Here is a 138,005-nt window from a genome sequence, read left to right as displayed (position 1 = left end):
AAGGCTTGTCACGTGGGTCAACATGCTCTATATGATTTGGTGCAAAATGTCACGACATGGGTTTTTAGAATTTTTCATAAAAGAAATGAATAATATATAAAAAACATAGTTATATATTTATTATCTTAAAATTTTGAGATAAAAACTATGTTTTAATCTTTAATTATTACTTCTTTTATGAATCAACATAAAATGAGTTTGAATGCTCATTTTGATAGAAAATTTTAACAAAGCAACAACAACAACAATGAGCTTGTTGCCCAATGCCACACATCAAAAACTTTTCTTAGCATCTCCAAAATTTAATGATGTAATCTATTATTTGATCATTATCATGTCACTGTAAAGTGGTTGAAAGCTTTATACAAAATAAGAGAAATGTCCCACAAAAACTACACAACAAGAAAACTTTGATGTAACAAAATACATGTGAGGCACATGATGTTTAGGAAATTAACACTTGCAATTTTGACTTAATCAATTAGATGAGATCAAATCTAATCCAATCTTGTTGGAAAATTCCCAGTCACCAACCATTAAAAAAATTAACTCCACTCAGTCTGAACTAATTAATTTTATTCATCTAAAGTCCTCTTTCTACAACAAACAAAAGAATTTCTAACTATTTGTTCAAAATATTCTGTTGCACTGGCCATCAAAAATATAATCACAAAGAAATAAATAAAGGCTTTGGGAAATATTTATTGCATTCCTCTATCCAACTAATTTGGAATGAGAAGGACCTATGAGTTATTTTATCCTAAAGTTTATATTAAACAAAAAAAAAAATCAGTTGCAAGTAAATCCTATAAGAAAGTTCTGGTGATGAGTGGGTGAGGATATTAAATAAAGAATCAATAAAAAGAACTTAAAGAAGTATGGTGGAGGTACAATTATATAATATTTGTTATGTGCCAAATAAAAATGTGATTTTTTTATATATATACCAAATAAAACTATAATATTTTTAGTTCTTTGATTAAAGCTCTAACGTGTACAAGTTAGTATTCCTTCTAGAGAAAGGGTGTTGTGGTGTATAAGATGACAACAACAAAATTAGAACTTTGAATTTGGTGTACTTATTCATATATTCAACATGTTATTTGTGTCCATTTAAATATTAGAAACAATATTATGTGACATATTTTCTTAAAATAATTATAGAAGAGAGAAAACTTGGCATGTAAAATGAATTAATTTTTTTCAACAAATTAAAAATAATTTGTTTACTTAATTTTGTTGGAGGCCCCAGATCGACTAGAGATAAGGTCAATTCACAATATAGAAGTGGGTGCAATCTTCACTTCACAAACCGATTTTGTGGGATTGAGTTAGACTTAAAGTTCACTTCTAATATGGTATCAGAGTCAGATTAAAATCTATCCTAACGAGCTTTCTTGGATATGATGTTCCACCCAATATTAGACTGCTAAGATCAATTCAATAAGTGGGAAAATTAATGAGAATGAAAAAGAAACTCATTAAATCAACAACTATAAACATATATCATAGCATTGTATAATACAACATTGGTATCATCGAATAAAAAAGTGCATAACTTCTATCTTAAGATACATCATCATCTAAATAACCACCTTATTCTTTTGGTCGTGAAAAAATTCCAAAGATTTCACGGAATCTTTATAAACCAAATGATAGGGATAACGTTAGTCTAACTCATAATATCATCACATGAACTAGGATTTTGTCGCATGTACCAAATTTATTTGCCTGTTATCATGTGTTGGTGACTTTGACCAATGACCTAAAATTGTGATGTATCTAATAAAAGATACCAACAATGCACATTAATTTAGTCTCTATTGCCACTAAACAATCATTTTATCTTTGTTGGGGAATTCTTCAACAGCAATGTGAACATCTAAATTCCAAAATCTCCAGAAAAAACGGAATTTGAAACCACTTATATAAGTTGTGATGCTTTTTAGTACACCCCGTATTAGTTGACTTCTTATGTAGGACACACTTTAGCCTTGTAACTAACAAAATTTGATGTTTTTTTTTTCTTCTCTTTAAAACATGAATTATGTGTTTCATGAACAATTCAGAAGATAACATAATATATTGTGTTATTACTCTTATGTATGTCTTTCGTATACCCAACGGATCTTATTTTTAGTGCAGACAATTCTGCTAACAATTTACAAGGCTCAAAATTTATGAGTATTTAACAGTTTACAAAACTCAAAATTTTGTTAGGACATAAATATGTTTTTAGTTTATAAATTTAGACAATTTAAACGTAAAATTATAATTAAAGTCCGCTTCTTAAAAAACCAACCATAATAAACAAATTTGAAGTCAGAACATACTTCTTCAGGAATGGAACACTGTAACATTCTGGTGACATCAGAAACCAGAGGACAGTTCAAGTCACCAAGGCCACTTGAGTTTCTGTCTTTTGAATCCATGCAAGATGCGAGAACTACACCAAATACAACAGTATCACATACGAAGAATAAATAAACTGTGGCAGTTCCATTAGAAAAGCTATGGCACAAGCATGAGAACATAATGAACCTACAGATTCCAAAACAGACCATTCACACATCTGCATGGGAGAGTGTTGGTGCTGTCTATGCAAAGGTCTTGTCGTGTGTTTTTCTTTATGAATAGCATGAAATCTCGTTACATCTGCAGATGGACAAAATCGTGTTTCAATTTATGTTTGTTGTAAGCATAATATGAGATTTTATACACATAAACAAACACCTCGTTAACAGGTTCAGCAGTAATATCTAGAAGTTTAAACTACAACATTTTTTGTCAAACCAAACAGACCCTTATTTTCATAAAGCAATTTACAGCAATTAAACCTCTGGCTAAGTGTTTCAAACCAGTGCAAGCTCACACTATGTTAAATCAGAAACAAAAACAACATTTCAGCAAGATTCCTCAAACTTCAAAGCACTGTGCTGTGATGATAACATGCGACATTTAAAGTGATAGTGAGAGTATAGAGAAAGTGAGAAACAGACCAATTACATGCAATTTTGGTTTAACAATTAGCTCAAGTTAAACGTGGATTCGTTATCTACATTTAGATTGCATTTGAGTTCAACAGTTTTTGTTCTTTAGATGTTAGTTTATTGAAAATAACATAGCGTAATGATCAATGAAGACTATACGTCCTTTCCATGCTCATTACCCTCTGTTATCTTCCATAAACTAACATGGTATCAGTTTGGTAATATCCTTTTTCGTTCCCGCTTTCTTTCTTACGCTTCTTGATCGACCATGGCTCAACCCAACCAAAATCCTCCGGATCATCTTCTAAATCCGGCAAACCCTTTATATCTCCACGCGGGTGAAAACCCAGCCCTTGTTCTTGTTTCATCTCCCCTCACAGAAAACACCTTCCATCAATGACAAAGAGAAATGATGGTGGCTCTCGAAACCAAGAACAAAGAACGATTTGTCAATGGCAGTCTTTCACGCCCTCCTATCAGCGATCCTCTCCACGATGCCTGGCGTCGCTGCAATCGCATGGTCATGGCTTGGCTCACACGTTCTATGAGTGCTTCAATCAAACAGTCTGTCATGTGGATGGATACTTCTCTCGATATATGGATCGATTTTAAGGAGCGCTTTTCTCATCCTGACAAATTCCGGGTGGCTGATCTTAAGGAGTTCTTTAGATTCTAAATGTAGATATGAGAGTTTAAACACACACCAGATTTCTAAACCGGGATTATTTGATTCATAGTTAGATTATTTAGTGTTTGATTTCCTATTATAGAATTATAACTCAATGCATGATGACAATAGAAAGGCCAAAAATATAGCATTAAAGAATAACAAAGATGTATTTAATAAGGATATATCTTGGTTAAGTATTTTAACACTTATTGCTCAGTTATAATCATGTCAAAACTAAAACCATATCTACATCACAAAAGTTAGGGGTTATCAGTGAGAGAATTTATATAAAGTATTTAATTTCAATTTATAATTACACATCATCTTTCATAAATTTTCTTGTATCAATCTAGATCTACATTTTGAAGATCTTCACTTTTTGAATATAACTGGTTTGAATAGAAATATTGTTTTGAATATCAATTCTATTTTTATACGTGCACCCTTTAAGACTAAGATCATCTCGGTCATCACTACATACATCATCTCAAACACCATTAAAAGTATCTACATGAGTAGTGATTATACTGAATTAGGATTTCCAACATTATACCAACCTAAGATTGAGACCATATTGGTCATCATTGCCTAGATCATCTCAACCATTACTATGTATTTTGCTACACAGGATCGAGATGATCTCGGGCAAGGTAATATCAATCCCAGGGGGATTAGGCTCGTCCCAGCCAAAATCATCATAATAACTATGTGAGTAAGGATCATGTCGGCTTTAAGATTACTAACACCATGTCAACCTCGATAAAGTAACACAAGATCCAATATGTCTCGACCTGTGCACCACTACTACCAATGTGGGAAATCAAGTATATCTCGCCCTACACACCATTACCAATGTGGGAAATCGAGTATATCTCGGTGTATGCGGCTACTGTATATATACATTATGTTCATAAGATGGGTTGGTGCAATTTGATCTAAGGTCGATGATATACAGATAAAGAACATTAATCATATTTTCAATTATCATCACAAAGAGCATAATACCCTTGTTACACTTCGTTTATTGTGAGTCTAGGGGACTTGTGTATTGTACAGGGTCTAATATATCTCAAACAAGGTGAGTCTAGTATATCTCGATCATAATAACTTGAGTCTAATCTTGTTTTTTCTTTGTGTAAGACCTGATATAGTTAAGCCAAAATACATCTCATACATCTTGACCATGATAACTTTGTGAGTCTGGAGAGGAAATATATATTATCTTGACACAAGATATCAAAAATATGAAAATATTATTTTTAACAACACGGTCAAAACTAGAATAATCTTTTAGTTCAATAGACATCCCTTCAAATGTATGTCAAATAAACTGATATATATTTTATAAATACTTTTACTCTTTTTTTTTTTCACATAAGTTAAATGTAATTTTCTTTAAACTATATGAGAAAATAATGGAATAGTGATACTTTTAAAGAATTTCATATTAACATCATCTGGTTGATGTATTCTAAACTTTAACCATTGTTGCACTGCAATGAGAATATAAATTTTATTGTGTATAAAATTTATTTAATTCTTAAAATTTCAACAAATATATTTTTACTTTTTTTCTTGAATTAAAAATCACCCTAGTCTCTGAAACGTAAAATCATGATATTTTTTCAAGTATATGTTTTAACTTTATTTTATTTTAAACTTAGTTAAAAATATTTCAAAAAATAATGTTAGATTTATAATATAACGCATTATATAATAAATATAATTACTATGTATCTGAATATAAAAAAATTCCCAACTGATGATATAACTAACTTCATACAAAGGTTATCATTATTCTAATAATCACGTACATCAAAGTTTAGAAAATTTAAACATTCAAATATATAAACGTCATCATGTTTTTGTATTTAAAATAGTATATTATACGTCAAAATGAATAATACAATCTTAATTAAGTATAGCTTTATGGATTTGATCTATTAATAAAATCTCTAAATCTAGTAGCTTAATATTTAAATTTTAATCTGTATTAATTAAGGCTTCAATATATTTATTCTTTAATACATTATTGAATTATATTCTTTTATTCCTGATAAAAAATAATCTTTAGATTATGAATGATTTTCACTTTTTTATGTTTTTTCCTTAAATTGTTGGAGTAACGTAATGAGTAACAAAATAAATTGATTTGAATAGCAGTTTATGACAGAGGCAAATTAAAAAATATATATATATCGAGATTAAAAAAAAGACAAAAAAGAAAGAAACAAAAAGTTATATAATAATTTATTAGTACTATTTTGATATGTATATTTTCTATATGATTATTTTAAAAAATTTATTTGAATAATGTATAGATGTAAAATGTTACTTGTGTGGAAAGTACAGGTATTTTAATATCAGTTAATAATAATATTAGTTCATAATAGTTAGTGAAATTGAAAATTGGTTATAAAGTTTAATTGATGTAGAATGTATATTTTTTTATATGAATATGATTTTAACTAATGTATAATGCGATACTTTTTGTAAATGTTATATATTACTGAAATTCTTTATGAGATGGAAAATTACATTTAAAATTTTACAAGAATGATACTAACAATCTAGATCTACAAAAATGACAATAACAATTAAATTCCTGGAATCTGGAAGAAAATATATGAAAATAATTTAAATCTCACAACCTATAACACAATAAATAAGGATTTAAGAGACTAAATAGTTATAAATTGGAGTGCACACATATGACTTAAATAGATACATTAGTGCATTTTGGAGCATTTATATCGCAATATATGCCTCGGTTCTTGCGGACCCGCTGCATATAAGCACGCGGTGGCAGTTTCGTAATTAAATTCATTTTTTATGTCTCGGTTATCATACTAACGGAGGCATATGGCTAAAAAAAAATTTTGACTCACGCGTTGACCCATAATTTGAATTTTTTTTTTTTACTGAAGCAATATGCCTCGGTTCTCTAATAACCGAGGCAGTAGCGAGACAATAGGCCTCGGTCAAGCACTCACCCGAGACAGTAAGGGTACAATATGCCTCAGTTTCGAATAACCGAGGCAGTATCCCTTCGTAGGGTTAAAAAACCCCAATTTCTTCATTGTGCAGCGACATCTTCTCCGATTTCTCTACGAGCTTCACCATCTCCGGCCAACCTTCATCTTCTCCAACGACCAGCGCCACCGTCCCGCACAGCTCCCACCGTCTAGCACACCTCCGACGCACAACTCCCACCATCCCGCACACCTCCGACGCTCCAGGCCAGCATTTCGTCGCTTGCACCGCACCGCCCTTTTCCGACGACCAACGCAGCTCTGCGCCACCGTCCCGCACACCTCTGACGCACAGCTCCCACCATCCCGCACACCTCCGATGCTCTAGGCCATCGTTTCGTCGCCTACACCGCACCGCCGCGGCTTCTTCTTCTTCTTCGACCAACCACCACCGTCACTGCACCGTGGAGGAGCTGTGCACTGCCACCGGAGCCGCTGCGTGTTCTTCGAGCAACCATCACCAACGTCCACTGCGATTCTATTTAGTCTACCTGCACCGCCACTGCACGCACCTCCAGGTGGTTCTTATGGTGCCGCTGCGTTTTTTTTTTGAATTTCTGATACTCATTAGGCCTCGGTTGTGCGAGAACCGAGGCAGTAAAGATTAAATATGCCTCGGGTTGTAACCGAGACATAAAATACTAGCTTTTTACCTCGGTCGTATATGCAGCGGTTGCGGATCCGAAGCTAAAAGCTGGAAATAACCGTTGTCATTTCCTTTCTCTGCACTAGTGATATAAACAAACATGCAAGAACTGCATCATAAACTCAAGTTGCACTACCACCATACTAGCAAAGAAGTTCTTTAAGACCTTTGAACCGAAAGAATAAAGTGTAATTCTTCTTAAGAACGATAAAACCTATAAGGTAAAACATATAGGATTATACAAATTGAAGATATTTGACAAAAGGGAGATATTGTTGCGAGATTAAGGTATATTCCAAAGCTTGAGATAAATAATTTGTCAATTAATGTGTTTAATCTTATTGGCTTTGAAAATCAAGATTCAACGAGATACTATAATATTTTAAATGGAGTGTGCATAGTTGTTAAGCCGATGAGAAGGAACGGTCTCAACAAACTATATAGTTCAACAATGACTATGCATGCGTTTGTAACTAATTAGACGATCCAAGAAAAGATGATGTTGTAACCTTTGAGGTTGGGACACATAAGTGAAAACTCTTTGGTGGAGCTTGGAAAGTAGAACATTATAGGAGTTGATAAGATGAAAAAGTTGAGTTTTGTGATGAGTGCATACTTGAAAAGTTTCATAGATTGAAGTTTGAGACTAGTAAGCATGTTTCTAACAAATTATTTAAGTATGCTTATGTGAATCTTTACTGATAATGAAGTAGTACCGTGAGGGGAGGGTGAAAAGAACCCCCATCGGGTAGAATTCAACGTGAGTTCACCCTTAAGGTGAAATGTCTTATTTCCTTATTGTTGTAAACAATTATTCACAAAGGGTATGGATTTATATATTTGATAGACAAATTAAGACTTTTTCTTTATAAAATACATCTTTATCGATAATTAGTATGTTCTTAATATGCTTAGAACTAATAGTGATTTGGAGTTTGTATAAGATCGATTTAATGAGTTTTATTGGAAAGAATGATTTAAGAGGCATAAGATGGCAATAGATACGCCTCAATTGAATAATTTTATTGAGAGGATGAATATAACTATTTTGTAACAGACAAAGACAAAGTCTATGCACTAGAAGTTAGTTTGCTTAAGTCCATATAGGGGGGACTTTATATTATGGTATCTATCTAATAAACATGATAAAATAATTTGTTTTTAAGATTCAGGCTCCCATAGGAATTTGAAGTGGAAAGGCAATATGTTAGGATAACTTCAAGGTGTTTTTGCTTTGACATCTGCTCATGTAAAGAAAGTTAAATTGAAAGTAAAGACATAAATATGTATTTTTATTGGATAATCAATGGATATACGTTTTGGGAGGTTGGAAAATGGATATGTTAGATGCTTTATTGAGAATGACAATATTGTTGGATCAAACGTTTACCATTAGGCAAAAAATTATAGTCATTAATAAATACACAACTTTTTTTACTTAAGAAATTAATAACCCAAGTGCTACAATTTGATTGTGATTTAATCCACCTGGCCTCTGTCACATGGTAATTGATGCACCTTGTAATAGGTACATTGGATTAGACTCACATGTTTTTTGGTATGTATAGATTTATAAAAAGGTAAAGAAAAAGCTCGCATCGAGATTGAGTCTTCTAGTTTGGATTAGATCGTTTGAAGGGGATATATGATGAATCATTAAACAAATAAAATTCACCTTTTACTTCTCACTTAGGAAGGTCAAGACGTTCAAATTTGGACTTTGACTATCAACATATAAGTAAATAGGGAGGGGATGATGATCAAACCAACACAACAGTTTGGGTGCACTAAAATTGTTTGCTATATCTTTATTGTGGATAAATAGATACAACATTTATAACTTGTAAGTTTTAGAAAGGTGAGAGAATGTGTAGATTCGTGAAAGAGAAAATTGAATCTTTGAAGTGGAACCACATGTGTATGCTTGTGGACTTGTGCAAAAATCATAAAGTGGTGGGAGACAAGTGAGTATCCAAGAAAAAAAGACAAAATATTGAGTGTGGAGAAAGAAAGATTCAAGTTGAGACTGGTGGTGAAATATTCTACACAAGTGGAGGGAAAAATATTGATTTTAGTTGTTTACTACTACAATTTGGTTGGCATAATTGGACGTTAAAAGATACAACAACATGACAACTTATTGGAGGTTAAGGAAAAATTTGTCTCTTGCATTGATAATTGTACGACTTGAAAAAGAGTTCACGACAATAACACACAAGGTTTGCTAATTTTTTGAGGAAGGTGAGGTTTCAAAGGTGTAGTAGATTGAATTTGACATTGTAAATATGGTTAACAAGTTCATGACATATCCTAAACGTGTTCATTGAGAAAGTTTAAAGCAAATACTAAGGAATTTTAGTGGAACAATATCGTTTGAATTTGTGTATAGATGGTCTACTATAATGGATAAGCTATTGAAAGGTTTGTAGATACATATTATGTGAATAATAGAAAGTATACTTTTTAATATATTTTTACAATGTTTGGAGTTATAGTTGTTGAAAAGTTAATTTGCAATTATTTGTAATTTTATCTACTACTCGTGTTAAGTATATTTTATACTCATAAGAGGTGAATGAAGACATATAGTTAAAAAAATAATAGAAAAATTGTGTGTTGTACAAAACTTTATAACTAACTATTAAATCGAAGTTTAAATATTTCTCAAAACAAATTATTTTTTTTGTTTTTTTAAGGATGAGAAAATGTTATAGAGGAACTCTTGCATTATTTGAAATTATGGTGAATAACTATAATGTATTACCTTCAAAATCATGATCGTTAAAAAGATAAAAGAAAAACAATTTACTATATTTAGATTAGGTAGATCCTCCACCCTTTCTAATTTCAAAGATGACATTTTTCTTAATAATGTATTGTTATCTTTGTTCTAATATCTCGATACATTATTATAGTACATGCTCTTTCTTGTTAAAATCTTTTGTTATAAGGTAATTTTGTTATTATTATCATTAATTATTACATTATTCACTTTCTTCTAATTGTTTTGTGAATACAAGTAGCCGTCTATTGTTTTTACCCAACATTTTAAACTACAATTTAAAATATTCTTAAAAAAACACTTCCTTGTCTATGATATTATTATAATTGTACTTTGTATGTAAATAGTTAAAGAGAACAAAAACAATACAGATGATAATTATTCATTTTTTTTTTAATTTTGTTAACTTTTATAAATTTTAAATATATATATATATAATATATATATATATATATATATATATATATATATATATATATATATATATATAAACAAGATAGTTGTTGCAATTTTATTTATTTATTAATTTTATAACAAGTTCATCATAGAGACGACAACCTAATAAATACATCCAATGTTTTTATCCATCAAACATATACAATAAAGAAAACGGTAATCTTAAAACGTAAATATCCTCTGTTTGAAGTTTAATTTCATTGATTTCAAATTCTCTTTACAGTGAGTACCTGGTTAAACAGTAAATTTACTGTTTCAACGCACTGCAAATGCTAGTTCCTAAAATTTAAAATCATTAAATGAACCCTTGAAATTAAAGTTAAAATTACGTTATTTTATTTCTTAAAATATTAATTTAATACTATTATCAAATTTAAATTTTTATAACCCACTCTACGGTCTCTTTTGAAATTACTAACATACCTAAATTATTAACTATTTTCTTCGTTGTCGTCACATCGTACATCCTGCTGACTTAAATATTAATTTTGTATTATGACTATGATTAATCCTAAAAAAAGCAAATATAAAAATAGAAAGAAAATAAAACGTGAGGATAATTTGATAATAATAATAATTTAAAAAGAATGTAGGGTAATTATTATAATTATAATAATAATAAAAATAATAATAGTATTTAGGTTAGTGATGTAAGAATTAAAATTTGTTTATTAATTTTGGCGCATGCAGTTCCCTCCACATCTATCCGAAACCAAATTCCCTCCTTCCCTCGTTTTCTGCTCTCGCCTCCTCTATGCTCCTAACTCCCTCTTTTCCTTCCAAACCCTTTTCCCCACTCTTTCTCTCTCTAAACCTCACTTTCTCTCTCTAAAACCCTACTTTCCGCCCATACTCGCCCTTTTCCCTCCAAATTTCCCCCAATTTCGCTCCGCCCCTCGCCCCATGTCCACCGCCGCCGGACCTCCCGACCGCCGTGCCTCGCCGCCGCGGGGGGCTGCCGCCACCACTGTACGCCCGGCGCTCAAGCGCCATCTCGCTTTCGTCACCAAACCGCCCTTTGCTCCACCGGACGACTACCACAGCTTCTCCTCCATCGACTCCCGCCGCCTCGCCGATGAAGCCGTTGTCGTTAGATCTCCAGTGAGTACATCGGTTTCCTCTCTCCGCTCTCAAATTCACCTCCGCGGCTCTCGAATCTGGAATGTCCTCTTCTGCGTCGAATGCGATGTTAAATTCACTGACTGCGATGCTAAATTTACTTGACGGAGATCTCTTTCGTGTTTTAACGGTCGTGTTGTGTGTTGTTATTCTTTTCTCTGGATCTTTTCCCTTTCCTTAGTGAACGAACGAGTTGATGATTATTCGAGGGTGCGATGGTGTTTCTGCTGTTTTTTGGGTAGTTTTTTGGGGAAAAAGTGAAGTTGGTCTCTCAGTCTCAATTTGTCTCTGATGATTATTTGAGAGTGCGATACCGTTTCTGTTATTTGTTTGGGTTAATTTTCTAGCTTCTGGGGAAAAAAGTGAAGTTAGTCTCTCAGTCGCAAACTGGCAAATCAGTGTAGGTTGGGGCATAGTGAGGTAGTTCTTTGCGATAATCAAGTGGGAAGGTGGTTTAGTGGAGGTTGATTGAGCGGGAATTTAATGGGTCACTTTTGATGTGGTCAGTTGTTGATTAAGGACACCATGCTATAGTTGTCCAGGAGTTAGGTTTTGGACATACAAAGTTATTGTGATGGGAAAACTTATATTCTTTTTAATTAGTTAGGCGATTTGTATGACTTAATCTAAATCAATTCTTGAAGTCGAGTGATTATGTGTTAAGATCAAGCTCTTTATGGAAACTAAAATAAATAAGAGAAACAAGAAAGTGAGGGAAAGAATTTGGTCAACCTCAACTTCTGTAACACTCGTACGAGCTGGAGGATGTATGTCATAAAGTCATACAGTTGATCCTTCGAACATTTATGGTCTTCTATCAATGAGCTAATTCTTATCTATGTCCCTAACTCTCATTTGCAGCCATGCATATTGATTTGTAATTGTTGACACAGTTTTGCTATGCATAGTTCATCTAGTTTTAGTGGATAGGTAATGCTGGCTCATGAACTTCTTAATCTGTGACTCAATGTGATAAGATTGAATTGCTTTTGTACGTGTGTTTATCCCCTTCTTCCACTTCTTTCGTTGATATTTCAAGGAACATTATATTTAGCATTGTTGTAATCGATTGTAAATATGGAAGGATGAATTATACCTTTGCTTGCATTCATCTTCTCTATCTCAACCAAATGTTTGTTTTTGTGTATGTATGTTTGATCTTCTTATTTCTGTGCTACCTTATCATTGTTAAAACTGATGTTGGTTGCAGTACATGAAGCGAAAGGGTGGAATGAATGACAGCGAAGGAGAGTCTCACACACAGAAGTGGAGTAACAGTCCTGGATACACTAATGTTAGTAACATAACAAATAGTCCTTTTAAAACTCCAGTGTCTGCAAAAGGAGGAAGGACACAGAAGGCAAAGGCTTCCAAAGAAGGCAGATCATGTCCCCCAACACCCATCTCAAATGCTGGTGAGAACATTTCCTTTTATCTTTATTGTTCAACAACATTCAGTATTCTGTTCGAGAAGATTTAGTGCATGGAAACACTATGTGCCCAAAATATGAATTCTGATTTGCCTTTTCCTTGATGTGATCCATCGATAATATACTGTGTTTAATCAGTCAGTTTTTCTGATTCAGGTTCCCCTTCTCCTCTTACTCCTGCCAGCAGCTGCCGTTATGACAGTTCCTTAGGTAATTTTAGCGGCATTTTTAATTGATAAGCTCTTTTCAGTTCACTCTACTGTTATGTTTGATCAATGGAGTTATTTCCATGAGAAAAGAATGACAACATCCACAACTTCACAGGTCTCTTAACCAAAAAGTTCATCAATTTGGTCAAGCATGCAGAGGATGGTATTCTTGATCTAAATAAAGCAGCTGAGACTCTGGAGGTACCTCTTTTTTTTCGCAAAAATGTTGTAACCAAAATATCTTATATTTATTCTTCCTCTATCATGTATGAATTTATTTATGTTTTCCTTTTTCACAGGTGCAAAAGAGGAGGATATACGACATAACAAATGTTTTGGAAGGCATTGGCCTCATTGAAAAGAAGCTCAAGAACAGAATACATTGGAAGTACTGTGACTGTGACACATTTTAATTTTTTCTTTAATGTATGTTCCTTGGAATTTTGACATATATGTAGTATTAGAGCAAAATTCTTACATCAAACTTTTTGGATCCTAGGGGAATTGAATCTTCCACGTCTGGTGAGGTGGATGGCGATATCTCTGTGCTTAAGGTAAGTGATGTAGGTGTTGTATATTTACGAATGACCTATTGACACCCAAGTAGCTAACTGTTATAGAATTGGTAGTGTCACAACAATTTCTCATGTACCTTTCTTTGTGTGGCAAGCAAAATTTGTTGGATCCAGAACTTATATTTTTCATGATTCACCATATGAAGATATTTAAAAGGATTAAATGACTAAGTAGTTGCCCTTGAGGCTATGTCTTGCAGGAAGAAGTTGAGAAACTTTCTTTGGAGGAGCAGGGATTAGATGATCAAATAAGGTTATATGCTTGCTTTTAGAAAAAGGAGCACAAATTTGCTTTTTCAAAACTGTTGCCCAATGCTTATGCTTATTTTTCTAAATTTTTTGCAGGGAAATGCAAGAAAGATTGAGGAGGCTGAGTGAAAATGAAAATAACCGGAAGTAATCTACTCCCCATACTCACTCACTTAGATTCGTTTTCCCTTTGCCCTCCCTTACATAAGAAGTAACAAAATGTTGTCTATGTATTATAAATTTATGCCAATTTCATATCTTTTTAGATGCCTTTTTGTGACCGAGGATGATATTAAGAGCCTACCTTGCTTCCAGGTCATTTTTTTTTTCGTAGCACTCCCAGCTTATAAACATTGCTTTAGCTGTCTTCTCATGAAATTCTGATTATTGGTAAGGTTTTCCTTTTATTAATACTGGTGCATTCCTACAAGCAGAATGAAACTTTAATAGCAATTAAAGCTCCGCATGGAACTACCCTGGAAGTCCCTGATCCTGAGGAAGTAAGTTTAGTGCATAAATTGATGAAAGGTTCATGCACTTTATAAAACTGATGTTCTGATGCATGATGGAGAATTGTTGCTTCTATATGCATCAGGCTGTAGACTATCCTCAGAGGAGATATAGAATCATTCTTAGAAGTACAATGGGTCCCATCGATGTCTACCTTATCAGGTGCTTTTCTTGGCTAGTTTTATTTACTGAACCGTTTTTGTTTTTTTGTTCTTATGCCGTCCATCCAGAAATCACATTAGTCCGTATTTCCTATCCAATGTTTAATTCATCTTTGGTGTTGATAAGATATTCCCACAACCATATTTTTAAAGACTAACCCTCATGCCGGGGTGGTTTAGTAACCGCTTCCCACGGTAGTCACTGCAATAACTTCTCTCCTTTTCTAGTTAATCTATCAAATTATGCATTTTTTGTTTATTTTTTGGAACTTCTGAACTCTTTTCAGTCAATTTGAAGAGAAATTTGAAGAGATTAACGGTGCTGAGCTCCCCATGATCCCACTTGCTTCCAGTTCTGAGTCCAACGAACAAATAATGACAGAAATGGTTCCTGCCGAATGTAGCGGAAAAGAATTTGAACCTCAAACTCAGCTGTCTTCTCATGCATACTCCGATCTAAATGCTTCACAAGAGTTTGGTGGTGGCATGATGAAGATTGTCCCTTCGGATGTTGATGTAAGTATATCATAATCAAGATATGAGTTTCTCCCCTCCCCCCTCAAAAAGGATGGGTAGTGATTAAGTTTCTTCGGATGGTATTAGTTTTAACTCAGCGTTTAATGATTGGATAAGAGCGATCAGGATGGAATGCCTTGACACTGTTTGCTGATATTGTTTGTAATTTTTTGTAGAATGACGCTGATTATTGGCTTCTATCAGATGCTGACGTTAGTATAACAGATATGTGGAGAACAGATTGTATCCTTTTTACTTTTATGCTTGCTCTCGTGTTTCTCTCATGTTTTATTTATTGTACTATACTTTATTCCTAACTCCCACTAAAACAGCTACTGTTGATTGGAATGGGGTGGACGTGCTTCATCCTGATTTTGGAATCATTTCGAGGCCTCAAACTCCATCATCGGGGTTTGTTGAAGTGCCAACACCAGGAGCAAACTCTAATCAAAAGTGATTCGATTTGCCAAATAGCGCAGTGAGAAGGTATGGATGACCTTCATCCTTTGCACAGAGGGAAACTTCTTCTAGAGTGATTGCTAGCCTTGAGGATGTTAGGAGTTGTTGCATGTCAAGCTGCGAGTGGTTGCTTAATGTTAAATCATTAACTGGGACACAAATAAAGTTCGTTACAGTAGCTGGTAGATGATTTAGCTTGGAAGGTAGAGCAGTTGTCACAAGTTTTATTGCAGAAAATGTTGCTGCTGTATGAAATGTAAGCAAGACAGTCTCATAATCAGTATATATTGTCATATAATTAGTCCTATCTGAAGTCTGGAATCGTGGTTCCAGTTTTTCTGAAGATGGGAGTTACTACATATGCTCACTGCAAATCATCCAGAAGGGTGTACTGGATAATGATAGGACAGGACCACCTCGTTATTGAATTATCATTCATGTTGCTTGTAAACAATTTCATAATCATTCATTAGTCTAGTGATAAAATTGTCAATTATTTTTCTACATTTTCCCCCTATGTTACACTAGTATTTTACAAGAAACGTGTATGAGGTGAAAAGTTAATTGATGACGTAAAAAATGTTTGATTAGTAATAAAAGGTTAGTAGTGGAATGGCACGAGTGCAGTAAATGTCCAGTAAGAAATTGTGTGCCTCTTTCTGACTGACAAGTCATTGTAATTGAACTGTACTCATCAGGGGACCACTCATGATTATAATATCCTAATGCCTTTCACGTTTTCGTTTTACTTTCCAAATTCAATATCTATGGCCAGGGTTCAACCTTTCTCTTCTTCCAACGTTTCTACTCTACTATCCTACAATTACCTAACCTTCGTTCCCTTTTAAAACAAGACTATCCAAACAAGGTTAAGTGAATCATTATCATTGTAATTTTTATTATAAGTTTGATGTAATTTTCATGTTTTGTATTACAATGCAAATGTTTCTTTTTATCTAGCAAAACTCACTATGTTGATTCATAATATATATAACGTAAGAGTACAATGTTATCAAAATTATTGATACTAAAATTAACAGTCTTTATATAAATGATAAAAAATGTTTCACTTTAAAAAAAACATTAATCATAAAATAAATCAGTTTTAAAAAATTATGAATTGCATAATAGATTTATGACTTAATTTACATTTTAGTGTTTGATTTTGTCATCAATGTAATGACATGATCGTTACTTCTTTTTTTTTTTCTTCTTATTTTCAACTCACTGTTATATCAGTTCTTTCCTTTTTCAACTAATCAACAAACTCGCTATTTCCCCCTTTAAGAATGAATTAATTATCGAGTTAAAAATATTAAAAAGGAAGAGAATGAGCGGTGAAAAGATAAAAAACAACAATCAAGTTGTTTTGTTGATTGCCAAATCAAATTAATAGATACATAAATAAAAATAAAAATTGTTTGAAATACTTAATATAGTAATTTTTTAATAAAAAATCAATTAAAATTATCCACATTTATAAGATACTTAAAATTTATTTAAATCTAAATTTATGTTAAAAATATAGTAAAAGTATTCTTTATGGATTGAGAGAATAAAACATGGACTATTTATAGATACTTATTAAACTTAGTTAAATAATGAAGTACCTAAAACTCAAATTTCAAACTATTAATTAAGTTTTAACAACTTTGTTACCGTTTAGCAATGCAGTTGACTTTAAACTTTTTTTGGTTTCCTATTCAACGCCGTACCTGAAACTTTCGTCGCTTAATCTTATTCAATGCAGTAATTAACTCCGTAGAATAAAAAAAACTACTTGCACATTTTAATATTGATTTATATTTTATTTTTATCGATATTTTCTCACCTTTTATTTTCCTTTGGTGTTTTACAATAAAAAAATTGAAAAGTTAAAGCATTTACTTTGTCCACATAAAATGTAAAGATTTTATACTTAAATGATTCCTCCCTTGAGATGTGAAAGCTCCACTTTATCTCTTTAGATTTGGAGTGCAAAGAAAATGATTCTTATTCCTATAGTATACGAAGATAAATAAAGTTGTAAAAAAAATTCTGAATTTGGAAGATTTTTATTATCACATATCTATTCTACAGAGTTATTAACATATGCTACACCTTTGAAAAGCTTGAAAGAGATAGATTAGGTAAAATTCTTTTGTGAAACAAAATTTATACATAAAGTTTACTCTTCACAACATACTATTTTCTATTAAAATATTAAAAGCAGAATTTACTAACCGTAATTAATTTTATGTTAATACCGATGTTATGGTTATGAGTTAATTTTTGTGTAGAAAAAGTTGTTTTACTTTGGTGCAGAAGTTTATAAACAGTAATACTGAATGTAATGCTAAATTTCTTTTATTAATTTTCAACGCTTTATTATTTTATATCCAAACAATAATGAGAGAAATACAGAAACACGAAATATCTTAAAATATGAAAATTTATATATTTTTTCTTTATTTATATGACAAACTAACAATTCAACTTATGATGTTCGAATGTGGTGTCAACTTTTCTCTCTTCTTTCTTTATTAAATAAAGTTTGCAGTAAAAGTGAACAAATAGAAGAAAAGTTGACCTTTCCATATTTTTATTGTTTTCGCATAGTAAGTTCTCTATTTAATGTCCATTTCTTATTTTAATTGTAGTTTTGATATTAAAATGGCTCCATCGTGTTCTTATGTAAGCACTTAAAGGATGATGTGATGTGTTAATGATAAGAAGAAATATAATTTTAATAAAAAAAGTTTGGATTCAATTTTTGTCAGCTAACCACTTTGGATAAAATATGCGTGCTTTTTTAAAGATATTCTTTTGATATCTTATATGTAACTATTATTATTGACGTTTTTTAATCAAATCACTTTTCAAATATATTATATCTACTACTTTCAGAAATTGTATATGTATTATATCTAACTACTGATTCAATCAAATAATATCGAGTATGATACATCGTATTGAAAATAGTTTAAATGTGAGTCAAAAATTTCACATTAGATAGAATAGACAAACAAAATTAAACATTATACAAGAATAAAGACCCATAACACAATTGTCCTAAGATTTTGAGAGTAAAGTGGTGTCAAATGTCTTATATGTATAAGACTAATGTCATATAATCATATGGAACCACAATCTCTTAATCAGTGGCGGAAGATTGTTAGAGCATGCAGGTGCCACGGCACCCCCAACTTTTCCAATTTTTTTTTAAATTTTTTTTAACCTTTTTATTTTTTTTAAATTATATATGTTTAAAATTTGTTAAACTATTTATGTTTTAAAATTTTTCAAATTATATGTATATTTTTAAATTAAATAATAGTATATTGAAAAGTTAATGAAAATAAAATTATATATTTTTTATTTTTTTTATAAGTTATAACATTTAATGTTAATAAATAATAATATATAAAATTAAATATAATAAAGAAACAAAATTATTAATATTTTGAATTAATGGTTGTTTATTGATTTGATACATTTACTACTCACATGATTGATAGTCATATGATACATTACTCTTTATGTTAATATTTATATTAACTAAGTTCATTTGTTTTCTTTATAGATTACACATGTTCTATCTATAAATAAGACTCTCCTATCAATGATAATACACAAATGAGTTGCTACCTATTCTCTCCTTCTCTATACTCTATTGTTTCTTCTTTTCTTTATTATCTATTATTCTCTCTGTTATTCGTCTTATTTCATAACAATTAAGATACTTTTTATTTTTTTATTTTCATTGTCTTTTTAGTTTTTCACATGTTGTACTTATCTCTTACCCTGACCTGATTTCGTTTTGTTACGTTACCACACAAAAGAAAAAAAGTAATCTCCTGTCTCACTTGGTAGTGAATTGATTATCATAATTTTTATTAGTAATTATGTCTCAATTATTGATTATATTATGATAAATTATTTTTTAGTCTTAAACTTGTTTTTTAAATAGGTATATTGATGAAAAACAAAAGAATAAATTTATTTTTTAGAATTGATAAAAGATGAGTGAAGACCAAAACATGACAATATGGTTGCTCATCGCATAACAATGAAATGAAATGCGAATTTGAATCGATATGTGCACATTAGGAAAATGGGAAATGAATATTTTGCAGATAATATGATTATTTATATTGAAAAAAAAACTCAAAATATTTAGTTATGATTGAATTATTTGATAAGTTTAAGATTATAAAAAAACGATGGACAATCTGTTAGATAATGTAGTTTATTCATTTTCATTAAATGAGTGACAGTAATATTAAATATGTAAATTTTAAGTATATAATTTTGGCTCCCCAAAAATTTTGGTCAAGATCCACCACTGCTCTTAATGACTATAACCATAACTCATATATAACCAAAACATATGAAAGAATACAAGTCAAAGGTATAATTATTTTTACATTTATTATGCATTTTTTACAACTTTAACAACCGATCAAGCTTGAAGTGATTTAAGTATCGAAGTATCTTTAGTAGGTACCCATCAATTGGTTGATGACCAAATTACCCGAATGAAGAGGACACAATATCAAAGTGAGCATACTAAAAAATTGTTTTAGTACACGTTTGATCCTACACTCTAAACATTATAGTGCCTATTGTGAGGCCGAACAATATTTTTTTTCAAAAACTCATATGGTGAGCACGAGGAATATGACAAACAATGTGGTGGAAGAAACTTGAGACGATCAGATGGATCAAAGGGAGATGATATGAAGTTTGCATAAGCGGATGGACGAGATGCAATGTAAGTATGAGGAGGAACCGAGAACTTTGCGCTCTGAAAGCAGTCGTGCATCAAGGACAAAGAACTAAAGGTCTAGTACCATCCACACTTTAGATTTTATAATTGAATTTTATAATATATCGTTTTAATATGAAATAAATTGCTAAGTAACTTTAATCACACAAGCATTTTCTTAATATTTATATATAATGCGACAAAAATTTTACTATCAAGAGTTACCTTGAATTATAAATCACATCCCATAATAAGTTTGACTTTTCAAAGCAAAGGATGAACAAGCTAAGGAAAGGGTGTAGCATTGTCAAGAAACACTTGAAGGTTTAGAGCACCAGAGCTTGTTAGTTACGTCGTGTAAACAAATATTTTAAAAACCTTGTGACATCCAAATTTATTGAACAAATTCCTTCAATCCGATCCGTTTTATATATTATAAAATCTACATTTAATAAAAAAAAATCAATCCCTTTTGTCATACTAGACATCGAATTGTAAATCACATCAAATTAAAATTTTTTCGAAGAAAATACCTAACCTTCAAAATTATACTGGAATGAATAACAGAAAAAAAAAAAAAAAAAACCAACTTCAGAAACTTCCCCGTCGTTGACGGACTTGAGACTTAGAGGGTTCCTATTTGTATTTTTACTTTAATAATTACTTAATTAACATTAAATTTAATTAATTGCAATATAACAACCATTGGAACCACAACGCGTGGTTTATGTATTCCTTATTATTGTTCCATCTTTTGAAAATTCATATACACCCATTCTTATTTTCCACAAACCCTCTCTCTATCTGTTCAGTGTTCCACATCCATGGCTATGTCTTCTTCCACCACTCTCTCTCCTATCCTTTCTTCTTCATCATCTTCTTCATCAAGTCAAAACCAAACTCCAAAAATACAACTTCTGAATTTGGATTCTCTCTCAGTGCAAACCCCCACCTACACTTCCCTCAGAGACGTGCTTCCCTATTCCGGCGCCGCCGTCAACTCCCCCGCAGCCAACCACTACCACGTCCCCATCCGCAACCGCCTGGTGAAGCAGGCCGCATGGGCCTACCTCCAGCCCATGTCCACTTCCCCCAGCGGCGGCCCATCAGGCCCAAACTTCTTCCGGCGCAACCCTCTGGCCACGTGTCTCTCCTTCATCTACCACCACATACTCCCTTCCCTCACCCGAACCCTCCACCGAATTCTCCACATCTTCCCTTGCTTCCTCCCTGTAATCTTATGATACCATAACAATTTTTACTATTACACCCATTTTTTCTCTCTCAATATTCAAAAACTTACCTTTTTGCTTATTGCAAATGTATATATTATATATTATATTAGAGCATATGTTTACATATATATATCAGTGAATGATAGTTCTGGAAACAGAAAACGGAGTCTAGTTTTTTCATTCTCCGGGGATTGAGTTTGTGAGGACTATGATGCTGTTATCACTGTTGTTTTTGTTGATGTTGACGTGTCGGGGTTCTTGGGGTTCGAGGGCTTTGTGGTTGTTGCTGAGAATCTAAGCCTCTGAGTCTGGCGCGTGCCTGCGAGATTCTGTCCTTCACGCTCACAGGCTCGTCGTCGTCGCGGTGGCCTTCGCCGTCGACAGTGACGGTTTGTGGGTCCCGCGGTTGTTGGTATTCGGATTTGGAAACGTTAGAAGGGTGGTTCTTGGCCTTGCTCAGGGTAGCGCTTTCAGATTGTGCCTCTTTTTTCTGCAATGGTGGTGCTACTTCCCTGTTATACTTTTCACACTATTTCCATATATATATATATATATATATATATATATATATATATGTATATATGTATAATATTATAGTATTGTAGATCACACAAATGATGTATGGTAGGAAGAATATGTTCTCATACAGACTTTTCTTTATCACAATTTTCAATTGAATTGATTGATACACTTTTCATTTTCTTTTCCATATTACATGTGATGATATATTATTTTTATGTTTATAGAATACCGATAATGAGATTCCATTTTTAAAAACATTCTGCATAAATTTTATTTTTTGTTTTATGAAAAATATTACATTTGACCTCTTTTTACATTAAATGGATAACTTTTTAGGCCTTATCGTAAAGAGAAAACTAGTAAAGAGGGAAAGAGTTATTTTAAGTGTAATTTTAAAGAGTTTTTGGAGTATTATTGTAATTTATTATAATTACGTGTCATTAATGTAATACATAAAAAAGTGATTAGTATTATAAAAAAGTATATGTAATTCGAAAAAGTCAATGGTTTGTTTTCTAATACTTGTACTTATTTGAAACAGATAATAAAATTTTGTAAATTTTAGGTTTTATTTAGTTTGATTTAATAGTTAAGAAGAAAAAAAAAACACAGAAGTTGTGCATGGCCGTGAACTATATATATATATATATATATATATATATATATATATATATATATATATATATATATATATATATATGATAAAGATGAATTCGGGTTTTAATCTTTTTGTTAATTTTAATTACTTTAATTTTTTTAAATATGACGTGACGTATGGTTTGGTAATGACAAGAACTATATTGAGACGATACAACATATTTAATGCGTGTAAATAGATACATGTTACATTCAACCATGGAATTAATTATGATAAAAAAATTAAAAATGAATGGAAGAAATTTCTGAAAGAATTAAATCAACATAGACGGCTACTAAAAAAAAATATTTTTATTAATTATATGAGCTGAGTTTATATGAGATAAATATATATTAGTGTGGGATTATGGATACATATACGTACATACATAATCACTCACAGTTTGAGAACTAAGATTATTTCTAATAATCACATATATATTTTATATCTTATAGAAGCAGAGAGTGGTGAAGAAAAGAAAAAAAGAAAAATCAGCGATTTTGCATCTTAATGAGAGACAATGAGGTAGTAAGAAGAAGAATTGTTCCTAATTCAATCAACTCTAGACTTTACCTCTGAATTAGGGTTTGCTGAAAATTTATTAGATTGAGTAGCCATTTGGTTAAGTGCTTGCAGAAATGCAGTTTGGCCATATTTTGCAACGAATTGCCAATAAAATATCACATAATCCCATCCTCTTGCTTTCCACTCCATTATTTTCCTGTCAATGTCATTCTCATGCTTTGATACATATGGCTTCAGAAATGTCTCATAAATGTATCCTGTCCCCTGCGATACCATTCAATATTTTCGACTCAGTCTTCAAAAATATTTATTAAAATTAAGTATATAAGAGAAGCAACACTCACAAATAATAAAATTGTAAGTATCTTGTTTAAATATCTCATTAATCCATCACATAATTGATCCAATCTTGTATAATTAATTAGGTCAATGATCCAAATACTAATCTGGCTAAAATTATTATGAAAATGTTTATTATTATTTAATTTGTTAGTTTTGATACTTACTTAACTTGTAATTGTATAAATTTTTTAATTTTATTTGTAATAATTATAATTATTTAAAAAAAAAATCAAACAGTTTATCTGATCTATATAATATAATATATATGTAAACACTCCTTAAACATTCGTGGATCCAACTTATTCAGTCAGACTCGGTAAAAGTCAACTAGATTATATTTTTAAAATGGTGTTCTTACTATATATTATATACACATTATTTCAGTAGCATCACTTTTGTAGGTAACTTTTTATACCCAATAAAGCATATATAACATAAACATCAGAATGAACATATAATCATTCTTTTCCCTCTCAAACAAGAAAGGTGACAAATAGTATTAAAATAACTCAAAAAATGTGTCTCAAAGAACAGAAATTTAGGCTTACTTTAGTTTTGGGATACCACAACCACACGAAGAACACCAGCTTCATCTCTCCGTACAATGGCAGCCTTCATAAAAATTCAGAGTCAAAATTTATTCGTCGAAGCAAAATCAAGAACAAACAATATCCATAAATAGTTAATTGTTGCAACATTTACCATCCAAAAAATATATCTGGGAACTTTTCCAATACAGTGAAAAGTGCCACAATGATCCTGCAAAAATAAACCATACAAAATGTATTAGATTTCATAATAGCATGCATCAACAAAACCAACAAGATTTTCTTCCCATTCAACTATCAACCTTATCTGCTATTCTTAACCTCACATGCACTCAAAAGGGTCAAGTTTTTCTTCTGAGAAAAAGTTCATTTCTTACGTTCAAAATTGAATACATAAATATCAAAGTTTTCAGAAAAGAATTTGCTAAACTTAAACTGAAAGACATGTCATACAACATCAACATTTTCGGCTTTTTCTCTAATCCACAAGAACTCCAGTGCCATCATGTGTAATAAATGATTTTTGAAAACTAACATTTGTCTAAGACAGTTAAGTTTGATAAAGAATATAAGAAAAGAAAAAGATTGTGTATACCAATATTTACACCAGAAGCGAAGTTCCTCCATGTCTATCTTATTTTTCTCAACAGTTTTGTAGCATTCAAATCCAGGGTAAGCATACCCCATAAGGAGTCTGCAATTATAATGCAAAAACTGGATAAATAAATTTTCATAACATAATCAAAAAACAAACAGTAAGAAAAAAAAAGGACTTACATAAGGATTCGGTTGATGAAATCGCCCAACATTTTGAAGAAACAGTGGAAATGAAGTCTGAAAACAAAAAGAATGAAACCCTAAAAGATGAAATGAGGAAACCCTAAAAGTGTAAACAAAGATGAAATAAAGAACTTACAAGTTGTGTTGTTAGATAGGTTTGAGAGATTAAGAGAGGCACAGAATTCAAATGGGTGTGAGAGAATTGGGGTGCCTCCAAGCCCAATTCAAAAGGAATATTAAAAAGTTGAGATTTTTTTTTTTTTTTATACTTTAGAAAGAGATGTGGTTTAATGCAGAGGAAGAATGGCCTCTGATTCTCTCTTTCTCTCAAACGAAATGTGGAAGAAGAAGCCTTAGATTGAAGGTAACAAAAAAAGCCTCACTCAACACCAAATATATAGTGCTGCAGTTACATCTAACGACGTTAACACGACCGATTCTGTTTTCTATTTTTTTAATGATGCAAAATGTTTTTCCAATAATAGAAAACTTGAGGAATTTCTTGCCTCAAACGCTTCTCTTCAATTTTAGTTCCAGGGATTTCTCCCAACGGTTTAGCGGTTGCGCACGCACGGAATCGAGGACGTTTTTGTCATTTCGCTCATCGTAACTGGTTTTGTAAATACATGAAAATATTTGTGGAAGAAAAAAAATTGTATATATAATAATTGTGCTATAATAGTTAATGCATAATTTTTTATAATGTAAATGCATTTCCATTTCAGAATCATGTACACGATTATTAATTAGATTTCTGATGTTCATATGATAAAATTTAAATAGAAACACTCAATTTTGGTAAGACCCTATGTCAAAATAGTAAAAAATATATTACTTTATCTTAAAAGCATATATTTTTTATCAAAAAATAAATAAAACATTAACTAAACATAGAGTTAATAAATAAAATATTAAGTAAAAAATATGTTTAGAATTCAATTTTCTAGTTAGAAACTAATTTAGAGACTATAATTTTTTTTGTAGAAAAAAAATTTAGTAATCAATATTAGTGATCAATTTAAAGAATATTTTATAATAATGAAAATTATTTTAGTTATCAACTTAAAGATTAATTATAATTTTTTAAATTATTTTAATTATCAATGATTTTTATTTTTATAAATTAATATTTAAATTGATCATTATAATAATTAATTATTTTTTATCACTAAATTTAGACATGATTATAATTCTAACTTACAAAATTAATCACCTAAGCATTGTTCAAGTAAAAATGGAATAATCTTATGGTTTCAGCTAACTAATCATTATTATAATCACAATATTTTTACTACATATGAATTTATATTTATTATTTATTATTATTTTATTTAAAGATGAGTGTGCGACTTTTCAAATATACTACACCGATTTATTGCTATTCAATTATTTATATACCTGTCTCAAAATCCAGGATATATTTTCACTGCGAAATGATACCACAAAATAAGTGGTCCTTGTCTTGACCTCAGAACGTATTAAATTATTGACTTGTTGTGACATGTGCTAGACACAAACCATTTATCCTATAAAATAATTACGTAAAATTTTGTAAATTTAGTTCCACGCATATTTAAAAGGATGTAACTTTTACATTTTGTATGATGTAGAGTTCAGTGAATGAGCCACTTTAGCCTATTTTAAAAACTGAAAATGAAGTAAAATATTAATTTCTAAAATTTCAATCATATTATCTTCTTTTTTTCTGACTTATTCCATTTTATAGACTTTTTTAGGCGATATATTCAACTCATTTTAACAATTGAATATAAATACACGAGATCTTTTAACATAATTTTAAAACGTAAACTTTATATCAGAGATTTCAGTAATTGGAATTTTTGCTTTAATATTGACCTAGGAACTTTCTCTCAATAATAATTGATTAGAAATCAGACAAAATTTCAACCTACATCGACGAAAAAGTCATAAAAAAAAGTTTAAGTAATAATATCATAAAAATAACAGTAAATAGAAGTTAACTTAAATAATTATGATTGACATTAAGTGGAAACATTTTCCATCAATATTAATCAAGAAAAGTCTTTATCAATTTAAGTTGAAAATCTTGGTGAATATTAAAAAACAAATCCACAAAAAACATCAATACCAATATTTTAATTTTTTTTTAATATTTAACTAATTATTACTTTTAACGGTAATTAATAAATTTGAAATGTTTTATTCAAATAACACATTTGAAAATTAAAATAATTTAAATAAGAAATTTAAATTTGATATATCCAAATATATTGAAAACTTTGAAATTCCAAATCAAAGATAAAATAAAATCTATTACTTCTGTACATGGAAATAAGAACTTTCACGTTACTAACATAGTCAACACAAAAGTATATATACTTTAACAAAATAATAATAATAATAATAACATTAATACTAAAAATAATACATATAAACATCTAAAATTATTAAAATATACTGTATGCAACTTTTAATTTTTTTATGATAAATTGAACAATACTCTGAAAAACTGAATTATATAATTTTTTGGTAAACTAATTAAATATTTACTTACAGTGTGATATTTATTTATTTTTTAGTTTGATAAATTGGGCCTTGAAAATTTCATTAAACCTAATATGAGATTTTGAAAACAAAGCAGGTTTGCTTGGGGGCTTCTCCCTGCACCCCCAAACCTTCTTCTGTATCCCTAATAATTATCTTTTGGACCCTAATCAAAAGTGTGAAACAGATTCTGAAATCCGTTTCATAGATTTTTATATTTTTTCATGTTTCAAGAAAAAAAATTAAAATTTGTGAAACAGATTTCGGAATCCGTCTCAGAAATGTATGAAACGGATTCCGAAATCCGTTTCACAAAAAAAAAATTAAAATTTCTGAAGCAGATTTCGGAATCCGTTTCAGAAAAGTATGAAACGGATTTCAAATTCCATTTTAGAAAAGTATGAAACGAATTCCGAAATCCATTTCTAGAAAAAAAAATTAAAATTTGTGAAACGGATATCGAAATCCATTTCAGAAAAGTATGAAACGGATTCCGAAATCCGTTTTTAAAAAAATTAAAATTAAAAACATGGTTGTCATTGATGTCGTTGAGGGAGGGGTCAAAGGTAATGTCGAACTCGACGACGAAGGAGGTTGAGCTGGGGAAGAGTTGGGGGAGGCCTATGGAGAGGGCGAGGAAGTAGGTGGAGGAGGCGATGAGGAAGGCGAAGCCTTCGTCGGAGGGGCAGGAGGGAGAGGAGAGGATGAAGAAGGAGAAGCGGGAAGAGAAGGAGGTGGTGGAGTTGGTTTGGAGGTCAAAAAAACAGAAGATTAAAAGGGTAATTATTGAGAGTACAGGAGAAGGTTTGGGGGTGCAAGGAGAAGTCCCCGTTTTGCTTTCAGTGAAATCGGGTAAAGTCCAGGCGAAAAAGTAGTTTACTTTTTTCTATTTCGTGTAGAAATTATTGGGTAAAACCCATAATATAACATTTTTCATCAAATATTATACATTAATCAGTTCAAAATAACCCAAAATATATTTACATCTTAAATTTTTTATTTTGAAATGCAAAAATTTATAGCATTACAAAAAAGAAAAAAAGTTATATAACAAGAATGGTCGTTTGAAATGGACGGAAAGCCCAAATCTATCTATAACCCAATATCCTAAACTTTACCAACTACTTATTTCACTAAATAAAATGTAAAAATAGTACTTGAACAGTTTTTTCTATACTAGAAAACAAACACGTAACTCTTTTATTTCTTGAAAATTAGTAGGTTATTTAATATTATTTTGTATTATTTTAATTTTTCAACATAATATGTAATAGTAAAGATTTTTCTATATTTTCTTTTTTGTACATGAATGATTTTTTATTTATTTTATCTTTAAATATATCTTTATATATATATATATATATATATATATATATATATATATATATACTATAGAAGGACATTACTTTAAAAATAAAAATAAACAAAATTATTAAAATATAGTGAAAGAAAATAAGATATCCAAGACACAGTAAGAAAATTTAACTCACACATAAACTAATAAAAAAGGTATTTGCTCACATTTTACGTGAAATTACAATTTAAGTGTTTATAATGTTTAATTTTATACAATTAATTTTTTTATTACTAGTTACTTTTAATAAAATATACAATAGATAATATATTTAATTATTTTATTTTAAAAAAAAATATCACACGAAATAAATAATAATACTCACACATATTTATAAAAGATTAAAAGAGGCCATAAGAAAAAAAAAAACACACCTATATTTCCGCTAGAATAAATAAAGAAAATTGTGTTTTGCATCAAGTATTTCGTGTTTCATATAATTTTTACCTTTCTAAACATAATTATTAATAATTATGGTTTGTAACTACTATTATATATATATATATATATATATATATATATATATATATATATATATATATATATACATAATTAAGTTTATTTTTTTAATATCACTTAAAAATTTACTCCACAAATATTAGTTACTGTTATAAAAATTTTAAAGCATTATAATAATTATTAAGAAAGAAATACAACGTGGTCTTAAAATATGTGAATCATTTATCATGTAAGTATAATTACTACTAGTGTTAAATTCGTTTAATATATTATTGTAATTTTTTATTAATTTAAATATGTAATGAGAGATAAAATAGGAATAAAATTTAAATATCCTCTTATAATATAATATAAGTCAGGGATAAAATGATTTTAAGCACTAATATTTTTTGTAATTTCAATATATTTTAATAATTAATTTATTTAATTAGATATATTTTTTTAATATAATAAATAGAAAATAATAATAATAAATGTGTGGTCCAGGTGAGTCTCTCACTCACTCCCATAAAACCCTCTTCCCATTTCCACAACTCTCTCACTCTCTCACTCACTCTCACTGCACACAACACATTGCATTCCATTACTTTACCAAACCATTATCAATCACCAATGTCAAGTTCAGCAAGAAAACTAACCTTCAACACCGTCTCCGTCAGTTTGGGCTGCGGCACCTGCAGGAGGCCCAAGCTTCTCCGTCACATATTCCACCCCAAACGTCGCCCCAAGAGGCCCACCTTCCGAGCCCAAACCCATCACTGGTCGCAAGACAGAGACGACACTACTACCACCGCCACCACCAGTACCACCACCACCACCACCTTCTCTCCGTGCCATGTCGACTCTTCCGCGCAGTTCTGCGACTACGCCAAGAGCGTGCGGGGGTTCGGCCGCGTGGGGAGCGAGGGCGTGGCGGTGGAAAAAGACTCCGACGACCCTTACCTCGACTTCCGGCACTCCATGCTCCAGATGATACTCCAAAACGAGATTTACTCCAAAGACGATCTCAGAGAACTTCTCAACTGCTTCCTCCAGCTCAATTCACCGGACCACCACGGCGTCATCGTCAGAGCCTTCACCGAGATCTGGAACGGCGTTTTCTCCGTCAGCTCCGGCGCCACCGCATTCCACCGCAACCGTAAGACTCGTGACTTTTAGCCGCTCCCACGCGCCTCGCCAATCGTGTAATAATAACATTGTAACGATAGTAAGGTAGTTTAGTTCCTTAGTCACTAAGTAGCGCTTTGTTTGGATAAATCTGTGACCGGAAGAAAATATGAAGTTCTCTGGTAAAATCAATTTATGCACTTTTTTTTTCTTTTACAAAAAAGAGAATTTCTTAAAAATTTAGTGCATGACTTGATTTTAAACCACGAGAATAAAATTAATTATTAATTTTCTTATTTTCCTCCATTTATCCGAACACGTGTTTTAGACATGTTTATTGAAGTACTATATTTGTAAGTTCAGATATTTGTAACGTTGTATTCTGTGGCGCGTTTGGATCTCAACCAACTTATTCTGATTGTTTCGCTTTTGTTAGAGTGCCATTATTCTCGTTTCCATATAAGAAAATATTCATCTTTTCACCCTTTTCTATTTTTTATATCTGAAACCCGCGATAAAAAAAAAAATCAGAAACAAAAGAAACTTAAAAGTGTCCGTTTAAAAAAGATATAAATAAAAAAGTGTTTTTAAGAATTTGATGTATATGTGTCATAACCCAATTGCTTTTATTTGGAAATAGACATGTTTATCGTATCTCCATTTTATTTTTATAATGACTGAAAGAGCCACAACAATGAGAAACAAGAAAATATAAGAACAACAATTACGAAATCACAATAAGACAGCTGTGTTGTTTGGATGAAATAAAAAAATTTAAATAAATTATTTATTATAGTTATTTTAGTTTTCTTTCTCCAAATAATCGAGAAAAGTCATGTCATATATCTTAAAATAAAAAAAAAAATCTTTACCTTCTCTTCTTACATGATTAAAAACCCTCTAAGATTCTTTCAGCTAAAAAGCCTTGAGTTTCTTGCATTAACCACTTAATACTCTTTCTGGTTCACACATAGCACAGTTAAAGATTAGTTGAGAGTTATGAAGAAGACGAAATACAGTCGTTGAAGAAAAATGAGATGACGTTGAAAGAGAAGAGAAGTTGTTATGTGTATATTTTTCCGTTTTGGAAGCAGTGAGCGTGCGGATGAGCGAATCCATGGCGTAGAGATTTTGGTCAAAAATGGATGCGAGCTTTGGAGTTGCAAAAACTGAAGGCATTGGGATTTGAATCAAATAATAAGAAGGGTCCAAGTTGGGAGAGACAGAAGGTTTTAATGGCATTGAGTGACACGAGAATAGAAATTTTGGTGACAGAGCTTGCATGCACCATTTCCCATGTTCCCATTAATCCTTCTCTTCTCCGTACTCTTTGTTTTTAGTATACTTGCCAGTTGTGTGAATCAATTCTCTCTTCTTCTATCCAAGTACTATATTTTTTCTCTGCATTTTCTCACCCTTTCCATGCATTTACTTCTTCTTTCTATTTACTTTCCCATTCATACTCTCTATTAATATTTACAGTCTCTCAGGGAGGTAGGTTAACGGCCTTCATCACCTTCACCACTCATTTATGTCTCTGCTTTCTTCATTCATTAGAATATCTCTGAATCCTGATATTAACAAAACCATATCACCAAACCCTTCCTGCATTTTGTTTACTTTAACAGAAGCTGCAACGTCATGAAATCAAACCCTCTCAAGCAGAGAAACAGAGAGTATCAATATTTGTTTACTTAACATCAGAACATGTATATTTTTTTTTTCTATTAATTACATTTTTAGTTTCTGCTAAATTTAGATTATGAAAGTCAAATTCATTTATTTCTCAGGTTTTAATTTCTTTTAGTTTATATACTTAAAAAATAATAATTATAGTTCTTTTAATTTAATAATATTAATATTTTAAAATTTATTAAAGGATGCCGGCAGTTGTCGTGTCGCACCCGTGTGTATATATTTTTTAAATATACGGTTATATTATATTAGTAGGTGATGATAGTGTAATATTATTAAGTTATAATATATAAAATAAAATTATATTTATTAAAAATAAAGTGAAATATGTAAGAAAATATGAGAGAATAATTGTTGATAAATAGAGAAAAAGAGAAGAGTAGAAATAGACGATTATAAAAAGGTTTGTAAAAGTAACTATCAATTTTCAAAAATTTTATAAATAATTATATTTTAAAGGGTAAAATTGGTATTTTGAGATGTGAACACAAAAGAGGAAATCTTCTTTATATATTGTTATAGATTCTAGATCGGTAATAAAATTAAAATATATCAAATTATACGAATAGTCCAAATATTTTAAAACGATTATATTTATTTATTTTTAAAATTTAAAAATTAAACGGTATAAAATCAATTTTAATTTCATATTAAAATTTAAAAATTAAGAACATGTTTTATTTTTTTTATAAAATAAACTTGTCTTAGTCGACACATGTATGTATGTATATGTTCATACGAATTTATATCTTTGGTTAAAACATCACAAATAGTACATCCGATCGTAAAATAACCGTACTAAGTTGAAAAAAATAAATAAAATAAGTAATATATAAAAAGAAAAAGAATCACAAATATATTGTATTTTAAAAAGTAAAAATCAGTGAAAATCAACATATTATAAAAACAAAATAAAAAAATATAATATAAAAATACAATAGAAAAACCAACAGAAAATCTAAATCTTTGACTCGTAAACTATGAATTACAACTCTTTCTAAAAGACACATAGTCTTCAGGAAAATATTATATGGCCACACCCTTGAAAATATCTAACAAAATAATAATATTTTTACTTTTCTTATTGATTTATCGCAGATTTGTTTTATATTTTAAAACAAAAATGTCGTATCATTGTTGATGAGTAGATGTTTAATAGAAAATGGAAGTTTGTGTATACTTAGAAAAATAGAGTTTTTTTTTATCTTTTGTTTGTTGCATGGTCCTGATTGAAGAACTGAAAGAGGAAAAGGCATAGGTGCAGATTTGAGTGAGTTCAATCTTCAAATGACAAAGAAAAAAAACCAGAAAAAGATGTGGCTTCAAATATGGTCAAAGGATGGTGAACTCTGTAGATGGTAGTAGTAGTGAACACATGGTGGACCATTATTATTGAAAACAAAATCCAGAACATAATAACTTTCTGGGATAAAGATATGCAACTAAGTTAGCAAATACTAGCTGTGAAGAGAAACATGTTCCTATTTTCCACAGCATATGTTTCTTTAATGATGCAATTTTATAACTATAATTCCACACCCAAACTCCATCTCAGAAACATGTAGGTTCTATCTCAGGAACATGATTAAGGTTATTAAGCCTCTGAAAAAGACTCAATACACCATTCTTTTCATAGTGGGGAACATCTTTGTACTTTTGTAGGGCACAATTAACATGATTTGTTACGAGTTATATCAGAAACAAAGAGAGCTAACAAAAGTTACACACAAAGATGTTATGTATTATTATTCAATGAAGAGTTCAAAGAAATGCTCAGAGTATGTTTCTGAACACTAATCTTAATCACCTCTGTTCTCCCTCAATTGATAACTAATCATGATTTTAAAAACCTTTTGTGGTTGCTAAGATAATGGGAGTTGCAAGCAAATACCGTTAGAAATCAAAGTGTCAAGTTTCACATTGGCTAAAAATAAAAAAGTAGAGCACTATATAAAGATAAAAACTCATAAACTCATTGTGTTAAGATTTTGGGTTGAGAGTGATGTCAATTCTTTATGTGATTAAGCTCAAATCTCATTGGTATTATATCTTGTTAGGATGACTAGAAATGAGAAAGTGGAGCACTATATAAGAATAAAGACTCATAAATCCATTGCCTTAATATTGTATCTCTATAGTAAAACCCCTGCACCAGTGCTAGGCTCTGCTTGATTTTGTGGAAACTTGTACGATTTAGAAATACATGCTAATTTTGCTGCTATTCAAACATTTGTTATTGGATTTCACCAATAAGCAATTTTTGAGTTAGATGAGTGTTTATTCTATTTTTCTTTTTTGAATAGTTCTCCCTCTGTTTTACTTGCTTTTCAGTTTTATCAGCTTTTGTTAAACACATTGCTATTGGCAAAAGTTTAATTTCTATGTAAATAAAGCTTTTTGCGAATAAGTTGACTTACTTGTTGCTTTACACAATCAACAATATATTTTATAAAGTCACATATATATTTTTTTACCGTATATTCAAAATAGACAAAAATACTAATACATTAACTGTTTAGAAGGACTAACGCATCAACGACAACTATGATATATTTAGTTTTATTCCATTTAAGTTTACCTAACATTCTATAAACAAAATAAAAAAAATCATTTTTCATAAATCAATTAAAAATATTTTGGTACTTTTTGGATAGATTTTCAGAAACAAATAGAATACATAATGTATGACTTATTGGAGTGTGTGATCACATTATGCACGTAAAGGACATTATGATTTAATAATTGAAAGCCTAGGAAGTTATCATGTATGATTTATTTCTAGTATATTATATTTTGTGTATTTTATCTCGTAAATATGCTTCTTTAAAATTTTTTATAACACACATAATGATAAGTAGTTTATCATGCATGGTTCATCATGTGTCTTTAAGAAGAAGAAAAACTACCAATGGAGGAAGGAAAATTTGTTAATTTGACTACTTCTCTTAGGAATAAGAAGAATCAGGTTAATTAGAAGGGAACAGTGTTTGCTAAGCTAGTTATAAAGGAGTGCAAGTGTTTCTCCTATAACAAAAAAAAGAGAAGGAACACGTGAATACAGAACTCTCAAAGGTTTAGAATTGACTAGAGAAGAAAGGTAATTATTTTGCTTTTTTGTTATCAATATAATATGACTAGTATTAATCATAACACATGGTGGATTGATTATGGAACTGCAATCTATGTTTGTAATACCATATAGGATATGCAAAACCTAAGGAGACCAATGGGAAGTGAACATTGCATCTATTCAAGAAGCAATATGAGTTCGCATTTGGAGGCCATTGGTACATGCAATTTAGTTTTAAGCAATGGTTTATTTTTGTGTTTAGGAAAAAGTCTTTTGCGTTCCTAATTTTGATAAAAACTTAATTTCCAATTTGCAATTTGCACCTTTGGGTGTTTCCTTTAATTTTATGGAATATGATTTTACTTTGTTGAATAGAAAGTTGTTGGTGTTTTTGAATTGTGTGATGGTCTTTACTCCATTAAATTATAAATTATAGTACTTATAGTTTAATGCATGTTTCTACTAGGTTAAAACAATGTCTTCTGAATCAGATTTCCTCTATGTTATTGGAGATTGGAATATATCTCCATTAAGAGAATCAAGCGATTAATAAATGATGAAGTTCTTGTACCTTTTAGTTTGCTTATTTCGAGACTTGTATGGATTGCATTAAGGGTAAGCAAACTAACAAATCCAAAAAAATTGGTGCTAAGAGGAGTTGAAACATACTAGAAATAATTCATACATATATTTATGAAATTTGAGATATTTCATCACCTTTATAAGTGATTACTCACAATATATGTATCTTTACTTGCTTTGTTGTAAGGATGAAGTTTTAGATGCCATTAAAGTTTTTAAGGCTAAGTAGATTTAAAGTGCATAAAGCAACTTAAGATGGTGAGATTTGATAGAGGTAGAGAGTATTATGGTAAATATACTATGAGTGGACGAACACCTAGTTCTTTTGCGAAATTTCTTCAAGAACATGAGATTGTTGTCCAATACACTATGTTTGGTTCATTGAATCATAATTGTGTGGCAAAAATAAGAAATAGAATTTTAATTGATATGATGATAAGCATGAGAGTCATGCAAAGCTTTCTAATGGGTTATGCAGATATAAGTTATTTATCATATCTTCACAATGGTCGATCACAAATAGAATATTTGTTCATATGCAGTGACATAACAATTTCATGGTGATCTATGAGACAAACCATAATAGCTACATCGTCAAATCATGCAGGAATTTTAACATTACATAGGACAAGTCATGAATGTGTTTGGTTAAGGTCTATAATTCAACATGTGCGACAAACTTGTGGTCTATATAAGGAAAAATAGAATCATTAACCATATATGAAGGCAATATTGCATGCATTTCTCAATTGAAAGAATGATATATTAAAAGTGACAAAACAAAACATATTCTTTCAAAATTATTTTTCCACTAATGATCTTCAAAGAAATAGTGATATAGAGATTCAAAAGATTCATTCATGTGAAAATCTGATAGATTTATTTACAAAGTCTTTGTCAAGGTGAACCTTTGAGCAATTGATTCACAATATTGAACTTCGTCATCTTAATGATGTAAGTTTACATGAGGAGATAAATAGAATATGTGATGAATAATATCATATTAAAGAATAAAGAATGATGTACTTTTTTCCTTCACTAGATTTTTATCCAAAAGGGTTTTTCTTAGTACATGAGGGAGATAAATAGAAAATGTGATGAATAATATCATATTGAAGAATCAAGAATGATGTACTTTTTTTTTTCATAGATAGATTTTTATCCCAAAGGATTTTTATTAGTAAGGTTTTAACGAGATACATTCTCTAACCAATGGACACCCAAGGGACATATGATTGATTACTATTGATGTTATTTACATTGTTTTCATTAACTATTGTAACCCTTGAGTTGTATCCTTAGAAAGAGTATTATGAGGACATTGAATGATTTGCATAGTAAGTAAAGAAGATGGTAGTTGTGTAGTAGAAGAAGATGAGATGAAATCAATTTATAGTTCCTACTTCACTCAATCTATATAATTACTACTATCTATATTTGCATATATTGTATCACAATCCAAAATCTCAAAAACTAATTATCAATATATTTGTTAAATCATGTGAATACGACACTTGTTGATACTACTATGTATTCGTGTACGTGCTAGAGAAATGATTGTTGATAAAAAGTCATCATAGTAATACACAAACAAAACGCACAGAAAAGTGTTCTCCCATTCTCTCTTCTTCCTTTTTCTTTTTCTTCTTCCCATTATTAGTTTTATTTCATAACATAAAAGAATAAAGTGATTTTTATAAAGTATTTAATTTTTCTTTCCTTTGAAAATTTAAAATACTCACTCAGAAAAAACTAAGCAAGACAAATATCACACTTTAGTATTTATGAACATTTGAATGTGGAGCATAATATAATAGGAGAGAGAGTTGAGCTGCAAAATTTGTTCCTAAAGAATTTCACCTAATTTTATAAATCGAAGTTAATTTTAAAGTATACTTTTTAAGCATTCATCCGTATAGGATTAGTTCAAAAATATGTAATACATTTTAGTTTGATTTGTAAAAGGATTAATAGAAAATGTGATTGCAATTTTTGTGACAAGAATAGTATGGGCTGGTACACGCATAGTAAAGATAAAGAAGCATTTGTGAGAGCAGTAGAATAAAACAAATTGGTACGTAAGGCTTTGTCACAGTTCTCGTGGAAACAAATCTTCTTGGAAAATGAAGGTCCCAATGTTAGGTCATTATCTCACTAATTACTAGACGCAATTTCATTATTGTCTTAAAGTTTGCATTCCATTCCCCAAAGCTCTTCAAAATTCACACTCAAAAACCTCTGCACTGTCTCTTTATTTCTCAGACAAAATTCAACAGTTCTCGCTTCATTTTTATTCTGCACACCAGTTTCCCAGTTTCAACAACCCATTTTCTTATTTATCCTAAAAATGCAATTTGATTCTAGTTTTTTAACTGTAACGTGATTTGGTTTTTATTCTTATTTCAAATTTTAATTATGTTATATCTTCGTATTTAAGAAATGTATAAATATATAATTATTTTTGTCCAACTATATTAATTATTTTTTGATGTGATAATAACGAATCACATTAACATTTTAAGACATTATCAGGAAAAAAAACTTGTGGGTTGTATCAATCGCAATTCGTTCTTTATTGTCACACCAAAATTCTGTAAACACCTTCGAATAAAAAGAATTATATATAAACTTTTGAACAATAATAATCTTTTTTTTTTGCACTTTACTCTTCAATAATGCTTCAATAATTTATTAATACAGACTTTGCTAATTATTTATATATTTAATGAACTCAATATAACTAATTTGGTTTAGTGAGTTTAGAGTCTTAATGCATGTAAGATTTTCCCTTTTCATTAGTGTCTCTAATGACTTTCGTTATATGAACTGCTTTAAAAGATTTCCTATCATATTTTCCATAACTAGAATTACAAAAAAATGTTTTCTCGTATTCAATAATTATGTAATCTTGTTCTTTCTGTAATAACCAAATTTTATATCATAATATATCCTCATTACTGCTACTTTCTGTTGTCCTCTAAAAGTTTACCACTGTATAAAAAATTGGATGTATAGTAATATAATAAAACTTGTTAGCAACTTTGACAACCATGTTTTTTTCACTCATAAAAGTTGAATATAATTATAAAAAAAACAAGTTTAAAGCAACTCGAGAATAGAAATGAACACTTATTAAACATTTGCGCTAACTAATGTTGTTGGAGGATAGAAGGTACTATATTCTAAGAATCTTCAATATATATATATATATATATATATATATATATATATATATATATATATATATATATATATAACATGAGTAACTGCGAAAGGGAAATAAAAAAGAAGTATTTTGCAGGTTTAGAAGCTTCGTTGTTGACTATAAACATATTTAAATCTGAGAAATCTAAATAACATGGTTAGAACTTCGTAAAAATGTGTTCCCTTTTCTATAATATTGCAACTCCGAATCCCAAACCCAACAACATTTGTTTTTGTCATGTTATCGAGGTATATTATATATATATATATATATATATATATATATATATATATATATATATATATATATATATGTATATATTACATGTATGTGTGTGTGAGCTAGAGAAGAAAAATGGACGTGATGTTTTACCATAAACAAGCAGCTGAAGGAATCTTTTAATAGGTCACGGCAAGTTAAATATGATTATAATTATCAGGCCTAACTCTAGATTAAGTTCATTTAATTAAAGGATTTGTTTTTGAATACACCTTTTAGAACTTGTATATGCTAGGATTTGAGAATTTTTATAAGTGTTGAATATATTTTAGGGTTAAATATGTTTTTGGTCCCATAATTATGAGTGAATTTTGGAATTAGTCCAAAACTTTGAACCAATTTAGTCATTCATTTTTCAAAATACGTAAATTTAGTCCTTTTAATTAAATTTGTTAGGTTTATTTGATGTTTCGTACACATTTCAAGATTGTATTTAAGTTGTTTATAATATTTGACACATTTTTGCTTTAATGTTAAATCAAATACTATTATGAAACGCGTTTGAAATGTCAAATAAACTTAATAAAATTTGATTAAAAAGACTAAATTCACGTATTTCAAACTAAATTGATTTAAAGTTTCGAAATTAACTAATTTCAAAATTCACTCCTAATTAAAGGACTAAAAACATATAGTGATATTTCTGAATCTGATTATTATAAGGAGTGTTTGTAAACTGGTTTGGATTCATAGGGTTGGTCGAAGATTAATTTGTGTTCATTAAAATGCATAGGGTTGGTCATACATGTTTCTTAAAATAATGCATTTGAGCCAAGTTAAACAAGAAAACTATTGATTGGGTTTGGAAAAATCAGAATAAAAAATAAGAAAATTATACAAAATAGATTAAAAAAATAATTTTCATCAGGTGTTTTTTGGACTGTGATGGATCTGAGCACCCTATATCCACTGATGCTTTGCTTTGCACTGTTTTCTCTTTTTCTGCACTTCTGAGGAGGGTGCATAAAAAATGTGTCTGGATTATAGTATATTTTGTATTTTAAACAGCTTATATCTATTTTTCATTCATAAAGAAAAGAAAAATTGTTTTGAAAAAATATTTGAAAAGTATTCGGATTGGAGGGGTTTAGGGGAAGGACCATCTCATTGTTAGAATCAATTTTTGAAGGACCATAGTATGCAGAGTCTTGTTTTTTCTAACAACCCTAGTATGCTTCAAACTTGAAAGAGAGCGACAAAGATATAGTGTCCTATATATGTGCAATTAGGTGGTATGGGAACATAATTGTCCTACCAAATTCTAACACAAATTTAAAAAAAAAAATTAATCTTTCAAAGTAGTAATAAATACATAAAATTTCAAATACGTAGCTCCAAAATTTCAACCTGAACAGTGTTTTTGGCATCTTAAAAGCTGAAGAATACAGTTTTCTGTACTCTTGCTGGATTTTGCAGCAGACAGGTAAATAATAGATTTTGTAACCTTTATATTCCAAGTTTGACATATTTGAGTGCCATATGAAGACAACGTTTTTCAACATTACCATGATATATATAAATATAGCCATTAAAAATTTTCACATGTTCTTCTTCTCTCTTTCTTTTCTTTTTTTTTTTTTTCTGGTAATGCTGCTTCTTGCAGGTGAACAGAGTTCAGCAGGACCACGCCAAAATTTTGAGCTGGATTTGAATCCATCATTTGATAATGACTGCCCAATTCAAAACCAATGGCCATGATCTCTCTCGCCACTCCACACTTTGATGTACCCGTGCGTACCATATCCAACCCTGGATAAAATAGGTCAACGACATGTTTTGAATTTTGTTTAATATTTATCTGGGTACATCTTACATTTAATAGTCCATTTAACATCTCAGTTAAAAAAATTAAAAACGATAACTCTTAAAACATCATATAAGAGTAGTAAAAGGGTTTAACCTAGTTGTTTTTGGACATGAATATTTTTAAGAACTTCCTCGATCAGAGATAAGATAATTTAAATATAGTATATAAGTGAGATGTAAATTTCACCTTACAAATCAATTTTATAGAATTAAATTAGACTTAAAATTAAAGATAAAAGATATTAAGAAGAAGAGAAACAAAAGTGGGGACGTACAAAAAATCACGTCAAGGTCACATGAAGCTGAAAATCTCACAAGAATTGCGTTTGTGTTGAAGAGGTTTTGTCCATTAGCTTCAGCCTTTTTTTTACTTTAGCGAAAGTTAATAATGATTTGCAAAATAAGCTCACAAGTTACCCACATGGAACTCTGGATGTCATAAATGACAGGATACCGTTGAAGCAAGAACACCACCTAACCACTTCTTTTCTTCTATAATAGAACGTGTCACATTTATTAGCATTTTCTATAAACTCTGCACTGTTTCCTCATAAAAACTACCCTCAGATTGAGAAGGAGAGTTAAACTGTCTACAGCATCGAAAGCAACACATCATTTAACTATCGTTTCCTATTAATATATTATGAAATTATTTTATTTTATTTTTAATGGACGTGAAATTCTTAATATAATTAATTAATTAATTAATTAATCACTTCACAGAAACAAAAATAGGAGTTTCCACCCTCATGTCCTAATCCGCACAAGAGGAAATATAAATAGACATTGTAAGCGCCCATGATTTTAAAAAATTTTCTACTTCTATTTCTTTTATAAAAACGAAAAACAAAGTCTGAAATTTTTCATTAATTGTTGATATATTAATTAAATCAGAGTTAGAGTAATAAGATAAGAAGCGAAGAATGTTGATGTGAAGAAAAAAGTTTGATGTTCTGTAATAAGATGATGATGATGAGGCATTGTTTAGATACAATTGGAGAAAATTAAGAAAAGTGTTGGTGTTGAAGGTGTTCCTCGAAAGAGAAAGTGCAGGGAGTGGTGCAAGAGGAGGAAGAAGAAGAGAGAGAAGAGAGAGTGGTGGTGGTGGTGGTGGTGGTGGTGGAACTACAAATGGCGTTAGAAGAAGAAGAAGAAGAAGAGAGTGCGAGAGAGAACAAGAAATCGACGAAAGCATGGAGGATGTAGTGGTGAGTGTTTTGAGCATTGACCTTCAAGAACCAGCAGAGAAGGTCTTCGAGATCTTCCCAGTCTCTGACGCTGTGGGTGGCGACCATGTCCTCCATGGATTTGCGGAAATCGACGTAAGGGTGAGTGGAGTCGATGGAGAAAACGACGCTGTTTTTGAAGGGTGGGAGGGTGGCCAGTTTCGCCTCCCATAAGGAGCTGGTCGGGTCCGGTTCGAAGAAAAGCCGGTCGGAGCGGAGGCCGCGAATCACCGTCTCGGTGGGGTCCACGGTGCGGGATATGTCGGAAGCGGTGGAGAAGCTGTCGGAGTTGGGTGAGTCCGTGAAGAAGGAGTCTGGGGTTTGAGCGATTGAGTTGGTGGCTTTGGAAACGTCGTGGTTGGGGGTGGTGGTGGTGGTGGCGGCTCTGAATGAGAGGGTTCTGGGTTGGTGGCAAGAGGGCCATGGCCATGAGGAGGAGGAGGATCTGACATGGTGGTTGGTGGTGGTGGCGGTGGTGTTTTTGAGACGAGAAAAGAACTTCATTTGGAAGAGGTGTTTAGAGAGTGAGAAGGGGTTTGAAAAGAAAAGAAATTGCAGTTATTAATGAATGGTCAGAAAAAAGGAGTGTGTGGGGAGAAGATTATAAAGAAGAAGAGGGAGAAGTTGAGTATACGTTTCGGATTACTTGGTGGGTCAACACAATATACGTTTCATAAATTTCTTTTCTTTTTAAGTTTTTCAGCCAGGGAAGTAAATGTAACTCACCAAGATTTATCGTGCCGAATTAATTATTATTATATTTATTATTAGAGTTAAATATATTTTTGGTTCAATTTTTATATTAAAATTTTAATTTTTAAATTAAAAAATTGAATGAATATAATTTTTTAAACTGAAATACATTAATTTTTTTTACATGTGAAATGCATTTTAGATTAAACATTTGAATTTTTTATATCATTTAATACATTTTTACTTCAATGTTATGTGTTTGTTATGAATGAAACAAAAATTAATATAATTAGGTTAAAATGATTATAGTTTAAAACCAAAATATATCAAAGTTTTGGATATAGACAAACTTTAATTCTACGTTAAAGTTTAAGAACTAAAAGCATATTCAACCATGCTATTATTATTACTAGATTCAACATATTTTCTTCTTCTTTTATTATCCTTTATTTTTTATTTAATATTCCTTTTGAATCGATTGTGGAAATATTTTTCTTAAAAAGGAGTTTCATTATATTATATTAATTATGTTTTGAGTTCACTAATAAATATTTTGTAGTCTACCGTATCATCAAACATTTAAAACTTTCCAATTAAAATACTAAAAATTCTCATATTACATGAGAATTTTTATAAGAATTTTTTTGTAAATTTGTTAAAAGAATTTGCAAGAAAATATTTTTTTCTATTATTTTTTCTAAGAATTTTAGTTAACAGGTCATTTCTGTGGATAGTTATTTTCTACAAACTTATAAAATTTACAAGTATTTCCTACAAAATTTGTTGTAAAACATATTTTATACAAAATATTTTACAAAAAAATTGGTAATAATTTCCTACAAATTTGTTTTCATAACAAAATTTAAAAGTATTTCCTATAAAAAATTTCAAAACAAAATTGATAGAAAATATAATTTTTTTTACTAGTAAGTGTGATTGTTAACTTTGTTAACTCTTTAATGTGACACTTATTTTGTAGGGTCACTCTTATAAATATTCCCACATAATATTTTATTATAAGAGCACAAGATCTTTTCAAATATTTAAATATTTAATAAAAAATATTTTTAAATTTATTTAAAATTAAAAAAATAAAAAATGTTAAAATAATAAAGAAAATACAAATTTATATAAAACAGTATAAAATTAAAAATTAAAAAATATAAAATTAAATAATTAACAAATTACAAAATTACAAAATTATATAATTCTAAAACTATCCAATTAAGAAATTCTTTTTTTCTTTTTTTTTTTACCTAGTAAATGAATGAATGGTTTACATGATTCGATACAAATGAGATAGTTAAATTTGTTTATGTGAAAAAATAAATAATAAATAAATATAATATAAAGAAGTAAAAATAATTAAGTGACTTTTTTTCAAAATTGTGTAATTTGAAAATTGTTATTAAATGTGTTTGACTTTAACAATAAAGAATTATATTAAGATTAACCTTTTCTTTTCTTTTTTGAGGTAAGTTTAATCGGCAAATGATATGTAGAAGAGTTCAGAAAGAGAAGATTGGAAATGATTCTGCTATTTTTGAAAAAATATTTTAAAACATGACAAAGTTATTGTTTTTGTTTGTGGATGCATAGAAACATTCAAATATTTATGGGTATTGATGATATTTAATGAGGCCATTTAATAATTCATTAATAACACTATTAATCATTATTTTTATTAAAATTATATTTCTTGTCAGTTACTTTTTACTTTTGTGTTTTTTTCAGAATTAACTGTATCACATTATTTTTTAACTTATTTATAATTTACTTTAATAAAAACAATAAAACTTTCTTAACTAATGTATAATTTAATTACTGAAATTTTTAAAAATATTTTTTTATTCTAATAACTTATACTATTATTTAAAATATAAAATTTTAAGATAATATTTTTGGGATTAATTATCAATTATTATATCTAATTATTATACCTAAAGTTATTATACTTTAAAATAGTTTCATATATTAAAAGTTTTGAGGATTAAAAGAAAAGTATGTAAACGATATTATTGAATATAGGGTTAAATATGTTTTTCTCTTTTAATTTATAGTGAATTTTGAAATTAGTTAGATTTTAAAAATTTGGACTAATTTAGTTGTTTATTTTTTGAAATACGTAAATTTAATCTTTTTAATCAAATTTTGTTAAGTTTATTTGACATTTTGTAATAATATTTGATTTAACATTAAAGTAAAAAAATATGTCAAACAATATAAACAACTCAAATACATCCTTAAAATATGTATAAAACATTAAATAAATTTAACAAAATTTATTAAAAGAGCTAAGGATTAATAAAAACATTTTGTTTATGTTTATGGACTTGAGATTGAAATATTGAAATTATAGATGGATAAAAAACAAAATTTCAAATATAAACTTTCATTTTCTTTAAAAGATTGAAACTCGATTCCTTAACCTTCTATCATTGAAAGATAAATTCTCATTTTTCTTAAATCTTGGTTCAAGGTTTATATGAGCAAGTTTAATAGTATTACAAAGAGTAAAAATCTATAACAATTTAAATATACATTTTTACTTCAATCTTTTTATACATCTTTTAAAAATAAAATTACAATAGGTTTTGGCTCTTAAAACGGATAATAATGTAAATTTATTTCAATAAACTTAAACTCGGAACATTGTTCCTTCCTAATTACTAATCGTTGGGTATATCTTGCGTTTTCATTTTATATTCAACCGCGTTTTTATTTGTTCAAAACAAAAATAATAATTTAATAATGTAAATAAAAATATTATTTTTCTTGATCTAATTTTTTGAATTCTTTAATATTTTGTTAGCAAGAAATTGTAACATAATATCTTGCTTCCAAATACGTTCTATTTGATTAAAAATTATTACGTGAAACACACTATAAAATATTGTTTCTATATTAACCGAAAAAAAATGACCTAAACAGCAATTATTTGCTTTATATCATTATGTAAATTTTGTACAGTAAAATAAAATGATTCCGTTATATTTTTTCTTTTATAAAACTCATATTAAGCATTTCAAAACATATTAATATTTATCATTCCAAAAAGTATTATTAGAAGGAAAAAAAAAACACAGTAGCATAATAAACATTTTTCAAAAAGGTTAGAACAACTTCTGAAAACATTTTTCTCTCTGAAACATATGAGAACGCTTAAATTTCATTATTATACATATAACTTTTATATAATATAAGAAGTAATTATGTCCCAACTAAAATATGTTTGTATACAATTTTAACTTTTAATTAAGTATATACCGAACTACAAATTAAAATTATTTAAAAACATATTTTAAAATTATCAAATAGTATATATATATACACTATTTTTTAGTTACAGACCATTACTTGTATGACTTTTTAAAATATTTAAGGTTAAATATGTTTTTTATTCCTCAAGTTTCATGAATTTTAGAATTAGTCTTTCTTTAAAATTTTATACCAATTTAGTCTTTCATCTTTAGAAATACGTAGATTTAGTCATTCTTACTAAATTTTGTTAAGTTTATTTGACATTTTAATATTATTTTATGATAATATTTGAGTTAACATTAAAGCGAAAATTTGTCAAACCGTATAAACAATTCAAATACTATCATGAAATCCACTTGAAACGTCAGATAAATTTTATAAAATTTGATTAAAAAGACTAAATTCACGCATTTTTAAAGATGAATGACTAAATTGGTCAAACAAATGTTAAAGAGAGACATTTTAATATTATTTTATGATAATATTTGAGTTAATATTAAAGCGAAAATTTGTTAAACCGTATAAACAATTCAAATACTATCATTGGAACGTCAGATAAATTTTATAAAATTTGGTTAAAAGGACTAAATTCACGCGCATTTTTAAAGATGAATGACTAAATTGGTCAAACAAATATTAAAGAGAGACTAATTCTAAATTTCACTAAAATTTAAGGGATAAAATCATATTTAACCGAAATATTTATTATAGAAGTCAATAGGTTTTTTATATTTTGTACAGATAACAGCATAAAACTGTTTTTCATAATAAATACAAATTGAAGTCCAAAGTCAACCTATGTATTTTAAATAAAAATAGTAACGACTTTTATTATTAAGCATTAACAAAAAAAGTTGATGAAAATTTGAATTTAGTCTGTGGTATTATAGTAAAGATGTTCTTATTACATAACAGTTACGTTAATCTAACATTTAATGCTTCTTCATTGATTAATATTTGAATTTAACAATGAATGATGTAATTAGTGATTAAGTTAAGTGTAACTAACTCCTTACCGTTTGTGGCACATTTTTTGAATCAATTATTTAAACCTCATTCAGCAAAATTGCTTCTTCAAGGAACTCATAACCAAATTTAATTGAAGTTAAGATCCAGTTTAAAAATCTGACTCTCTTTTTTCTTTATTTTTTTATTACTATAGAGAGAAAAATCATTGTTCTAGGTCACATAGAAAATTGTTCTCTTAAACATACTTCACGAGTGCAATCTTTTTATATTGTTATTTATGTGATAAAAATAATTCTCACAACGTCTTTCAATACTAACAGTTATAAAATCCTTGTTAAATTTAAAGAATTTTTTTAGAATAGTCAAAAATTGTTTATTTTAATCATAAATATTGTGAAAAAAAAAGTAAAAGTAAAAGAATATGATGCATTTTTATGTCGCTAAAAAAATTACAAGTTGTTTTAACTTATACGTACATTACACTTGTTTTTCTTCTTCTTTTTATTCTTCTCATACAAATACAAGTAAATAAGTATAATTTTAAAATAAATTTTAGTTTCTATAATGAATAAATTTTAAAATTATTAGTTATTATCAATTAATTAGATACATAATTTTAGTATATTTAATATAAATAATATAATTATGTTTAAATATTTAATTAAACCGTAATTTTAATAAAAAATCTAAATTTATTTAGTATTTCTGTGATTAAGGCTATTACTTCGTCACATTTTTGTTCAATTACACATCTCGATATTTTGGACGTAGTTTTACTATTAATTTAAAAAAGGTGTTATAATTAAATTTTGTTAAGTTTATTTAACATTTAAGATGTGTTTTATGATAATTTTTTAACTAATATTGAAGCAAAATAATATCAAACAATATAAAAAATTTAAATACCATAATAAAATATGTTTAAAATATTAAATAAATTTAATTAAAAAATCTAAAAATGGACTAATTCTTTTAGTATCTAATATTTAGCCCTTTAAAAAATGCCTCCTCGTTTCCAATTATGTTTACTGTTTCAAGATCTAGGCAAGAAAAAGGTGCAAACAACAACAAAAAAATGTTTCACCATTTTCTATACAAAATTAAACCAGAATATTTGGAAGAAATATTTTGATCTTCACATACGATGGTATTGGATAAAAGAAGATATTGTTGCTGAAAAAAGAAGTTTGATGTTTCAAAATTCAAACCATGAAAGGAAATTAACCTACTTTATCATGCTCAGATGATTTTGAATTATAATTTTGATTTTGTTGTTCACTGCATTTTGTCATTGATCATCACACCATCTGAAAGGTACCCATATCACCAGACATGATTACTTAAACTTGCTGCTATTCTCTCACTCCGGTGCTTACTCAGAATGTTTTGCCAAACATGAAAGAGACAAGGAACTATGTTTGAGCAACAATTATGGTTTATTTTTCTCTACCTTTTACTAAAAGTTGTGCTCTCGTAAACATACATTTTCCACGTACATACTAGGTTCTATGTTCTAGGTTCCCGAAGTCAAAATCAAACACCACAACATTTATAAGAAAAAAAAATACTATAAAAGATTCGAGAACTAAGAGCATGAATAAACACAGTAATTTAATGGAGGTTAAAATTGATGAGCTATATTCACCGTTGCGCACTTGACATTAAATTAATTGTACAAAAGACTGTAACTTCAGTAATTTTGTTAGTTTTAAACGTAAAGAATTATTGATCAAGAAAAAATTAAATTGGATATTGAAAAGATATTAAACACTAACTAATCAAAAGTAGTAGTAACACTAACAACATAATTATTTACAATCTGGTTCGTTAAAAACAATTTTTGAATGAGACAAGTCAAAAATTTTGTTGACCTTAGTGTTTTAATAAACCACTTCAGTGATTTATCTTTGAAAAGATCTTTAGCTTATTGTAGGTTAACCTACAAGTATCTGAGTCTTTGTCAGACGATTTGACATATTTTCAGTCAGATAATTAGCAAACTTTAATGCAGCTACGGGGATAATTTAGAAAATAATACTAAAGTTCATCATTTAAATGATAAATTAATGGTTACATTCGCAAAATTTGTTACACCAAACACTATCCTAACCTCATCGCTCAAGAAAGAGTTTGTAAAACCAAAAAATTACAGCCCAAATGGAATAAAAAGGGCAGAAGACAGAATACAGAGAGAGGAACTATGTAGTTCTTCTTTTATCTAAGCCTTCTTTCTCTTGGCCTCACTTGTTGCATTCACAACTCACCTTGAAAATTCTCATCTTCAATCTATGGTACAGAACCACTCAATTTAGGAAATCCTGCTGCCTCATGATTTACTAAAACTTGTCTTAACAAACTCAAACTCTGTCTTAAGATATCCAGCTTGGACTCCAGAGTGGCTTTAAAATTCAAAACTAAGGCAATGATGACTTTACATCAAGACATAGTGCTCTCAACATATTCCATTGCTTTCCTCTTCACAGATTCAATACGTTCATCATCACCTTGGGATTTCTCATAATCAAGATACTTTTTGAACAAGAACTGTCAATCAAGACAACAATGTCCCACATGAGTTTCAGAGGAAAAACACGAACCAACATCGGCAAAATTAGTAATATAAATATGTTCACACACCTTCATCTTTTTAGGTGGGAGACTCAGACTAACAGCCCTTTCAAACAGCGCACGAATTATATCTTCGTCTTTATGATGAATTTCCTGTCAAAATAATATACACAGGGATGTTAGGATAAAAAAAATATTGATACAAGTAGAGAATGAGGTAGAGAATAATATACTTGATCGAGATAAACACTCCATAGGTCTGTTCTCTTTGGGTATTCCCGAAGAATTTTTTCAAACAAGGATCGCCCTCGATCTGGAACGCCAACTTTGAATTCAAGAATAGCTGCCTGAGAGAAAAATTTAATATGCTTATGTTTGGGAAGGCTTAACGAAGCTCGATCGATGAGAGGTTGGATTCCATCTTGGTTTTGCTTCAAAAGACTTTGTATACGCCTCAACCAAACCTAAAATCCAACGCAGAATAAGTTCCACATACATTTTTTTTATCTAGACCAAAAGAGTAGTTTATACTTAAAAGTTACAATACTTTGCAAGAATGCTTGAACTTCTTTGTCATTTTATTGAGAAGTTCATCGGCTAAATTATGCTGTTCGGTCCTCTCGTACATTCCCAAGAGTGCTAGATAGACCTTTTTGGGATCATTGTATTGTAGAGCTCTTAGAAATACTTTCATAACGGCCTCCTACACGGAAACACTTATTAAGGATTCCACATAACAACGGTGAACAAGAAAAAACTGAAATTGCACTTTCTCCTCACCTGGCTAGGGTTGCCATACTTATTTTCCAAATTAAAGTAGGCCTTCCAAATGTTAAGCTTCTCGTTCTCTTCTCGAACATTTATGGTCATCAGAGCTCTTCAAAATTATGGATTATGCGAGTAAAAAACAATGTGAAGTCAGATGATTATGGTAGTATGATATTCACATGGATGTATTCTGCCAGGATGAAGGGGAGATATACAATGTAGGCAAAAAAAAACTTTAAACAAAACCATCACAGGAAAACACATACTACATGAATCATGATATTTCCCCACTTTTATGATGACTAAAAACACTAGTAAGCAATTGATGCGTCTAGTCTCAAGTCGCTTTATTTCAAATGACAACATATGGAAATCATCATTTAACCCATCTCATATTTAGAAGAAGGTATTTATTTTCGTGCCCAATGTTTACACATCAGCAAGTAAATAACAAGATTTACAAGTTAGTCTTTGGTTGACATAACTGTTCGGTTAGAAAAATTGTGAGTTTTCGTATTTTATTTACAAAACAATTACAAAAACATGTTCTTTTCACTTGTTTACTACATTCAAAGTTTTGCATATGAAATAGTAAACAAAATCACCAATTCCATATGAATGTTAAAACCAGAACACTAAGTGAAAACGATTATGTGTGCAAATAGGCTAGCTTTTAAGATCACTTGCGTATATGAAAACGCTCTTCCTAAAAGTAAGCAAGAATAAACAAGAGAACTGTTAAAACCCACTTTTGCCATAGATTTGCATTAGCATAGGACTATGTTTACGACACCCAAAAAAAGCCCAGGATTAGAAAAATTCAAATGAGTTTGGATTTCATAATCATTTAAAAATCTAAACAAAAAATCATAGTTCTTCAGACATACCTTTCAGCAATTGAGCGGGCTTTCTCCACATCAGCCATAGAAATCATGAAATCCATGTAATTTATCCAGATGAAACTGCTATTGGGAGAGCTTCTAATCAGCTTTTCAAACTCATCGGTGGTTCTAGGTACATCCTCCTCCAGTAATCTCTCCTCGGCTGCCCTTATTTGCTTCTCCCTGTACAATATACTTCCCCCATGTCAGAAATTAAAAAGCAAATAAGAACAAGTAAATGAGATAGCATTTTACTGACCTTTCTTCCTTTGCTTTCTTCTTTTCGCGCCTTTTATTTTTTTCGTGTATAATGACTTCTTCATTTCCATGCTCTTTACTTTGACTATTAGCATTATTTACATCAATTTGATCAAAATCATCAAGAGAAACGTCAAGTGGTGGAACGTCTCCCCTATCTAGAGATCCTGAAAGAATTGGGAATTGATTCACTTCATCGTCGGCAGCTAAATTTGAGGTTTCAAGCAAACTATGCATAGAAGTTATAGACTTCAATCCATCTGCTTCAATAAGTTCATCCGATCCTTCCTTGGACATTATTTGAAGTAAAGTTCCATCCATCATATATGAATTCTTCATTCCCAAAGAAACTCTGTGCCTTTCCTCATCCACCTGATAATAATTACGGAAAAGCAAGAAAGCCAAGTTGACATAGGACAAATAAGAATTCAATATTTCACTAAATTTAAAGATAATTAATATATAAATTAGAGTTCGAATAAGTTAAAATACATTTTAGAAGTGTTATTGGGAGGGTTTTACTTATTTATCAACTCTGTTTTGCCTCATCTAATTACAACTGCTTTCAATCCTTATAAATCATTATCAAGCAACACCGTCCATATTTTCATTGGATTCCATTTTTTTCCCATGTGGATATTAGGTTGTCTTCTAGGTCTACCCTTATTATAGTGCAACTTTCTGAATCGTCAATATATTTATCTGAGTGGATAGAACAAACATATTACAGATACAACAGGTCTCGTGCAAAGCATTTCCAATTGTACAAGATACACAGAAAAATACAAACAATCACAGTTAACAGCTAGAAGTTGCAGTTTACATTATAACTAACAGGCATATATTTAAATTACCTTTAATATTCTTGCATTTACTCTCTCTCCGGTTTTATAGTTGGCTTCGATATTCTCAATCTCGATATCAGAAATTTCTGATACATGGCATAATCCAACCTAGGTAATTGAAGAAGCATAATCAAGTGAGGTCACAGAACCGAGTTGATCGCTGTCGATTGCTAAGGGGCATAATCATAATTATAAAAACCATGGTCACGAGATGAAGATGTACACATTTGAGACATCGAAGTTAATAACAGAATAAAAACATCAGATTGATATAAATAACACTATACTATGCACACACTTATAAAATACTAAAAGCATGGACGAGAAATGGTAGCTGAGGTTGTAGAAATACCATGTTTGTGTTGTCAATTGCTATGAACAAACCAAATGACTCAACCCGCTTAATCCTGCCAGATATAATATCTCCGACGTGAAATTTACTGAAATCAACAATCTCCGATTTGGAAGTCTTGGGACCTGTTGATGTCCTCAGTGAAACTTCAACACGTTTTGAAAGAGGCTCCACAGATATAACCCTGCAATTTTCGGTCTCAGTACATTCCCTGAGAAATTTATCATTTTAAGCAGTCAACAGACAATAGATTGAGTACTTACCTGCCAGATACAAGTTTTCCCACGGAAAATTCTTTCTCGGGTTCTTTAACATATTGATCAGATAAATTGGACAGAAGAATTCTGGCATCAATCTTTCGTGAGAGCATAATGAAGCAACCCTTTGGTGTGACATTCTTAATATAACCCTAACCATAACAAGACAAATAAATCCAAAAGAAAATAATATATAGAGGAAAATATATATAACAAAAATTATATTCCACCAATCTATCCATGCCTAGTTTGAGAGCTAAACCCTAAAACAAAAAATCTCAACTAATTTACATTTCATTTTCATCAGCCAAACAAAGCATAAGATTTTTCCATTACAAATGAAGGGATTACATAACAATGTTTCAGTCATTATTCTGAAGAGAATTAAAAAAGAGGAATCGTAGAAAACAAAGGAAAAGTCCTCAGAAGGCCTGAAGAAAAATACAGTGGAAATGAATATATGTGAAATATAATACAGTGGGTTCAAAATTATTTCTCCTCATACATCCCTAAAACAAACAATCTTTACTCATTCACAGTTCAAAATTATTTCTCGTCATACATCCCTAAAACAAACAATCTTTAATTATTCACATCTATACAATTCCCATGTGCCAGATATAATTCACATCTCGTATATGATGAATTCTATGACTTATTGGCAACTCATCTCCAGCAAATGAGATCGTAAGCAAACACTCAATGTTATATAAGCTAACATGAAACCTACATACAAAAGAATTATGATCAGAAAAGAGATAAAAGAAAAAGCACTATACATTTATAATCATATCAAGGTGTAGATCCTCAATCTTCTCTACCCATTTTCCATTGGCATCCCTGAAAAATCAGCAATTGATAATATAACAAGATGAAATATCAGGTATAACAGATTCAAGTATATTATTATTACTATAATAATTATATAGCGTTTTGAAATTACTTGGGCACCAACCTGTGCTTTGGACAGAAGTAAACCGATGTACATAAACAAACCAAATCTATTGCAGAAAAAAAAATTAACAATAAAATTTGCACTAAAACTTGACATGTGTCCAGATCTAGAAAGATTTACTGTGCTACAGATGAGTAATATATTAATTAATTAAATACGACATCAAAAAAAGGGCAATCAATGTAATCCTTAGAAAATGCATTAATTAGATATTTCAACTTAAATAAGTTACATAAAAATAATCAATTTAATTTTTATCTTTGAATACTACATAATCATGGGTTCAAGCCCCGGCATGACAGTAAAAGCCTCTTCGCATAAGCTAGGGTAAGGCTGTGTAAAATAACTCAACCTCACTTAATTAAGCAGTTAGCTTCAAGTTAATGGCAACTGCATATATTAGATCAATAGAAGTAATTGGTCTGGTCTAAGACTATCAAAAATTCATCACAAAGTATCAGTACTATTACTTACACAACGCTCTCAAAATCTGCAGAATCCTGGGAAGGCTTCACACTGGAAGATCGCAATGACAAGTCAACATGAGTGATACCCTTTTCGATGTGAGTAATTTCAAGGACTACACATTTGACAAACTGCCCTTCATGATATCCAGACAATGGATCATCCACCCATGTGTCTGCAATTTCAGTAAAGTGTACTTTTCCAAATGAACGAGGACTAATTTGGACAAGCAATCCACCAACACCTGGAAGTATTTTACTAACCCTTCCAGCCAAAACTTTTCCTTCATGAACATATGCTGCTAAATCCTTGTCCATAATATTAATTTGTGGCTCTTCATTTGTTCGGCAAGGAAGAGTTGAGAAGGGGTGTAAAACCAACCGCAGTAGCTTCTTCTCTGTGTTGAAACTTACAACGTGACCAGAAACATGTTGCCCAACATGGAATCGATTTTGGAAATCCTCTAGCTCCCTGGGTTCAGTAGCACTATCAAGAATATATATCTGAGCCCTTACATTTCGCGATATTGTTAACCAGACCCATTCACTTTCTACTTTGCTCACATAACCAGACACACATTGCCCAATTATAAACTCAAGATTTCCAGATACATCATCTATATCACTGGAACCTAAATTGAAGTTGAGAATATATATATTAAATAGCAGAAGATTACAATAACTTTAACAACGAGAGGACAAATGGTTAAAATAAATTTAAGAAGTAGATACTGACAACATAGAATTAAAAGTATAAATGGAAACCAAAACGAAGTTCAATTATGGGTATAAAATAAGGATATCAAGTAAAAATAAAATTATGGGTCTTAAATTAACAGTTTCTGCACGTTTCAAAATTAACAGTTTCTGCACGTTTCATAAATTTAAGAAGTAGATACTGACAACATAGAATTAAAAGTATAAATGGAAACCAAAACGCAGTTGAATTATGGGTATAAAATAAGGATATCAAGTAAAAATAAAATTATGGGTCTTAAATTAACAGTTTCTGCACGTTTCACAAATTGCCCAGTATTTCCATCATTTGCATTTTTGCCAGCGAGAGGTACACTAACCTGTAACCATTTCAGGTCTGACAGAAAGCTCCCACTGTGAGCCCTTCCTGTTGCCATCTGTTTCATTAGGTTTTGCAACAATCCTTGCAGTCACTGTCTGACCGATTTTGTAGCTAGAGAATGGATTTTTCAAATCATTACCATTATGTACCTGCCACAGGTAAGCACTGAACAATTGAGAAAAATAGTAAAACTGAAATAGCACGTCAGCATTACGGCAAGCCTCACCCCTGCAACATGGTCACAATTTACAGCTACAAAAACAGCACAACAAAGGGCACTTACATCTGACGCACTGAAAGCCCCAGATAGTGCTAGAAGCTGTATCAATATATACAGCTAAAAATGCTGAATTTAAATCTACACCGGAAACAAAAAAAGGTTACCTCTGTTATGTGAATCCTGCCATGTAGACCAATTCCAAACTTCAATTTCAGTTCAAGCATTTTTATATCAGTAATCTGGACAACAATGTCATTAAAAAGAAAATTCACGACTGTCAGAAAAAACAAAAAGTGGTAGTAGTATTCAGATATAGAGAGTAAAGGAGAAATAGTAGAAATAATTCAGTCTACAAGAGTTGGAAAATGTTAGCAAGCCCCACGCATGGTACACTTTTACTTGTAACAAGAAAAATAATAGCCAATGTTAATCTCATTCAAAAACCAGAAAAACAAAAAATAACATTGAAGCCTATGACAGTCCATGTTTAAGCTTTATTGTAGAATGCAGTGAAAACCTTCAAATAAATACCTAAATTTTAAAAACAAACAGATAAAACCACATACCTCTGCCTCAACCAGAGTTCCCACTTTATAGCTAGACTTCTTAGATCTTTTAGAACTGGCGGTCTCATTGACCTCATTTAGAAGTAAAAGCAACCTTCCCAATGTTTCAGGACTCGGAAGTGCCATAACAGTTGCAATAACACTGACCACGTAAAACATGTAATGCCATGTGTTATGGGTAAACCAGGAAATAAATTGAACTTATTTTACAATAAGAAAAAAGTGTACAAGTATTGTTATGATACGAGCACATGAGACATCTATTAGACATAATAATTTGGCCTGAATCAAATACAAATAGAATCAGACAAGATCAGGGAGTAGAAATTAAGTATTAGTAATTAATCAACACAGGAATCCAAGAATCCAAGATTTACACATGTCCAGATTTTATGCAGAAATAGACAAGGTCTAAATCAATCCTTGCAAAGAATACAGGATGGAAACTAATATAAAAGACAAGCTGTTAGATAGTCACCTTAATAGCAGTCATCCTAACAAGCCTTAGTTGTAACCTCATTGGAGGTTGCCTTTAATTGACTAGGAATATGGCTAAAACGAAGGTTATAAAGCTTGGACATTTCTCACTTTACAAGACAACTCAGCTTTGTAGAGTTAAAATAGGTCTAAAACCCAAATTCTAAGACAAACAAACAGAGCATAAAAGAGCCTTTCCTTGTATCTCAAGGAAAAAGAGCACTCAGCAGAAACATGTTTAGACCCAAGAAATAAGGCAATGAAACTCTAACCTAGAGCAATTGAAGTCTAGGAATCACTGAGGTGGCACTAGCCTGGCTCATAATATTCATAATCCAATGTATGGCCCTAAGGACATTAGTCTACCTACTTTACCATAAAAAGTGAAAAGCTGAACTGATATTTTTAATCAGTAAATTCCATGCTCACCTCTGCCCATTTTGGTATTGTTTATGAGGAAACCTTTGTGTGTTATAGTCCGATATAGATGCATATCCTATCACATGATCATTTTCTGGAATTGATACAACCTGCTTTGCAGAGAATAAATTCAGTAAAATACATTACTATGCATGAACAAGTTTTATCAGAAAATAGCCAATGGTGAAGAATAATAACACCAATACTTGCCATGTAATTTTCTTTCACAATTTCCACAACTGCCTTCACAGTCTGATGCAATACCAACTCCTTGGATGCCTCCCTTCGACGTTTCTGGAATCAAGTTATGTCATTGATTTGGTCAATGTAAAAAAATAATATTGGCAAAAAGTATCATGCAAAAGGTTGCCCTTCTCAAGACAAAATTGAATGCTGATTATGGTTGCCCTTCTCAAGAAAAAAATCCAAACCATTTTTCCTTTCATTAAAAAGGGAATGTTTATTGCAGAGAAGAAAAAATAGTGTAACTAGATATTTTCATTTTCAAATAGTAACTATAAGAAATGGTTCCATAGCATGACAGCATATAACTTGTATCAAAAAATTCACTCAGGTGTTTCTCTGTGCCTTAGAACAAAAATGTGAATATGTGCATGTAGACAGGAAACGGGTGAGGTGCAAGATAAAATGCTTACCTTCTTGTTAGTACGACTTATGGAACTTTCATTAGAACTATTGAAGAACTCTGGTTTTAGAGTTAAATCAACAAGCCGTTCTGTCTTAGCAACATCAAGAACCAATGCTTCCACTTCGGAGCCACTCTCCAAAATAGTTCCAGCCACTAAGTAATCATACAGTGAAAAGTGGAACTTGCAATTGAGTAAGAAAGAATCACCCAAACATATTAGTTAGAAACTAAAAAACAAGTTGGAGGGAGAAAACATACACTGATAATTGGTAATAAAACCAAAAACGTCATTATACTTTTCAAAGCTTAGAACAAGTCCAACATCCGTAACATCCTTAACTCTCCCTTTTGCAACCGCACCAATGTTAAATCCTTCAGCCCACCTCAAATCAGATGCACCAGAGCCCAAATTCTGCAACTTGGCAATCTAATTTAAATAACCACACAAGATTAGAAGCAATTGAGAAGGGGAGAGGACGTGAAAAGAATTACTTAAGGGAAAACAATAGAGAAAAATTATGCTAGGAGGAAAATAAACAGAAATGACTACGGAAAAAAAATATATAGCATTACATTGTTTGCTATGACAAGTCCAAAAACAATTCATCAAGGATTTGCTAAAATTGAAGGGTGGTTTTCAGACATGTCAAAGTGCTACAAGCCACTTACCTATCCAAGAATCAATAATAATGCCAACTCATTTCTGTTAAATTTTTACCATTTTGTATTTTCCAAAATTTAATTAAAAGAGGAGGCGCAAATCAGAATTTGCAGATATTGTAAAAGTGCTCTAAAACTTCATCCCTAATATAGTTGCATAACAAAGTGAACACCTCTATATTATTTTCTAATCAAAACAAAATAACCAACAGTACCTAACACATAAATAGGAATTGTCAACACATTGCATAATCTAAACAGCAATCATAAAATAAACACCATAAATTTGTTTTAACAACTTAGTAATGAAGTCTCTAATGTAAGAAGGGAAACACAATTTAATTGTAATAACATGGATGATATGTAACATTTAAGTACAGTACTCATAAAACATAATAAAACTGTTTTTTGTATAGTAGAAACGCATCTATATGTAGTTGAGTTGTATTTATTGGTTTTCAAACCATGAACTGGTTCTGAACCCAATTCTAATTGGATGAGCTAAAAGAAACCCAACTCCATCCCATGACCCAACCCAACTTACAAAAATGTTGGGGTGGGAAGGAATTTATGGGTTTAAGGGCACCAAATTACACCCCTGATTAGAATGATAAAATGTAATGTTAGAGTTAATTGACAATTGTTCATACCTTTTCATCCATGAGAAAGTAGTCCTGAATAAATGACGCATCAATTGAAGAACATGCTGTCCGCTTTAGAGATAGCGTTATTCTACCAGTTTCACTACTAACCTGATGTTTAAAAAAATTACACTGTTTTAGACAGCACTAAGCTTTCTTAAAAATCATATTTACAGCTTTCAATAAACTAACATTGGATATGTTGCTCCGAACTGATTGCCCAATGTAATAGGCCTCCAAAATATTGGCTTTCTGGTCATCTGCAGCCTATATAAAACCAATAGAACGAGTTCCAAATTATCATGTGCCTAAGATATAGTGAGGTGATTAAAAGTGAAAGAAAGGATAGGCCCTGAGATACCTTATTTCTAGGAGCAAAGCCAGTTAAATGACCAAGGAAACGAACAAAGCACCCAGACTCAATTATGTTACATATATAGCCCTACACCATACACAATTCAAGTCAATAACATGAAAGAAACTAAAAAAAGTGACATACTAAAAAATGTGACTTTCAAAAAAGTGCTAGAAGCAATTCATATATGTTTAACAAGGTTGACAATACACTGATCATAAACAAGACAAGATATAACAAAACAGCTTTCTAAAAGCAATACAATATAAGCATTACCGAAGACTTCCCCTCAAGTTGGAGCAAAAACATTGTATGTACCAAGGAAGGAACATATAAATTGAACTTGAGGTCGTCTAATGATTCATTCAAAGTATTTGCAAGTTGATTACTATAATTGGTAAAGTCAGTACTAATCTCTACCAATAACAACTTTCGAATAAAGTGAAAATCAGTTTCAATAGTATTATAAAACAATAGGTTAGATGCAATGTAAATGGTTGTCTGTTTATCACAATATAACTTCATCTTGAAGATGTTTAATCCACACAAATTCACCGATAGCTAAAGTTATTGCTTGCTATTATGCTTCTGCACTCAATCGGACAAAGACATTGTTCTTTATTGCTCCTCCAAGAAATCAGATTTACACCAATGGATAAACAAAATCCAATAATAAAATGGTTGTCTATAAGGCAACCTGCACAATCAGCATTGCAGTTCCATATCCCCACAATAACCCTTCTCAAGGATCCCTTTTGACATACTTCGAGATGCATGTAACCGTGTTCCAATGATCAATGCTAGGATCCTACATAAGTGGGCTAAATAAACCAATGGCAAATGAACGATCAGGACTTGGGATTGTAATGATATTGGAATAGTTAACCTTTGATCAACCATATATAGATTCTCATGTTTTGTATAATTCCTTACAATAAGCCAATATCTAAGAACATTTTCAATTCCTCCACCACAACTTAGGCTTGAGCTGCATGAGTAATCATATCATGGTTGATCTGTTTGAGAGAAGCTAATTTCTCTGTTGAGACTTGTAGATTTTGTATAGCATTAGGAAAACAAATTTGTGTCCTTATCCAAAAAGAAAAAAGGGTTTGTAAAATGTGATTCCGCATAACGCCAAAGAAAGAACAGCGGCATGGGATTGAACCCACTCTGCTACCAAGTTGAAGGTCATAGATTCAGAAACAGTGTCCCTACACTCCACTGATATGTGAGTAAAGATAAAGACTATTACTGCCTATAACATACTAAGCATAACAAAAACAGCTTTATTAAAGCTACACAACAAAAGATAATCAATATTCAATAGGCATCATCACTTACATTGACAACAGAGTTAGGCTGAATCTGATTGATATCTGAAGGAATCTGCTGAGCATGCTTAATAAGAGAGCTTTTGGCAGACAGAATCAAATTGTTTCCCTTAATATCTACATTGATTAAAATTAAACATGAAATTAATAATTGTAGGTATATAATGAAAGTTTTCAACTTCATAAATGACACGGAAAGGCAAAATACAGAAGAATAAGAGTACATCTCATTCATATCTAAGGAAAAACATTAAAAATTATGTTGAAGTTTCTTTTCCACACGACACAAAGGAAATAAAATTATGAAAAATTTTGATGTCACGATGTAAATTTGACCTCCTATTTCTCTGGTACTTTAGGCAAAGTAAAGCTATAAAAAAAAACATAATAGTTTTAATTATAGTAGTAAACTAAAAGGCAGAATCAACAATTCCTGCTTAATAGTTCTGTACAGGCATCAACTTTGTCGTAACATGGGATACTACATAGAATGCCCTCAATATCTTAAGTGTACCTAGAACCAGCAGTTGATCAAAATTATATCCAGGTTTCAATAGTTCGTTGATCAGAATAGCTTGCCCTACAGAAAAAAAGCTACAATTAGCAATTATATTGAGAGTAAGAAAAAATGCAAAAGCCTTTACCTAACAAGGGAATTTTTACCATGATGATCTGCCAAGTGCTCTGTGGATATTGTACCCCTTGAGAAACCACTTGCATTGACATAAACAACTATATTGGTGGATGTAATTCTGTCAACAACTCCTGAAACAAGGCTGCCCAAGGTAACCACATCATCTTCAGACACCCTGTCATTGCTCACAATAGATTAGCATATGTCATCCCAGAAGTGTGCCTGCCTATACCTTTTAAAAACTTCACTAAAGTAAGTCAGGCAGATAGCTTCTCATAAAACATAACAGAATTTTTTTTATATTTGGAAGTATATAATCCCCCAGAAAAAGCAGAATTACACAATCAAAAATTTAGTAGAGATTTCCAGATACAGGAACTCAACAAGCATAAAGTGGAAAAATGCAAACCTTGTGGGTTTTATTATGAAACTAAGGTTGATCCTCCGTGAAGCAGGAATGGAACTTACAACCCGGCATTTGACAACTTGTCCAACATTGTACACAGTACCTGGATCAGCACCTGGCTCTAATCCAAGTTCAAATCTGCTCTTACATCGAATCAGAACAATGAATATATTACATAATTAGGTCTTTAGAGAGAAAAACATCAATACCACATCACAATGAGAATTTATTAAATAATATAGCCATTAGTTTCCAAGAAGCCAAAACATAATCATACGAAAACAATACACAACCAAAAATAAAGGGCTGCAATTAGAAACTAGTTTAAATTTAAAATTGGGACAAACAAGACAGGACTATCACAAGAGAATTTGAAAGTCATGATCAGTTGATAAGATCAAAGTAGCTAAAGGCAACTGAAGGAAACAAAAAACAATCAAAATAAGTTTAGGAAATGAGTAGGTCTCACAAAGTTAATATAAGTTTAGGAAACTACATTCAGTTAAGTATTACTATTATTATTTTACAATTTGAAAAAGGTGGAGCATAATCTTAATATTGACCACAAAGAAAGACCAAAGAACAACAGTATTGAGGGCAAAAATGAGCGTTCAAAAACCTCACTCTACTGCAGCTTTAGTGGCTGCCGTCTCCTTTATTGAAAAAACAGCCATATGGTGTTGCTAAAAGCAAACAATTGATAACTAACTATAACACCCATACAGAATATCCAATTTAAACATCAAAATGGTTTAAAATTAAACAATAAAACATCCTTCAAAACCATATGAAATATCAAAAAGCATGATTAAATAAATAGAAGAAAAAGTATACAGCAGATATTATACTTTTAAACCCCGTGAAATGGCAAAGTACACTTAGTTTGAGAGAACACATTTTGGGCACAAAAGGACTTCTATATATAATTGTATCCCGTATGAAAGGAAATCACCTCAAACATAAAATCTCATGTCATATCAATGACACGGGAAAGAAGAAATTAGTCAAAGACTAGAAGATGAAATAATGAACATGGAATTTAAAAAACAAAAGGTCACGCGATTTAAGCAACAATCAAAGTATAACTGACTGTGATTATGATAGAAGTATAGAGACAAATTTGAGACTTGCCTAGGAGCGTATCCATGCACCCCATTGTAAAACCTTACAAAGCATCCATGAACTTCAATTTTTGTTATCCATCCATGGGTTATCAAACCATCAGTTGCGTCAGTATATGAACTAATAATCCCAAGTTTCGATTTAACCTGTAAAAATATCATATATTTGATTCAAAACTGAATGGAGAACCGGTCATTTTTGTTGGAGTAGGGAGATATAAATAAATGCTCAAAAATCCCTTCTCAATTAAGAACACATCAAGAAACAAGAATATTGATAGATGTGAACAGCAAAAGGAAGTTTTTAAGTGACATAAAGGTTGTTATCAACGAACAAATACTGCTCCACAAATTTTATGAACTAAAGACTGTTATAATAGGAAAAACAGAAGCTAAAGTCTATGGAAATGCATCATCACTATAAAAAAATTATTATAGTGCCATTTACACTGAAAAAACACTAGAAGAGTTCACATGTAGAAACATACAAGGGTTTTCTTGTGTGTAACTGTCACTCTCTTCGACTTGCAACCAAGCACACGGAAAACCAATTCAGCTCCCACCTGTAATAATTCAAGCAAAAACTTCAACCACATAATGTCTAATCTGTCACACCATACAGATGCAACAAAACAAATCTACATTATATTGTCAACAGAAACAAAAGATGACAACAATAAAAATAATAAGTAAAAGCATGCATAGCAAGAATACAACCTTAAATTTTTTTCGAGGCTTTGAAATTTCCAATTCAGACATATGTCGAAGCGGACAAAGAGCCTTCACACCACCTGGAATTTGCACGATAGCACCAAAGCTATCAACTGAAAGAATCTTAGCCTTTACCACCATGCCTGGCTTGACATCAGAATGAGTAAACACTTCCTCTTCCAAAGCACTAGCCTGCATGATACGAAAACATTGAGATGATTTAATAAAACCACTTACTTTAAACTAATTCAACAGTATTCCACGTACCATCAAATTTAATAACACATCTGCATAATAATTCATTATACGTAGAAACAACATAGAAGCTCAGTTTATGCATCTAAATTATTTTTTTCTTTTCCCAAAAAACGGGTGACAAATGTAATCACATTGCATATTCAAGAACATGTTCAACATTAACAAACTAGTCATTAGAAAAAATATATATTAATATAGAAAAACTAAATTATATTGCTTTTACTTTGAAAAGGACAACATATTCAAACCCTCAATGAACTAATGTACCTAAGTATTTTTCAAATTCAACAGAAAATTGATGTGCAGATACAAAGCACAGTTGGCTAAATGATATAAGTGCATCATAACTTGACACTAGACAGTATAAACCATAGCTGGTCAGCTAATAAATAAATAATGAACAGACAAAGTTCCAACATAACTGCTTTTTTTAATACTACAAGTGGACCACAGTCTTTGTATCCCCATTCTCCAAACAAAATGACCAAAGTAAGATAATAAGAAGTATACGATTAAAGTGGAATACCAACATAAAAGGTAACATTCAATTACAAATACTTAACATCTTTTGGAAATTAAATGCTGTACGATGACAACCTTCAAAACTCCTGTTGCAATTCCTTCCAAATATCTTAACCCAAGAATCCGAACTCGAACATGATTTCCTTCCTTGAACTTCTTCTCGACTTTTTGGATCTCCCCTTCCGCAATATCTGACATCTGTCAACAATAATTTCAAAAATCTTTTACATTTTTCCTTGGTCAGGTAAGGCTTAATGTTATTGTAATGTAGATTAACATTCATATTTCATTCTGTAAAACTCTACATCACTAAAACTTATGCAGACAGTAATTACATTGACAAAAGCTGGAGTTGGCTCTGGAATTGATGGAATTTCAAGCAATAGTCCCGATCCTTTATCCACCCTAACAACTTTTGAGTTGTCATATATATCTCCAATTTTAACATGCTGCACAATACAGTAGTTCATTAGTCTATAAAATGGAACAATGATTACCAACATCAAACACCAGGAAAGAGAGAAAAGGAGAGATATTACTATGTAGAAATATATTTTTTTCTCATATCATAAATCTAAAATGGTGTAGCACCTTACACAAAAACAAGAAATAAAACTTCACAACCAAGTATGTCAAACTCGAGAGTTTACGTAAACTTGTAGGAGGCTAATAAACTTGGATCGTAGACTGAAATCGTAAACTCTTAAGAGTGAGTTTACTTTAAATAAAACAAAAGTTAAAATATCTATAAATAATATAATACTTCATTGTTATATGAATATGCAAATGCCCTTTTAATTGTCTTTAATGAAATATTATTATGGTTATTATTACTATTAAATTATTAAATTATATTTTTAAATACTTTTTTTAGTTTAGAACTTCCTCAGATTGAGAGATGCATGCAGTTGACACAATTGGCATTGAAGAGGATTGGCCAAGATTGGTAGATTTTTCAGAAATTATAGATTATGAATTATCAAATTTAGACACATAAGCATCTTTATATGGAAAACCATGCCGGGAATAACATTCTTCTTGAGTATGGCCCATTCGCTTACAATATGAGCATTGAGGACGCCCACTTCGACCAACACATCCCCCTCGATTGTTGCGACCTCCTCCTCTTCCCTGTGGTGCCACCATTGTTGATGTTTCAATAACATCAATTGAATTTTCATTTTTTACCAAAGTAGGCACTCGAAGAAGTCTAGTAACTAAACTATCCATTGAAGGGATTTGATCACCAACTAAAACTTGGTCTCATACATGATCAAATATGAGTAGACTTCTAAAAATTAGAACCATGTAAAACTCATCAAGTTCTTTTTTGATATATTCCAATGAATCAGCCATAAAAAAACTCTTTAATTCTTCTAGTGCAACACAAGCCTTCCCTATATGAGAGACCATATCATCACTGATTTGTTTGAGCAAGGCTACCCTTTGAGTTGTATCAAAGAGACGTTGAATGTTATTAGCAAGTGTTTTGCGCCTTTTTCCAAAAAATGAAGCATGTCTTATAAGGTCTCAAAATTTCTAAGACATCTTGCTCAACAGATTGACATAAAACAACACATAATTGAAAATCTAGTTTTTGTCATTAGGGTTTTTCTTCATCTGAAATAGTAGCGCCATCTTCTTCAAGATGATTATGATATCCTTGACCAAGAAACAATAACTCCACAGAAGCGGACAAAGATGAGTAATTTTTCCAATGGTAATAGTAGGAGTGGCAAATAGAGAGACAGTCATTCTGACAATAGAAGTCATTCCAAAGAACCAGAGCTTAAGAGAAAACGCCTAGGATTCTAGAAAAAAGAAACCTAACTTTCCGAGAATCAAGCAAGTTGAACGACGACAGCACGATGCAATTACGGCACCAGGAAGAAGGCGACGCGTGGACAACACGCGCCTGAAGCTCGTCGACAAAAAAACCGCCCATGTCGACATTTGCAATAGCATCTGAGGCATCGACCACTGGAATGGGTTTTGCTCCTCGAGGCACACCTAACCCTGACTTGCAGAAGGAGATACACTGGCGACGGTGGCAGTGAAGAGCGGACGAGTGACGGCTCCAATGATAGACAATGAAGATGACCAAAGAAGATGGTCAAGCTCATGATACCAACTTGAATAAATGTAATCAAGAAAAGCAGTGTATATTTCTTACAATGTTACAGCTTTACTACAGTTGTATTTATAAAATACCAAAAACATAATACAAAAGGTAGAGAGAATTCACGGCTATGCAACACATGCATATACAATGATGTAACCAATTCATTTATTAATACGAAATAACATAACATAGTAGAGACATGTTGAAGTCATCTTCCCTCTTATATAGAAATGATTTTAGGATTCTTTCAAATGCATTTCCATTTTTTGCCTAAGATACCTACAAACAATATTAAAATTTTAAAACGTTCTAATTTTTTTTCCAAAAGCGTATTCAAGTTAATCCAACCATGTTCTGATCAGTATATTAATTGTGGAAGCAACAAAAGAAGAAATATATCACTTGAAAACATTCAAGTGTAAAAAATAGTGAAAGAGAAGAAAAAACAGTTAAAGAATTCATTCCATGGAATGAAGTATCCCATTAACAATACATAATCTAAAAAACTTACAGAAGGAGGGGCTCTGTTCTGAACAAGATGTGGATTCAGCGTCAAACCAACGGATCTACTTGATGGATCAATGAATAATATTCGAGAAACAACCTAAATTACATACAATGCACTTAGAAAATAGAAAAGTAACTTTGAAAAGTAGTAATCTGATTGGCAGAACAAAAGACAACATCAACTGAAAAACACACCAACCGTATATCAAACCCAATGCAAACATCCATCAAGGGAAATGAGTATGAAGCCAAGAGAAAATACAATGAACATGACAATGCATTATGAATCTAGAAGTGCAATCTGAAATCCAATTATATCAAAGAACAAGGGAGTAGAGTAGAAACAAAACATGAAATTCTTTTGATAGAAAAAATAACAGCCTTAACACAACTTGTGAAATGCACATATATCTATTTGTACTATTTAAAGTTACAAAAAAATACACCTGAACTTTTAAGCCATATATAATTAACAACAGTTGAAGAAGAGTAGAAGGTAAGGCTAAAGAGCTTTCATCTGCAAGCAGTTTCTAATGAATTGCTTGTACTATAATATGCCAATGCTACCTATTAGCAAAAAGCCAAACAAGGCATCAAAATGCTTTTTTCTGTTTGAATTGAATATTAGATCAAATAACACACGGGTGATACATGCATGAAAAACCATGCACTAAATAACTCAGCAAATATACAAAAGGAGCTTGCAACGAAAGTATTCCACTGTGATAGGAAACTACATGAATGCTACAGGATAAAAAATTTGGGAGGGTCCTAAATGTTGCATGTAAAAGAAAAAATTCAAAAGTACCTTCTGAGATTGAATGTATTTCTCCTTCCAGTTTGGTCCAGGATAAATATTTTGCAAATGAAACAGATCAACCTGCATGAAAAGATTCTAAATATTAATATTGTGAGGTTAATGGGGGTGTCAAGAGGATCAATTAACATTATCATTGAACCATTACAAACACATCAATTACAGGATACACTTACAGTTCCAGTGAAGTATGTGAGAAACGATAACATAACACCATTCTCAAGGATTGACTTCACACGGGCATTTATCATCATTCCTGGAACTAGAAGATCAATTGATAAACCTTTGAGATCTTTGCTCTGAATAAAATGCATAAAGAAAGTAACCATTCAGATAGGAAAGTGAGAATCATTAAAAATAGGTACCAAGAAGACAATAGAATGAATACAGAGAAAGCATACCACGCTTTTGGACATTGTATCAGGATCAGAACTCAAGTAAACAACTTTACGAACTTTATCAATGCTCCTAACCAAACCCTGAAGAAGATTCCCAATTTTTACTTCACCACCAAAGCCTTCTGCATGAGGAAAGAAAAGCACATATTGAACTTGGTTAAATCATGCCAAACAAGAATATAAATAAAACTCAAAGCAGTTGATTTCATTTTACCAGTAGAGCTGTCTTTTGGTAGGAATCCTGTGAAAGAAGACACACCAAAATGAAGAATGTAACCATGATCTTCAATGCTTTTCACATATGCAGCAAGGACCTGATTTACGTAGTGTGCAAAAATAAAAACAAAAGTTCCATCAATTATATTCATAATCCTTATTACTCTCAAATGCCACTGAAATTGTGAATGGATCAAGAACCACAACAGGCAATATAATATGAAAGGCATTGCAATTGTCACATCAGTGGACCAAAATAGCATAATAAAATGTAGAAAATAAGAACTAAATTTCTTTTACCTTGTTACAATGCAAGAATCAGATTTAAATCAATAGAAAAAGGTTTAACGTAGCATATTAAATGTAGCAAATCATCAGTATAAATTATTTCAAATAACTGTTTTCAAATAGAAACATTGATCAAGTTAGCAATCTAATTTATATGAAATTTCATCGAGTTCAATTCCTATATACTTTTTATGGAAAGTTGCTTTGTCATAACCAACCAGAAATACAGTAAGGAATGTAACACAATAAGCTACAAATATCCAATCTACAAAATCTAAATCATCTACAACAAGTAGGCAAATGCAACGTGAATTAAATCATATAAAAGTCTGTGTTATTATCCAGGGTAGCAGATAAAGAAATAAACAAGCCTAATTTAATTATAGTATACTAAAAAACATAGTGACTCCAATATATCACAATAATCTCAGGTAAAGGTCGTCGGCATAGGACTGCATAAAATGTTGTTGAAATTACCATTCCAAATGAAGATTAGGTAAATATATTCCTTACGAAGCAAATAGCCAGGATGCAAATATATTCCTTACGATGCAAATAGCCAGGATGCAAATATGTTATAATTGACAATATCTTAAAAATCAAAGGAGGAAACTAAATTATAGTCTAAATGAATCGTATAAAAAAGCTACACATAATTTCATCATAAAATAATCACATACCATGCCTTCCTGAACAGCATCCAAGTTGTAGTTCTTGTGCACCAATGAAAGACGCAAAGAAAGCCAAATTTTCCTTCTCCCTTTTTCTTTGTTGTCATCATCCAATTTCAGTACAACACAAGAAACCAGCTGCCCAACATTAAAAACACCAGAAAGGAAAATTTCCCCAACCTGATGCAAGCAAGAAAAAACAATAAAATTAAAATCTAATTAGAAAACTTATGCGGAGTAGTGAAGATATGTGTGAGAAGAAGAGCAAGAACAATCAGAATTTGACAAAAAGCTTATTGCACACCTCAATCTTGTCATCAAAAATAGGATCCACTGCATCTGATGCGTGTACCAAACCACGTAAACCGCCTGGTAAGCTAACTACAAGATCCTTTTCATTTACTTCAGCAACAACTCCCCAAAGCTTCATTCCAGGAGTTATATTCTGGCATACATGCGAGAACAAAAAGTTAAAGCACAGCACGCACAAAAAATCAAAAGGAATCCAACAAGTATGATCTCCATAAGCAAATAATAAAACGTAATAATCAGAGACTAAATGCATGTTGTACCACTAGTTTGAACATCCGGAGTGAAAAATCTTGAAAAAAAAATAACAGTTAATTGAATGAACCAGAAGATTCAAATTAAACTTTCAACTACCAACTAAAAAAGCTAAAAGTTCTACGCATTTAATGTAATTCTTCATATCAAAACCATACATGGCAGGCCACCATAGCTATTCTTTACATGCAATTACAAAAAATAAACAATATACAAAAACAACAAGCAAGGCACAACTTGCAAAAACATTCCCGTTTCTAAAAGTTATCTTCGTTAAATAAACAATTTGCCTTATCCATCCTACCAAACACTGCATGGTACCTTGAGAGTAATTTTATGCACGCGCCTTGGCAACTTTCCGGTGATACCCGCACCAGAAAGCGAGCCCCAATCATCTACAGACTCATCACTCTTCCTCAACGGCTTTTTTCCCTTATTCTTCTTCGTCTTTCTCGTGTGATTCCCGCCACCAAACTCATCATAATCATTCCTTGGATTCAAAAAAACTTCTCCACCTACATGAAACACATTCAATCCGAACCAAATTCAAACAAAAAAACATAAACACTTAGTAGAAATTTTTGAATATGCAAAGTGACTGAGTGTAACCTCGAGGGAAATCGGGAACCTCGTCTTCTAGCTGCAAAGGGAGTGTTTCCGACTTAATGGCGGCGACGGCGGCAGAACTTTGCTTCCTCTCCTTCCGTTTGAGTATTTTCTTTGAGACGTTATCAATTTTCGGTTTGTCTCCTGACACCTTCTTCTTCGTTCTATTGGAATGCGGTGGTGCCATGTCCACTGTTTCGTTGCAGAGACGAAGAAACAGGGTTTAGAAGGAAGGGTTTTAGGTTGGAAAGTGGTAAGAGAAATAAGAACTTGTTACAACACACATTGGGCTTAAATAAAAAAATAGACATAAATATAAAGGAAATAAATTTTCTATATGCACCCCCTACCTTAATAGTTAACCTCCTTTTGTAACTCTTCTCCCTCGACTACAGCTAGGCAAAAGTTCTCTGATATAACTTCTCTTTTTTATTTTTCTTTTTTCAATAAATAACACTGATTCATGCATGTTTTGTAAAAAAAAAAATTAATCAAACTATAATTATAAAAGTAAATATGAAAAATTTTACAATCTAAAGTAATTTTTATTTTATTTTTTGTAAACATTTTTTTATCATGACTGATTTGTACTAGATAAAAAGAAGGTTTGAAATATTTTTATTTAAATAAGTGTTTTCATTATCTATACTTTTATACTATCGTATAAAGATGGTTCTGTCCACATTTTACTCTCAAGTAAATTTGTTCTTAAATAAATGTTATTATTTAAGTGACTTTTTTTAATTTTTATTATTTTTTATTTGACTTTTCTTCAAATTTAACTATTTTTTAAAATTAAGATAACTATCTATAATAAAAAAATTATCTATAAAATATAGAAAAATTAATTACAATAACATTATAAAATTTAATTATATTTTATTAATTTTTTTTATTATAAAAAAAAGTGAACACATGCCTATGCCTATAGTAGCGCATGTGTCCAATAGTTATTAATAGTAGCATTATATTTATATGTTACAAAAAAAATCGTTAAAAATTGCTTTTTTTTATATAGATAATTTGCATTAATTAATTTACTAATTTAAATTTGAATAATTGACATGTGAAATAACAATAAATTTACCTTAAATATATTAGTAATTAATAAAAATATATTTATTTTTTTTAATATATATAAGGTTTTTTAATTAAATTTGTATCATTTTTGTTGTCAATTAATCATTTCAAAAAAATTAATTTTTTTTAACTTAGTGTTTTTTTTCTCGTTGTTTTTTTTAATTAATTTTTTTTAATTTTTGTTGTCCATTAATCATTTAAAAAAAATTAATGTTGTTTAATTTTATTTTTGTTAACTTAGTGTTTTTTTCTCTAGTTGTTTTGTTTATATGCAGTAAAAAATGGTGAGTATCGTGTTTAACATATAATGATATTATAGTTAATATAAAATAAAAACTGAGTTATATAGTTTTTAATGAAAATATATTGAATAACAAAGTATCATTATGATCATAGGTGGTAATCACAAAATTCATCAGTCACACCAACACTCATTGAACAAATGACAATTTCGTTATCCAACAAATTTAAAAAAAAAAAAAAAGTCACAAATTATTCTACTTTTAACAACAATATCATCTTATAATCATCATAAATCTCGTTCTTATAATGACCATAAATTTCGTAATTAGTAACACTTAAAAGCAAGTAAACTAAATAATACAATAAGATAACAATCGCATTGTACAGTTCATACACAAAAACCATAAATTCAACTAAAAAATATAAAAAATGGAGTACTTGTAAGGTCCAATAATTTCTTTATGTTTTTCTGTCCTAAATTAAAAGGGACTGTCTCTTATGAGCTGGGCTAGGGCAGGCCCATAGGGAGCCAAACACCCTAATCTGACCTAACTCCACTCTTCCATCTCATTTCCAGAAAACAACAGATCTCTACCCCTTTCTTGAGCAGCCACGAGCCTCTACTAGGGTTTTGCTCTTACTGTTACATTGAGCTAGGAGGACCCGTTGTTCAAAGTAAGTTAAACTCCCAATTGTTCTTTCCTTATTCTAGCTATGTTGTCGGGGTTTCAACCGAAGTTCCCTTATTGATCATGTTTCCACTTTGCACCTCTAATCTCCAATTCATTAAGCTATACTCGGAGCTGTTGTGCTCGCTAAATCTGGGTTGGGAGTCTTGTACTAGCTTATTCCAGGTAAGGGAAGCTAGGGCTTGATTGTTTTTAAGTTCTAGATGCATGTTTGGTTGATTTTATGTACTGGTGGTTGATGTGTGTTATTGGTTGTGTGAAAATGCGTGGATTGTACTGCTATAATGATGTGGATCTGTTTTTGCGCGAGAGAGAGTGGTGACCTCTGCTGAACTCACCCAGGCGAGCGGGTTGGTCGCTCAAAATGAAAGCTCTCGCTTAAGCGAAGAGCTCTCGCCTGAGCGAGAACAGCAGCAGCTCACTCCCCTCTTTGTTTCGAGGGTTTGCCTAAGCGAAGGCCACTCGCCTAAGCGAGAGTAGTCTCGCCTGAGCGAGCTGGGCTAGCTTGAGCGAGACCTCGACGTGCTCTCTGTTTGTAGTCTCGCTCAGGCGAGAGCAGGTAGCTTGAGCGATGGGTTCCTCTTGCCTGAACGAGAGCTCTTTAGCTTGAGCGAGATTGGCAGAGTTGAGTGCATATGCGTATGTGTTACATGATTGGTTGATGGATGTTTTGGAACATCTCAAGTTATGATGTTATATATATACTCCATATGTTATATTAGGGCCGAAAGTTTATGTGTTTGGCATGAGATTTGTATGATATATGCTTGGATAGTTGGTCGTTTTCATCAATATTGGCATGAGATTGATATGCATGGAAATTATATGATTGGTTGATGAAACATAGACATGGTATGAGTAGAACGTAATCCCATGACTCTTGTAGCAGGGGCTCGTGGTGGTGCCTCATCATATGGACATAATTTCATGGGCTCTCCAAGGGGGAGTCCACAGTGGTGCCTCAACTATTGGAGCTAATTCCATGAACCTCGAGGTGAGAGTTCGTGGTGGTGCCTCAAGAACAGGACGTAATTTCACGAACGTGGTGGTACCTCAAGGCAGGACGTAATTCCACGAAGGCCATGTGGTGGTGCCTCGTGTAAGGGTGTAATTCCGCGAAGGCCTCGTGGTGATGCTTCACTGCTAGGACTTAATTCCACTGTCTTGTGGTGGTGCCTCATTTTACGTATCTGGATAGTCAAGTCTTGAGGTCTCAATGATTTGGTAATCTATGTGTGAATGTCTGTTATTTGTGTCTGACTTTGGAGTTGCATGTTGACTGTTATGATATAAGATTCATTTACATTAGCTTACCCTTTCGCTTGCTTGTATGTTGTGTGTGGTTTCCTCTATTGCGATGATCATCAATTCTATTGATGTGAGCAGATGAGAGAATCCCTAGCAGTGGTAATGTTAGTAGAGACGCTGCAGCTTGATGATTGAACGGGTTTTGAGATCGTTATGGAGCCTACAGCTGAAGGAGACCTAATAGTTTATGATTCTTTTGTCTTGGACAATACCTTGTGCTACCTTTAGAACTATTGCACTTTGTTTTAGGCAGTGTGATGTCTCTTCTCTTTTGTTATGGATATGTTTGGTGTACTGTGTATCTTCATATCCCAAATCCTGTACTTTCTGAATATTTATATATGTGACATTTTATTAAATTGAATTTTTCTATTTATTTGGAACGTTACAATACTCAATAAAGTAATTAACAATAACTCACTTCAAAATATTCAAACTTATAACCTACAAACTTACTTATATATAAATCCATCATAAATTAAATAATAAATTAAGTATGTTTTTAGTTCATAAAAATTTTATACAAATTTTATTCATTTATGTTTAAAACTTTGAATAACTTTAAAAATTGATGAATATACTTGAATGGTTTACATTCCATTTCGATGTTGTATGAGAAATATGTTTAATATTTAAAAAATAATAATACAATTTAATTAAAATGACTATATTTATTAATTTTTAAATTTTAAAAATAAAAAATTATCAAAATTTAAAACCACGAATTCTAATTTTACATAGTAACTGAACATAATTAACTCTGAAATCATTGAAATACGTTATGAGAGAGGGACGAAATTAGTTAAATATTTTATTTAATCACATTGTCTAAAAAGGAAAAAAAAATGCTCAAATCTTAAATTAGTTACTAAATTATAGTTAAAATACTGGAAAGGATACGATAACATTAAGAAACATATATATTATCGATTTTATGAGTTGATAAAATTTAAACTATAAATTATTATTTTTTATCTATTTTAGGATACTAAATTTAACTATTTTAATAGTTGGACATGAACTAAATATGTTTGTAGTATATAATTTAAATCCGGAGAATGAATTTTATGTTTTTCCAAAATTTTAATTTGTTTATACTTTAAAAATAAATAAATATAATAAAAAAATTATCATTTTTTAAATATTTCAAACTAATATTTAAGTTAAACATGCATCAAATATCATATAAACAAATTTAATCCACTTAAAATATCGAGATATATTAAAATTTGGATAAAAACAAATTTTAATTTCAGATTTAAAATTTAGGAAATAAAATCATATTTAAAAAATTAAATTATAGATAATTATTTTATCTATTTTAATAATTCATTGTATTTGAAACATAAATATACCATGGTAGGTTTAAGTTACACTTCAACTACATATATTATCGTATTTTGTATTAGGATCCATTGGAATTATAAATACTTCATTTTATCATAATGGGTTTAGGATTCATTTTATCTTAAAAAAAATTGATCATCTTTAAAAAAATACATTTATTTTTATGTTTATTTTCTTTTCCTCTATACCCTTCCACACAAATTTTATTTTATATTTCTTCTAAACAAAAAAAAAAGAAATACATGCTCCTATCATTTATTAAACACCATCACAAATATAAGTAAAACAAAAAAGATCCGTCTGCTTCATTTCACAAAGAAAAATAATAGGAAACGTATCTTAAAATTATAATTTAACTTTTTCACAATACATTTTATTCAAGAACTGTAAAAGATAAATAAACAAGAAAAATTAATTTCCAACGTCTAAAAATTTATTAATCATTAAATCATCATATAAATTTATTAATCATATCACACCGCGACAAAAATTAGCGTAAATGTTTTAAAAATGATTAAAATAATGGATTACAAATAAATTAAAAAAATAAACCAAAAATATTATTATCCGTATAGAATTTAACATTACATACAGTAAAATTGTGTCATCCAGTTAAATAAGTATGAACGTGAAAAAATAAGATACATTTTAATAATATCTTCACAAGCAGATAATATTACACAAATTACTATGAATAAATTAAACTTTTCACGTCCCCTTTTTTAATATTCATATTAGAGAAAATCAACTTAACAAATTAAAATCACTGACAGGTTATATTAGCCAATGTAAATCTCAAACACCATTACATCCCGACAGGCTTTGATTTCTCAAAAAAAAAAATATCCGAGATCTACAATTTTTCTTTAATTTCAAAATAAGTTCAATTTGAATATACAAGTATAACTTTACTCTCAGGCAACTAAAAATGACTCTGATGTAAAAACACAAAAGTATTTATTCATATGTGAAGTTATAATTAAATAACAGTATATTTTATCGAGTGTTCCAAATATTCAATGATTAACGGTGCTAGTAACTTGGTTGCTTTTGTTTCATATCAGATTGATTTTGGTGAAAATTATATGAAGGACAACACACCAAGCACGTTCACATTGTCATTGCTTACTCACAGAAGAAGCAGAGAGAAAGTGAAGCAGGAGTAAAATTGAAAGCACCTTTGTGATTAAAGGGAAAATACTACTTAGAGAGTTGCTTCCGAAATATTTGACACACATAATATTTTAATCAAACAGTCCCCCTTCAGAAGAGTTGAGAAAGACAACAAAACAACTCTGAAGCCATGGAGATGGAAATATCTTTTGGGGCATTCCCCTATATGTTCTTGAATTCAGAAGGAAGGATCCACAAAGCATTCATTACACACTATATATTGCATACAGAATATGCAATACAAGCTGACATCTATACCGTCTGTCTTCAATGCTAAAAGTAGGTACCTTCTGGGGGCTGGACAAGCTTCCGGTTATGAGGAGCTGCCATTTCCTTCTTCAGCTGGGTCAGTATGTCCTCCATTGTGTACTCTCTTTGCCAATTTGCAAGAAGACCAAACTTCTTTGGTTCAACCTGTTTCATGCATCACTCTATAAATCTTCACAAAGATTATCAGGTATTAAGTTTGCAAAATCAACTTAATATCATGCCAACAAATATGAGATCCATGTTTTCAAATAAAGGAACAATGAAATATAGTCCATTATTCACTTATTCCCGATAAACCCATATCAAAGATCTCCAATACAAGAGATCCCAAGCTATTACAAATTGAAAATTTGAAGTAGAATGCACAGTTAGTAAAACAATTCAATTATCCCAGCAAGCACTGCACAACGTATTATTATTTTTATACAGTGAATACATAAGAAAGATTATAAATGATACCACTCCATTTTCATGATTAACACATGTCATGTTGACCCGTGAATGAAATCGAACACTTGGGGGCTTTTCTGGGTAGTCTTTATCACAAAACAGCTTCAGTTGATAGATTCTTCCTTCATGTACAGTCTGACAGAGAAAAGATTCATGAGAAGAACACAATTATAGGACCTACAAGCAGGCATTTAACTGTAAACCAAAAAGGATATATATTATACAGAAAATATAAACTTATAGCAAACTTACATATCCAAGGTCCATCCATGCATAGAATAATACACAATGTGCATGTACAAATACATGAAGTCAATACTGACAAGAATCTAACCAAATTCTTAAATTTGGACAAAAACCATGCTGGCATACATACTATGATCAGATTAATCTACAGAAGTGACAGAAATATTTACATTATGGGGGCCAATAATGGTGCCAGTCCAAGAGCGCATGTAAATGTCATCACCATCATCCATTCCATAGCTAACTGTGCCATCTCCAATACCTTTTTCTCCTCGTTCAAGCTCCTCCAGCAATCTGAAGTTCCTTGGAACTGCAAATAAATGTACAGATACTTAACAAAACATAAACATTTTCTATTTGAACAACACACATGTAACTAGTCATTGTAGGATCCATTATCTTGACAACAATATCTGCACAAAATTGATAAAATCCTTAAATCAAGAAAATAGTACCACACTTGAACCATAATTCATTCATTAACAATGTTGACAATGGCAGATGGTAGAGTTTCAGAAGGCCAAAATTCTGCCATATAAAAAAGCCATTGCGACCATAGTACCACAATTGTTGCTGATGGCAACACCATTACATGCCTCCCTTCATAAATTGCCTATGGTGGTTGGCAAAAGATCTGCCATGGCAACACCACGTAACAATACTTTTCATTGAAATATTTGACTGGTACAAGAAATTGAACAGTACATATTCACAAGACATTTGTTAGGACTTATACACAACAGGAAAGTTTACCTCCAAAAGACTACTCCATTAATTTGGAGAGGCTGAAACCTCAAATACCACATCAAGTAATTCATCCTACTCAATGTAAGTCTACGTTTAAGGGTTTACCTCCAAAAGTACTTTCACTCCCAGTGATAACCCTTTTCTCTGAGCGTTATTCACTCATCAACTAGTGTTTGGTTTGACACCTTAATACAGCCTAGAAGTAGTCTTTCCCTAGCCCAACTCTCAATGAAAATACCAATTGTTAGGACTTAAACAAAAAGGGAGAACCCCAATCCAAAATACTACTCCATTAGGTGGAAGACCCTATATACTTCAGTATCGCATAAAGCTCATTGTACTCAATGTGGAACTCCTAACAACATTTGACTAATTTTACCCGACATCATCCATAATGATACAACAAAAACACCAACAACAAAAACAAAAATCCTTATCCCACTACCCGCCAACATCATCATCCATGCATTTTCCAATAGAAGAGATCAGTTATCTAATGCTGTGTAAGAATGCTTTAGGCACAAATACAAGTTCAGTTTCACAACTATTGACAGAAAACGTAGACAACCAACTTAGGTCATCACTATCAATCCCACTACTTAAATTCAAAAGGCATGCATTACACAACATTGAAATTATCGACAAATGCAGCTGCGATTGCTGACGTCATGCATCGACATTTCAGCTCAAATCACAGTCGCTTTTAAAAGCTTCCTACAAGGTTCAACCACACATTCTGAATTATTTTTCCACGCTTGCGCCGAAGAAGAAATACTCTAACAAGAGCCATCAAACAACATTAGCAACAAAAACATACACATTTCCAAAATATACATACCAAGGCAAAAAAGATTGTGCCCATGACTGACGACATGAAATAAAAGAAAACTAAACGTTTTATTTAACATGATCACAAAAATAAAAAACACCCAAAACTATCCTTTACAGAACAAGAAAAACAAAAAAGATTGCAAGGCAGGAAAGCGAAACCAACGATCCAAAACTCCTCCGACAAGACACAAGCAGAAAACCCCAAAAACAAACAAATAATTACGAATTGAGCATACAAAAAAGCGAACAGAGAACGTTCTAGGTCAACGGCAAGAAGAGGAAGGGGGAAAATCCGATGACCAAGAAGAAAAAATTGGAAAAAGAAAAGATGAAAAATAAAAAGGGCGTAGATAAGATAGAGAAAGAACAGTGAGGGACTGACCCACGACACTGGATCCTCCTGAGCCAAGCGTCATGGATGGGTGGCAGAGGGTTTTGGCGAGATGGGGGTTGCGGATCTGATCGAAAGAATCGAAATTTGGAGACGGAAGAGGAACGCAGAGAAGAAGGAGAATCTGGGTGGGTGCGTGGTGGAGGCGATGATGAGTGATGAAAGGGTGGGAAATGGGAATAAAGAAGGAAATGAGGGATTTTGTAGAAAGAAAGAACGATGAAAGATTTTCGCAATGAATAGTGACTGTTGGTCCCTCATTGCTTATCTATGGACCAGAAGGGCCCGTTCTCTTTCGGCCCACTCGTTACCTATTTCTAATTTTTTTTCTATTTAATGGAAAATTGTTGTATTATTATTGTATCTTGTCAATTTAATACAAGTATTCAATGTGTTGTCGTGCTTTTAAATTAAAGTGATAAATAGTTAATTTAAAAAAAAATGGAAACATTGAAAGATCTTATTACTGTACTCACTGTAATTTTTAAAAATAAAAGTATCATGCAAAATATTGCTTTGGTTTTTTTAATATATTAAATTTTAGAATTTTTTTTATCGCGACACTTATATTTTTAAACATTTAAGATGTGTTAGCCATTAATTACTAATGTATATCATGAATTGTTTCTTTCACAATTTTGGTGAATTAAACTTGGTGAGATTTTTTATTATTTGTTTTTGTGATATATTTTGAAAATTAGTTTAATAATTGTTCAATTTGTTTAATATTCAAGTAATGTCTTATCTAATGTAATATAATGAAAAACATTAATTTTATTTATATAATAATTATAAATGAATGGAATTTTTTTATTAATTGTGATGATAATAGTAATAGTTACGGTGGTAACAATGATGACGACAATAACAACAAAATAATAATGATAATCACATGGATGATATCAGAAATTATGATAGTGACATAAATAGTAATAAATAATGCTGAAAAACGACAATGATGATGATATTGATAATGATGGTGCAAATAATTATAATAATTAGGGTTAAATGTGTTTTTTTGTTCCTTAACTCTTAATAAAAATTGAAATTAGTTCATCTTCGAAAACTTTGATCAAATTTAGTCCATCGACTTTATAAGTACATCAATCTAGTCCTTTTAACCCAATCTTGTTAAATTTATTTAACATTTCGAACGCGTTTCATGATAACATTTGAGTTGTTTAGGTCATTTGACACAATTCCATCTCAATGTTAGTTGAATGTTAACTAACAAAATTGGATTTAAAAGACTAAATCAACGTACTTATAAAGTTTGAGGACGGAATTGGATGTAAATTTCGAATTGGATCAAAAACATATTTAACCCTAAGAATTGTAAGGGTAACATTGTAAGATAAATATAACATTCACAAAATGATATTTAAGACAACAATAATAAATACAATAACATAAATATTGACACGGTTTTTTTTATTACAAGTATCAATGTGAAAATTTTCACAACTTAATTTATAATTGTTAATAATAGAAGTTTAAATATTACTCTACATTTGCATATTCTAAGTATAATATATAAAATATTAATATTTAAAACTATCTCTTCATTTCTTTAATGAAATGAGATTAATAGGCCAAGATAGACAGGTGAATTAACAAATTGTTATTAGCTAGGTCGTTTAACTCATTTTATCATCTTTATTTTAATTATTTTAATTTAGACACTTATCTTAAATGAAGGTATTTGCATTATAATTTTATTTTATGCAAGATGTTTAAATTTTTAACAAAATGATAAAGAGAGTATTTCCTATTTGTAAAACTTTCAATTTAATGAGTACTTTCTCTTTAGTAAGAAACATTAATAACACATTCCCTTTTGAGTGCGAGTTATAGCTTTAATCATACAAATACCTATTTTTATTGTTATGAAAATGACGGGTAAAAAATGCTTAGGAAAAGAAAATGTGACTTTGTAAAAGTTATCCTAAACTACTATTTTGTTAATTAAAGATAATAGTTAAATAATACTTGGAAAAACTAGAAACATATCACGAAATAGATTATCATTCATAAATTGAATAGCTAGATAAAAACACGTAAAGAGAAGAAAAAAAAACTAGTTAAAAATAAACAAATCAAATATCTATACTTAAAAGAGCTTGAAAAAAAAAATCTCAAAAAGAAGAAGACGAATACTAAACAAGTAATTAAAAGAATATAACAAACTCCAAAACTTACATTAATAATACTAGCAAAACACATGTGTTTTCACGATACTAAAAAATAATAAAATTATTATTATTATTATAAAATTTAAATATATTTTATAATTTTATTGTAAATATTTTTTATTTAATTTATATGTAGTTTTACAATTACAAAAATTGTTAAATATTAAAAACGGTTAAATTAAAAAAATAGTTAAATTTTAAAAAACGATCACTTAAAAAGTAAAATCGATAAAATAATTGTTTGTTTCACAAATTTGATGAATTAAATTTAATAAGGTTTTTTATTATTTGCTTAGTGATATATTTTGAAATTAGTTTAATGTTTGTTCAATTTGTTTAATATTCAAGCTAATGTAATATAATAAAAAACTTAACTTCATTCGAATAATAATTAAATATAAACGGATGTACCGATTTTGGTATTAATAGTGGTGATGATAGTAATAATGATGCTGATAACAATGATGAAGATGACAATCAAATGATAATTACAACAAAATAAGAATGCTAATAACATGGATAGATCGAAAATTATGACAATCACATAAATAATAATAAATAAATAAATAAATAATGGTGAAAGAAGATAATGAGATGACATTGATAATGAAAGGAGTGATAAAACGAGTTAGTCTGGTCTATTTTGGTCCACCAAAGTTGGACTGGATAGGACTAGTCCGTTACTAAGAAACGGGTTGAATAATTCAACCTGTCCTGCCTCAAGACGGACTGGCCCACCATTTTCTTTTATAATTTCTTTTAACTTTTTTCAAAATTTTGTTTATAAATTATATATATTGTTTATATAATATTTTTTAATTATTTTTAATTTTTGAACATAACAATAAAAAAATGGGTTGGCGCACCAGTACAGGCTAGACAAGCGGGACCAGAGCTGGTTAGCAGGTTGGAAATTCTAACCTAATCTGCTCTTTTCCTGGCGGGCCAACGGACCTGTTCCGCTTTGACACGCATATATAATGATAATGAAAATAATTATCATAATTATAAGGAAAATTATATTATGACTCACATTTGTTAACTTTCATCTTTTACTCCCAACTTTGGGTGAGTCACTAATTCTTTAAAAAAAATATATAATAGCACATTAATCGATTACCCACACTAAATCACATTCAAAATAAAATATAAAAGTCAAAAAATTAAAATCATAATATCGATCATTATCATAATTATAATTGTAATATTGTACGATAAATATAACATTGACATAATGATATTTATGACAACAATAATGTGATGTAAGTATCGACACATTCTTTACTACAATGATTAATATGATAATCTTTACAAGTTAAGTAATAAGTGTTGATAATTGAAGTTGAAATATTACTCTACATTTGCATATTCCAAATATAATATAAAAAAGTAATATTTAAAACTATTTCTTCATTTTTTTATGAAATTAGGTTAATGGACCAGGATAAACAGGTAAATTAAGAACAACAACACGAGGTACCAAATTATTACTAGCTAGCGAGCTCGTCTAACCCATTATATCATATTTATTTAAGTGATTTTATTTTAGACATTTATATATAAGTTATTTTATGTATGGAAAACACATGCTCAGTAGTTATTATGAGTTATCATAAACAATTAATCTACCTCAAGGTATTTGCTTGCATTCATATAATTTTTTTCTATGCAAGATGTTTAAAGTTTTTAACAAAGTGATAAAGAGAGTATTTCCTATTTGTTAAACTTTCAATTGGATAAGTACTTCCTCTTTGGAAAGAAACATTAATAACTCATACCCTTTTAGTGCGAGTTATAGTTGTAATCATACAAATAATTATTATTGTTGTTACGGAAATGATGGGTAAAAAATGCGTAGGAAAACAAAATGTGAGTTTGTAAAAGTTATCCTAAAAAACTATTTTGTTAATTAAAGATAATAGTTAAATAATAGTCAGAAAAACTAGAAACATATCATGAAATCTATTTCAGGGGTCATAAAAAAACGAGAATGAATGATTTTATATATTTAGCACAACGATAATTACATGTAACTTAATGAATGACATGAGTGCTACAGAAATTCGAAATCAAGGTCTATAATTAAATATCCTCAACATAGTAGATTTAAATTTGAGTCAAATTATAAATATTTGTTAAAATATATTATCGGTCTTAAATTGATTAGCTAGATAAAAACGCGTAAAAAAACTAGTTAAAAATAAATAAATTAAATATCTATGCTTAAAAGAACTTGAAAAAAATATCCTAAAAAAAGAAGGAAGATACACGACAAATAATTAAAAGAATATGACAAACTCCAAAACTCACATTAATAATACTAGCAAAACCCATGTGTTTTCACATTTTTAATGATAATAAAAAATAAAAATAATAAAATTACTATTATTATTATTATAATTATGAAATTAAAATATTTATTGTAATTTTATTATAAATAGTTTTTATTTATTTTATATGTAGTTTTAGAACTAAAAAAAATGTTAAATTGAATAGCTAGATAAAAACGCGTAAAAAACTAGCTAAAAATAAATAAATTAAATATCTATATTTGAAAGAACATGAAAAAAATATCTCAAAAAGAAGAAGAAAGATACAAAACAAATAATTAAAAGAATATAACAAACTCAAAAACTCATTAATAATACTAGCAAAACTCATATGTTCTCGCATTTTTTTATGAAATAAAAAGTAACAATTATTATTATTATTACTAGCAACAAATATACAGGCGTTGTATATCTGCATTTTCTAATTTTTATAAGATTAATAATATTTATTTTTAAAATATATATAATAAATTTTAAAATAGTTGTTAAATAAAATAATTGTGTGAAAAGGTTTTTAGAATAACGGTCAAAATAAAAAAGATTTAAAAAAAAACGGTTACAAAAAAAAAAATAATAATTAATTTTTAAAATAATAATTAAGGGTAAAATTGAAAAATGAAAAGTGGACACAAAAAAAAAATTTTTATTATAAATATAAAAGAAGAATTTTATTTATATATTGTTATAGATTATAATTATAATTATAAAATTAAAATATTTTTTTTGTAATTTTATTATAAATAATTTTCATTTATTTTATATGTAGTTTTATAACTAAAAAATTGTTAAATTTAAAAGACGGTTAAATTAAAATATAAAACAGTAAATTTTTTAAAAACGATCATTTAAGTCAAATTGATAAAATAATTATTTTAAATTAGAAATTACATTTATTTAAATGGTAAGACAAAAAAATAAATTTGGTATACATCCTTTTATACATAGGTATCATTTTGTTTATGAAAATAGACAGATGAGTTAAAAATTTAGTATAAATGATCTAGTAATTGAAGTAGTAAATTAAAAAATGATCAAAATATTATTATCATAGTTTAAATTATAAAAAAATGGATAAGTATCTAATTATTATCTCATAATATTTTATTAAATTGTTAATATTTAATTGGAGAACAAATTAATATATATATATATATATATATATATATATATATATATATATATATATAATATAGCAGTGACCACATGCAATTTATTCTTTTATTTTTTGTTTACGAGTAATAATTAGATCATGTTCATGTTATATATTTATCCCATGGATTGAAAAAATATTAGACTACTTCAATCAAATATATAAACTTAATGAGAGCATATATTTATTAAACATAACTTCTCCACAAAATGAGAACATTAGCACATGCTTTTAATCATCCATTAACACACCATAATAATGGTAATACATTATTTAGTCCCATTAAACAAGTTTTACTTAATAAAAGCAATTTCATTCATACATTGATCTCTATCATAAAAATGCCATGTTCTAGCTATAATGAACATTAGTATTTAAAAATTAAAGATATCTTATTATTACTCCATTTGTTTTTTCTAACTTTTTTATTATAACAATTAGTTGTCACGTTGTTTTAAAGATGATAAAACGATATATATAAGTTAATGAAAATTTAATTATTAGCGATATAAGCTAATTTTATATTTGTTATAGGTTAAAAGAATAGTTTATATATATATTTTTAAAATATAATAAGGACTCAACATATAATCAAATGAGAGAGAATTATATACAAATAAACACCAACAATAATCTATTTTATGAAAAACCAATTCATAAATATTTGTGTTGTATTTTCTATTTATTTTTTCTTTTATAGATTGCCATATCATTATTGTGTAAACCAAACCTACACTAACTTTAATTTGACTTACTTGTGATTATTTTTCCTAAAATTAGAAACTGAATCCAACAATTTTTTTTTATAAAATTTCTTAAAAGATAGACAATTTTTTTAGAAGAAATAATAAAATAAGAAAATTTTAAAGAAACTATTTATAATTTTTTTTTCGAGATTCCAATACATATCGTTTTTGACACACATTTCATAATTTTTGTAATTACTTTATTTTATTTTTGGAAGATTTTTCTCAATTATCCATTTCTTTTTACTTTCGGAACATAGTCTTAAAAATGTTTTATATATTATTTACTTGATTACTTGATTTTAGTTCTCTATAATAATAAAATTAAAATTCTTATTTTAAAACAATAGCATGGTCATAAACTGATCGGTACTCAATATTTATTAATTTTAGTTTTATTTAAAATAAAAAATTCCAGAGAGAAATAACACATATAATCAATATATTTTATTACAAAAATCTGAAATTTAAAAAGGAAAACAATAAATTATCTTCTTAAAACTCTATCATTGTTCATTGATTAATAATAAAATCATGGGAAAACAAAGGGTTGTTTCATACGCTTGTGTTGTTCTGAGTTTCTAGGTTATAACAACATTCTCACTATTCAAAATCACTATCATTCACAACACCGTTTAGATCCCACGCACCTGGGTTAGAGTTTCGAAGTGGAACGAAGCAGAGACCACGTCACTCTGGTGCTTCTAGAAGGTTCCCTTCATCACTGTTCTGCCACACCCTTCCAGGCCTTTCATCGTGGTACTGAACCTTGAATCATCTCTGTGTCTTTTGGTTAGGGTTTGTTTATACTCGTTAGTTGTGCGTTGTACGTGTTTGACGAAATTCCTGTTCCATTTCAAGATCATGCTATTTACTGTGTTAATGTGGTGTTTTTATTTGTAATGTTGCAGATGTCACTTTATATTGGTAATCTGTCAGAGCATTCTCGGAGAGATGAACTTGAACGTGTATTCCGTCGATTTGGGCAATGTAATGTTCAGTTGAAAAGAGATGGCTATGGCTTTGTAGTATTTGATTTCCCTCCTAATGCGGAAAAGGCTCTGAGAGCACTGAAAGGTAGAAATATATGTGGGGAGGAGTTGACACTAACGTGGTCCAACAAACAGCCTAACACACATTTTTCTAGAATTTCTAGGGGTGGCAGAAGAAATGCAAATGAGTTTAGAAGGAAAACGGGTTTCAGGGGATGGTCGAATCAGAAGATGGGAAGGGCAAATTCTGTGGATACACCTGATGAGCAGAGGGGATATCGTTATGATGATTTTAAAGATTATGTTGGGGAGGAAAAGGGTTATGAGGGAGACTTTCCAGATGAAGGGGGTGGAGTTATTCCCAAAACGGGGGAAAATGATAGGTGGGGTGAGCCAGTTCACGACCTCGTTGAGAACGGGAATGGAAATGCGATAGAGTTTGATCGTTATGAGCCTTATCAGGGCCATGATAGAAAGTACGAGAGTGAAGATTATCTTGTTGGTTACTCTGGTGGTTCTCCTGAAGCCAATTCCCCAGAGAATGTGGGCAGAACACATATTGTTGAGGGTACCTCAAATCGTCCAAATGGCTCAAAATTCCATCAAACTTGTTTTAGATGTGGTGATCCAGGCCATAAAATGCGAAATTGTCCGAAAGAACATTCTTCACAGTGGAGATACAATAGGTTGGGTGTTCGGCAAAATAGTAGAATAGACAAGAGCCATGAAGATGAGAATAAATTTGGATATGCTTTCCGGATGAAGCTGCAGTCTAGTGGGGATGCTTTGCCAATGAGACACCAGAGAGGTGGGAGGAGGTTATCTGTAAGCAGGGAAACATATAGGCATCAAAGAAAGGAATACGGGGAAAGAAAGAGAAGCAGAACTGAAATGGAGTTGCCTAAAAGGTCTAAAGCAAAGATACGCAAGAGGTCTGTCTCGTCCTCTATGCCATCTGATTACTCTGCATCTCGCTCTCTCACAAATTCTCAATCTTCCAAGTCATTACAAAAATCTAGTTCCCGTTCTAGATCAAGACCAGTGTCTTCTAGGTCACATTCTTCATCATCAAAATTAAGGTCTTTATCCGTATCACTCAGTCCGCCTTCATTATCTCCAAATAAAACACGGTTAAATTCAAAAAGCTCACCTATTAATGGTACATCTGTTAAAACTGTGGATCACTTACCTGCACAGGGGCAGAAAATTGGTGGCAATAAAATGGAATTGGAGAATTCAAAATCCAAGGACACAGGTGTTGATGTAAATGGAAAAACTGCAGCAGTTTGTGACACAGCTGTGAATGCTGTGGAAAAGAACCAATTTGTACAGGAGGATAATCATGAAAATCATGTCTTCTTAAAATCATCCGACAGAGTTACAGATCTAAATGAGCCACCTGTCGAGAATTTATCTCCATTTACAGTGAAAAAGACAGAGGGTCTTAGTCATACCGGAAAGCATGGATTGAATCCTGCTCCTGAAACTAATGTCAACCTCCATTCTGATATTCCAACCCTTGTATCTATGGAGGAGATGCACATGGTTCTTAATAATTATGGCTTGGAACTTCCAAAAGATGATGAAAACAATTTAACAGTTGATGCCTTCTTTGGTTGTGCTCGGTTATGGCCTTGGCATCTTGTTTATTACCGTAAATTGAAGAAAGGCCCAATCTCAACTGAGAACTATGCCAGACGGGTTGCTCAGAATCAGGAATTCGGCATCATAGATAAGTATATAAGAAGCAGTAGTGGATGGGGAGAGTTTGGTCTCCAGAACTCGTAATTGTTCTTTATTGTTCATACTGCTAAGATGATGGGTGCCCTTTAGATTCATTCTCATGGGAGCTACATGTTTTATATTGCCTTCTAGAAGGCTCGCAATGGAATTTAGATGTGATTACTAACTGCTAAAAAGGTACTATGCAAACCATACTATAACTCATTGTATTGCTTTGCTTGCCTTAATGCTTATGTCTTGTATTTTGTTTATGTCACTCTTCACATTATTTTCCACAATTGTTATCAATGCTTGATAGCTGTTGATTTTCTCTCCACAACTACAATTTTTTTTTACACAATCCAATGTTTCACTAGAGTGACATAGTGCATAACAGGATAATCATTATTATGTATAAATTAATATGACATTTCCAAAATTAAAATTGAAGAAAGGTCTCTTAAGTCTGAACATAACACACAAAAAAAGAGAAAAGCGTAACAAATGCTGTAAAAAGGGATATACCTCTCTCACTCTTTGATTGTGGGTAGAACCTAAATAAGAATGATCGTGAAATTAGATTGACACTTTGTTGAAAAGCTGGAACACTGATGTTTGTGACAAGAAGAGATGGTTTAATGTATATAGTAAACGAATAATATTGAGTATATTATTGATTCAAAAAGGATGATATTTGGTTAGTGGAATTGATATAAGTGTGACATATTTTAATTTGGGCACAGGCAAATAAAAAAATGTAAAGAAAAAACATATATTGTGTAATTTGTCATTAATGAATATACCGAATAATAAGCTTTAAGAAAGTAATGGTTACCATCAGCTGAGGGTGAGAAGGTCTAGAGTTAGAGGTTGAAAAGAGGATCGCTGTCATTATGCACTTACTGGGAAGAGGTCTATTGTGTTGTGAGAAGATGACTGCTGTGCATGAAGTTCGCAAAGGATAAATACAATAAATTAATTAATCCGACATTAGTTTTTATTGGTTTTGTTGGTGGGTTATTTGGAACTGTACAAAATTATTGTTGAATATGAAAGTTTATATATTTTTCTAAATGTACAAAATTATATATTTTTCTAACTGCAAACCGAAAGTTAATGTGTTATTCTTTCGTGGCTGCATCAAATGGGTAACTTCTTTTATTGTCACTCTTGATAAGGAAGTCTATTTGACTGAGACTTAACTTTCCTGAAATCTCCCAACTTTTAATTGGAATCATATCCGATGATATTTGTCAGATGTTGTCATCTTTAATCACTTCATTAAGTCATATTTGTCGTTTGCTTCATTTCGGATTTTCCATCATATGAAAAAAAGTTACATTCTTTATAGAACTGTGATTGCATATTGATCCCCTATAAATTTTTTTCAATTGCATGGATGAGTTATAGTAACTGTTTTTTTTTTTTCATTCTTCTAGGGTTGCACAAGGGAGCGGCGTGATTAGGGTGGACTTTTTCTCTTCATTCTGCAGTATGTACATAAAGCAAATTGTGGAGAGACATCGAGTTTTTGAAGAAAGTAGTTGTTCAACTCTTTTTGTTTGTTAATCTTTTTGAAACATTTTGAATATTTTGGCAGCTAGAATCTAAAACTCACTTTTAGGAAAGTGATTGATGATACATTTGTATCATTTCCTATGATGATTTATAGGTTACATTACTTGTATTAAAATCTGGATTTATGCTTGCGAGAGGGAGAAATGATTAGATGGTTCTACACTGCATCTAATGCTAATGTTATAACACGATTAATTTTTGTTGATTCATTCTGTTAATCTGTTAATTGTAATTTGAATGTGTTATTCAACACTATGTATTTGTTAGTTTTTACACCTTTGAAAAAAATGGATGTCACTGTTTTCCTGAGATCAAACAAATACCTATGTTTAAGATTGGCATACTCTTATATTGTTCTTTTTTTCTTTTTTGTTCAGAGGTATGGTTTTATTCATACGAGGCTACAATTTGATACATTTTCTTTCATTAAGTGTGATTATTTCTCATCAGAACCGTGTAAAAGATGTAAAGATGATAAAATAAGAAGAATTGATAGAAAATTTTCAGCAGACATGTAATATGATAATTGATACTTATATAATTCATTATATATATGATTAATACGTATTAACTATATTTGATTTGTATCGTGTATGTGTTATCATATTGTATCTATTAATAAGGCTTTGTTAATAATAATAAGACAAATAAAAAAGATGTTTTCTATTATCTCATTTTCAATTTTTTTCTTTTCTTCCTTATGTTCTCTATTTTTCTATATATTATTAGTTTTATTTTATAACAATAATATTCTGTTTCCCTTGATGATTAATTTTACATCCCTAATAAATATGCTATGTGACATATTGTGACAGTTGAAACGATATATTGTTTGTATCTTAGAAAAACAAGGACATTAGAGATGACAAATAAATCTATTTCTGTGGGTATTGTCCAAACTCGTCCTCGTTTTGACTGAGAATTCTCGCATTGACTGAATATGGATATGGGATGTACATATCCCCGTCATAATACCCGTTCCCGTTTAAATTATTAAAATATTCACAATTAATTAAATAACCATATATATATATATATATATATATATTCTATTTTTTATTTTTTCTAATTATTTGGTTTGTCATAAACTCATTCACATCTCCACTATATTTTTCATCTTATCATAAACTTTATGTAATTATTTTAAAATGAAGTATGTCAATTAAATTTTTTTTATGTCTCACATTTGAATACTTTTATTATTTTTTAATATTTTTATTTATTGTATATTTTTTTTTCATATGAGAATGTTTAATACTCTCAATTTAAGTGTTTAATAGCATAAACTTTTCATTTACTAGGTAATATAAAAAAGAAATTACTTATTATTATTAATTTTTATTTCATTTGAAGAACATTTTTGTTTCGCTAAAACAATTTTTTTTATTTCTCAACCATTGAGTATATATGTTGATATTTAAAAAGTTTTCTTAGATGTATTTTTCATCTTATCATGCCCTTAATTATACATTTGTTTTCCTTTGTGCAATTTCTTTCAATAGTCTCTCAAATTGTTTCTAAACATTTGTTAATTTTTTATTTGTTATTTATTATTTATTTTCATCATGTAGAATACTATTTCGATATATTTTATCTAATCATTTGTTATTTTATAACTCATTATCAATCTTACCGTAATTTTTTTCACTATAATTGTATAAATAATTTTTATTTACTACAATATAAAAATTTAATGTAATTGCCATGAATATTGTTTTATCACTGTCCAAGATATATTGGAGTTCAAAAGATACAAGATCTATGCTAAAATTTTATTATTATGTTTATTATTTGTTCTTTGCGTTATTTTGATCAAGTGATGTATTATAACTTTTATTAGTGTATATAAAAAAAGATTCATAAGAATTTAAAAAAAATTGAAGTAAACAAACATTTAAAATATATTTTAATTTGAATATTTGTTTTCCTTTTATATTTTTTTAAAATATTTTAAAATTTTATCAACTAGGTTTCATTAATGTTTGCAAATTTAATAAATATTTTGGTTCTCATAAAATTTTATTTAGTATTATTTATTTTAAAATATTTGATATCGAAGAAACATGAATATTTCATAATATTATATTTTTTTATTGTAATTTTTTATTATTTTATAAAAATTAATTAAAATTAATATTAAAATAATAAGAAAACGAGTAAGAGTATAAGTATAAAATTATATTCGTTACCCAGTAGAACCACAGATGAGACAAAATTTGATGTAAGGAGACATGCATGAATTCATGAAATTAAGGAAACATTCAGTGAGTTTTTATGGAATTGATGATCTGATTAATGCATTGCATTCATGTTCCTGTTTTGACCCAATGGGTATTGATATTTAGGAAGAACAAGAGAGGTGAATAATAAGAAGATATCAAGATTGGAGTACTTTATATTCATGTTCCTCCTTTCAGCTTTATGAGATTGCTACAGTCACTTTATGGACGTGGCGTGTTGAAATAGAAAATTTCATAATTCTTTATATAATTTTATTCAGACAAATAGACTTAAATTTATTGTATTATTTTATATAAAGTTTATTGAGATTTTTTTAATATTTACAAAAAAAAAGATTGATATTAATTGGGATTGTTTTGTCATCAATAATGACTATAATTATTAAGATTGATAATGATTATAATTATTTATATAACATTATTGATCGAAATGTTTTTGCTGTTTTTTCAATAGATGTGAATTAAAAGATTTTTTCATCTTGACAAAAAATTCTAGTTAATTTAGACTTTCCAGTCAAAATAAAACTAATGAAAACATATAAAAAAATATATATAAATTTAAAAGTACGAGAATGAATAAACATTTAACTTTTGGATAACTTTTAAAGTTACTTCATTTTAAATAATTAAATATTTTAATAAAGTTTTAATTTCTTTTAAAAAATATATTTTATTATAAAATATTTCCAATCTTTTATAAAAAATTTATCCAAAAGATTGCCTATCGATTGACCAAATACACCAACTGAAAGAAAGAAGATAGTTGTAGAATAAATTAGGATCGAAGGATTTGTGGGATTTTTGTTGACCAATCACTAAAATCCAATGAAAGGATTATGAATAAAACAAGAGAAAATTAATAGCAAATGTGTCAGCATTTATACAAAATTTGCTCTTATTATTAACCATCGACTCAATTACTCTCTGCATTTATGAGTATTAAATGCTTCACTCAGTTCTTTATTATCCTTCTCTTTGAACATGCATTGATATTTTTCTGGATATGATTGTTTTTAAACTTTCATTGTAAATTTTTTTTCTAATATAAAAGTTTTATATCTCTATTTTTATTAGTGTTTTATTTAGTTGTTAGCAAAAAATATATATTTTGAAGATATTTTTTTTTATTCTTAAGAAACTAAATTTATTCTTTATATTATGGCATATATTTTTAAAGAGAGATCTTATAAAATTTAAGTCTTGATCTTATGGTATAATATATGATTCATACAAGGAAGATGATCTTTATTTATATAGATTACCATTGAAGTTTTTCTATTATAATAAAAGCTCACAAAACTTTTAAAACCACTCTGAGGTAAAGGAAAATTTCATGTTTTAATTTATGAATAGTTGTACAAAAATATAGATAAAATAGGAGGTGTAACTATCACTTTTGCATAAACGCATTCAAATTTACTTGACAATGTAAAATAATTTCCCCTTCATTATTGGTTAAAGTTAAATCTTAAAATAAAACTTATTTGTCAAATAACCATTTTTTTTGTGATATACTATTTAAAATAACAATGGTCTATTTTTTTTTATTTTCACTTATTACTAATTAGGTTTGTCAATTGAAATAATATTTAATATGTTTAATATAGAGAGTGTTAATTCTAACTCAATCCTACAAAATCAATTTGTAAAGTGAGATTTGCACCCACTTATTTATATATATATATATATATATATATTCTAAGTTAACAAACACACCAAAGCATTTGTACCCACTTATATACTCTAAGTTAACAACACACCTCTGTCACACCTAGACATATACATATCGAGTGTTTTAACTTATGGATCTGATACTATGTTAAAAAGTAAATTTTAATTTTAACTCAACTTTACAAAATTAGTTTATAAGATGATGTTTTACACCCACTTATATACTCTAAATTAACCGTGAGACTTCCAACAAAACACAATTGTTTCTTAATAATAGAATAAACCCCAACACTTAAGATGGTGTAATATTTACCATGACTATAATATTTGTTGTATCCTATAAGGTACTAGATTAAGTTAATTCAAATATTGATCCTTTTTGTCCTATATTTTCTTAAAAAATAAATAAGTAAAATATTGACCTATATTTTGAAAAGATTCAATTTTTTTTTGTTGGACTTTTTTTTCTGTCTATTTATATTTAATCGTAAATGTTGTTTATGACTTATTATTAATTAAAGACAAAGGAAATGATAAGAAATAGTTAAATAATAAATGTTTATAACTTGAAAATATTTTAATTAATAATGGAACAAACATAAAATGGTCTTACTGATACATGAATCAAATAATAAATTCAAAGATAGATAATTAAAACATCTTGCATTTTATTTTGTATAATCAAACTTACATTATTTATTAATGGCAAAAAAAAAAAAAAACTGACTCACTAAATATTTAAGATGGTCAACCTAGTATGATAATCATTTATTAAACACAACCTCTCTGACAAGCACCCCTATTTACTCTAAACTTTTTTTTGATTTTTTGAACATAAAGGTCAAAAGTTGAGTAAGTAACAGTTCTTATAGAAAGGGTTTAAAGTAAAAAGATAACTTAAAAAAAGAAAGAACTATATCATGCAAGAACGATGGCAGAGATCTCTAACACTTTATCAATTCCTTATGACAGGGTTCTTGCCATCAGGAAAATGAATCAAAGTGGTGTTCTTGCATATAGGGCATTGGTGTTTATCCTCACTGATCATCAGATACATGAGACAATTAGGGCATCCCACTACTATAAGGGAAACAGCTTCAGGGTTATTATTAGGGTTTCCAAGATTGTTGTTGTTTTTGTCATCATCTTGGTTGAGCTCAGTGGACACACATGAGTTTGATGGTGATGCTGGTAACACTGATGGTAATGGAGTTGGAGATTGTGGTCTATTTTCAACAACCCTTGGTGGAGATAGGTTCAAATTCAAGCCAAGTTCTGCAACACTTTCATTTCTGTCACTCATGGTTCTCTGAGTATTTATATACCTTAAAAGTCCAGAAAAAGAGCAAGGTTTGGGTAAAGGTGATTAAAGTTATGAAGGGAAAAGAATGAAAAAGAGGAAGATGTGATATGTGTTAAGGGATTGACCTTATGCCTTTTTATAGAATGAAAATGGAGTGGTTGAGTTAAAGCAATTACTTTGGCAAAGAGAGAAATTTATTTCTTCTTCTATTCTCATGTCACTTTAATTTTATCGGTTGATGATTAATTGGTAATAAATAATTCATTAAGTTATTAGTATTCAATTAGGGAATGAATTAGAGATAACAATTTGAAATTTGAAATAAAAGATAATTGCAACATATGCAACTTACTCTTTTTTTTTTTTTTAATAATTATGTTAGGTTCACTCTATTTATTTATTTTTTATGACAAATGTTAGTTCTTAATTTTTGTTATTGGGGAGTTCTGATATAACCAATTTTATTTGTTCAAATTGTTAATAGAGGGATCGAACCCACGACATTTATTTTCCTTTTTTTTCATCTAACTATTATGTCACTTTATCACTCGTACTCTATTTATTTATGACTTGTATTGATTGAAGATACCGACATCTTATCGAATATTTAAGGTTGTTGACCGATGGAGGCATCCATTTATTAAATATAATTTTCGGGTAAAGAGAGGACTTCATTAATTTTTTTTATCACCTATTGCAACACTATAATTGTCCCTTTAGTCGTTATCTAATAATACTAAGTCACCTTATTACTTGTACTTTATTTATTTATGACTTGTATTGATTAAAGATACTAACATTTTGTCGAATATGTAAGATTGTTGATTGGATGAAGGCATCTATTCACTAAACATAATTTTCGACTAAAGAGATGATTTTATTAATTTTTTGGGTTAAATATATTTTTGGTCCTTGAAATTTTAGTGAAAATTTAAATTAGTCCCTACACTACAAAAAAATGTGTAAGTAGTGACAGTTATTTTTGTATTTTACGTCATTTTTAACCGTCGTTATTTACTTGAGCGACGTTTTCCAGAAACGTCGTAATTCTTGTCGTCACAAAATATAATGTGACAGTTTAAGATGAACCGCCGTAACAACCGTCATTTTATGCTATGTATACAATGACGATTTAATGAGGTAAATAATGTCAATTAAAACTAACATAATATTTTTAATAGAAAACAAAATTCAATGAAAAAATGACATTTAAAACTAATATTATTATCATTATATCATGATATTTTTAATTGTCACTATTATAATTATTTTTTAAATAAATTATGTCATTATCGTTATCAAGTGTCATGATTTTAATATTTAATTATTTAATTATTTATTATTTTTCACCTGCATTGATACTTTCTTAATTTAATAAAATTTATTTTTGATGATAATTGAAAATATATAAAAATTTATAATACTATAAAAAAAGAAATTAATAGACTAAATTATTTTATTATCAACATAACTGAATTACACCAAAGTACCAAAATATTCAATCATCCAAAAAACATTAAAATTTCATAAGATAATTATAAAACTTGTGGTGCTAATTCTAAGTTGTTTTGCTCCCACTTGATCTTCATATATTGTGTGGAGATGGCACACCACTTCTACCTGCAATGAAAAAAAAGTATAAAACAAATTATAAGAATGGTGTGTGCATAGAAAGAATATATTCACTTTTCCACCATCAAAGTTATCATTATTTAGCTAAGAGTATCAGGTCTTCCAAATATTAAAACTAAACCCAACTCAAAAAACTGCATTTTTAAACATTCCTATTTTTTATCTTTCCTAAATCAATTTGCTTAACTTCTTTTTATATAATTTAACTGTTTATAACAGTTTGGATAAGACCTTGAAATGATATACTATGAAACTGATATAAATGGAGGAGATAAACATTGGAAGAATGAGGATAATAACTAACCTTGGAAATAGATGAACACGCTTCTAGATTTTTTTTCCTCCTTGTCCCTTACCTGTTTTGAGAAGACAAATGAATCAACCAGATTTTCGATTCAAAACATATTAGATTAATGATAATTGACACTTGAAAGTAAACCATCTAATGTGATTGGTCCAATTCAATGAACCAAGTAATAACAATACCACACTATGATCAGATCCATATTCTAAATATTCTAAAGGGGTTATGAATTTTAGGTTTGGCTCTGTTACATTAATGGGTCAAGTGTCATTTGACATGCTTTAAGAAAATAATAAAAGTTAACCCATAAAAGACATTTCACATGTTATAGATTATAATTATTCTAAATAGACAAATCAAGTCTTTGTCAAAGACATTTCATAATATTAGTAAGCAATCATACTGATGTTATTGTTAATAATAATTTAGAAGAAATCCAACAAATAAAGGTCTAAAATGTTTCACTTCTAATCAAACCTTGGTTTGGGGTTCTATACAAATGGAAACATAACCAGATTTATTGTAAATACAATGTTAATAAGAATGATAAATACCGCAACATTTGATTGAATTACAAAATTCTCACCTCCAGGATATTTAGAGCCAAAGTCCCTCTACGTGTTTTCAGCAATCTCATTAAATACCCATTCTCTTAAAGAACGATCCCTTGTGACTTCAACCCATGAAATTTTATAAAGGAGATCGGTGCAAAGAATTTCTCTTTCATTCTTCATTTCTATTGTTGATATAACACATTCTGCAGAATCGAGGGTCAATAATATTAGCCATTTTAAAATTTAAGAAAGAAACATTTTGTCTTAAACTAAAAATTCCTTTGCCAAGCTAAAATCACAGCAATGTAAAACCCAAAACTAGTCTCAACCCAAAACACAATTAATGAGTCAACATTTCTGTCATGAGAGCACAACCAGAGCTAATTAACGAACAAAGCTAACACCATTATTCAACCATCTGTTATTACCTCTATTGTCATGAGAGCACAACCAAAGCCAATGAAAATGAAGAAAAACAAAACTGAAACGATTATTCAGAAGGCTTGATTATAAATTGGTATCATCATTGCTTCACAAGTGCTTTCTAATTCATATCATATGCGATAGAGAGGGAAGCTCACCAGAAAAAGCAGTGTCGATGTGTACTAACAACCCACCACGATCCCCTTCATGAAAACTTGTGAATCCAAGCCCTCCTTCCTTTCTGCCATCTCGTTTAGCTTTTTAACCTCGTTATCGCTGCTATCACCGTCGCGAGGCGTTCGGGACTACAGGGAGAACAATCTGATGATGATGATGACCGCTCCCTCTTCGGCTCCATCCACAAATCCCCTGCCAACGCCACCCTTCTTGTCCTCTTTCCACTCACCAACCTCCACCTTTTCTGATCTCTTCATCTCCTCACTGATGACAACGGGGTTAGGGTTTGTCAATTCATCTGCTCATAAGAACCAAATAATATTCGTTAGAAACTAATATAGATAAGTAGATGTTTAGGGTTTCGATGCTGGTGAGGTGGAGGAAGGGGCAATATCGGTGGTGGCGGTGGAGGAGTGGTCCTGGGAAAGTGAGAGTGAACTGAATGTGAAAGTTAGTGACTAAGTCTCCAAAATGTGAATTAGGAAATGCAAGGTTTTGGAGAGAAGCGTCCTGGAGGGTTGGGTGAGGCAGAAGGAGTGTTTGAAAACGAGAGGGGGAAAAATGTGGAGGCAATGTTAAAAGTTGAAAATTTTCAATCATGACAAGTGAGAGGGAAAGTAAAAAGAAAACTATCGACATTTATTAAAAAATGACGAATAAAAACGTCATGTTTTATCGATAAAATATGACAGTTCAAAAAATGACAGTTTAAAACGTTGTATTTTATAAATAAAATGTGACAGTCTTACAATTATCGTACTATATTGTAAAAAACGACAGTTTTAAATAACTGTCATATTAAAATTGTCACAATATACATGATTTTTTGTAGTGCTATGGGAAACCTTGAACCAATTTAGTTTCTCAACTTAATAAATGCGTGAATTTAGTCATTTAAACCAAATTTTATTAAGTTTATTTGACGGTTCAAACACATTTTATTGTAGTATTTTAGTTTGTTTACACCGTTTGACACATGTTCGCTTCAATGTTAACTGAGAAACATGTTTGAAACGTCAAATAAACTTAAAAGAAATTCGATTTAAAAGATTAAATTCACACATTTCTAAAAATGAGGGACTAAATTGGTTCAAGGTTTCCAAAAGGGACTAATTCCAATTTTCACTAAAAATTGAAGGACCAAAAACATATTTAACCCTATTTTCGTTAGGGTTAAATACGTTTTTGGTTCCTTAACTTTCAATAAATTTTGGAATTAGTCCATTTCGAAACTTTGAACCAATTTATTCATCTTTCGAAATACGTGAATTTAGTCCTTTTAATCAAATTTGATTAGGTTTATTTGATATTTCTTACGCATTTTAGGATTGTATTTGAGTTGTTTATATTGTTTGACACATTTTTTATTTTATTAAGTCAAATAAACTTAATAAAATTTGATTAAAATTACTAAATCCATGTATTTCGAAAGATAAAGGATTAAATTGATCCAAAGTTTCGAAATTAACTAATTTCAAAATTCACTGAAAGTTAAGGGAAAAAAACATATTTAAAGTTTTTCTTATCACCTATTACAACATTATGAATGTCTTTTAGTCGTTATCTAATATAGCCATTAAAAGAATTTCACTTGCACGCAAGTTCATTCATATATTGATTCTCTACATTTAAAATGATATGATCTAGCCGGCATGAATATTATTAGTTGAGAATTGAATATATCAACATATATTTTATTTGTGAAGACAAATGGGTAACTTTTATAAGACAAAAGTCTTAATATCGTAAGTTTTGTTATTTAACACCTAAGTTTTGATTATGGCAAACAAAAATAGTTTTGGTTTGTTTAATTAATATCACTTTCCTAATAACAAGTATTATAGACAAAATAAGTAAAGGTAATATTTGATCATGACCAAGACCAAATCCTTTGATAAATGTAAGTCACATTTAAAGTACAAGAAGCAATAATCGGTTTCTAATTATCTAATGTCTTAATATTAAGACTATGTGAAACAACAATATTTTCTTTCAATAATGAATCTATGTATGTAATACTAAAAATCACAAATATATTCAACATATCATCCCATATATTTCACTTATTTCAACCAATCAAAACATCATTCAGAATAATTAAATCATTACAAAACCAATTCATGTACATAAGTTTTAACATCCAAAACATAATAATTTGAATAATCTTAATATCCAATGAAATTCACATAATTAATATAACCTCATTCTCGTCCATAATAAATCATCACTTCCCATAATTTACTTAAATAATTGTTATGACATGTCTTTTACTTAAATGTTTACTTATCAATCTCATGTTTTTAATCTTCAACATATCATATTTCTCAATATAAATTTAAATTACTAAATTACGTTCCCTTATCATAATTTTTATATTTTTAAAAAATTGTTCAAAATTTTTATCGGAATTAGGAAAACGATAATTTGTTCTTGATAAATTTGATTCACAAATGTAATATATATCATTACAAACTTAGACTAGTAAAAATTCATTTATTCGGTTTGCAAAATCGCGTTTGTGGTAGTATTTAAATCTATGGAAATTTCAATTAAAAAAATTACATTTAGCTTAAAGAAGTTGTGATAATTGGACTTGGATCATGGATAGATTTTAACTTGAATTTACACATTGTTCTGTACTTACAAAATGTAGGTCTTATCTAAAGAAACAAATAAATTAATGTTGATTTGTATCCTTTTCCAAGTTCAAGTTTTAGTTTATTTTTATTTTAAGTTGACTTTATTTAAACACCTCTTTAGGATCTTATGGGATTAATCGCCCATTTTTTTAGGTTTTCATTTTAGTATGATTTTTTTTTATACATTCCATAGTTTTATATTATTTAGAAGTAAAATGTAATAAAATTTTGAGTTTCAAAATGAAATACGGTGATCATTTTAACAATGTTACCTTGACTTGATAAATAATAACTTTTCTTGTCTTTAAAAGAATTTTCGGAAACTTAAAAAAAAAAGTGTATTTAATTTATCAATCACATCGACCTTTAAACAATATAATATTATGTATTTTATATCTTTTTAATTTTCTTTTTTCTTAATGATTTTGTAGTGTACCTTCGTAAAAAGACTACACATGAATTGAATTTAAAAATTGAGTTGATTACATGGAGAAGATGTTACCGTTAACTTGGATTAATTATTTCTTTTATGCTTAACTTAAGGTATTTTCTTGAGATTGATTGATGCATCCGTTAATTTTGAGGTAAAATCAGATTAAATTAAGAATAAAATTAATCCATTAAAGAAAAAATAACTACAAATGGGTATTTGCATTTATTGAATTTTGTGATTATATTAATGTGGTAATTTCAAAATTAAATGAATTTTTGTTTTTAGCATCTTATAACAGATATAAGTCATACAAATTATCCGTTTGCACAACTTAGTCGGTGGTGAAGTAATTAAACATAAGTAACTATATAATATAAAACAGTTATTGAATATAGAATATTTATTAATTATAATAAATATTTGTTGACATCATATAATATACACAGATAGATTAGAAATATAATATTAATTAAAAAGTAAACATAATTAAATATAATATTCAATTTTATATATATATATATATATATATATATATATATATATATATATATATATATATATATATATATATATATATATATATATATATATAACATAAAAAATTTGAGTAAGTTAGGTCAACAAAAATATTAAATGTAGCATTTAGTTTATGAATACTAAACGTAACATATAATTTATAAATAGTAGTCGAAGATAAGAAATTATATATTTTAATAACAAAACAATGGAATTTTAGTAATTAATGATTATCTATTGATTTGATATAGAATTAATTATATTACTCATATGATTAATTATTTTTTGTAAAATTTAAATATTTGTATTAACTATCTGATTTAGATGCATGACTTACATTTTGTATCTAGATATAAGACTTTTTATATGAGTAATAATACACATAGTAAAATTGTTCTTCATTATCTTTTTTTTTATTTGTTTTTTTCTCTCTATTATCTATTATTAACTTGTTATCAGCATGATGCTCCAATCAACTGGGTTAGTTGGATCGTTTTTTTCTCTAAGGACAGTGTTCTGCTTGTCTCAATCCAACCTCTTCCTAATTCTTTCTACATTTACAATTTTATCTTATATTTTTATTTGTTGTGATAAATTTTTTTTGACTTTATCAATTTTCATCTCTATCTTATTATTATTATTATTATTATTATTATTATTATTATTATTATTATTATTATTATTATTATTATGTTTGATTTGATGATGATTATTATTACTATTTTATGTCCTAGTTTTAAACATGTCAAATCATGCAAAATTTGAATTTTTGACCTTTGATATTATAATTCAATATTAAATATTGAAATACATGTAGATGTAATGGATCTTGGTAATATTATTAAAGAAAGAAATAATTAAAACATCTCAGTAACTAATTTGCTTCTACAACAACAATACCGTGAAAAGATATTTCACTTTCATTCCTTGTGTGATTGAACAAAACAATGAAATTTTTAACGAAATTTTTTAAATATAATTAATTTTTATATTTGTTTTTTAAATATATATATATATATATATATATATATAATTATAATATTATATTAATAAATTCACATTCATGTTTTGTGATTAAACATAAGTAAATTAAATATTTATCACGTTTTTTTTTGTTTAAAAATATTTTATAAAACCTATTTTCAAATAGAAATGTCTTTTTTTAAAGTAATAATAATTATTACATTGTTTCAAATAAAGTCTTGTTATGAACTTTTACATCCTATAAGTTTATTAACTATTTGTCATTATATTAAAATTTAAATAATTATTTTACATTTTTAAATATAATATATATTTACCTATTATTGTTCATATAAACTCTAGTTTGTTTTCGTTTAATAACTTGGGTGTGTTCTCTCGTTCAAACTACATTTTTTTAATTCCTTTTTAAATTCAACTTTGAAAAGTTAAAATTTTCAGGAATGGTTTGAATATCTTCCAATCGTTTTTACCATATAGATATAATTAATTAGCATTCATGGATATTTTTTGAGAGACTCTAATATTGAAATTACATTTATACATTACAACAATTTCGTATTATGGTTTTTAATTGCTTACCTTTTTTATGTATATACATTTCAAAGTTTTTGAATGCCTTTTATTTTTAAAGAATGGTACTGATAAGTTAATTAATTTGATTTTCGTCAATGAGAACAATATAAATGATTTAATATTTTACATGCATATATTTGTTTAATTCTTTTTTCATAATAAATATAGTTTACTTATGTTTGTGGAAATATAATTTTTATCATGACTTTGGTGTGGTCCTCATGTTTTGTATTATTTTATTTTTTATTTTTGATAAAATTTTATGTGATGACAAAAATATTCATAGTCTTTGGAGTGTTAGCATAATTTAGATGTGAAAATTTACTTTGATGTCTAAGATCTTATTTGAAAAATAAAATTGACAACAAGTTGAAAATATTAATATATAATAATAATATTTTTTGACATATTTTTATTATAAAATATTTAACAATTTTATTGAAACAAAAATAAGAAAAATGAACCGCACCAAACTATAGACCATTGATTTCATTTATTTTAAATTGAAATTGAATTGAATACACGTAATTTTTGTTTTTGATTGGACTAAAAAGTCAAACTAAACTGAAAACGTGGTGTCGATTAATATAAAATATTACGATAATAGTAATTAATATAATACTTAACTTTTAAACTTTTCTTACAACGTACTTAATTTTAACTTTTCTCTTTTTCTTTTAATTTTTAAATATATTATTAATATAAAGAAAAACACATTTATATGTTATATATAAACTTTAATGAAATTACTCTAAATAAATTGCATTTTGTGACTACATGTTTTTCCATTAATAGAAAAGATAGTTTTAAAATTATAAATGTTAAAATTCTTAGATATATTTAAGGAATATAAATTTTAATTTTAATTATTTTATCGTTTATTTATTTTTTTGAGTTTATGAAATTATATGTTTTTGTTTTTCTAATTGGATTTTCTTAGTTAGAAAGTCATTATATTTCTAATTGTAATAAGTTAATTTTTTTATTTTAATTTTTTTTTATATTATCTCGTTTTAATTCTATTTATTAGTATTTAAAAAAAATTAAAAAGTTCAATTAGCTGAGAAATTTAATTTTTCAACTGATTCAACTTTTTATTAGTGTTTTTATTAGAATTTTGAAAGTTTTTGTGACATCTCATCTTTTACTTAATTATCTCAAAGTTGTTGTTATTGTTTAAGAAACAAATATCTAATAAGTAGGACGAATTGAACTCAATTGTTAAGTCTATTTTGATTTGTTTTCTCTAACAATAATGTGAAGTACTAAATTGTTAAGACTGAATGATGAGACTTAAAACGTTATGTTCTTTTGTTTTGTTTAAGTGTGGATAATATATATATATATATATATATATATATATATATATATATATATATATATATATATATATAATTTGATTAATTAATGAATCTATTGGTTTGGAATGAAAAAAAGAAGTTTCAATTGGTGTTTAATCCATGTTATAATGATACAAATTGATTTAACTACAATTTGTGATTTTATTTGAAATTTTTGATGTTTTTTTACTTATGTAAATGTCCTTTGAGCATATATAATTTATGTATCTAATAATTTAGAGGTGTCAAAATGAGCCAGTCCAGCCTGTTTTGACCCGATCCTTTTTGACCCATTATAAATGGTCGGATTGGACTGGTTTGTAAATGGAAAATGGGTTCGTTAGCAACTCGGCCCGTGGACCAGTTTTGACTTTTTTTTTTTAAATTGAATGTCCAAAAATCTTTGTCTTATTTTTTTATCAAATCATTTTTTTCATCAATTATTTGTGTTAACAATGTTGATTTTAATTAATGTAATGACGAAATCTGAGATGTTTTACCGCAAAAACAAAAAAAAAAACTTGAAAATAGTTCTACCCAATATTTAATGTAGGAAAAATATTACAATCATTTAATAAATATGTAAAACTTAAGAAGATTCATACTTACAAAAACAAAAAGTAAAACAAAACAAAACTTTTATTATGATTGTTGGTTAGTGTAGATAAAATACTAAAAAATTTATACTTGAATTGAATGTTGTAGTTGTGTACATATATAGCTCCAAATGAAATGTGTTCCTAAATTTAATTAGCGTAAATGAATATCGATGATATTTTTTGCACTTTAACAGAGAGTGTTTTTTCTCATTTTGAATCACATGTTGCATGTGAACCTTTTTTTTTAACTTAGAAGGCCCGCGGGTTGGCCCGCAGATTGACGAACTAAACGGGCCAAATTGGTACGAGTTGACGGGTTCTATTTTCTAACCTGACCCGCTTTTTTTTTGCGGATCAACGGGTCGGCCCGTCGGACCTGGCCAGTTTTGACAACCCTTTAATAATGATAGAGTCTTCTACTCAAATTGAAGCTTAAATGAAGGAGATGTTGAAATAACAATTTTTTCTACAAGGTTTTCATTGCTTAAACATTAATTTAGACATTAAAACTTTTAAGTGAAAAAAATTATTGTTAATTTTCTTCCCATAAGTGGAATATCACTTAAATGCTAATCATAATTAGTCTATAATTTAATAATAGAGACTAATTTAGCATAAGTATCCGGTTAAAACATTCATAAATAAGATTAAAGACTAATTTTGTTTCTAATTCATAAACTAATAATTATAATTTTTTTCATAATAAAAATTATATTAAATATCAATAATTTTTAGTTTATAGAATAATATCTAACTTTATCAATGATTAATTATTTTTCTTTTTGAAATTGATTGCTATTTAACAATATTTTCTTGTAATGAAATTTTATGTTATTTTTGTATCATTTATATTTATTTGATTATATAATATAAATATACACATGTACATGTAATTGTATGATTTTATTAAACTTTAAAACTACAATTTTTTTATGATGTGCATTTTATACATTATATAAACACTATTAAAAAAACATATATTTTCTACTTTTTGAAATTTTTGTTATAAAAAATAATTTTCAAGAAATTGCTACTAATATATTTTCAAAATATTCTGTACTAAATATTTTACATACAAAAATTTATAAGAAATACTTGCGAAATTTATAATGTTATAGAAAATAATTATTCTTAAAATAATTATTTGTGAATTAAAACTCATAAAAAATGATAAAATAATCGTTTCTTGCAAACTTTTATAATAAATTTGTAAGAAAAATCTTATGAAAATAAAAAATTATAATGGTGATATATATTAAATATAATAAATATATTATATTTAATAAATATTGGAATAAATAATACTAAAATATTCATTTAATGAACATTGAAATTAACAATAGCAAATACTCATTTAATAAATATTATGATGAATAATATTAAAGATTTATTTAATAATTATTGAAATCAATAATACAATAATATAGTTAATGAATGTATGCTAAAATGTTCGCTACTAGTGTAAAAACTCATATTTTATGTCAATTTTGTTTTGAATTCTTTTTTATAGGAAATATTTATAAATTTTTTTGTAAAATATTTTGTATAAAACACTTTTCACAACAAATTTTGTATAAAATACTTACGAATTTTATAATTTTGTAGGAAATAATTAACCACAAAAGAATTTCTTGCCAATTAAAATTCTTAGAAAAAATAGAAGGAAAATGTCTTTTTTTGTAAATTTTTTTAATAAATTTGCAAGAAAATTCTAATATAATATGAGAATTTTTAGTAGTAATTTTTTTTTTCATACTAAAAGGTTTAACAATTGTCTTCATGTAATAAATCATTTCTATTTGTGTCTTAACAAATTTGGTTGCTTGCATTATTTGATTTTGAAAATTAACGGGTGTTGGCAATTATTTATTTATTTATTTAACATGTTTTAGATTCTTATACAATATATCGCTTATTATTGTTGTTTTTGGTAAAAAAAAACTTTTTATGGTTTTTATTTTTAATACATTTACTAAAATTCGAACGTTCTAATTCTAACACATCACGTTCGTCTATGGAATTTAATGATATTCTTTTCTAGTAACTTCTTTACGAAAAAAATATAAATATGGCTCACGAAATGCCAACCTTCGTATAAGATTCTTATTAATTTCAAAATACAAGTAAGAAATACTAATAAAGAATTATATTTAATAGATTTTTCTTTACCATTAATATTGTTAGTGATTTTTGGTCCCTAGTTCTTTTCATTTTAGTAAAGACTTTTAATAAGAAATATCTAGAACATAAAAACCATTACAAAATTAGCTGTCACTAAACACAAATAAGTATTATTAAATTTAACATATTATTATCATTTAAACTATAATTAATTCGAAGTAATGTATTAAAACTATAGACAAATCAAAATGTGATGTACTTTTCAAACTTTAGCTAAAATACTAAAGGAAAACAAACAAACAAAAATTGTACAGAAAGCAAAATTTGTAAGAACTTGTTATATAAAAAAGGAAAACATGTGAAAACCGAAATTGTTAAACTTAAACGGAAATAAACCTATTATATTAAAACCAATCCAATCCATTATTTTAATTGTAGTACTAAAAAGAAAAATCATTATTTTTTTAAAATATAATTAAATATAATTAAATTTGATTAGACCCAATTATTATAAGACAATTTACGTTTCCATCTCTTCTGAAAATATATCATTTTTCATCTGTATAACACATTTTTTAAGGTGACAATGAAAATAGATAAGTATTATGAAAGTCATAAATATATTCATCTCATGGAAATGGTCATAAGAGTTACAAAATTCAAATCATTTTTAAAAAAAAATAAAATCCACATTTTTTGTTTATTAAAAATAATTTTAAAGTGGTAATGCTTAGCAATTAATATTTTCATTAATACTAGCAAAGTTAACTTTATTTTGTTATAAATTTGATAAGTTCACAATGAAAGTAGATAAGTATTGAAAAGTGGTAAAGAAATGATAAGTATTAATTAAGTCTTTGAAATGATAATGATTATAGATTATGATGATAATCTAATCCGAAATTACCATTTATTCACATATCAAACACCAAAAATGAGTGTCTATAAAACATGAGTGTTATGATTTGGTGTTTATCAACTTTGCTTTGCCCCTTATATTTTGATATGTCATATTTTTCAATTTTCATTGAATGGGGCAAAAGCAAAACGTTGATGAAACTCACACCAGTTGCTTTGATTTCCTTTCGTTTCCGTCTCTACCAAAAGTGTTTACTTTGAAAGAGAAATTGAAACATTATTTTTCTTCTGTATTTGGTGAATCTCCCAAGTCCTCCACCAACCATACTCAGGTTCTGTTTCTTCTTTTCATTCTCTTTTTCTTCTAAATACAAGCATAAATGAAGGTCCTCCTGCTATGGTTTTACTAATCTGCATTTCTTCTCTGTGTTTTTTTTTTTGGTGATTTATATCTCCAAAGTTCGAGTCTTTAGTTGGTGTCTCCATAATTGAAAAAAAAAGGAGTGGGTGTTATGTGGATGCCTGTATATTGGTTTTGTGTTCGTAGATCAGTAAATAGAGGTGTCAAGAGAGGAGTTTAGAGAAAGCGATGTAAGATGAGTTATGCGGATTAAAAAATAAAATTGAGAAAGGTTAAATATTTTGATTAATTGGTTGTTTAGGCGTGTCTCACATAATTCACAATTTCTGGATTAACGATTGTGTGGAATAGGTTGATCCGCATAATTAACATTCAACAATATTGATAAAAATGAACGTAACTCACTTAACCTACATATTAAACGAGTTTAAGCTAAATTGAAGGTGATATAACTCGTAACTCATCACTAATAATTCTTTATTATTATTATTTTTCATAAGTTTTTTTTATTGTAATTATTTATTACTTTTAATTAGGTAGATTAATAATTTGATTTTTTGTTTAAAAAAAAAAGAACGTTGTTCAATAATATTTGAATAGTTTAGAAGTTTAATATATTTGTTTGCCAAATTATGTAGGTTGGCACTTTAATGTTTCACTGGTATCTTTATAATAATGTTATATGAAATAGATGAACACTTTGATTGTATTTTTATTGAGTCAATTCACTCTATTTATATTGTGTTAAATATAAAATATAAATTAAAATAACAAAATATTATTAAGTGAGTCAATCTACCTAACTTATCAACTTGTGATCAGTCAAATTAGGTTACAAAATTTTTAACTTATTTTTAGTTGAACTTGTGACAAGCCAATATGTGTAAACTTAGTTAACTCATTTTCACAACCCTAACCTTTTTTACCTTAACAACTTTAAATGTATTCATAATCTCTTACTTGCCATATAAATTGTAATTCTTATAATTTGGATTGAAAATTTTATGGTTAACACAAATTAAATACATTAAATTTGGTTTTTTTTTTAATTAAGATTATTTCATTTTTTTAAATATTTTATTTGAATAAGTTAATTTAAATTCAGTTAATTTAAATTTTTCTATATGAATATTTCAATTATCATTAAATATGTTTTTTAATATCAAATACTATTTAATAATTTAAAAATATCATGAAATGATATTATTTAATCAAAATTAATTTTAAGTGAAAGTTTCTTAGAAGGTCTTATTTGAAGTCAACAAAAAATCTTATCTTTAATATTGGTCAAATTGATTGGAGTTATTTTTTAGGTGACTTTGTTTATTGACATCGGTTGAAAGCTCATTCCATCTGACATTCATAATATTCAAATTGACTCAAATCTTTTTCAAAAGATAAGAGAAAAGTAATGATTGATCTTGGTCTAAAAAATAACCTTCATGATATCGATAAAAAAAATAATCATTGATCAAATTTAACTTGAAAAAATCTTTCCCAACGACTGAAACAAACCATGACAACTTCATGATATTTTGACTTCAATCAAGAAAAAACCAATAATATTTAAATTGAGGTTGACCCAATATCATCCTAACCTCGATCAAACTTAGGAAAAACAAATATAAATATGCGATTATATATATATATATATATATATATATATATATATATATATATATATATTTCAAATTCTCGCTTAAATTTGAAATTTATATAATTTTAATTCTTTTTACAAATTCCAAAAATCTTAATTTTTTTATCCAAAATAATATATTTTGTTACCCAACATTTAAAATTATATACTAAAACGAACTATCCTATAAAAGGTTATCAAAAATACACAACGTTTAATCTAATCATTAGAAAGAAAGATGAAAAGAAAGACGGCTGGATTTTAATTTTAATTCAACTTCACAAAATCAACTTTTAAAATGAAATTTGTATTTTATTTATATATTATGAAATTATTTAATTTTAGTTAATGTAAAACTTCAAACCGTGACAGATAATAATAACATAAAAAGAATATATGATTCCATCTCTTTTTTGAAATTTAGATTTTTTTTCATACTTTTTCTGTATTGTTCCACTGTCTTCAAACTGTATCGATAAATTACAACATTATTTAACATTTGACAAAAGGTTTTTGTCTGTGTAGGCCGGGTCCTATTCTAAAAAGGGTACATCTTTGTGTTCATATTGGTCAAAAAAATTTGCTTCGGTTGGCTTGAATGGATCCAAGAAAAGAAATCAAAATCCAATTTCAATTGGAAGTAACTGTGAAAATTTGGACAAGAATGGTGATATCTTGGACAAGTATGGTGATTCTAGTCCCATGAGTAAGAGCAAGGATTTACTGAATGATAAAAGTGATGACAAAGATGAACAGCATTCTCCAACAACTCCCAATAAGCCTCTTCCCAATTTCACTGATCATTCTACTTTCATTTCTCCTGAGTTGAATGATTTTTTTGAGTCCTGCCTCCCTAATATAACAAAAGGATGTCAAAGGGTCCTACTTTACAGGTAATTTTGTGCTTTCTGCCTTTTACTTTCTGCATCTGTGTTGAAATACAAAGTTAAATATATTTTTAGTCTTAAATCTTAACGTGAATTTATAATTTGTTATTGTCTGAAACTTTGGTACAATTTGGTTCTTAAATTTTTAAAATAAGTGAATATAATCATTTTTACTCAATTGTGTTAAAACGTGTTAAGCGACTTTTTAGGTTGGTCTTTAAGTTATTTACACTATTTAACATATTTTAATTCAAATGTCAGTCTGAAAGATCGATCAACACCTAAAAAAAGTTAACATTATCAAGTTAAAATGATTATATTTATTCATTTTTAAAGTCGAAAACGAAAACATATCAAAGTTACAAAAAGAGACAAATTTCAATTTTGTATCGAGTTTAGGAACTAAAAAAATATTTAACTTTTGAAATATGGATTCAACATGACTTGTTTGAACAATGGACAGTTCCATGAAACATGGCATATCACTTCGTACACTTCTTCGCAACAGTGCCAAACTGTCTGGTCCTGGTTTGCTGGTATGTGAACCTTTTATGAGTTAAATACATGTCTTCTGTCATGATGTTCAGTGGAGATTCACTAACTGCAGATTAATGTATTTGTTCTGTTTTGCCAAAACATTTAGATTGTTGGAGATACACAAGGGGCTGTGTTTGGTGGACTCGTATTTTGCCCCTTGAAACCTACTTTCAAGAGGAGATATCAAGTATGAAAACCTTTTCTTTTTCTTTAGTTAATGCTATTATCCTTTCACATCTTTTGAAATTTGATTTTGTTCTGTTTTCTGTCGTAATAGGGGACAAACCAAACTTTTGTATTTACAACTGTATATGGTCAACCAAGGCTTTTTCGACCTACCGGTATGTTGGGTTATATTTTTGCATATGCATAATATCATTGTTGGTTGTAGTTCTAGATATATAGATATATATGACATTAGTCTTATACATATAAAACATTTGACACCACTTTAATCTCAAAATCTTAAGACAATGATGTTATGAGTCTTTATTCTTATATAATGTTTAATTTTGTTTATTCTATCCAATATGAGACTTTTGACTTACACTTTAACTATTCCAAATACGATATGGGTACTTATTGATTAATGTTTAAATTAGCGTTAACTATGTTTTAACATATTGCGTGTCAAAATTTATATCATATTTTACTTCAAAATTTCTCTAATTTGACATGTGGCATATTCTAGATTTTGACGCAATTTAAAAGACAATTGATTTATTTCACTCACCTGATTAATCATTTTCAGTTTAGACTATTATTCCTGAATTGAAACATGTATATTATCAGTTTTGCAGGGTATAGGTATCTCAGTCTTTTATTTTAAGCATGAAAAAAGTTGTTTCATTCTGTCCAAGTTCCTTTGAATTATTGAGATTCTGATTTTGTATGTTCCTTGTAGGTGTGAACAGGTACTATTACTTATGTTTGAATGATTTGGTTGCACTTGGTGGTGGTGGAAGTTCTGCTTTATGCTTAGATGAAGATTTGTAAGTACTTCACTCACTTCACTCACTGCTGTTACTTAACTGTTGTTAAACCAAATTATTGATTTTTTAAGTAGCACTAAACTAATTGAATTTCTGTTCTTTATTGAATCCTTGTGGTTGGAAAGGTTAACTGGAACCAGTGCACCGTGTGATACATTTGGAAACATGTGTTTGGCTCACACCTCAGAATTTGAATTGAAGAATGTTGAGGTGATGCTTACTACAGAAGTTAATTTGTAGCTTAAATATATATATATATATATATATATATATATATATATATATATATATATATATATATATATATATATATATATATATATATATATATATATATATATATATATCTTAAATTTAATTTACTTTTGTGCTTTAACGGAAAATTTGATTACCTTTGAATTTAATATGTAAATATGTCATTCATTTAATGGTAATAGGGTGGTGATAATTGCTCAACATCATATTAACAAAGATATTATAAAATTAGTTCGTGCTAAAATGGTGAATAACAGAGGCTACAATGAGAAATATTGGATAAAAAGGAGTTAAAGGTGTTGTTTAGGGTTCAAAATTTAGGATTTAGTTGAATAAAGAGAATATGTTATGGTAAAATATGTTATATAGACGAGAAATTTATAAAAATCATTTGATTATTTTAAATTGTAAAATCCTAAGAGATTTTCCCTTAAAGAAGCTTATAAATTATTTTGGATTGTTTGAAATAACTCTTCGATTAGATAGGTACCGCAGGACAATCCTAAGTTATTTAAAAAATGTCTGAATTGTTATTCAAAATAATAGAACATCTTATTCTCATTGGTTTCTTTGAAATTTGGCTTTTTGATTATCTAATGATATGTGATCAGTTTATGTTATTATCCTTACATGTTCATGCCTTGTTTTATTTTATTTTATTTTTAAGAAAAAAAACTTATAATAAGACATCTCAATTAAGATGATATCTCAAAATATAACATGTTCATGTCTTGTTTTCTTCACTTCTTATTTGTATTACCATAATTATGATTAACTATTTACACACAATTTCTTTTATGTGCAGTTATGGGGTTTCACATATACTTCTCCTTACCTTAATCGACGTTAAGATGAGCACAATAAACAAATTCAACTATCTCTCCTTGGACAGTGAGATGTTAAACAACATATTGTAATCACATGTTATCGTTTTTCATTGCTTAATGTATGAGACTTATGCTGAATGTCAATATAGATCCTCTCTTTGTTGATTGAAATTAAACAACCGAAAAAGTAATGTGCGTGTTAATTGTTAACGCAGAGCATTTCTAATATAATTACACCTAACAATAAAATTTTAATAGGAGTAAATATAGAAAACAAATATGAAGTCGTATACAAATTATAATTTTTCTTACGGTGATGAAAAAAATGACGAAAACGATGGTAATGAAGAAAATGCTGAAAAAGAAATCATCTCCAACAGCTATAGTGCATAAAATTTTAAAAAGCATAGTACCAAATTGGTATTACTACAAATCATCGATGAATAAGTTGGCAAACAGAAATGGTTCATGGTTAAAATAATGATCTGTCGATAATTAAATAGGCTACAATGAATTTCAAGCAACAAACAAAATATGTTTCAGGCATCCCATTAGTCCAATCGAATGGTCTTTTAATCTTTTACATTACTTAAATGAGAAAAAAAAGCTTTGCTCAACATGATTTTTCATAACTAGTCTACTACAAGTTGATGTCTATTGCTCTTTTTTTTTTTTTTTAATAATGTCTAATAAATCAAGAAAAGCACCCCGAATAAGAATAGTTACAACCATATAAATTTCCAATGAAATGGCCGAGAAATCAGTTATCTCACTAATTTAACAGTTTACGTTACAAAATTATCTACGGACAACATAAGCTTCGAGGTTTTGAAGACAAGGCAAATATTGCAGCTTCTGTGACTTAGGTTAGCAGCCATGATCAAAGGCCAAGGCATAGTAATGTTGCTGCAGAAAGCCTGAAAGTACATTTGCTCCATCCCTCATACACCATGGTATGTGAGAACCAAGACCAAATAATCAAAGAAACCACTACCTTCATTAACTTCTCCAAATCCATGATTTTGACCAAGCACCAAATGGCAGCAACAGTCACTCCAAAACAACATTTTGGCCTGTACAACTGACGCATTTTATGACTCGGTGGGAGCATCTTCGCCAGGCAAGCCAAATATTCGAAGATTCCGGTCCATTGATCCAACAGCTATGTATTTAGAGTCTGCACCAAATTTTACACACGTGGCCTTACCTGGGAAGAAAAAGTTCGAATGCCATCTTAGTAACTCAAGAAATACGAAACCCTCAAACCATCAAGGAATAATAAACAATGGGGGAAAAGATACAAAACCTGTTCCGGATAAATCGGGGAAGGTTTTAATACAGTTCCATTCAGATTTCACATTTGCAACTTGGTAAATCCTACATAAATTAACAGGAACTGGAAATCAATTTCAGGTTAAATCTAATGAAAGATATTGACAAAATAACAGGCTTCAGTTGAGGATATTTTTTCTGTAACGTTCTGAAAGTCACCAAACTGAGTACTAGACATTTTTCTTCACCTTATATCAGAGCCAGCAATTGCAAGGTAGGATCCACTGTGGTCGAACTCCACTGCAAGATAACAGAATTACAATAAGCATTTTGAAATAGGTATAACTTTACCGATACATATATAGGTTACATAAGGCCATCCACAACTGAAGATGAATACCAGAGTTTGTTGGTGTCTCGGAATCATATGGAGCAAAATTCCTGAAGTTCTTCAATTTCCGTAGATCCCAAAGCTTAACACCATCATGAGCAGCAGTCTGCCCAATTTAAGAGTACAATAAGAATACTGTACAGACAATCATATCATACTTTTACAGTTCACAATTTCTCACATACCGCAAGGAAGTATCCGTTCTCAGAAAAAGAAATGGCAGTTACTGGACCAGCATGTCCATCGAACCTAGCAACATTTGCCTGCAACCAACGGATGAAGGTATCAACACAGATAACAATAAATACTAGAATTTAACTTCAAACGAAGTAAAAGAAAAATTGTTTACCTGGCTTTTTACATCCCAAATCTTAACAAGAGATTCTGTGGTGCCAGTTCCAAGGATGAGACCATCAGGATGAAAAGCAGCTGATGTGTAGCCTTCAGAAGAACCTGAAGTGTCAAAAACCTACACATCACCATATTACAATAATCAGAATCAGAACTTATATACATTAAGACTGAATAAAAGGTTAAAATCTAATACTTAAAACGGATAAGTTTTAAAGAAACTACAAAAAATATTTACAATCTTCAGAACCCTCTTAAAAGCACTAAATTAACTTTCATATTCTGACAGGAAAAACGTGCCCAACTAAGAAGATTCATGTGCATGCACAGTTCTTCCCGTTATGGACCGTATTACATAAAAAAGGAGACCAAACCTGAGTCAAACATGTCCCTGAAGAAAGTTCATAAAAGCACCAAGAGCCATCAAGTGAAGCAGTCACAAAATAATTATTGGTAGCATGGACAGTGACAGCTTGCACCTGAAAAAATTGAAAAAGTAAATCATTCATGCATCACATGCACAGCATAAACAGGACAGGCATAGTTGACAGGAATTGGGAGAAGCCTTATTTAAAAACAGCAATCTTAAAAGGCATGCGATTTCATGGTTCCATACAAGTAAAATTTATAATGTTGAGTGGATATTATGTTTCAAACTGGACAACACGAGATTACAAAATGGTAAATCAACTGAAAAGTAGAACTGCAGCTACACAGACAACTATTTGGCCGGCCATTATAAGCATTACATTAAAGCAGTAGGAACACTGAAATCTAATGATAAAGAAAATCAAAACCTAGCAGTCAAGAGTTTCAAATAGCTGAATGGTTGTTAGGATATTTACAATATTGCAATTATGGGAAATATGTAGGGGAGATAGGTACAGAATGAATAGAGATTGTGAAGGGCATCATACAAGCGATAAACACTAGCCCTTATATGTAGTAGTAGTACTAGATTCCCTAGATTTTCCAGACATGAAAACAAATCCAATGACCAAACTGAATTTTGGACGGCAACAAGCAAGACTACATCTGGGTGGATCAGAGACAAAAGGAGCCTATCAACAAAAAGATAGGGTAGAACAGAGCCAATCAGTGAAAAAACAGGACAACTTGGCGAATATTTGGAAAAAGAAAAAGAAAGGCTCATTAGTGAAAAAAAAAAAAACAGGCTGAAGCAGAGAAAATGCATAAATTTGGTGGAAATTGAGTTCCATGAACTTCGCAAAAAATGGATAAACTATTTTCAAGGTGGATACACAAATGTTTTATTAGAGAAGTGGGGGCTGCAAGGATACTCAAGACTACTAGGTCAGTCACAGAGGCTTTTATACCACGTTCAAATCGTAGTTTAGGCAAAGAATAAGGGTGAGAATTAGATAGCATTCCAAGATATTTCCTACATATTCAAATACACAATGGTATAGCTGCTCACATGAGCAATTGAAACTGATTTTAAAGCTGACGAAGAATTCAATTTTACTTGTATAAAATACTAAAGTGGATGGATTTGACAACTGAATCTGAAGATAATTCAGATTCCAACTCCATTATTTGAGAGGATGGAAAATCTAAACAAACATACCAGGGTCAGTAAGGATGCTGTTACTAGGGTAAAACTGATTCTTAAACAAAAAGATCAGCAGGGGAATAGTAATTTTTAAATTAGATCTGCAGGAATGTTGGTATCCTGTGTTTGTTTTTTTAGTATCGATAATAAAAGAATAAATTATATTAAAATGAATATTCTGCTGTGATTATTTGTGATATAGATGAAAGCACAAATTATGGGAAATGGCTTCCGCTGAAATTAATGGATCACTCACCACTCATCCAATGACTATCCTATGACTGTTTATGTGGCCAAATCAAACTGGACAACGAGAGATATCTATGGTGAAATTTCCAAAATCCAAATCCAACCAAAGTAGGAAGTATATACAGAATGCATTGCACAGAGTTGCAGCAACTGTGAATTACAGGGTAAGAAACTAAATAAGGTGCTATCTACTATGCTTCTAAGCAGAAAGAGTTTTGTAGAAAGTTTGGAGATCAAGAAATAAAACATTTGGACAAGGTAATTATTTGAGGACATTTTAACTTGGCTCCGATTGTGGAGTTGTGTTTTGAAGAATGTCTACAATCTTGCAAACAATTTACACTAACTTATTTCCCATTCAGCAAAAAATCCATATTAAGCCATATCATCAAACATGGAATGTTATTGATTCAAGTAAAATAATCGTCCAACCCTATAAATAACCTTACACTCCACCAAATCTATCGAAACAACTATCACACAACAAAGACTATGGCATCAGCCCATGGGTAATATTTAATAACATGACAGCAAACTAATCACCAAGTAATGTGAAATAAGTACAACATTGAAGAGGAATTGGGACTAAATTATTTACAAACATCTAATAATGCCAATCCAGAAGCTTTTACAATAAAAATTGAGCCACTCATAAATCAAGTAAAACACCATGCCCCAAACACTTGATCATATTGCTAACCTAAAACTCATCATGAGTAAGAAAATCGTAGGCCTGCTTCAATTTCATTAATAAAAAAACCGAAATTTAGATCTTCAAAAGATAGGAAGGAATTATTTCTACATAAATACTACAAAAGCAAAATAGGAATGATTTTGTACACGACTTATAACCGATTCTGATAAACTATGGTGACATTAATTTTATTTACCTCTGCTGTATGATCCTTTAAGATGTGCCTGCAGTTATAGTTACCATCATCTGACCCTTGCCACAAACGAACTGTCTGCAATACAAAATAAAAACATTAGGCACTGGAAAATGCAAAGTAGAAACAGCTAACAGATTAGAGAAAACTTCACTTAACTAAGTTCCATTTGTAATTTGATAACGCTAAGTTGAAATAATCACATTACTGACTAAACGCTTTATTACCAAAAACCTAATGTGAAAATTCCGATCAAACTGGTAAGTTACCCTTGCAAGAATCAGTCTTAGCAACATACTACACACTTTAAACTTTTAAGTGCTTTGGATTTCACATTTACAAATAAACCATTATCTGTTGGCCAAGAAAAAAGAACTCATTATGAGAACAAAATGCAAGTAAATTGCATGAGACTGAAAAATGCAGAGTGGAATGTGGATAACAGTTCTCAAACAAAATCTAGCTCGGGTCTGGATGAGAACAATTAATGTAGCAATGCATGGATGGAACATTCTTGTGATGCTATACGATGTCTTCACTTGGGCAGAGAGGGTTAACAAGGCCCCATTTGGAAGAGCTTATTTACAGCTTATTTAGACTTATCTTCTGACAGGTTGACTAGACTAAGTGTTCTTGACAGCACATGATATGTCCTTATGAATTTTTTCACCTTATTATTTCAACGAGCCAGCCAACAAGCTTATACAAAAACAGTGTAACCCTATTTCCCTCTCGATGAAAAAAAAAACTTATATGCAAGTGCTTACACTATTATTTGAACGTATTCATCCAAAAAGACCCCAAATAAAATACTTCCAAGCAATTAATAGTAGAGCATTGCCCTTTACCTTATCTGCTGAACCAGTTAAGATTGATTCACCCTGAGCTACAAACTTTACACTGGTCACCTACCAAAAGCACCCACAATCAGCAAAAAAATTAAAGAAAAGATAACTCCAGCAATTCCAACTGAAATAAAACCTTTTTGGAGTGACCACTTAGTGTAGATAATATCTGTCCTGAAGGTCGATCAAAAATAACAGCATTTGTATCAATACCTCCAGTTGCAATTAAGTCCTGTCAACAGATAATAGGGTGATCCTGGATTACCTCCCATTATTTTTCAAGGGAAAAAAAAATAGCCTTTTTGTAAGTTTAAAAACCATACCTTAGAATAAAGGATATCAAGAGATATAATGCCCTGTTTGTTTGTTTTGTGAAAGGGGTGACTAGATATCTGGGTATATGACTCTAGAGCTTCAATAGGAGCCAAAGTGCCAGGAATCTGAAACAAACCAAACCCAATGAACCATAGGCAGAAACAAGTCCAAACATTAAAATCCACATATTAAAAACACTAAATAAATAATTGAAATATGCCACAAAAATTTATATGCACACACGTATATTACAATTTTAGGATGCAAATCAAAGCAATCAAAATGGAATACTACAAGTTAAATAAAATCCAACAAGTAAAAAAGGTTAAACAGAAGAAATGAACCAAGAATGGAGGAAAAGGAAAGTAGTAACAGCGACGGAAACATGTGAAAACGTCAATGTACTTGTATTATCACCAAATACCTGTCTCTTCTTTCTCTGCTGGGAGAGAGCAGCGTTGCAATCAGTTAGCTCAGAAATTATGCTAGAAGATATTCCAGGATGAATTTTCTTTGCACCAGGAGCCAGATCCTCATCCTCAGCAGCTACATGTGAAAAAGATAATCCAGATAAACAATCAAACAACAAAAAGAAGAGAAATAATAGCCACTAGGGAATGTAGGCGTTTGAACACTTTCATCTATAATCTAATAAAGTGCCAAATGTCCCTCAATGAAGTAAGAAGCAGTTGCTTTATGAGAGTTAAATCAAACTCAGTCTAAAATGTAGTCTGCAGAATTGCAATATATAGAAGAAAGAAAAAGATATCATAATGTCAAAACCTCTTTTCCCATTGCTCAGAACAGGGGCATTTGCAGTTGGAGCATTTAGTGCAGAAACAGGGTACTGCCTTTCTGCTTGTGCAAGTAAAGACCTAGCTTCATCTCGTTCCTTTTTAAGTCTAGCAATAACTCGGCATGCAGCATCATGCTATAGATTAAAACAAATATAAATAATGGCAACTAGGTACTGGAAAAATAGTAAAGCTAATAATAGAATCCTGTAAAAGAAAATTGAGAATCTAAAAAACCAAGAAACATGAAAGTTTTGGTGATAGCATAAAGCAGGAGCTGAGAAATGTAAAGCAGAACTATAAAGGACAATTGTCGTATTAATAACTTTGTTGCTCATACCTGATAGAGAGCATGACTTAGCTCTTGCCTTGCCGTGTGCAATTGTTGCTCCAATGCAAAATTAGATAGCATCAAGCCATCCCATTCCTACAAATTAGGCAAACCAAATCATCCTTTGTGGATGCCTATATAATTGTTTTCTTCCAACAGAAACAATACTATACATGTCTAAGCATGCCTAAACATTTATACAGAAAACTTTCTAACAGAAACCATCACTTAACTCACAATCCAATAATGCAGAGCAAATACATAATTTGTCTGAGAAAGAATGCAGCAGACTGTTTCAAGTAAAATGTACCAAAAATCATAAAAAATACTTCATAGCCTAAATTCCATACATTTTGGAACATTCCAAGCATCCCAGGGATGCTAGCTGCCTGGACAGGTCTGGGCTTCACTATCTGCACAAATGATTCTGGTTTGATCAGTACACTGCAAGTGAACTCTTGAACAGTAAAGCAACAGTAACATAGAGGGCTTAGTCTTAGTATAAAATCTACACTCAATATTAGAAGAATACATCTGAAACCATTACCACCATACCTTCCCTGTCTTGATTGGTACAATGTCATCCATAGTCAGTGGTTCGCCAGTAATTGGACACTTGCCATAATCCTACACAGTATTTTTTTAATAAAATTTAAAACACGAACTAAAATCAATAATATAACCTATATACAAGCTTAGAGAACATAAATACAGCATATTATCAAATGAAGTACCACCGCAACACCCAGCACATAGCAAAAGCAGACATCACAACCACTTTAATCAAGTATCTTATTTAAAAATAGCTTCACTTCCCTTCTTAATCAATTACACAAACACAAACAATATTTCAAATTACATTCTTTCTCTCACAATCCTATCCAGTCCCCTAGCCGAATGACCAACACAACCTAACTTTCTGACACGAGCAGACACGAGAAGGGACTATTTTTATTCAAAAAACCGTTGTATCAAAAGAAAGCTTAAAGGATTAGAAGTTAAAAACTCAAATCAAACGGAATCTAAAATCCAGACAAGGAGCCTAGAAATTAATTCAAATTTGCTTTCACTAACTTAAAAAAGTGTCATTTCTCATCCCTTTCTCAATGCTCAATTAAAACACTTTTCCTTTACCCTTCAATCAGCTTTCTTTATATCATTCTTCAGTAAATTAAAGAACAAAAATGAACACACATATATATAGAGAGAGAGAGAAAGAAGCTTATAAAGAATACAACAAAATACATGGGAGCTAAAGAAGGGCTACCGAAATGTGTCGCTCAATCAAACGCTTCTCGAAAAGAAGACCAGAGTTCCTGGATACAACGGGCTCTTCCGGAACTTCGCCGGAGACTGCAAACACAGGGAAAACAACAACGTAGAGTCAGATCAGCAAAACGGAACCAATTTCACCACGGAAACAACAAAAAGAAAAGTAGAATGAGAGAGAGCGTGTGAGTGTAGAATCAGAATCAGAAGAGAAGAGGAAGTTACTGGAACAATTCATGGTTGGGGACGAGGGAGAAAGAACGCGCGAGAGAGTTAGGGTTTTGGGTTTTTTGGAGCTGTGGGAGTGTGTGTTTGTGTATGAGAGAGGGAAACGGAAGTGACCCAAACTAAGCGAACCACCGCAAATGATTCAGAGAGAGACTCATTGATTCGTGTATCTTTTATTACAAGTGGATATGCATCTGCCCGGCCCGGCCCAGATACCCGGACCATTTATGTTTTTCGGGTTCGGATCCAGTAGTTTTAAAAATTTGATGGAAGGTTTGAATAATTTTTTTTTAATAAGAAGTGATTTAAGTTTATATAATAAACTACTTTTATTTTTCATCAAATTTCTTAGTTTTGGGGACATATGTGTCATTTTAGTAATGTTATTACATTGGATTGGATTTAGATAATATGGTACAAAACAATTGGACTGTAAACTATTGTCGTTATTTAAAATGCATCCATGAAAACTATAAATAGACACGTTTCAACTCCACGTGAATAACATTTTAAGGTTTTAGACGGTGCAAAATTAATTTTTGGATTTAAAAATGTATTCTAGAATTTTAGGTCATCCACTTTAGAATCTATTTTTAAATTTGGAAATACGTTGTTATTGTGTAGTCTATAATAGATTTTCAAATTATGTAATTTAAAAAATAAATTTGTGAATTATGAGCCTTTTTCATATTATGTTACTCAAAATGTTGTGAACCCATGAACAATTTAAATATTCACTGCAATTATGGGGTGCTGAAAATAAAAATAAAAATTGTGAGATGCTAAAAGAAAGAGTCGTCATTTTCTTACATAAAAAAAATGCACTTTACTTATTAATTCAAAATGTTCCTGATCTATAAACAATTTAAACATTCCTTGCAATAGTGTCGGTGCAGAAGGAAAGCATGGGGTGCTAAAAGAAATAGTCATTATTTGGTTACATCAAAATTGTTCTTTACTTATGTAAACTTGTGTACAGTAAATTGGTATATTAACAAATTAGATGAATGGTTTTATTATGTACTCTACTATAATTAAAAAATATTTTCTTCAACGTTATGTACAATATTAAAGAATTTATTTATATATAAAATAAAATATAAAAGAACAAGAGTGCATAGTTTTATAGCAAATGAAAAATAAAGAATAAAAATGTTTGTTATATTTATACATTGTGACATAAATATTTTATAACTTCTAAAATTTACTTCTCACACGCTTAACAAATCTCCTCCACACATGTTCAATCTTTCAAGAACACTAATGCACATACATAATTTATGATAGTTAAAACAATTTTTTTTATGTTAATTTAATTTTACAACATACATAAATCAAATTATATAAGAAGCATATCTTAAATCTACTTATATGTTCTATTGCATGTAAACACATAATAGTAAGTATCTCACATGATCTATCATCCTTTTATACAATATTTTATTGAGTTGATTCTTCACATTAAATATATTGAATGTTTTATTAATTAAAATTACCTTATACAGTTCAATTTTTTTAAAAGATAATGATATTTTAATCATTTTTTTATTCACTTTTAACCCATCATTCCAATCACTATTAGATCATCGCATCAGATTATTAAAAAAATCAATATAAACAATTAAATGGTAATTAGAGAAATAGATCAAAAATAATTCAAAAAAGTAAGTTAAAATATCATTATGTTATCTTTTTTAACATAGACAACAACAATCCTATGAAATACAAAAATGATAATTCATTTCACACCATGTAAGACAACAACAATTATGTCATTATCAAATATATTATTATATTATGTAAGATAGATTACAACTTCGTAAAATTATATTTTTGTATTAGTGAAAATTCAAAATATAAATATCAAAATCACTCCTTGTATATTATGTATATGTATGTATGTACACACATGAAATTACTAGTCACTCAAATGGAGAATTTGAAAAATCGAAAATCATATATTACATTCATCCTAACAAAAGCCTTGCAATGTTTATGGTAAAGAAGATACAACAATTATTAGGTAAGGACTAACTCATAGACAATATCAACAACTTGTGTCTTTTATTCAAAATCACAAATTGATTCCTCTCGACATACTTTCAAACATGTTTCTTCACATGATACTTTCACTAGTAATGTGAATTGAAGTTAAAAAATATAACTCTTGGATTAGACATATGGGTTACCAATCATATTTAGTATGATAACACATTTTTCTTCTCAATCACAAAAAATATGCCTAAAATTAAATGTGCATTCCTTTCTCCTTTTTCAATTTTATTTTAATCTCAATGTTGTTAAATGTAATAGGTTGTCTCACTCTTCAAATTATTTTATTTTTCAGAAAAATATTGAGACTAAAACTATTTGTTATTCTTTTACATTGAGATGACTCTTTCTTTACATGGTGATAGAAATAAAGCTAACACATACATGAAATAGCAAAGATCTTTTTTCACACATATAAACAAATGTAACTCTTAGCTCGCCTTAGCTCGCCTTAGCGGTGAAATTTGTGAATATAATTGTTTTCTCTTATAGAACATAAATATTTTAAATTAGCAAATCTTAACTCAACATCATATAAAAGTTTATAAATTATTTCTCAAACTCTTTCTAATATTAAGGCTTCAATGTTTTTATGGAGGTAAAGAGACAATAACATCTTTTGGAATCCTTTTTATGTTACAAAATAGTACCTTACTACCATACTTATAATCCCACAATATTGAAACCTTTGTTCCCTCGCATCGTTTATGATTTTAGGCCAAGGGCAATTTAAATACACCTTCCTTTTCCAACCCTCAGAGGTGTCTATCAATGACAAAACCATAAAAGAGTTTCAGACTCCAGAGCAGATAACACCTCAGATACAATAATTATTGACCTTAGCCTTAACAAACTTGAGGTAGGAACATTAACTTTGTAGCAACAAAATTAACGTTTTAGACACAAATCCTTGTTTACTTAGCCCTCAGTTAGGGAAATGGAAAAATTATTCCAAAGATAAACCTTCTTTCCCCTTAAACCTCAATTAGGGGGTTTGTTCTAATACACCCATTAGTCTCACTCCCACATCGAGTTAAGGAAAGGAAAATTTAAAGACATTTTCCTCATTCAACCCTGTAAGACAAATTTCAAGGACAAAATTATGATGGAGCTTCATCTCACGTGAAGAAAGAATCAAGCAATCTGCTTTCACATCCTATGTCTTGCGCTTGACCTATAATCAGCTCTCCTTGGTAAAGAAAAGAGCTTGCAATGCGGTCCAAAGTGGCATCAATTGTCTCGTGGCGGAGGCCAAGTGGGTCGAGTCACAATCGAATCGTGACGCTTGGATTGTTACTCTCTTAAGTGAAAAGAGTTGCACCCTAACTAATAGCTATAGCTTTTGGTCTAGTGGTAAGCGCTTGATCTAAACAATCATCTTAGATACAATAATTGGTCTTGATAAGTGTCAGGAATAAGTAAAAATTTTAATTGAAGTTGACACTTATCATGAATCAAATGGTGTTATTTTTGTATAAACAAACCTCCTTAGCTTAAGATACAACATGAGATATTGAGAAATGAAATTTTATGAATTGTAACGATATTTTGTTGTTTTGCAGTAAATACGAGAGAAAATATCAAATATGTAGTTGAGCTACAGTTATTGGTGTGAAGCAATGGAAGTAGAAAAGACGGGACAACATATTTTGACTTTCTGATTGAGCACCAAAAATTGGAACTGAGCCACATGAGAAAACCTTCTTTGCAAGGAAATTTGGAGCACCAATCCATGAGGCTAAACGGCTAGAAAAATCCTCCCAAGAAGGAAAGGTCAAGTGTCAAGCACCAAGACAAGGGGTTGAGCTGAGAAAGAAATTCACATGTGAAGAAACCCCTATGGCTGAGCGTCAAAATTTAGGTTGAGCATATCCAAAAAATGCTTATAAATAAAGACCATGTGTCCTCATTATAGACATTGAGTGGAAAGTTAGAAATGTAGCAATAGAATAGTAAAGGGTCTGTAAGGCACGAGAAAAATGTTAAACTTATTGTAAAATTTATGTCTAAATGTTGCTAAAGTTGTATAGAAATATTCTATGAGTAGTTGAATTCTCTCGTATCTAGGTTTGATATAATCAATTGTGATTCTACGTACTTCTATTTCTTAGGTATGTACCATGCTTTTATTCAATAGTTTGTGGTTTGATTTATGCTAAATGATGAATTGACAACTCATCTCATTTTACTGGTTTGAATTGAGTTGGAAGACATGTCTCAAACTGAGGTCCAATCAAACCATCACACTCTTTAGATTCTAGGCTGGAGAAATTAGCCTAGATCTACATCAACGAGTACTCACAAGACATTAAATGATTTGAATATTAAGTAGACAAGATAATAGTGGTGCATTAGAACAAAATGAGATGAATAAGTCTCTACCCCACTCAATCTATGTAATTACTATTATCTATATTTACATGTACTCTTTATCAAAAATCCATAAATTAATTACCGATATATTTGTTAAATCCTTGTGGATACAATACTTGTTGATATTACTACGTACCGGTATACTTGCTAAACAATTGTTAATAAACAGTTATCAGGTTTTAATAATGTTATTTAAACTTATTTAAACATATTTGATGTTGGAACAATTATGACACTTTTTGCAAAACACACACAATGATAAGTATACACGTATATAAATGTAAAAAGTGTAAAAAGTGTTAAGTACACACATAAGTATATAAAAATTTTAAGTACACACACAAATATTATACTTTGTAAATTGAATTATTATATTAGTAAGAAAATTATAATACTTGTAATTAGGAAAATTCAATCAAATTAGTAACTAAAAAATTATATATAGAAAACATTATATTAGCTATTAAAAAAGGAAACAAATTCATGTTGTTGCATTTAGGGCAATTATCTTATTGATCATCAGATACGAAACAATGTAGTCAACCCAACTACAAGAGAAACATTTAAGAATTTAAATGAATTAGAGTTTTATATTTAGTAGAATTAAGGAAGTTGAGAAAAAAAAAAAACATAACCCACAAACTCATTATTTTAAAATTTTCCATTATCCATTCAAACAATGTAAAAATATTAATGAAATTGATTGTGTTATCATCATATACTTTTTGCATATTAAAAAAACATGTTGCCTTCAGATAAATAATAGTATAGGTGAGATATATAGATGGTACCATGATGTTAGATCAAGGTAGAACTGAAATTATACGGATAAAAAAAGCACAATTTCATGTAAAGTTGATATATATATATATATATATATATATATATATATATATATATATATATATATATATATATATATATATATATATACCTTTCTTTTTACCGTTTTGTTTAAGTTTGAATAATACCTAAATAATCAATTAGTCTATATTGGCTCCATGTGGAAGAATATTAATTTCTGTCGAAAAAACTGATGAATTAGTAATTTTCTAATACAGTTTTCTGTCCACGATGTTTCAACTTAAAAATGTTTAAAGAGATCAATTTTGCTATTATTGTTGATAAATAATATATTATTTTCATAAAATAGAAAAAAAAAAACATTCTTCAAAATCATTTCATGAAACTCTAGATGTTTGTTTTATCTTTATCATTATTGACTGCATCTTCATGCTTTATTCTTGTCCAAAGTGTGTAGATTATTACTTGCATGTTTTAGAAAAAAATTGTTTGATATGATTTCTTGTTTCCCATGTGCTTGTGATCAAGGTATATCACCTATATATATTATGCATGTGTCAGAAAATATTCCTAAATAATATTATGCCTGTCATATTCTATGCTACATGAGTTCTTTTGAAAGCTATAAATTTAAGGTATTAAGTGAAAGTTTAAGATTGATTTTTTGTATATCTAACACCTCGTTTATCATGGAGCAATTTTATTGAAATTAAAACATACATAATTTGCCTTTCAAATTCAACATTTATGATAAATATATAGAAACTTGGATACCATATACAAAATTATTATCTTCTTCAAAATAATTAAAATGTTGGATTTGAAGCATAAAAAGTTATTTTATATAGTTAACACATTTCAAACCCAATTAATCTATCCATATCTTAATTTTATTCCAAAATTCGATCTATATAATATCATGCCATGGAGGTACCAAAAGAAAAATCCTCCTTGTTCAATCTTAAAGATGCCAACATGTAGAATATGTTTGATATACAGATGGGACTAAATTGATGAAACACAAAATATAATAACTTTTTATTTTTTAATTATTAAGACACTTGTCGCGTGAGTATAATTTATAATTAAATACATAAATTAAAATATTAAATTCACCTTCTAAATTCAAGGATTTTATTTTTTATTTTTTTCTGATTTTGTAGTCAATGCTCCTAAAAATATAATTTCATTGATTTCTTCTAGGAAAATAGAAACATAATAGCATCCATCTTTGTTTTATATAATGTGTAGTATCATTATGTTTATATTATTCAACATAGAATAGTATCTTCAACATTTATAAAAATATCAACTAAAATAATAAAGATAATATTCAAATGTGCTAAAGGATATAACAACTCCATCAAATTCCACTTCTTCTTTGGATACGTAAGAGTTGTAAAAAGAATTAATTGTCTTTCTCAAATTCACTTTAAGAAAATCATTAAATAGTAACTAAATACAAAAATAAAAAATAATTAATAATTATATCGATTAATTATTTAGGCACTGTTCAGAATTTTCTTGCATCAATCAAAATTACATGTGGAAATATTTTACAAAGTTTATAGGAAGAATTTTATAGCAATTTTAACATTTGATATTTTTTTCAAAATATAGGCAAAGCAAAAGCATGTACGTAATCGTATTATTGTAAAAGTGAAGGAAACAAGGTAACATGGATGTGTGAGAATGAGAGTGTGCATTATCTGAAAGAAAGAAAAAGAGAATCATGACTTAAGATTTTGGTTAGAAAGCAAAGCTCATGAATTAAAGAAAAAGGTTTTGTTTCGAACCTTATATTTTAGGGTTGGTAAAAGAAAAGAAGAGAACCAATGAAGAAGCATGCACGTGAAAACCAGATTAAGGCTATCTCATAGGCATAAACATAGGTCACTTTGCATCAACATCGTAAATCAATGTTCTTTAGACACGTAAATTCCCTTCTAGAGAGCTTCCAAATTGCCCCTTTTGGCAAAAAGGTGAAGGGCTTCCCTTGCTCAGTGGAAATTCCAAATTTTGATTTCGATTCTGGGAATTGTGTTCATGTTTTTCTCTCACTGTTCATTTAGTTTTTTGCCTTTGATTCTGAATGATTTATCAAAGATTCCATGTGTTTCGAAGGACCAAAGGTATTAGTGTGTACTTCTCCTTCTGCTCCACCAACCAATCCTCAAACAGTAGCATATGTGCAAACCCATCTTTCATTTCTTCACCATAAACCACCATCACCAACTCACTTACTTCTATATATTTTTAATCACAAAATTATTACTATTGGACCGATGAAAAAAATAAAGGTTAAATATATTTTTGATCTTTAAACTTTAAGTGAAAATTGGAATTAGTTTCTTCTCGAAAATTTAGTCAAATTTAGTCCCCAAACTTTAGAATTACGTGAATTTAGTCCTTTCAAGCAAATTTTGTTAAGTTTATTTAATGTTTTAAATGCATTTCATGATAGCATTTGAGATGTTTACATCGTTTGACACATTTTTGTTTCAATATTAGCTATAAAACTATTATGCAACGCATTTGAAACGTCAAATAAACTTAACAAAATTGGGTTAAAAGGACTAAATTCATGCAATTTTGAAGTTGAGGGACTAAATTAGACCAAAGTTTCGAAGAGCGACTAATTCCAATTTTCACTGAAAGTTGAGAAACGAAAAACATATTTAACCCAAAAAATAACATCTTGAAAAGTTTCATATAGTCCATGATAACCTAGGGATGAGGATTAGCGACTATTGTTAAGTATCCAAGTGCGAGCCTAAGTCCCACATAGGCTAGAAATGAGAAAGTAGAGCACTATATAAGAATAAAAATTCATCAACTTATTATCTTAAGATTTTGGGTTTAGAGTGATGTTGATACTTTATGAGATTTATCTTCAGTGATATTTTTCGTTGATTATGCTTGTTTTTATTATCTAGTTTACGTATTTTATAAAAATTCTTAATTTATTTATTTATTATTTTGATTCAATTCTATACTAATATCTTTATTTAAAATACAATAAAAACTATTTACTTCATTAAAAAGTTACATATATTATTAAGAATTAAACCAAAATTACAAAAAGTAATCAGTTTAAAGAAATTTTGTTGTGATGAATCTTATTACCTGCAGTGTTGGGTAACTTTTACCATATTTGAGTCAAACAAGATGTCGTTTATTCCTTCCAGGGTTGCAACACCCATGAAACAATTTCAGAAGGACAACCTTTGAAAATGGAATCTTAATCATTCTTTTGCACTGCGGGAGATTTTTATTGGTGAAGCCCCCATAATATTCTAAATAATTTCAAGAAACTGGTTCCTCAAATTTTAAAAATTAAATTTTGTAAATCCGTCACCCATTTAAAAAAATACTTTTTTTTTCAAATTTAAATAGTTAATTAATTTTTATCAAACAAATTAACTAATATTTAAAGCCTTTGAAGTTTATCTACTACGTGAATATATATAAATTTCTCGGGCTTTGTCTTTAAAAAGTATCTTTTGGTTTATCTAAAAAAAAAATCAAGATAGGGATATTTTTGGATTAGATAAATTCGGTCTTCATGAGTTCCATTAATTCTTTTTCTTCCAATTAAAATCTTTTCAATGATGGAAAAAAGTTAAGTTGATGAGCCTCTGAGAAGCCAAGTTGAAGTTATGGCAAGTTATTCCACGTTTGATACAGTCTAATCAGTACGTAGATTAATTGATACACTTTCTACAAAATAAAGAAATAAATTGAATAAATAAATAACTCAGGTTTTGGTATAGCATCTCTTTATGTGATATTTTATGGTGTGCATCAGATACAGCTTTTAAATCAAGCTGTGATTTTTACCCAAGATATGAAGCAAGCAGAATATAAGTTCAACAAATTCTAGATTTTCTTGATTTCTCCTATACATTTTAATTCTTATTAACTGCTTTCAAAGAATTTTTATCTCAACAAGATAAAGGATGTGTTTTAGCATAATAGGATAGAGAGAATCTCTTCTGAATTATGGATGGGATTTATATAAAACATAAGTGATGGATTATTATGAATGATGATAGATATAATTTGTAAGATAATTATTGTAAAAAAAAAGTCGATAATTATCATCAACGTTAGTTTGTAATTAGATTTTTAAGATGAAAAAAACAATAAATGTATCATAATTCATTTTTTAATAGATGGTGTAATTATTTTATATGTTAGTGAGTACACCTTTTTTTTCTTAGCCCTTATTGTTATTTTACTATTAATGGAGTTTTATGAGAATGTTAAATAAATTAATTACTCACAACAACATTAGATATCCATAGAACACAATTTTTTCGACAATTATCATATTCATGTCATATATCCACAATATTTTCATACTTACACGTATTTTTGGTATTTTAACATTTAAATTATATTCTATTCAAATAAACCTCGTACATTATCCATAATATATATATATATATATATATATATATATATATATATATATATATTTCATCACATTGGCATGTTTACATTTCATTTACACATATTTATCATTCACAATTATACACTCTTTTATTCTAATATCAAATCAAGACTACAATAAATACCTAACAACTAATCAACACATCAAAGTAGTAATGCTCTTCACAAAAGAGGAACCTAAAAATAGAACAATTGTGAGCTATTGACTTTTTTAACTACAAACTTAAAATCAAATATCTCAATAATCATATGTTTAGGACCAACTGTCAAAATTTCAACTTAATCTAATGATTAATGAAATAAGAAACTCAATTTTCCTGATATGACTCAAAATATAAAAATAGGGTGGCATATAGAGATGGCAAATAAACCCGTGCCCGTGGGTATCACCCGAACCCGTCCCCGTTTTGACGGGGAATCCCCGCTTTGACTGGGTATGGGTATGGGTATGGGTAATACCCGAAATTTTCAACTGGGGATGGGGATGGGGATGGGGATATATATATACCCGCCCAAATACCCGTCCCCGCTTAAATTACTAAACTATTTATAATTTATTAAATAATCTAAAAAATATATATAAATAAATAATATATTTACACATAAAATATAATATAATATAATATAGTATATATACATATAAATAAAATATACTTTTATATATATATATATATATATATATATATTTACACATATACATGTAATATAATATAATATAATATAATATACATATAATATATATACATAATAATATAATATAATATATATAATATATACGTATAAAACAAATTAATCATTTAACTAGTGAGATCTTTTATAAACAAATTTATAACATGACAAATTTATAAAAATTTCAAAAAAAAAAAATATATATATATATATATATATATATATATATATATATAAAAGCATAAAATATCTACGCATATACATATAATATATATACATAATAATATAATATATATTATTATATTTATATTATTATATAATATAATATAATATATACTTAAAATAAATATATATCTATAAAAATATATATATATATATATATATATATATATATATATATATATAAACATAAGATATCCACACATATAATATATACATAGTAATAATAATATAATATATAATATAATATAATATATATAAATAATTATATATATATATATATATATATATATATATATATATATATATATATAAACATAAGATATCCACACATATAATATATATATACATAGTAATATAATATATAATATAATATAATATAATATAATATAATATATATATATATATATATATATATATATATATATATATATATAACATATTTCTCATTCTCTTTGTTTTTTGTTATACACTTTGTTTACTCTCTCAATTGTCTGGTTTGTTTTTCAAGATTTAATTTTGAAGGTAATTTTTCTTCTTCTTATTACATAATTTTTACACTCTCTGTACATGGTTATGTTCAAATAGGTGTTCCTCAATTTCATTCTATGAAATAATTTTTAGGTTACACATTTGATTATCTTTATTTATTTATTTATTTTCATGAAAATGTTTGACTCTTATTTTGTAGCTCTTCTTTTTGTTACTTTGGTTATACACTTTTTTACTCTCTTTTAATTGTTTGACTTGTTCTTTAAGGTTTAAGCAGATCTTCAAGGTACTTTTCCTTTTATCGTAATCTTAATTATACATTTTTTTTTCCGTTATGTTATGTTCAAATGGATATTCTCAAATTTGGGTCACACATTTAATTATCTTTACTCCTTTATGATAATTTTATTTATTATTTATTTTTTGTTTCATGATAATGTTTAATTATTTACTATAGAGGCTTTGATGTGTACAAGAAGTTGGATATGGAACTCAAACCATCTAGGTAAGTTACTCAAATTTATTAATATTTTTTGTTAGTATTTTTTGTGAATTCTCATCTAATATTCTACATTTGGTGTTTGTAGGTGTTAAAAAATTAAAAGGAAAAGATGTTCTCATGAGTGAAAATGAATCTGATGAAGAAGGTACATTATATTCTAGTAATTAAAATTTTCAATTTCAATTATTATATCATATCTAATTTTTCATTTTTTTTCTATGTGTAGGTGGATCGAATGCAAATGAAACCACTGATCATTTGTAAAATTAATAAATATTTTGGTTATTATAAAATTTTAGTAATGTGTAATTTTTTAGCTTTTATATAATTATTTAAATTTTATTTAGTTGTTATTTGATACTTTGAGATTTATACTATTATAATATTTTTCTTAATATTTGACATCATAAAAATCAAAAAGAGTATGTTATTTTAATATTGAATATTTTGATAGTATCATGATTCCGTTGGTGTGATTTTTAAATTTTTTTTATAAAAAATATTTAATTGATATATGGAACAATAAAAAAATGGGTATGGGTATGGGTATAAGAAAATACCCGTTACCCGGTGGGGATGGGGATGAGTCAAAAGTTGTATACCCGTTGGGTTTGGGGATGGGGATGAATTTTTATTATGGGGATGGGGATGAGATCATGATACCCGTACCCGCCCCGCCCCGTTGCCATCCCTAGTGGCATATGAGGTTGAGTAAGTGGCTGATGCCTACAACCAATAAGAATCACTGATTTGAGAGGTGGTCCACAAGTGGAGCCCAACCCAACAAGTAAATGGACTCATAGTTTGATTGGCGCCCAACGATAATGCAAGGGCGCCTAATGTTGCATCAAATATCAAAATTCATTTTCTTACATATTAGATTGGTTCAATGGTCTATCTAAACAATCTTTACCTTATTCAACCCTTAAAATACATGTAATTGGAATCAAAGCATGCTTAGATTGAACCAATTTAACAAATGCAATACACCAATTCAATCAAAATGACTTATTAAATAATAGAACATTAATTTCACATATTCATTTCCAACTTCTTGACTCAGAAATCAAACCCAACTTACAACACAATTTTCTTATTCAACGTGTCACCATATCAACCAAATCAACCAAGTGTCATATACCAATTTAAAATCAAAAGCACATTGTACCAACTAGTCATTCTAAATCGAAAGTGCAAGAATTAAGATTAACTTCTCTTACATTGGTTAAACAACCATTTTCCCTAAAAAATGCTTCTTAGAGCTCTATAATACAAACAAAAATAACTTGACAATAAAAAAACCCAATTAGATATCTAAGCATATCTTCAAGATCATAAAGTAACAAAGATTTGTTAAGAGCACCTTTAAGTCATAAAATTTATATTATAAAAATTATGATAAATTTTATCTTTTTTTTCTAAATAGGTGAGAGGTCATAAATTTATATTAGAAAAATTATGATAAAGAGTAAAAAATATTATTTTTTCAAGAAGAAGGTTTGTAATGAAGATGAAAAAAATTTATTTATGTCAATTAAACTTGATAAATTTCACGGGAATCCAAGAATTGAAGAAAATGAAAAATAACTCTTTAAAGTTCCTAAGGTTACATATAATGAATTTGAAAATTTACTTGAACGTGATCTGAGAAAGCGTCCTTAAATTTGATAATTACCCACCAAATCAAATTGAAGAGGTAGAAGGGCTTGTCTAAAATGGGTCCATGTCAAATGCAATAAGAAAATTAATTTTGATATTATGATATGATAGCGAATGATCAGCGGCGGATTTTATTAGGAGCAGGCGGGGGCCACGGTCCCCCCTAATTTTTTTTAATTTTTTAGTTATGTATTTTATTTAAAAATAATAATTATGTATTTTATTTTAAAATTTTTTAAACTATGTATTATATATATTAAAAAAATTGAAAATTCATGAAATTTTAATTAAATATAATTTTATTTATTTTATAAAGTATATTAATATTAATAAATAATAAAACATAAATTAAATATAATAAAGAATAACAAATATTAAATTTTTTTGTCCAATTATTTTTTAATTTTTTATATATTGTAGTGATTTCTCACACTCACCTGTGTGTTTTTTTTTTCTTTTGTTTATGAAAACAAAATGAAATTAGACACAAACTCATTATTTTTGCTCTCATCTCTCTCTTTACTCGTGTTTCTTTCTTTTGTTTATGAAAAAAAAAATTATACACAAACTCATTATTTTTACTCTCATCTCTTTCCTTTGTTCTCTTCCATTCTTTAAGAAAAAAAAAGGTAAGCATCTTGTCTCACTTGAAGAAATATAAGTCTTTGGTATATTCATTGTTTATAATATAGAAAAAAAAAGTAATGTGTTATGTGTTTTTTCATAACAAATTTTTATTTGTGACTTGATTATTATATATTTTGTTTTTTATAATTACGTCTTTCAATATTTTATTAGATTATGATAAATTATTTTTAAGTCTTAAATTTATATATATATATATATATATATATATTGCAAAATAAAATTAAAGATAAATTTCTTGTAGATAATTTTAACCCTGATTCAATTACTTTTAGTTTTGTTTTAGTTATTGGTGAAAGATTTTAAGAAACTTAATTATTAGTGAAAGATCTCAAGGAACTAAAAACAATCAATCATGTATATACTTATATATTTTATGTATGCGTGTGAATTTTCTTTTATAGTTACAATTATACTCATGTTTTATTGTAGTAATAATACAAATTTTGAATGTATTATTTTGGCTCCCCAAAAGTATAGGTCAAGATCTGTCACTGCGAATGATAGTCATATTTTTGTTATTCTATTATCATGTGTGCTTGTTTGAGTAGAGAAAATGAAAAAAGAAAATGAAGATTTTTTTTTTGGATTAAAAAAATAATTTATATATATTTTTAGATTAAAATGATTGCGATAATCAAACGAATATATATAAGTAGTATGGTTGTTTTAGTTTTATTAACATAAGAATGAGTTCCACCAATACTTACAAATATGAATTTATTTATTTCAAAATTTGTCTCCTAAGTAAACAATAAGTAACATGTTGATGACCAATGGAAAGAATACTCTTTACAAGTTACTCGATCTTTCAATAAATCGGGTCCTTAACTTAAAAGGGTAGGTTTGGACACTTTATTCTCCTTTTCTCTTCTTTTTCCCGTGTAGTTGGACACTTATACTAAGTTTACATGCATATTTGTCAGCATTTTTGTTCTATATGCACATACTTTATTAATTAACCTATAACATTTAAACATGGTGAAAACAACAAAACTTTCATCTTTAGTGCAAAAACTATCATCATAAGCAAATTAATCAAAACAATATGATCATTGTCTTATAGCTTTAGTTCGTCCATGACATTTTTCCTTAAAACTTTCATTAGCTTCAAAAGTAAAGTCATGCACAAAAATAAAATAATTTGGGTTAAATATGATTTTGGTCTCTCAAGTTTAAGTGAAATTTGAAATTAGTCTATCTTCAAAAATTTTGACCAATTTAGTCATTATTCTTTAAAAATGCGTGAATTTAGTTATTTTAACCAAATTTTGTTAAATTTATCTGACATTTCAAGCGCATTTCATGATATTATTGGAATT

General features: G+C 29.3%; 10 protein-coding genes, 1 long non-coding RNA gene and 1 pseudogene across 12 annotated transcripts; 5 read left to right on the top strand and 7 right to left on the bottom strand.

Moving 5' to 3' along the window:
* The first annotated feature begins 11,260 nt into the window (after positions 1-11,260).
* Positions 11,261-16,308, top strand: LOC114189813 (transcription factor E2FA). Its single transcript, XM_028078513.2, has 14 exons — positions 11,261-11,677; positions 12,906-13,110; positions 13,282-13,335; positions 13,450-13,535; positions 13,634-13,722; positions 13,834-13,888; positions 14,110-14,162; positions 14,255-14,305; positions 14,425-14,473; positions 14,593-14,658; positions 14,754-14,830; positions 15,117-15,345; positions 15,522-15,588; positions 15,678-16,308. The coding sequence occupies exons 1-14, from the start codon at positions 11,261-11,263 to the stop codon at positions 15,800-15,802; spliced, it is 1,623 nt and encodes a 540-aa protein (XP_027934314.2). The 3' UTR covers positions 15,803-16,308.
* A 5,000-nt stretch (positions 16,309-21,308) lies between these two features.
* On the top strand, positions 21,309-22,495 carry LOC146884503 (uncharacterized). Its single transcript, XM_085675766.1, has one exon. The coding sequence runs from the start codon at positions 21,376-21,378 to the stop codon at positions 21,793-21,795; it is 420 nt and encodes a 139-aa protein (XP_085531892.1). The 5' UTR covers positions 21,309-21,375; the 3' UTR covers positions 21,796-22,495.
* Positions 22,496-23,238: 743 nt separating this feature from the next.
* On the bottom strand, positions 23,239-25,513 carry LOC114192571 (HVA22-like protein j). The gene is made up of 6 exons (XM_028082332.2): positions 25,277-25,513; positions 25,138-25,194; positions 24,956-25,054; positions 24,515-24,571; positions 24,361-24,424; positions 23,239-23,734 (listed from the first exon to the last, which is right to left on the bottom strand). The coding sequence occupies exons 2-6, from the start codon at positions 25,167-25,169 to the stop codon at positions 23,498-23,500; spliced, it is 489 nt and encodes a 162-aa protein (XP_027938133.1). The 5' UTR covers positions 25,170-25,194; positions 25,277-25,513; the 3' UTR covers positions 23,239-23,497.
* Positions 25,514-30,035: 4,522 nt separating this feature from the next.
* Positions 30,036-31,020, top strand: LOC114192423 (transcription repressor OFP6-like). The gene has a single exon (XM_028082140.2). The coding sequence runs from the start codon at positions 30,092-30,094 to the stop codon at positions 30,635-30,637; it is 546 nt and encodes a 181-aa protein (XP_027937941.1). The 5' UTR covers positions 30,036-30,091; the 3' UTR covers positions 30,638-31,020.
* A 10,384-nt stretch (positions 31,021-41,404) lies between these two features.
* Positions 41,405-43,073, bottom strand: LOC146884502 (transcription repressor OFP13-like). The gene has a single exon (XM_085675854.1). It carries the CDS (start codon positions 42,951-42,953, stop codon positions 42,228-42,230), a length of 726 nt encoding a protein of 241 aa, XP_085531980.1. The 5' UTR covers positions 42,954-43,073; the 3' UTR covers positions 41,405-42,227.
* A 6,322-nt stretch (positions 43,074-49,395) lies between these two features.
* Positions 49,396-71,223, bottom strand: LOC114190253 (RIBOSOMAL RNA PROCESSING 5). Of its 2 annotated transcripts, XM_028079063.2 has the most exons (40): positions 70,965-71,223; positions 70,677-70,870; positions 70,096-70,236; positions 69,801-69,971; positions 68,831-68,930; positions 68,620-68,738; positions 68,395-68,517; positions 68,210-68,281; positions 67,406-67,498; positions 65,108-65,221; positions 64,848-64,970; positions 63,999-64,184; positions 63,770-63,844; positions 63,292-63,428; positions 62,164-62,298; positions 61,784-61,929; positions 61,635-61,700; positions 61,131-61,237; positions 59,793-59,873; positions 59,624-59,698; positions 59,441-59,542; positions 58,389-58,557; positions 58,138-58,283; positions 57,692-57,775; positions 57,491-57,591; positions 56,585-56,726; positions 56,183-56,257; positions 55,797-55,947; positions 54,731-55,352; positions 54,081-54,141; positions 53,308-53,453; positions 53,045-53,228; positions 52,702-52,800; positions 51,849-52,219; positions 51,596-51,772; positions 50,721-50,817; positions 50,488-50,643; positions 50,174-50,404; positions 50,010-50,093; positions 49,396-49,916 (listed from the first exon to the last, which is right to left on the bottom strand). In XM_028079063.2, exons 1-40 carry the CDS (start codon positions 71,146-71,148, stop codon positions 49,809-49,811), a joined length of 5,748 nt encoding a protein of 1,915 aa, XP_027934864.2. In that variant the 5' UTR covers positions 71,149-71,223; the 3' UTR covers positions 49,396-49,808. The 2 variants fall into 2 exon arrangements, with proteins under 2 accessions (XP_027934864.2, XP_027934865.2); XM_028079064.2 differs by lacking the exons at positions 68,831-68,930; positions 69,801-69,971; positions 70,096-70,236; positions 70,677-70,870; positions 70,965-71,223 and having other exon boundaries at positions 68,395-68,480; positions 68,620-68,727.
* Positions 71,224-76,791: 5,568 nt separating this feature from the next.
* Positions 76,792-80,004, bottom strand: LOC114191915 (ubiquitin-conjugating enzyme E2 variant 1D). Its single transcript, XM_028081370.2, has 4 exons — positions 79,728-80,004; positions 77,938-78,077; positions 77,531-77,656; positions 76,792-77,215 (listed from the first exon to the last, which is right to left on the bottom strand). Exons 1-4 carry the CDS (start codon positions 79,759-79,761, stop codon positions 77,075-77,077), a joined length of 441 nt encoding a protein of 146 aa, XP_027937171.1. The 5' UTR covers positions 79,762-80,004; the 3' UTR covers positions 76,792-77,074.
* Positions 80,005-86,705: 6,701 nt separating this feature from the next.
* LOC114192668 (uncharacterized) lies at positions 86,706-90,655 on the top strand. The gene is made up of 3 exons (XM_028082444.2): positions 86,706-86,913; positions 87,066-89,066; positions 90,308-90,655. Exon 2 carries the CDS (start codon positions 87,066-87,068, stop codon positions 88,932-88,934), a length of 1,869 nt encoding a protein of 622 aa, XP_027938245.1. The 5' UTR covers positions 86,706-86,913; the 3' UTR covers positions 88,935-89,066; positions 90,308-90,655.
* Positions 90,656-95,003: 4,348 nt separating this feature from the next.
* Positions 95,004-95,750, bottom strand: LOC146884501 (protein GL2-INTERACTING REPRESSOR 1 pseudogene; annotated as a pseudogene).
* Positions 95,751-97,098: 1,348 nt separating this feature from the next.
* Positions 97,099-99,298, bottom strand: LOC114190700 (uncharacterized). The gene is made up of 4 exons (XR_003605840.2): positions 98,732-99,298; positions 98,183-98,353; positions 97,597-97,648; positions 97,099-97,280 (listed from the first exon to the last, which is right to left on the bottom strand). It is a non-coding gene; the product is annotated as an uncharacterized LOC114190700 (long non-coding RNA).
* Positions 99,299-108,959: 9,661 nt separating this feature from the next.
* LOC114189625 (uncharacterized) lies at positions 108,960-114,920 on the top strand. The gene is made up of 8 exons (XM_028078247.2): positions 108,960-109,145; positions 111,336-111,703; positions 112,161-112,233; positions 112,341-112,421; positions 112,512-112,575; positions 113,139-113,226; positions 113,352-113,436; positions 114,287-114,920. The coding sequence occupies exons 1-8, from the start codon at positions 108,987-108,989 to the stop codon at positions 114,329-114,331; spliced, it is 963 nt and encodes a 320-aa protein (XP_027934048.2). The 5' UTR covers positions 108,960-108,986; the 3' UTR covers positions 114,332-114,920.
* Positions 114,921-115,021: 101 nt separating this feature from the next.
* MAC3B (MOS4-associated complex 3B) lies at positions 115,022-122,983 on the bottom strand. The gene is made up of 18 exons (XM_028081483.2): positions 122,811-122,983; positions 122,584-122,669; positions 121,872-121,943; positions 121,667-121,729; positions 121,326-121,412; positions 120,975-121,122; positions 120,616-120,737; positions 120,200-120,316; positions 120,013-120,108; positions 119,880-119,939; positions 119,035-119,109; positions 116,697-116,801; positions 116,321-116,440; positions 116,157-116,234; positions 115,981-116,077; positions 115,829-115,880; positions 115,615-115,685; positions 115,022-115,515 (listed from the first exon to the last, which is right to left on the bottom strand). The coding sequence occupies exons 1-18, from the start codon at positions 122,821-122,823 to the stop codon at positions 115,400-115,402; spliced, it is 1,578 nt and encodes a 525-aa protein (XP_027937284.2). The 5' UTR covers positions 122,824-122,983; the 3' UTR covers positions 115,022-115,399.
* Between the last annotated feature and the right edge of the window lie 15,022 nt (positions 122,984-138,005).

The sequence above is a fragment of the Vigna unguiculata genome, chromosome 7 (assembly GCF_037176805.1).
Source record: "Vigna unguiculata cultivar grain cowpea cultivar isolate G323 ecotype 2 chromosome 7, ASM3717680v1, whole genome shotgun sequence".
In the NCBI taxonomy this organism is placed as follows: domain Eukaryota; kingdom Viridiplantae; phylum Streptophyta; class Magnoliopsida; order Fabales; family Fabaceae; genus Vigna; species Vigna unguiculata.
This window is presented reverse-complemented; position numbering and strand designations above follow the sequence as displayed.

Coding starts and splice junctions, on each gene's coding strand:
- LOC114189813 (XM_028078513.2), top strand. CDS start 11,261: ATGCAGTTCCCTCCACATCTATCCGAAACCAAATTCCCTCCTTCCCTC. Junction 13,723..13,833: donor AAGAACAGAATACATTGGAA/GTACTGTGACTG, acceptor TTTGGATCCTAG/GGGAATTGAATCTTCCACGT. Junction 14,163..14,254: donor GGATTAGATGATCAAATAAG/GTTATATGCTTG, acceptor AATTTTTTGCAG/GGAAATGCAAGAAAGATTGA.
- LOC146884503 (XM_085675766.1), top strand. CDS start 21,376: ATGGCTATGTCTTCTTCCACCACTCTCTCTCCTATCCTTTCTTCTTCA.
- LOC114192571 (XM_028082332.2), bottom strand. CDS start 25,169: ATGTTGGGCGATTTCATCAACCGAATCCTTAT. Junction 24,572..24,955: donor CGCTTCTGGTGTAAATATTG/GTATACACAATC, acceptor TTATTTTTGCAG/GATCATTGTGGCACTTTTCA. Junction 24,425..24,514: donor CCAGATATATTTTTTGGATG/GTAAATGTTGCA, acceptor ATTTTTATGAAG/GCTGCCATTGTACGGAGAGA.
- LOC114192423 (XM_028082140.2), top strand. CDS start 30,092: ATGTCAAGTTCAGCAAGAAAACTAACCTTCAACACCGTCTCCGTCAGT.
- LOC146884502 (XM_085675854.1), bottom strand. CDS start 42,953: ATGAAGTTCTTTTCTCGTCTCAAAAACACCACCGCCACCACCACCAAC.
- LOC114190253 (XM_028079063.2), bottom strand. CDS start 71,148: ATGGCACCACCGCATTCCAATAGAACGAAGAAGAAGGTGTCAGGAGAC. Junction 58,558..59,440: donor ACTTTCTCATGGATGAAAAG/GTATGAACAATT, acceptor TATTTAAATTAG/ATTGCCAAGTTGCAGAATTT. Junction 58,284..58,388: donor TTTTATTACCAATTATCAGT/GTATGTTTTCTC, acceptor ATGATTACTTAG/TGGCTGGAACTATTTTGGAG.
- LOC114191915 (XM_028081370.2), bottom strand. CDS start 79,761: ATGACGCTTGGCTCAGGAGGATCCAGTGTCGTGG. Junction 78,078..79,727: donor AGGAGGATCCAGTGTCGTGG/GTCAGTCCCTCA, acceptor ATTTATTTGCAG/TTCCAAGGAACTTCAGATTG. Junction 77,657..77,937: donor CCATTATTGGCCCCCATAAT/GTAAATATTTCT, acceptor TTTCTCTGTCAG/ACTGTACATGAAGGAAGAAT.
- LOC114192668 (XM_028082444.2), top strand. CDS start 87,066: ATGTCACTTTATATTGGTAATCTGTCAGAGCATTCTCGGAGAGATGAA.
- LOC114189625 (XM_028078247.2), top strand. CDS start 108,987: ATGGGGCAAAAGCAAAACGTTGATGAAACTCACACCAGTTGCTTTGAT. Junction 111,704..112,160: donor CAAAGGGTCCTACTTTACAG/GTAATTTTGTGC, acceptor AACAATGGACAG/TTCCATGAAACATGGCATAT. Junction 112,576..113,138: donor AAGGCTTTTTCGACCTACCG/GTATGTTGGGTT, acceptor TGTTCCTTGTAG/GTGTGAACAGGTACTATTAC.
- MAC3B (XM_028081483.2), bottom strand. Junction 121,944..122,583: donor TGATTGAGCGACACATTTCG/GTAGCCCTTCTT, acceptor AATACTGTGTAG/GATTATGGCAAGTGTCCAAT. Junction 116,078..116,156: donor AGAACGGATACTTCCTTGCG/GTATGTGAGAAA, acceptor TAAATTGGGCAG/ACTGCTGCTCATGATGGTGT.